The sequence below is a fragment of the Athene noctua genome, chromosome 18 (assembly GCF_965140245.1).
Source record: "Athene noctua chromosome 18, bAthNoc1.hap1.1, whole genome shotgun sequence".
NCBI classification, from domain to species: Eukaryota; Metazoa; Chordata; class Aves; order Strigiformes; family Strigidae; genus Athene; species Athene noctua.
In genome coordinates this window covers 12,073,185-12,217,363 of record NC_134054.1, presented here as the reverse complement: position 1 = coordinate 12,217,363, position 144,179 = coordinate 12,073,185, and the positions used below count along the sequence as shown (strand labels likewise).

Sequence of the window (144,179 nt, the reverse complement as noted above, 5' to 3'; positions counted from 1 at the left end):
CCCAACAGCAGCAAAATTTCACATAACCATCTACTCCAGTAGATTAGTAGCCTTTAGAAGAACAAGCCAAAGGACCTGTTTTCTTTAGCGAACATTTTAAAATCTCTAAGTCTCTTGGATTTTTTCAATCCCAGAATAACTTGTGAAGTACAGGGATGCTTTTCTTTTTTAATCTTGTCAACATTTCCAAGTACAGATTTGTTCTGGAGAAATCTGAGAGCCTGTCTTAGGTTCAGATAAGTGTAGGAGAGTTGGCATCTTTGTCCTGCTAAATTAATCCTCCAAACTCAACTCAACCACGGAGACCCCATAAATTTCATCAGGACTGATGAGAAACCTACGCCTTCATAGGAGGAGGCATTCTGACTCCGACCTCTCAACTTTGGGTCAGACGCAGCAGTGTTGTAACACAAGAATAGTCTTAAAATATTCCATCATTTAAGAATTGTGTCAGCTCTTTTCAAATAGGGGTAAATGTTGTAGGTTTTTTTTTCTGTGTTCCAAATAAATTTGACCAAAAGCTATGTTTTAGCAACAGCAGTGTAGCACTCATTGCAAGATGATTTCTGCTGGTAACGCTGACAAACTGTTCCTCATATAAAATCTGCTTCTGCGGGTTTGACTTTCAGTGGAAAGAAGTCACCAGACACCTACATTTATTAAGAAGTTCCTGAGTCTCATACTGTGGCTCTCTGCAGGCGTAAAGGTTGATCAATACTTTAGAAAACCAAAAGCCCATTTCAGCTTAGATAGAGTGTGTTTGGAATGGCGAGTTCCTGAGTTAATGTAGGGTGAGAGTGCAAGCTAGAAAGCTGCAAGTGAGATTCAGCTTGTTATTAGAGGGCTGAAAATATATGGAGGGAAAATCTATCATCTTCATTTTCCACATGATTTCAAAGAAAAAAGAAAACACTTTGAGTTAAAGCTCTGAAAAAAAGATCACCTCTAATTCCATAAGTTATGGAGCTATAAATCAGTCAAATAAAATAGAGCTGGCCACAAGGCAAATATATCTTCTAGCACCAATAACTATAGGAGAGATTCTCTTATTCAAGAGTTGTTCATAATTCACTATAATTGGTGGGAAAGTGAGGGCTGAGACAATTTAATTCATTCACAATTGGCAATGTTATTATTTCAGAACAAAAGTACTGAGTTATATGAAAACCATCTGGTGTCAACAGAAACCATCACTGTGGTCAAGCGACAGCTTGGTACAAGTGGATGTTGTTTTAAAAGTCCCAGGACTGAAAGGTTGGTTGGTTCCAGCCCAGGCACAAAAGCTTCACTTTAATAAGAATGGCATCACCCAAACGTGAAGAGTTCTGCTTTTCTGATACGAAGATGTCTTTACCCTTTTTTTTTTTTTTTTTTTTTTTAATGTTTTCACAGAGTTTTGAGAACTTGGCTGTTTGCAATTAGTGTCGTGTAGGTGATGGGGAGACTGGTAATCACAGGGCTGTGCAAAGGGACTCCTGAAGCTTCAGGAGAAAAAAAAAAAAAAAAAAAAATTCCTCCTGGCTTGAGTTGCTTTAGATGGACAATGACTATCAGAAAAGGATTTTCAGCAGGGCTGACAGGAGGGTGGCACCTTGTTAACCCCCATAAGCAAACCCCAGGGTCTGTGCAGCCTCAAGCATTCAGTGATCTCTGTAGATGAGATATTTCCTGGGAGAGGCTGCAACTCTGCTCAGGAGATCACCTTTTTTTTTAAAAAAACCCAAACATGTAGGCTCCTGGGCTTTTACGCTCACCTGAGTCTTCACAAAGGTTCCGATCAAACCTCTGCAAAATCAAACCTTTCCCTGAGCACCTACAGTGCCTTGGAGGGGAGGGGGGCTTCTGTTTAGTTTTTGACGCTTTAGTGTTCTAATCTCCAGCCAGAATAGGAACCAAAGTGGAAAAAAAAATTTAAAAATAAAATTTAAAAAAAAAAAAAAATCCTTGCACATCGGGTTTTGTGGCAGCAGCTGAAGGAGCTGCCTGCGGGAACCCGCTGCCTCAAGACCAAGTTCTGCAGACTCCGGCAGCTGGGGGAGCTGGGATGCCCTTGCAGAGAAGTGTGTGAACATGGGAGTGTTTGTGTGAACCCAGACCCTCCTCTGGAGCCTTTGGAGGCCTGTCTGTCAGCAACACCGACATCAAATGTATATCCCCACATCAAAGCTTGTCGAGGCTGCTGACTTCCTACTAAGGAAAACAAGGGAAAACAGATTTTAAGTGCGTGTTGTTTATTTAAACATGTTTTTAGTATTTAATTGATTTTTTTTTTTTTTTTTTTCTCTAGAAGCAAGCCTAAAGGGGATGGTTTGTTTTATCAGGAAATGAGAATAAATTTACAGGAGCAAGCTGGGGCGGTACAGGCAGGTCTTGTCTCAGTGCTGTTGCATTCTGGCTGGGGGGACCAAAGTGCCCTGGAGCAAGGTCTGAGACTGCTGGTGGAGCTGGGGCAAAGCTGCTGCTCTGAGGGAATGTTCTGCTCAACCATGCAGGGATGGAGAGACTTGTAAAGGGGCTATTGCTGCTAGAAACTGAGTATTTTTAGACAAAATGAAGTCTAAACCTCCCCAAATTGAAATGCCCAAAATCAACCCCCACATTTTTAAAATTGCAGCCTCTACACCTGCCTTTTCTGAGAAATTCGGGCAGAACTGTTTGGTCTGCGTTTTTGAAACTTAGTGAATGGCTCGCAGCCTACCTAGAGATCTCTGAGCCTTTAGGACTCATTTCTGATTCCTGTAGACATTAACAGTCATTAGTTCCAACATAATCAGCTTCAGTGACCCCCAAAATGTGGTGACCCTCTAGTTTATGAGCTGAAAACTGAAACGCGAGGACGTTAGGGCAATGCCAGCCCTTACTGAGTGTCAGGAGGAAACCCACGAACGCCAGCTGTACGCCACTTTTATTTTTGTTCAGGCTCAGGTGTGCAGCCTCTCCGTGTCTCTGTGGAGTCCTGCCCCATCGTTACTGATTGCTCCTAACGATAGCACACGCAGCTTGAAACTGCGAATCCTCCACCACTTGTCACTCCGCTGCTGACGGGAGTCACTCATGTGGCTGAATGCAAAGACTCAAATTAGCCATGGAAAGTGAAACAGCCTTTCCGAAGAATTAAGTCTGGTGTGAAGGAGTGAATCACAGCAGAGATAATATTCAGAGCAATTTTAGCTGAGAGAGCATGAATTACTGGCTGTGAGCGGAGCCTGAGAGTGTTTGCTGTACGTTGCAGGGATATGCAAGAAATATTTCCCTTGTGCACTTCAGATCTGTGCTTTGTGTTTGCTGAGTTATTTACACAGAGCAAAACGAGAGAAAAGGCAGCGGCCACCATTAGGGGCTGGATTGAAGCTGAACTTGCCTCAACTTGAGCTAGAAAGGAGGTGTGGTGGTGTCAGGAGTCCAAAACAGCATGCAGAACAGGGAAGCTTCGCTGTCTGCTCTAAAGGCTCCACTTCTCTAACGACACTTTCAAGGTCTTCATTCACACAGGGACAGTAGGCCTGGGGTGTCACAGTTCTCCTGAATTGCATACTTGTTTTTTTCTTTGAAGGACTTAGGAAAACGGCTCTTCAGTCACTAGATTCAATAAAGTTGCAGGGTTTTTTGGTGTGTGTGCATTTGTAAGTCCCTGACACTGGCATTGGTTAGGAGCATCAGCTGTTGCAATCAAATGGTGCATGAAATTCAAAAGATGACAACTCTGTCCCAGTTTATTTTTTTTTTTTCTCATGGACTACAATGATAAGGATCTTAGAAGAAGAGCCTGACTTCTTCCAGGTTTGAATAGAGGCTGTCCCGCTGTCCCAAAAGACTCAAGAGAAAGATGGAAAAAAAAAAAAAAAAAGAGAAAAAGTTAGAACAAGCTAGGGGATGAGAGAGTTAAGGAACCTGCAGCTTGAACTGCTCTCGAGGGAGACAGGAAAGCCGTAGAGATTTGGCACTAAGTGCAGATCCCAAAAATTAGATCATAGTACATAATTATCCTCTAAACTGGTCCCGGTGCCAAAATCTTAATATCTGGGATCATTATAATTTGAAGTAATGTAGGAAATCCAGAGTTCCTATCAATTGCATTCCCATGCCCAGTCGCTCCCTGTCATTGCCACAATAAAACGTACCTGGCATTGTGTACGGAATGAGTAACAATTCCTGTGCCGAAAGGGAAGAAGGAGAAACACCGAGAACTCTCTCAGCCTCTGAAATCAGAGGGAGCTGGCGGTGCTGGCAGGGGCTCAGCGCCGTGAGTCAGCTCTTTGGCGAGCAGTCGTCCTGCCGCCGCCGCCCCACGTCTTCCCGGAGCCACGCGGGGAGCTGCCTGCCTGCCCGGCAGACGCGGCTCAATGGCTCAAAAAATTGTCCCTGGGTTTTGTTCCAGCTACACTCGCTCGGGTTTAGTCGAAGCAAAATGCTCAGAAGAGACACGATGCCCGATCTGGTGGAAGGTCCCACGTGGGGGCTGCGAGATCAAGTCACGGTCTGACAACTGTCTCTGAAGATCTTGGACAAACTACCATTCTCAACTCTTATCTCAAAGTCTACAGAAATACCTAGTGCCTGCTCTTTTGGGGTGATGATTTCCATGGAGGGAGCTATACGAATGCAAACACAGAGGTTTGAGCCTGCACCATGGGCTAACTCTGGCTGTCCTTCCCGATGGGGTTGGTGGGAGGTGCTCAAGCAGTTCCAGGTTTTGCCACGACGAGTGTAAGATGTCTGTGCAGAGGTTTGTTTCTCACCCAGGTCCAGGCTTCTCCTGTTGCTCACCACAATACACAGAGCTAGCAAAGCTTTCCACCCCCAAAGTCTGGAGCTGCAACATCCCATTTTTTGCACAATAGGTTCGGATAAATGCAACACAAACCTTGTTCATTCAGTCCTGCTCTGGGTTTGACTCTTGGGCATTGCCAACACACGATCCTATCCCATCTCCCACACACCGTCCCACGGTGCTGGCCTACAGCAGTCCCCAGCTGGAGTCCTGCTCCTGTCCCCTCCCCTTCCCCAGGTTTGGTGCTCAAGCTCACCCGGTGGAATGCTGTTGGGATGGGATGTTTGCAGAAAAGACCAACGTGTGTCCAAATCTGCTAGAAATCTTCTAATCCTGGCTTGCAGGAGTGCACCCAGCTCCTCTAAAATCCCAGCCCTTCTGCAGGGCTGAACTAAAGGCAGAAAAAAAAGATCCATCGGACAAACTCCCTCAAACTCACAGGAATCCGACCAGCAGAGGGCATGAACAGTCACTACCATGCACTTCAATGCCCAAAGCCAAAAAAAGCTTTTTGGGGGCAAAAAAGTGTGTGCAGGGTGGGGTCCATCACCCCCATGGTGGCACGGGGAGCAAGCGCTGGCTCACTGAAGCATGAAGTGCCCCGGTTTCCTCCATGCACTCCCACAGCCTGGCATGTAACCACTACAAATACGCTGAACTCTGAAGCATGATAGCACAAAAACAAGTTTTATATGGCACCGGGCTGGAGATTAACAGTGTTCTGCCAGCAGAGAAGCTGATGTCGATGCAGCTACCTGAGAGTCCACCTGCTACCAGGGACCAGGGGCTCTGCGAAGGTCAAGCAACTAAAACCTCAGTTGCCTCTGGTAAGGGAAACGCAGCAGTGTGGTGGCAGCCGAGTGTTTAGTGATTAAGGGCAGGACATGCCTTGGGATTTAGGATTTCTTTTTTTTTTTCCACTTCCTGTTTATAGGTTGACTGTATTTCCCCAGTGTTTGAACTTCTTCGTCATGGCATTTCTCTGCTGCTCCCGACACTGAGTGAGAATTAACAAGCTTCCTCTGAGCAAATATCTTTATTTAAACAAGTTGCTGCCTTGCCCTGCAGCCAGAAACCTGCCAGTAAAGGCAGCAGGCAGGACATGGGCAAAGACCCTTCCCAGCAGCACCGCCGAAGGCCAGGGTGCTCTCCTGCTGCACCAGCACAAATCCCCCGTGCTGAACAAGTATTTGGAGGGTTGATATTTTTTCCACAAGTAAGCAAGAGGAGGCTGAGCATGATTGAGAATCTGGCTCCAGTTTCTGGTGCTGCACACTCGTCCTCAGACCTGCCGAATTTTTCCGAAAACCTGGCCTGCTCGCCGCCCCCCCAGCCCCCAAGCTGTTGTTGTGAGCAGCCGAGCGAGGAGGTGGCAGCTGTGTTTTTTGCTTTTCCTGCATTTAATTACACTGCAGCGAGCTCCAAACAAGACATTTTTCGATCAGACCTGAAATGTTTGTTCTGCTGGTCAAAAACTGAATCTGCTGCCTGTGGTATGCATGGCATCTCACATATTTCTTTTTCTACTCACTGTCAAGTGACTTGATATTCCGATACTGCCACAAAAGTGGGAAGTCAGATGTTTTGCAAGCTAATTAATCAATCGGTTTACTATATTAGCAACCTTAAAGGAATTCTGATGGAGACCCAGTGCTTAAATCTGCTGCGACATCTGCAGCCAATCATGCTTACATTACCCCATTAACAAATTACATATGTGCTAAGCAAGATATCCTGTGGTTCCAGGGTGCAGAGAGCTCCTCACAGTTTCTTGAAGTACCACAGTCACTTGTATAAGCAGAGCACCAAAGAGGAAGGACTTCTTCGGTGGAAAAAGTTTTAATCCGTGCTTGTTGCACTCGTCCCTTGGACTCAGAGCAGTTTGAAAAAAGGCCAGGATAGCTGAGGAGATTGGAGAGATTTAGCAGCGCTGTGATGGAATAATAAAAGGAGTTCGAATAGATATAGCCTTTATAAAAATCTTTTATTACAAGGGCTGGCAGGTTTGCACATCACTGACTGGAGGATTGGCTCGGGCGCTGTGCTGCTCCCTCCTGAAAGGTAAGAAATCTGCAGGTAGTTACAGCAGATTAGGGGGGTTTGGGAGCAAGGAGAGCCTTGCTTTGCCCCGCTCAGTGTGCTCGGAGCATCATCCCATCCCATCCAGTACCAGCCACCAGCAGCATTGCCAGGAGCTGTTTCCCCCGGGGAGAACTTTTGCTGAGCATGCACGGAAGAAGCCCTTTTTAGGGTGCTTTTTGGTTAAAGCCCAGTGCTGACACAGCACTTGGGGCCCTGGTGTCTGGGTGATCTCTAGCAGCCGTGCTGCTGGCGTTGCTTTAAAGCCACGCGGTGTTTGCAGAGAGTCCCGGGAGCGTGTCCCTGCAGCTCGCCGATGGCCCTTCCCGGTGTCACGGGGTGGGATGTGGCCCCGCTTGTGCAGCCAACAATATCCGACAGCTGTACAGAGCCTTGGAGCGGGGAGCTAACTTCATAGCCTGGGGTCTAAATGCTTTCCTCTCAGAATGCCTCCCTGCTATGTACCACACAAATGAACATGCACTTTATTTCCCTGCGTTCATTTCTAAGAACTGCTTCTGTTGAACGGGGTCCTGAGTGGTGCTTCAGCTTATTTTTTACTGAGTGGCTTCAAACCCCAGAGTGGCTCGAGCCTATTTTGTATTTGTCCTTCCTCGATACTTACACCACCATCAGGGCAGCAGACGCTTGGAAAACAACTTTAAAGACAGCTCCAGTGCCACGGAAGAGTTTGAAAGCTGCAGAGGACAGTCAGGATTCGCAGAACATCATGTACTGTTGTACCGGGCATGAGTCTCCTGCTTTTACCTTTTGCTAGGGTTCTTTTTCAAACCTATTGTTTCCGCCAATAAAAGTTGTTTATAACTTTTACTGCTGAATAGGAAAGCAAGTTGCCCGCATCGGTGGGAGATCAGCAGCTCGGGGCCAGCTTGTTCCCATTCGCCCTTTAGGTCGTGGCAGCGTTGGTGTCCTCCAGCCATGCCAGCAGTGGGGTGTCTGAGGAGAGGAGACACCTCTGCTGAGAACGGGGCTCCCGGCTCGTTTGGGGGTGAGCCGAAGCTGTGCTCCTCCTGAAGAAGTCATAGAGAGCCCTTTCAAATAAAAGAGTCTCTTCAAAGCAAGGGAAAATAAAATTAATCCAACTGTGAGTTGCTGGTCCCCCTCCTCCCCCAATTATTGCTGGCTGATGACCTCACAGCAGAGACACTGGCAAGTCTTATTTGTCATTATGTGGGACTTTATGTCAGCAGGGCCAGTAGCTTAATGAACCCTGCTTGTTAGCATAGGCTCCCCGTCGTCTCATTAGCATATTGCTTTCTATTGTGGCAGCTCAAGGCACTAATTGATCCAACAGCTCCATCCCATCGGTCTGTGTGTGTCTGGGGGCAGGGAGGGCTGGGTCTGGTTTGGGCACAGAGCAGTGAGGGACACCAGAGCCATGAGTGTGGATGGGGGGCGTTTGCCTCACTGCTACGGGCCGCGGATGGCTCTGCCCAGGAACGTACCAACACCTGGGCATGGGCCGCACTGAGATGATGGAGCGTTTTGGAGGTGAATGCACACAGGATTATCGGTCTCTCAGTCTCCTGTGCTGTTCACTCTAGTGAGCTCCACGTGCATCGTTTCGCATCCTTCAAACCCTTCTTGGCTCCATTGTCTGGGCTGCAGCTTCCAGACTGGGGCAGCTGGAGGGAGTCACACCAAAGAGCAATGTGCATCCCTGGCAGAAGAAAGAGTTAATCCAGTGCTGACATCCTCACTCCTGTAAAACATCTCTGTTTGCTGCGGGTAGTTAGTGAGCTTCCCTCAGTGACAGCAAAAGCAAATGAATGAATGGCTTTTTTATTTGCTGTATATGCCTGTGGGCTTGGTTAGATAAGCGTCTATGTTTTCAGTTATACTTCTCGTACATATGATAAAACTTTAAGCCAGGCTTGGTGGAACTGCTCCTTCCAGGACACGGGTGGTCTGAGGCTTGCTCTTTTATTAATCCACTAAAGTAAAACCATGTTATTTGGAGGGCTGTAAGGTCAGTGCCACAGTCCAAGATGCTGCTGGGCTGCTTCTGCTAGTGCCCCGCTGGCAGACTGGCCCCAGCCCTCGGTGAGATGTTTGCAGCTCGGAGTCCACCACGCATATTCTAATTCAGCACCCAAAAGGGCTTAATTCCCAGGCCATGAGGAGTCTCTAGGAGAAACAGAAACAAAGGCAAAGAAATGGAAAAAAAAAAAAATGAAAAGAAAGGGCACTAAACTGGAGCAAAGCTTGGCTTAGTTCCTTGATGATTCTGGGGAGCTTTGTGCAAGGAGTTCCTGCTAAGCACCAGCATGCACATACAAATCATGTACAAGTTCTTTTCTCTGCCGAAGGCGATGTGAAAAGCCTAATTTCTGACTCTGCCAAGGACAGGATGGGAATCCTCTTATGAGGATTAAACTTTCAGGAAAAAAAAAAAAAAAAAAGTTCTAAGAAAAGCTGTGCACTCCACTTGTAATGCAGGTAATTAGACCCAAAACATTGGGCAGTCAAGTCCACTGTCAGCACAAGAAGCATATAGAGGCAAATTTGATGTAATTTGGATTCGGTCTTTCATATGTAGCTCTGATTTAAGTTATATTTTCCTGACAGGATTACCAGTTTAGCCCTTTATTCTCCCACTGTACAATCTTTCCAAAACTGCTCAGCTTCTGATCTTGTGCATTAATTCTTTGGTCAGCACAGAACATGCTTTTGACTGGAGGCCAGTGACTTTCCCCCTTGACATGGAGGAAATTTGGACTTCAGTTCGATTACAGAATCCTTTTTTCATTTGTCTGCTTTATTGCGTTATGGAGACTTACTCCTCCTCTGGTGTCAGTTGGACAAATTCCAAGGGATACAGTTGGATTCCCCACTTCTTTGTTTCTCCTTCCAAGATGGAATGGACTTTTATGGAGCATAAAATCCAAACACAAGCTATCACTTGCATTTTCTACACAACTCTTCCTGTGCGTTGGTGCAAGTACTCTCTGCGGGGTTTGAAGCCTGTTGTACTATGTGTGGGATGGTAAAATGATGGTTAAAAGGAGGACTCGGGAGACGGACTGCTGTGAGGACGTGACACGCCTGCTCCAAATGCACTGAAAAAGCAAGGGACAAAGCAAAAGCATATCATAGTACTTGGTCCCCTGTCCCACCTCGGTCCATGAAGTGACACCAGCAGCGTATCTCTCAGGGTGACGGGTGTCCCTTCAGGGCACCCTGTGTGACAGTGACATCTCTCTGGGAGGAGGAGGAGGAGGAAGGTGTGCTGCCAGCATCCCCGGGTGCGGGGCAGCGTGTGGCTCCTGGAGGAGGACGGTGCCGCTGTGACAAACAACAGCTGCTCCGAGCGTAGCACTGTAGCCATCTCACGCAAACAGTATTCCGCCCCAATTTATGTTAACGAGTTTATCAGCAGCACTTCCACATCTCCTTCAGAGACAGGAGAAGCCATACCAGATGCAGCGGTGGGAAACAGGCAGGAGCTGCACCGTGGGCACACTCTGAGCGGTGTCTGCGTGCCAGAATCACCAGGAGGCAGAGGGGGTGTGCGCCCTTTGCAAACACAACTGGGTGCCGAGGGGACCCGCTCTCCTCTGCCTACCTCCGTCCTCTGCAGTCTGAGCTGAGAACCGGGCACTTGGGAGCAGAAACCAAATTTTTAGAAGAACTGGTCGTGTCTGGAAAATAAGCTGCTTTTTAAGGAATTGTGTCTGAGATGGGGCACTGCTGCCTTGCCAAGGGATGTGTTCTTAGTTCATAAATAACTCAAGGAGACTACACCTTATTATATACCTGGCTTGTTGATACGAAGCTTTTCAGGTGGTGAAGCCAGGGCTAGATACAAGCCAAGCAAAGTTGTATAACACACAGAGTAGCTTAAAGGTAAGAGGAAGTGCCAAGCAGAAGACTCACTTGAGAAAACCAAAGTCCATCAAGCACTTAATGGGCAAGTCGATGCAACACTGAAAGTCAAAGTTTGCTTGTAATCGCTCTGCCGTAATTCCCTGAACATCCGTCCCTTTCGCAGCGGCTGGCGTTGCACAAACACTGATCATTCACCAGGAAGAGCTGAGCAGTAGCTGAAGATACACAAATGATGACAGCAGATCCCCAAAATGCCTTTGATCCCCCGTCTGTTTAGCTTAGGGAGTTTATTTCTCAGCTCAGCGGTATTCAAGTGGCATCACTCACGCTGGTGGTTCGCAAAGTGGCTGCGGGCAAGCAGCCTGTCCCAAGGACGTTTGCAAAATAACAAGCAACTGCGCTGAAAACATTTCCTGCTTCAGCTCTTGTGCTCTCAAACCAGCAAAGTTACTGCCTGGGAGTGATCCGGGGGGAAACTACTAGCAAGTGCAAAATCAATGCAAATGTGCAGCTCTTCTAGACTTAATTGCAGGGGAGCATCTGTTTACATTTCAGCACCCAAAAGGCACCCTCATCCGTTGGGAAGTTTGCAGTCTGCGAAGACAGTATGTTGCTGAGTGAAGTTTTCAAAAGAATATGCCGCCGTTCACCAGTTTCACGCGGTTGCGTCTGTTCAGCCACTAGCCAGCACCACCCTGTTTAAAACCACAACTGCGGGTCTAAGTATCTCTAAGAGCCTTCATTGAACTCTCGATCGCGGCCTTTAAAGCAATCGTTTTGATTGCTCTCGGTTTAGCAGTTATGGCTAAGCGACACATTTTCAGCTTTGGAAAATGATAGGCCTAGCCCGGTCTCCCTGTGCAGAAGTCTCTCATGTACCTATATATACACACACGCATATTCACCCGCTTTCATGTGTTAAACGGTTTCTAAACTCCTGCCTGTCAAGAAGCTGGCTGATGTGTGAGCAGGATTCCTGTCTGATGGCTGCATGATGTGTGCCAACAGCTCCCTCTGGGTTTTTTGTTTAAGATTTACTTCAGTTGAAAAAAAATCAAGGAGCGTCTTTGTTCCCAGAAGTATTTTTGGCAACCAACTGTACGGAGCATGACCCATCCTCAGCTCGGTTGCACGGTCTCTAGACAGCAGCTCCTTGGGGCCAGGACAACCTGGGGTGATGAGACAAGCTCTGTAATGGAAACAATTGTGCCTCTGTGTCTGGGAAGTCAGAAAGTGTCATTCTGTGAAAGATAGAGTCTATTTTGGAAAGAGCGTCCCTCGCAGAGACGGGCTGTAGCTTTCCAGGGCACCATGGAGACATCCAGTTGCATAACCCTGTCAGTCACTGGGAGACGGTTGGCTGGAAAGCGCCGAAAATTCCCCCTTTCCTGCTAAACACAAAGCACCAATGACCTCAGTCCTTGGCTGACCCATCCACGTCCAACAGAAAACGTTAGAGGGGATAACATCTCAGGAAACCCTCCCGTAATTTATGAACTAACACAGCTAATTTTACAGCTACTAAAATATACCGAAGTTGAAAGCAATAGCTTTGCAAGTTGACTAACTGGTGAATGAGAGGCAAAAGCTGCGGATGCGTGGGTTTATACTGAGGCGGGCGGTAGGCAGAGGAGGAGCTGGAATCCCTGAGCCCAGGTTTGAAGGCAAAGGGGTTTATGCCGAATTTCACCAGCTGAGAGTCTGGTGGTGTGTTTTGCAGCCACCGGTGTGTTGATCTAACCAGATCTCAGATAAGAAGCAAGGCTGCTTTGTTTCTGTGTTCATTGAAACTGGAAAGAAAGAGCTGACCATTTTGGAAAAATTCTGTGGAACTTGGTAGAAATGGGGCTGAGCACAGCATGGAAATTTAATAGAGTCCTATGCAGAAATTACTGTAAATACTTGTAGAATTTAATAAGTGGTTTTATGCTTCCTGTTGGGTTATTTTTAACACTCTTGTAGAATTCCATAGTGGGATATGATTATGTATTAAATTTTAATGGTTGTTTAAAAAAAAAAAAAAAGCTGTTGAACACTATCATTTTCTATTAGGTTATGCAGGATGCCTCCATTAGGAGTGTTTTTCTGCTTCCAAACAAAGCCTGAACAGATTTAAAAACTGTACACGAGCAAAATAATCCCAGCTTGGGGAAGATATTAATGAAATCCAGGCTGAAAAAAATGTGCAGGAAGCTGCTGTAGTGCTTCTATTTCCAATTTCAGTTCACACAGGTGAATTCAAGAGCAAACCGAGGCTCACCACATCCTAACTGTATTTGAGGGCACTGTCAAAACCCGGAGCTTTGAGATTTTCCTTAAGGAAATCTTCTTGATTCATATCTTTTGTTGTCAAGGAAATGTTTTCCTACATTTCATACCTTTTCTAATCTAACCCCGTGTGGCACAGATCAAAAGCTTTCATGAAGTTCAGTGCATGGAGCTCATAAACTTGGTCCTGTATGAATTATCCTCTGGGAAAACATCTGAGTCTTCTGTGAAGACGACTCTTGACTTCTATCATTATGTGTGCTCAACTGATTGTATGATTAATCACTGTGATTTCTGTGGGACTAACATGGTCACGTCTCATTAGCTGGTTTTGGCCACCACACGTTTATCCGTGAGGCATCATCAGAACATGTTTGGTTTTTAAGAGCGTACAAAGTTTTCACAAATCGTGCCCAATTTTTACCAGAGTGCTTGGGAATGGTGGTTGAACTCAAGTCCCATTGGGCAAGGGGTGAATTGTTCTCTGCAAGCTCATAAGCTGAATGCGCCAAGATGAAGAAAGATTGAGGAGGATGTGGTCAGCTGCAAATATCATGTGAGTTGTTCCCAGTATTTGGTGTGGATAACTTTTTTTTTTTTTTTTTTTTTTGGGGGGCAGGATTTTGATAGGAGAAAATTTGCTAATGAAAGAGGAAAAATAAAGAGATGATCACCAGATGAGGGTGCCACCACACTGTCCTCCAGCTCCATCAGGAGCTGAGTGTCTCCCCCACGGGGGATTCTCTGGTTTTGGTAGCTGAGGTTCTGAGCTGGCTGCTCCCAGCCAAACTCCCCGGCTGTGCCCGGGTGCCGTGGCCGGGTTGGGGAGGTCACGGAGGGCTCGGCAGCAGGACAGTGGCTGCTGTCACACGTCCCCAAGGCTCTGTAGGCACCTCCACACTTCAGCGGGGAAGGGAAGGGTGTCATGTGGGTGATGGGCAATTGCAGGGCTCTGTGTCCAGGGTTTTGCAGGACATGACTTGTACACTGAGCTGCTCCAATGTCACGGGCCGCGCAGATGCCTGCAAGAAGCAGACATATTTTCTGCTGTGGATTCTGTCTCCATTTATTTCTCGTGTAGGCATTATTCATTCTGACTCCATTTACTTACCTAAATACATTGCGTGCTTACTAATACAGACAGCGTGTTCTCTTTTTCTTTTTTTTTTTTTTTTAAGCTTGAGAAAGAAAGTCTCATGAAATATGTTGCCAGTCTAAATTATTCCCATGACTTGCCTACATTTCAAATTAACTGGAGGAATATCAACAAACATAATGGCAATTCTTTTCCAATCCCATCTCCTTCAGTCAGTCTTTAACCCACTTATCAGACACTTGTTATTACAGAAATAATCAGGAGAAGAAAACACACCAGAGCTGAATCAACACTACGTAGTTCTTTTCTTTTTTTCTTTTTCTTTTTTTCTTTTTTTTTTCTTTTTTTTTTTGTACTCGTGTAACTCTCTTGGTTTCTGTTGGACATACACCAGCCTGAAATTGTAGAAACACAGCTGGCTAAATCCATCACGTCTTATTACAGGTTATCAATTCTCCCATGCAATAAACACATTTGACAATTAGCAGTGAATTGATGAGTGACTCAGATTGGTCTTTGCCATTTAGAGGAGACTATTTCTTCACTGGTTTGTGCCTAACAGAAGAGTTCACAATACAAGCTTGATTTGTAGAAAATGCAAAAAGCTGGTAAAGCCATTAGCATTTCTTATAACCAAAATGACAAATGGTCTTTACATTAATCTCAAATCACTTCTTTAAAGCAAGGATCGGGAAGGAATTTTCCTCGAAAGGATATTGCTGCCCAAATGGGGAGGTGCTTTCGCGGGGCTTTCTCACCTTCTGTGGGATCGATAGGCATATCAGACTGCGAGGCTTGCATTTCTGGGCTCGATAAAGCCATCAGTCTAAGTTTGATGAATTTTCTGCTTCCACCACAAAAAAATAAAATAAAAAAAAAAAAATACTGCAAACTCTGCATAGACAAAGGACCAAACCACACTGTGACTCACACCATACAGTAAACCTTTTTGGAGTAATATTGCAGTAATTCAGATTTAACTGGTTCAGTTCCATATCTTACTGCAATTAAAGCGTGATATTTGGCCAGCTGGCTTTTTTCAATTTCAGCTCTTTATTTGGGGGGGGGGGGGGGGGGGGGGGATACCTGTCTGCCGATACTAACCACCATATCAAAGCTCCACAAAAGGCTTAAAATAAGGCCTGAAAGAGATTTTGAGGACAAACCTGTTCCTTGCCTCTCCCCCAAGGTGAGACCTCGTCTCCCCACTCCCCAGGGACCAGCTTTCCCAGGGCACCTGTCAGGTACCAGCTCACTGCAGCGTTTCTCCCATTAGGCTTTGCAGAGAGATTCATCAGCTCTACTGTAAAATGGACATTCATCAGGAAAAACAGAAGCTACTTCGAGTGTTGTCTCAGAATACCAGCTGGCCAGCTTTGATCTCTTCGACGTGCAAATAAAAAGAGGCTGGTAAGAGAATGAAATCTCTTCCCTTTTCATTTGCTAAGTACATTAATGTATTCTTGATCCCCAAATGATTCTCGATTACTCCCTGTAATCACAGTATTCTAGTTTTTCTCTTTGTTTGTATGGGTTTTGCTGCTCTGGGGTTTTTTGTGGGTATTTTTTCTATTAATTCAAGCTAAATATTTTCCTACTGGCAAACTTGTCCTAACTTTGCTTTATAAGTGCATTTTTCCCTTCATTTTATTTCCTCCTGCCCCTAGCTGGTGCAGGGATTTGCTCTGGCAGTAGAAACGAAGGGTGCAGGTGATGCCGAGGAAGGTAAAGACCAAATGGAGAAACATTGGTCTAAGCCGCAGCATGAAAATACCCCCCAAACATCCATTAGTGAGCGAAAAGGTTTTGTTTGGCAAACCTCCCAGTCCAACTACCAGGTGGATTGGGGCTGGGGAGGGCGTTGGGATGGAGGGGTTTTTTGCCTTTACTGACTGGAAGAAGAGCAGCTTAGGCATTACGATGATTTGCTGATCACTATATAAATGAGGAAATATTTAAACGGAGTGAGGTGTCAGACTAGTAACGCTACACACCTCCTTGGTGGGCACCGGGGGTTGTGTCTCACTGTGAAGTAGGAGCTGGTGCGTTAGGATGTCGTTAGAGATAAGAAGTCGCTGCTTCTGCTAATCAATGCTATACGCGAAGCAACATGTTGATTCTCCTTGAGACTTCATGATGTGTTTCACACTCCAAGCATAAGATGCTCAGCCCAATGTTCCTGTGGTTAATGAGTTACTACTCGCTAGTAGCACGTGTGTAAGCATGGTTACTGCAAGGTAACTTTGCTCAGCACGCAGTGAGACAGGCTTAAAACAAGATGCCACAGATGTAGAAAACACACACACAAAAAAAAAAAAAAAAAAAAAAAGGCACATAGGGAGATTTCCTACAGCCCAGCTGATGCATGGTAACTTGTTAAATCTCAGTAACCTGAAATCTTTTCCTGGCAATTAAAATACAGCTCTCCCTGGACTGGCAGTGCTTGAGCAGAGTACAATGGCACCTCCTAACACTTCGTGACGTTTCGTAAAAAAATATGTCTGAATTATATCATACAGGAAGTACGTAGGATGTAACAAAGACTAGTGGGTGAAAAGCAGAGGTTCCCAAATCAATCTGTGTTGGGAAAATCATCTGCAGGTTCCAATAACTGTGTCAGCTGAATTGCTTGGGCTGCTTTCGTGTGCAGAATTGTGCAGGAAATCCCAACAAAGCAGAATTTCTCGTAAGACTTCTGGTGCATCAGCCTGTGGTCTGAGCCAGAAAGAAACCACAAAATACAATTGCTCTTCTTGCTGTGTGGCTACTACAAGTCCCAGGTGGAACCTGAAAATGAAGAGAGTGTGTGTGTGTGTGTGTGTGTGTGTGTGTGTGTGTGTGTGTGTGAAAACATTGCAGGACTTTCCAAAATCCTCCAAAATCCTCTCTTTGGATGTAGTTACAGAAACCAGCACATGATGAGGGTCAGAGGGTTGTTCTCTATATTATACATTGTTCTCTCATCAGCTTGGCTGGAATTGACCCAGTGACAACTTATTTAAGAATATTTTAAAACGTTTCTTATATGCCTCAGATTTAAGCACCCAATATCAGGTATCACTTCGGAACATTTTTAAGAAAAATTTAGAGCTTTTATATACTTTGCTGAACAATGGATCCATTTCTTGTTCTGAGATGGATATCTGGTGAACCAGAAATGTATAAACAGTGAGAAAAAATGGCTCTAAAAGGTCTTTAAAGCTAATTTATATCCAAGGCTTGGTTAAGGAGCTGGATTACCCTATTCTTACCTCTTAGAGGGCCATAATAAGGAAGATAGAAGACCAACAACGGTGATACAAGAGATATATGTAAGTCAAGCCTAAATGTTATTAGTGCCTTCTGAATGCTTGGTGGATATTCAGGGCTTGATCTCTGTTAGGGGGTTCTCTCAAAACCACACAGCCTTCCCCTCTTGGATGGTTTCTGTGCACATCCGAGGTCTTCCTCATCACCAAGGAGGGAAACCTCACCAACAGACCTCACGGGTTGTCTGTCCTAGGGAAAGCAGAACTGGCAGCAACAAAAACCTCAGTTCTCGTGCTCGTGTTGTTCCCTCAAGGTCGTGATGAAGCTGAGGGCAAGCAGAGAGCCCAGCAAGGTGTCCCAGTTCGGGTGCTGTGTACAGTCACCATGTCACCTTGCTGAACTTTGGTCAAGTCTTTGGTCAAGAAGCACAACACCCTGGAAATTAATTTGGCAAAAAAGTTAACATCACAGCAGAAGAGTCAATTTTCTTGAAAGGCTCATGAAGTGAGGGATATTATAATTTGCCCACTAGCACTTTAGCTGGCTGGGAATCCAGCTAGGAAATGTTCTTGGTAGAAATTGAACTTTTTTATTATTATTATTATTTCCTAAAATACTACTGAGATATAATTTTGTCAGATTTCCTCAGCAATGTTCATTAGCCTGTTCTCACTGGGTTATGAAAAAGAGAGATACTTTTTTTCTTTAGGGGTGAATTTCATCCCTTTTTCAAAGTTTATGAACTACCCACGTCCTTTTTTAAATCCTACCCTGTAGTTTAAAAAAAAAAAAAAAAAAAATAGTTTTCATCTTGCAGCAAAATTTCTTGGAGAGCAGAAGTAAAAATTCTGAAACACTGGAGGAAAAATTAACAAGAGAAAAAAAGCTTTTTATGGTTTTGGGGAAGATATTACTGGATGAAAAGTTGGAAAGTAGCACAAAAATTACATAGGGTTAAAAAAACTTCATTATGCCAAGGATCTTGTCTTGTTGTCTTCCTCTGTAAAATATCCAGAAAACTGCTGGCACTACATGAAACTAGCACCGAGTCTGAGGCTGAAAGCACTATGCTGAAGTTGAAGTCTTGTTAAATTAATTTTTTCCAGCGTTTGCGAGAGCTATTTCCCTTCCACCTGCTGACCAAACAGGATAGCAGTAAAATACTTCCTCTTAGTAACTCACAAATCTGTCGGAGGTGATGAGGCCCAATGGGAGTTTGATGATGTCTTAAAGAGCGATTTGCTTTTCTCTTGGCAAACGGCGCTTTCCAGGCTGGTAACACTAGTTGCATTTCGAGGCTATGGAAATGGGAACCAAGGAATGTCTGTTGATGGTTGTTTTGCTCTCAGATTTCCGTCAGGTATCTACAGCTCAATGTGGTTTGAGACGTACAAAAAAAAAGGGGGGGGGGGAAATTTCAGAAGCGTTTAGTGGTGTGCTACTTGTTAGAGGCTGAAAAATTGTTCGCTAGCAACATGGTCTCCCCTCTGCTGCATGAAACGAGGTCTTTGTTCAGAAGTTATTTTGGTGGGGGGGATTTTTCCATTTCAGGATATTGATAGACAAGGGGTCCACAGCCCTGGGGGCAGTCATCTCCCTACAGACGGGCCGACGCTGGCCTGTTGAAATGATGTGCCTGAAATGCTGGGCTTTCAGCCCCAAGCCCCAAATTAAGGTTGACATACAGGTGATTCCCACAGCCCTTCCCAAAGGGGGGGTGTATCAAATACAATTTGGTTATTGGTTCATCTTTATGCTGGCTGCGTCCTTTACGTTAGGCCTAATAATTGGCAAAACATGTGCCCCGACCTATTTCCAAAGGGCAAATCAAGGGGTTGGGTGGCCCAGCACAGCCCGATCAACGCTGTCCACGAGGAAGCTCTTTATCTACAGCGATTGCCATCGGAGAGCACTGCTCCTCCAGCTGACAGCCAGGAAGGCAGGAGGCTCTAGTAAATCTCAGTTGGACATTTTTCGGTTTTATTTCCCTGCCGTAGAGGCAAGACAACAACGGAAGATTAAAGTGAATTATTATATGCTATGGGTTTCGGAAACATCCTTCTCCTTCCTTCCTAGGTCAGGCACAGTCCTGCGGTTTGCAACTGGAGGCTCTGCTCCCATTTCCAGGCCGGTAGCTTTCCATTCACATCACGCCGAGCTGCTTCTCCAAATGTCTGACTAAACGTGTCTCCCAGTGTGTTTGTAAGGGGAAATGATTAACCCAAACCATCTATAGAAAGCAATACTTCCTATTTAAAGACACTCCTGACAAAGCTGAGTGGGAAAAATTGCTATGGTGGTTCCAAATAAAATATGCTGCTCTTTTTCCAAAAACTTTTTGTTTTTTTCCATGAAGGATAAAGAGTAGTTTCTGCAGGGGAATATCTGCCATCTTGCTGCAAATAATCGTTTTTCGACGTGAACATATCCATTGCTTCCCCACTTGAAATGAAATCCTATGCATCCAATGGTAATATTGATACTGATTTCTAAATAATCTTCAGTCAGAGTGCTAAACTAAAGCATGAGCTGAAGATCTTGTAAATTAAAGAAACGGGGTTTTTAGCTACACAACTATTAGCGTTTGGACTTGCATTTAACCGATGATCTAAAACCGAGGTGACACCCATGAACGGTCAGGCTCAAAACACTTTGGTTTTATTTTCTTTTGTTTCAGAAATGTATTCAGGATTGAGACAATTATTTAAAATGTCTTCCCAGCTCTCCACCCCTGCTGAAGATTTTAAACAAAGGTTAAAGAAGGAAAGAAATAGCATAAGCAAATTTCAAGGGACAAGATTAATTACTATGCATCTGTAGGTTGGTTTGTTTTTTTTTTTTTTCCCATTCTGCTAATAATCTACTCTGGAATATTTCTGTGTTGTTTTCACTGTGCTGAAATGTGCCAGCAGAGTCTCACTGAAGCTATCCGAAGACATCTGAGTAGTTCTTAACTCACCGCTGGCCTCGAGTTAGTGACTGTCTCAGAAGCCAAATGAAACCGGTCTTCTTCCAGCAGGGTCACATTTGTTAGCAAACTTTAAAAGTGAAATGCTGGTTTTTCTTTTCCTGAGTCATCAGTTTGCCCATGCCATAACACTTCCAGGAGCAGGGAGGTTTCTTCAGGCATCTGCCTGGGGGGATGTTCAGGGGAAGGGCTCAAAATTCATAGCAGGAGGTTTCAAAGTCAGTGCCCCACTTGAGGCGCTTATAAGTAAACATGACGTCTAGGATGAAGCCATTCCCATGTGTATGCGGAGCAATCTCTCCCTATAAACAAAAAGAAATGTTTTCAGTTTACATATTTTTGGTTTACATCGCATGGAAGGCTTATGCAAGTAACAGGGGAAAAGAGAAAAATTTAATGAATTCCTAACAGCCAAGCTAGGCACGGTATTGAGAGCTAAACCTGTCAGGCTCAGGACTGGGGAAGACGCTCGTTGGGAGAGCTGACACGTGAGACTGCGGAACTAGAAAGATTTATTGTATACCAAAATAATTCCTACGCTTGCTGAGCAAAGTTGCTGCCCCAGAGTAACTGCTCTCAAAAATATTTTCCATCATGAACTCCAAGTCCTTTTTCTTGCCCAGATTCCATCACAACAAACAGCCCAAGGATTTACATGACTCTCACTTACCTTGTGATGACTGCCTGATGTATAGGCTTTGTGAAGGCAGGAGTGGAGGAGTGCAGCCTCCCTTGGCAGTCACAGAAAAGGGAAACTGAGGCCCGGTCCATCCTCATCAGAGCAGAGATGGCCGGCTGCGGTCCTGGGAGACAGAGATTGCTTCAGCCCTTGGGCTGGTGAATCTGTTGTAAGAGTAGAGCAAGGATGTGTCCAGCCCAGGGCTAACAGTGACCAACTTCAGACTCACTAGAGTTTTTCAGACACAATAACGGGCATTTTCAGGAGCGTTACATCACTTCCTTGTAGTTGATACCAGAATTTTAAAAGAGCAGATTTTCAATAATGCTGGAGAGTTTGAAATTCTCATCCTATTTTCATGTGCAGGTGCCCAATGGGACAGAATGTCATCTTCAGAAAATACATTTATTTGCTGTCGTATGGTTCCTGATCTGCTGCTCAGCAGCTGGAACTGGCATACCCAAAGGTCATTACTACCTTGTGGATGTGGATACTCAAAAGTGAAATTCATTTTATGTGACTTCAGGGTGTCTAAAAGTTAGATGACTAATCCTGGGCTCATGTCCTGGCCTCCTTTTATATTCCCTGAAGATAAACAGACACCTTCAAAATTTCACTGTGGCCAACTGCAGGCACAGGTCTGAGGATGAGATGAACCTGCACCTTCCCATGGGCTATAAAGGAATCACAGAGAACGAGCCCAGACTGGTGTGTCAGCAGCCTAATTATGAGATTTCAATAATAAATCAGGACAATTATATTGTCATAGCAATAGAAATCCCAAAATAGGGTCTGTATCACTGCCCATCCGCATACCACCTCCTGCTGATAAAGATGGCATGGAAATGAGATGAGGGACAAACGACAGACAGCTCTGTGATGAACAGGGCTCAAAAAATTGCAAATGGAAAAAGAAAAGAGATTTGTGGCTGTATTAAAGACCAAAGGATAAATGAACCATGAGGATAACGAGAGTTGAAAATCCAGGCGGCTACAAAGTCGGTGTGTTCGGGAGGGAGCCTGTGTGGGGCACCAGGCCCAGGCAGGATCTGGCTGAAGGAGCAGGTGCAGAGGAAGATGTGGGGCAATCGGGGCGGTGGAGAAGAAACAAAAATAGCTTTGTTTAGGCTGTGAAAAGGAGGAAAAGGCTAGGAAAAGGTTTGCTTTCTACAAATAACCCAGGTAAGCCCCCAGGGAAGGGAGATAGTTATTTAACCTAAAGGACAATGTTGGCCCAGACTCAAACTGGTTGTGAGTAAACAGAGGGTGGAAACACGGAGCAGGTTTCTGAGCATCACAGGAAAGATGTTCTGAAACAACTTTCCAGTCGCAGCAGGAACCTGAGCACTTCTAAATCTGTCAGAGCAGGAAATTGACCTCGGTGCCAAGATATCTTCCAGATCTACATACACATTACTCATGCTTTATTTAATCTTTATTTCGCCAATGACAAATTTTTGCCCTGCCTTAGAAATTAGGGCTGGACAAAATCTTGAGAGGCTGTGTAGCTGATAGCTTGACTGAAGGCAGGTTCATTCATATTGATGGGAGTTGGGCTGGCATCAGCTGGCACATCCACAAGTGACATCCTACAGCTTTCTAGTCTTCTACTACGCTTAGTATTGCGATATTTTGTTAATGGGTTGGGTTTTTTTTTTTTAGTTATCTAGCTTTATCTCCCTCTTTGCAGTTTAAGTAAATCGTTAGGCTGATAATGACTAATGGACCACTGCAAGAATGCTGGGATATTTTGGCCTGAGAAAAAAATGCCATGAAATCTCCTTGGGAGGAACCTCAGTCAACAAAGGCTACAGAAACCGTACATTGGTTTGAATATGGCCGTTTAATAAACAGGGAAACTGAGGAAACGGGGTTCAATTTTCCTTTTCTCTAATTAGCCATTTTACGTGGCCATACACAGAGAAATTTGATAGTGATACAGGAGAAATCACCCCCATTACCACAACAACTTCGGTGCACACTTTCCAGCGTGAGGATAAGCCAGGGTGGTCTCTCATTTGGGGATTAGCCTCATGCAATCTTTTGGCTTGGCTCTGAACCTAGTTTTAAAAAAAAAAAAAAATAATACTTCTAGCCCAGTTTGCACAGAGTTGCGTTCTCAGTGTTACAGAGTTTTACCGAACTGCTCCGAACTGCTTTCTTTTTTCCTCTTTATGTCTGAGTTAAATTGTGCAAGACAGGCACTAGCTTTTTAAGTAGTTAATACATTAGTCTAAGAGTTTTCCTTGTTACGTAGAAGAGATTTCTACCTCTTGGCCCTAAAGCAAATAAGTGATTTTATAAAAACTAGTTCAATTTAAATAGGAATTCTTATCATGAAAGGCAAGGTAAATAATTTCATTTTTTCTCTCTCTCTGGTTCTAAAAACATCAGATTCACACTACCTTAAAATTCTAATTTAATCAGGCTACTATAATCTTGAGTCACTCACCACTGAAATGACCAAAGTACAGCAAAGCAAGAAAATAACTTTTTCACAGCTGAAAGTGAGTCAACTGTCCAACTCAGCCCTTCAAATCAAAAAAAGACAAGGCTTGCAGCATGCTGAGATGGGGAAGGCAGTATGGTTTTGTCAATAAAAGCAGGCTGGGATCCACGCTTACCTTGATGAAGAGTAATAACCCTTTGCTGCTAATGAGGAGGGTAAATGTAACCTCTGCCAAGTGCATCATCATTCCCTCGTGTATCATGTCTTGAACCTTCATATCCCAATCACACACCAGTGGGTGGTTATCAAGGGTTGATGAACAACCTTTCTTCTTTGGAAATTTTCTATTTAATAGAAGCTCCTGCTGTGTCTCAACAGTTGCACTAGGAGTACTGTCCATCTCCCACGTCCTAAAAAAAGCCATTTGTGAAAGCAGGCAAGCACAAGAGCTGAGTAAACTTGGACACAGCTCCCAGCCAAATTATGAGCGTGTTGCCAAACATGGAGAAAAGTGCATCTGATTCTTCTGTTAAGGCGTCCAAGGAGGGCCACAAAATTATAGTTCAAACTATAAACAGAATGAGTACATTTTGTTCATTTTCCTGTTCTCTTTATAATCGATGCAATATGAAGAGCTGCTATCAGTGGAGAGTTATACAATCAGATGGCAGCAATAAAAAGAACGTTAGCAAGTCTAGGATATCATAGGAGGTTAACTGGAGGAAGCAGTTATAAAACAAGATCGTTTATATCTATTTAGATGAGAACATCAGATTCGTGACAAAGTCATTTTGATGTCTGTCTGCCCACTTAATACTCAACTAATGGACATCTGCATCCTGATTTACAGTGGTTGCCTGGAGAAGGATCAGTACCAAGGATTATATCTGCACAGACGTGGCTCTTCGCACACCTTGAATAAGATGGGTGTTATATACAGTAACAACATATCCGTATATAGACAAGTCAACCTTATGTACACAATATATGCATATGCAGAATTTCCTAATTATTATCTGTTTCCTCATTCGGTTACACTCACGCAAGGTTTTAAGTTTTGTTATTGTCATTTTAGCACAAATTGGACCACAGGTTCACAGTCTTCCAAATCTATGGTGTGGAGAATACAATAAGTACGAGATGGGCGTCTCCACCAGCTGTCAGCAGGGAGCCTTTACTGTAGCATCTTTTGTTCTTTGGCATCTGAAAAGGTCCTGGTTCTCACATGGTCTTCAGGCTTGTTTTCTTCTCTTACAGCCATCTCGCCTCTGGTATCTGCAGAATGCGCTTGGAAAATCTAGGGACTATCGAAATGAGAGCCGTAAAGCTTTAAAAACAAACAGACATTTCACCTGTCTCTAATCAGCCCCATCTCATGCTTTGGCTTTGATTTCCCCAGTGCAGAAAAGAAATGTATAGGATTTTAATTTCCTTGGCTCCCAAGAGCAATATGAATGAGACTGCAGCATTGCATTCAGCTTGTGTTATTAATGGGCTCCATGCTTGCAAATGTCTCATTCAATATATTTGCTCAAAGTGCTTCCAAAAAGGGGGGGAAAAAAAAGAAGAAAGAAAACATCAGGTTTCTAGGTCTAATGTATGTGACCTGACAGCATGAATACATTAGATCTTCTACAGAAACGTACAATTCCAGCACTGTGCATTGGATCTCTACCCTTTTTATCTTCATCTGGACTCTAATCAACGTGCTAGCGTACTGCCTGGAAATAAGCCGTATTTTCCTGCCATTCTGGCTCATACTTTCTATCCATTTGAAAGGGTATGACGTGCCTTCTTATAAAGTCACTGTAAATTGGGAATGTTTCTCAGCTTTCTGTTCAAGCATCCTGAGCATCTTCCAATACAAGTGTTTTCTTTTTTTGCCGAGTTGCTTAGCCCGGCAATGCCAGAGCCAAGACTCCCCCAGATCCTCTGCAGGCACAAGGCAGCATGGCTCTGCTGATGACCATATGCTTATGTCTCGCTGCTGAGGATCTCATACATCATTTTCCAGTCATAAAGAAGGTACGGTCCAATAAGCCTAAGCTGAGATCTACAAGATTTCGGTTGTCTTCTAAAACTTCAAGCAGGTCATGGCATTTCCCCACTTCATGTCTGGTTTTCCCTTCCCATGCTCTGGCTTATCTGCAAGACTTTTAAGTTCTTTAAAGGAAGAGCTGTTTTATATTATGCATCTGGACAGCATCTAACACAAGAGGGCCCCAGTTTGATTAGGGTCTCTTGTGACTACTGTAATACAAATACCGCTAATAAAATGCATTTGAATTAGAAAAAGGCAGTGATGCTTCTTTTCCAGTTAGCTCTTACCTTGGGAAAGTCTGGGGGAGGTGGGATTGTCAACCAGAGACAAGGTGACCAGACTTGACCCATCCCAAGACAGACGAAGCTTTGAGCTGTCCTTGCAGTGCTCAGACCTGAGCTTAGCAAGAGCTGTGCTCGTCTGTGCAATGCCTCCCTGTGCCTGGAGTGCTTTGTGCATCCAAATGTGCCACATATTTGCCTTCCCAAAGCAGGTCCTGCTTCTGTTAACAGCAATTAATCACTTTATAGCCACTCTTTTATTATTATGAACACAGCAGATGTGTTTCCATTAATAGGTCCCTAAGTGAGCCTTATCCAGCACCACTGATACTTAATGAAGGAAATTATGTGGCCTAAATAGAGTTTTGATTTTCAGCATCCTCCCATTTCTATCTGCACTACCAAGTAAGCAAACAAAATGAAGTGGGAATCCTGTTACAGGCTCACTTACAGTTCATAGGATAAACTTGCTGCCAAATAATAAAATGTGTCCACTAGCTTAATGTGATTAGTAATAGCTAAAACTTGCATCGGTATTTTTACAAGGATCTAAAACAAAACATTAAAAACAAGCACATAGATGTCTTTATACTGTAGCGGTAATTCAAAGCTCTCTGCTTCCCCAATTAACCTCAATATCTGAGCAATAAGAGGGCAGGCAGCTGGGTCCCCAGGGACATGTCTGTCTCCAGAATATTGTTCAATCTCGGGGAATTTTTCAAGAGTGCTGGTTGCCATTAAAAAGTCATCACTTCCAACAGTGGCTAAGACCTAGCAAGTCTTTGGGTGCTTATAAAATAATGTCTAATTAATGACGGTAATCATTAGGGTTACCGAGCAGTGGTAGTGAAGTTTTTTGGCACGGTGGGTGCATCCCCATGAGCACCAGGGCCAGGCCCGATGGGGTGGGTGCTGGCACAGGGCACCGTGTCCCGCTTGGCCGGGATCCGCATCCCTCGTTGGACACTGGCTGCGTCCGGCTCTTTGCGGGCATCCCGGCTAAAGGTGGGCATCGCTGCGCAGGGACCTGTCCCTGAGGCTGCTCTCCACCTGCCTCCATCTCCCCAGGAACCATCAGCAATAAAATTGCTGCTCTGACACGGAGCCTCTGACTTTTCCCTGATAGCAGGGCAGCCACCGCGGGTCGTGGGCACAGGGCATGGCTGCTCTTCCACAGCACGGGAAGTTTTGTGAAGATGTTTTCCAAAGCATTTCCTCTGGAAGGTTGGACTCTGCAATCACTTCTGCTCCCCTAAATTTTTTCTAGAACCAGATCCCTTCTATCCAAATGGCTTCCTCACCCATTTTCTGCTCTGCATCGTCTGAAGCTTACCGAAATTTTGTGTTTAACTTATTTGGATCTTAAAAGTAGATCATCAAGAGGCGACATCTATTCCTTATTCCCAGCACAGTAAATAGGGGAGGCATTTCCTTGTATAATACAGACAGAAAAAATACTGTGCGTTTCAAATAAGTCCTCTGGGATTCATAAGGAACACCTCCACTGTATAAACGTATCATATAATTTTAAAATCCAGAAGGATCATCTCATAAATTCTATAGATCTGTCTTCCACTGGTCTGTGCAATAAAGGATATTAAAATATGTAGTGTCTGCAGTATGGAGCCACTGGAGAGGGAGTTCAGTCATTCAGGATGGAGTGTTTAGCCATTAGACAGTGACAAACTGGCCTCATTCCTACAGGCAAGGTGGGAGTGCAGTCAGGTTTGAAATCACAGGGTATTGTTCTAGAGACCACATTAACTCATGAGCATGTTTTTGGTCCCTGCATGAAATGCTTGAGATATGACAGAATGGAAAAATTATGAACTTTCTTTCTCACACACATCAAAACAGCTTTACCATTAAAAAAAAAAAAAATAGATAGATAGATAGATAGATAGATAGATAGATAGATAGATAACTCACAAATGACTGCTCTTAGCCATGTCTCTTTAAAACAAAACAAAACAAAGTGTTGCGGTTTTAATTAAAGCCTAATTAATTTGAATAAAGTGAGGAAATCACATCTGGGCCGTTGCTGCTATACAGCTTCTAACCACAGCATGCGTGAGGTTACGTCAAGGACTTGCTTGTCAACTTTGCTTTAACTCACATATGGGACCGGGAAGGAAAGAAAACCCAAGAGTTTTTACTTTCTGCAGTAAAAGCCAAACTAACATAAAATGAGATTAATGGCAACAGCAGTGACTGCTTTCATTTCCCAATGAACTTTCTCAATCGTACCAGTAATCAAGATCAGGTTGGTTTTCTTTTCTTTTTTTTTTTTTTCCTTTTTTTTTTTTTCAGAAAAAAACAACTTTTCATCAAAGAAGAGAAGAGATACTTAAAATACATAGACACATCTGTTCTCCCATATTAACAACATTACGTCGTTCTCCATGTGATGCATAATGAATCATCTCAGTGTGTTTTGCTTTATAGTTTTGTACAAATCCAATTCCTTATGACTATTACTGTAATAATAATATTTTCCAATTCAACAGTACTTTTCATTTTGAGTTTCTCAGTGCAAGAAACTGTAACAAGAAGTGAAGTGTGTTGAACCTATTGAAACAGCTAGAAAAAGGGAGGCACAGCTGTAATTACCAGAATTAGGAATTGTCTTATAATGGGGAGAAGACAATGGTGCTTTTTTTTTTTTTTTTTTTTATGTAGACCTATAATTTTCACTACATTTTGGTTAAACAAGCAAGTACTATCTTCATTTTTAATGCTTGGAAAAGCAAGGCTTATAGCACCTTATAAATGCCTTTTTTTTTTTTTTTTTTTTTTCCCTTCTTCAGAAGAATTAAATTCTATCCATTGTTCCCATCGAGCAGGTACGATTTCACATCCAAGCCGTCGCTGGCCCTGTACAAGGAGCACAAGGGCAGAGGTCCTGCAGCCCATCCATCTTTTGCAGAGATGGTGCTGAGGCTTTAACAGAGCAGAGAAATGAGCATCCAGCATCCTGAATTCTGGTCCCTGCTCTGCTGCTAACTGGGTGCCCTCAGGCAACACGTTTGCCTCTGTGGGCTTCACTCAGTCCAGCTATGGGTTTTACTGATGCTCCTCATCGACCAAAATAACATCCAGTTTTCCTTCCCCATGGCTACTTGGGAAAAGTAATCTGAGCTAACATTTTTCCAATTAATTAATTAAACTGCAGTAAACCCCAGTTCAAATGCTTTGGATTACTGGGGATTAATGCTCCTAAATAGGTACCAAAGCCATATCGACATGCTTCCAGTTGGTGGAAAAACCACAAAACCTAGACACCTACATCAGTTTTATAGGAATTATTAATCTGATTTGGCAGCAGTAATTAACAGTTCCTCGAAAGATATAGATCCTGATTCATTTGACCATGTGTCTTAAATGCTACATGAGGACAAAAGTCTTGTTTGTGTTTGCTACCAACATCCAACAGGGGCGAAGGAATGTAGGAATGTCTTCTGCAGCAGGGAATGATAATACAGTTCTTTATTTAAAAAAAAAAAAAAAAAAAAAAAAAAAGAGAGAGAGAAAAGAAAGAATCCTTGATTCAATTAAGTCTTAGTCATGTAAATAGTTGGGAGTTTCCAGAAATTAATGTCTTTATAGCAGGATGCCAATGTAGTGTATAATTAAAATGTAAAAAATGTAGGAGGGTCGCCAAGCCTTTGATTATAAACAAGATTTTCCTAACAGACCCATGACTTGGCATTTTGATACTGAAATTTATCAACAGGAAAAGGTGATGATTTCTTTTTTTGGACTGGAATGGAAAATAAGTCAGTTTGTAGAGAAATAAATCTTGTTGACAAACTTTATTTGCTCATTACAAAGGCTTTTAGTATTCGATCACACTTTACACAAGAAGGATTCTCTGGAAAGGATTTTTGTTTTGTTTGATTGGTTGCTTTTATATAATAACTTCTATTGTATAATACGAAAAGCAATGCGAAGCAATGAGCTTTTACATAACAACAATTTAATGACAATCATTTAATTCAGATTTACACTGCTGTACCAAAATGATAACAAGACTAAGCCTGACACTGGCAGCAAATATCAGTGTTGAGCACAGAGGAATCCCAAAATATCGTTGCACGCTTTCTCCAGTTTCTCAACCAGCGCTCCTAAGCAACTCCATTATCAAGCCCTACACAGCTTTGCAGGGCATTTTTTATTACAGAATATAGCATTCAGCAGCCCGTGATACAACAGTTCAGACTGTTGGCAGCAATGATCCAGTTTCCATTTCTTTGAGTGCAAGATTCAGGGTGTGGAAACTTTCTACTTCCTTGGAAACTCTTCTGAAAACGGGTTTTCACTCAATTCAGCCTCTAAGTGTTTAAGAGGTGACTGAAATTCTGAAAGTGGACTGACTGTTTTAGTGCCGTTGGCAACCTTGGGAAGTTTCTCACTATGTGAAGGAAAAGGGGGGGATAAAAGTGGGGGAGAAATCTGCATTATTAAAAATCTAGCTCAGGATTTTCGGTGCACACCTTCTCTCTCTCTCCCTCTACTCCTTTGAAAAGCAGGAGGTGAAAATAGCATGATACTTTTCACTTCAAAATATTATTCACCCTCTGCATCAAAATTTCTACCCATGTAGTTGTAGCTTCACTCTCTGCTATTGCTCAGCACTGCTGATTCAATGCAATTGGCTAAAGGCTTTATTTAACACAAAAAAAGAAAAAAAAAAGTATACTTCAGAAAATTCCCACCATCGTCCAAGTAGCAGGCAAGAATACATGTCATGACTACAAGGATATTCCAAAAGAAAGCAGCAATGGGACATGGTTAACTGACCTGAGAGAGAAAATCCCATAGGATGAGATTAATTTCACCCAAGTTTACTGATCTAAAGTTAGGCATCTATTTAAAGCCGATGGTCTGCAATTCCTCTCGAGTGACTGGTGGTGGGAGATGGCTGCTTGCAGAAGATGATTCACCCCATCCGGTGCTGGGTGGATGAATCACCCTCTGGATGCTTTTGCCATTCCCTGCTGACAATGGCAGAATGAAGATGATCTCGGGCCCTGTGCCACTCCGAAATGGCTGCTGCGGGGTGGGATGGGTGCTGCACACAGATTTCTCTCCCTTGATGAGGCCGTCGGTGGTCTCCAAGGCCTTGGAGATGCTTCTCTTCTGGCTGACGCTCCATCTGACACGGTGCAGTCAGGTCAAGAGCCAACATTTTGTTGCCTTAGGCATATACACATCAACAGCAGCCTACAAAAGGCTAAATAAATTAAAAAAAAAAAACAAACCAAAAGCAACCCAGTCGCTGCCCAGTGTTATTAATAGGTCGATATTAGCTGGAGAAGAAACAGATATTTCTGCAGCTGTTGGGTAGTGAGGGAATCCTCCAAAGCTGGACTAAGTGGAAAAATACATTACTTAAAAATCCATTGTATTATTGGTCCATCTACCAGATATTAGCACTTTAAGAGAAAGAAAGCAATAAAGCAACTCATAAATTCAAAGACAGAAATAAACCCAGCATTTCTCAGAGTTTATTCAGGAAAAAAAAAAAAAAAAATTCTGCCTTCTTCAGGTTGTATCTTGTCTCGCTGTGTCTGATTTTACAAGGGTGCCAGCTGGGGAGTCAACACCCCGAGGACGACTGAGACGCAGACAGGGCAGCATGGGAGTGTGAAGTGAGATGGTTCCTGCCCTCAGCTGTTTAAAAATCAGAACTGATAAAATTTGAGAATGAGCAAGGATCACCAACCATGGCTGAGCTGCATGGCAAGCCAGTGCATCAACAGAGAGCAAAAATTCCTTTTTCAGAGTCGTATAGTTGAGCCTGTGGCAAACAGGAGCCAGGACAGGGCAATCCCAGCTCAGACCTGTAATCTCAGGGGAAGTTCTCCTCGTCCCAACTTTCTTGTATGGCCTTTTAGTAAAAACAGGTATAAAACCAGGCTATATACAACCCATTTTTAAGATCACTTTCCCCAAAATGTATGACCCTTGATTTGTAAAGTGATTTGGAATGATTTTCTGTCATCTGTAAGCAAAATCTAGTAGCAAGAAGAACTTTTTTATTCACAGTAATCTCGCAGGTTTACTAATGCCTTAACACATATCTTAGATATTGGACTGTTGAAAGACTGCCACGTAGTAGAGAAAACTTGTGAAATCTGTGCCCAGACAGCTTTCTCTGTTGCTTTATTTACAACGGGCATAGCTGTCCGGAGAAGGTTTCTGTAGCCAGTGATTTGATATATTTTTGTGCAGTATTTAACAAGACAGCCCTAAGCTTTTATGAACTTTGTGGCTAGCTGAAATAGTCTGATTTGTGTCTCCGCTTAACTTTGGTCTCTTAATCTTGTCCTAATGTCACTTTTTTTTCTTTTATTTTTCTTTTTTTTTTTTTTTTTTTTCCACTCCACTTTTAGATCTTCGCATTCCTTACCTTTGGGCAACCTTCATTATACAAGGAAAAATTAGTACTGAACAAACTAACCTTGGGATGGTTGAAGAAATAACTCTTTTCCCAATGGAAATATCTGAAATTCCTCAGCAATACCATGAGAAACTAATCTTGAATTTCATCTGATTTTACAGGATGATTCATGGTTTCTGACTCAAGACAAGTAAACTTTTTGATTATAGTTTAGGTATCTCGTCTTTAATGAAGAGACGCTGTTTATTTTGTTATTTTCGCTCTAACTAAAGATCTTTTTTCTTTCCTAAGTTGCCAATATAGTATGAATATTAATAGCTGACATCTACTGTGGACAGAGTAACACGTGGAAACTTAACATTTCTCACCAACCAGCCAAAGGGAGACAAGGCAGGAAAGCTCTTGAGCTGTGCAGTGAGGGGATTCGGGGACAGCAAAGCATCGTCTCAGCTTGTGCTCCCCTGACCTCTGTTTCGAGTTGGCTGTGTCATTTTTTTGTTGTTGTTGTTGTTGTTGCTGTTTTAATGGAACTTTTTGGAACAGACTGTGCATTTCTCAGGGGAAGGCTAATGCACATGCCATAGCACAGCACTTTCAGTTGCCATGGAAGGAATGGGGCTGCTTTTATATCCTGGGTGAGGTCTTCTTGGTAGCCCCTGGGATTTATTCACCCCACTGGCAGGTCTGTATCGGGAGCTAATTGCTCCATAGTGTGACTACTCAGCCATTCCTCAGTCCCAGTGCTGTGTTTGCATTACTGTACCCAGATGTCCACCATCTGACAGATTTACAGGAGGTTGTGGTTTTTTTTTTCCTGTATGGTAATTATAGCAACCTCCTATATCACACTTCCCTTCAGGTGTGGGTGGGACTTCTGTCTTTTTGCCTGAACGTGACCCAACGATACAATCCCATAAGCCTCCGCAGTAATAAAAAGAATACGAAGTGAGCAGAGAGTAAATGCACAGCCCAGTCTTACATTTAGCCTGATTCATACTTGACTTACAGACTTTCAGTAGTGCCACTGACATCAGTGGATTTACCAGCTACGGGAAACAAGAGGGAACCAGCTGGTCCTTGCATGGTGACCCTGCAGCGGTGGGGACACGCGTTGTGAGCTGACGTCTGACCTTGGGCACGGACACCAAAGCAGCCTGGATGTTGTCTAGGCTGGTGCAGGAGCTGAGCTTTAAAGCAAATGCTGACTAGGAGTGAAGCTGTCAAGGATGCCTCTGCCTCACTTGCTGGGAGAGAACAAGAGTATTAAATTATGAATATTTTTATCATTAACTACAGTAAAACATCTACACTTGCTGTTGTCAGAATGTTGTAGCAGGAAGAAAGAATAATGAAATATTAATTCCTGAAGGCTAATTATTAGGAAGAATGCTAGAAAAGTCTGCAACTAAAAGTTCAAAGCATGCATGTACGTAGCTGTGACCAACCATCACCTGGCCCAGTCTTTCAGTCGGCCGGTTACACCATTTGGCATCGTACAGACATCCAAACAATACTTAAAATAATTACACAAACACACTAACCTGGCAATAGAGAACCTTTGTTAGCCTTTGTTAGGAGACAACTGAAATAATTTGATTTACAATTGATTACCAAAAAAATAAAAAAGCCTCTTGCCAGCTGTTCCTTTTAACTGAGCCAATTCAGCACACGATACAAAGCAGATTGGCCAGACTGACACGGCTGAATTTCTGATTTCTAGACATGTCCTCTTTTTGACATGTACAACTGAAAAGTAATTTAAGATGTTGTTTCTACAAGGTAAAGATGTTGCTGTAATTATCTACTGCCGTTGTTAACTTTTTTAACTTCCTGATTCACTGCCATGCCTTCTTCTGTAAGCAAGGTTCAAAGAAATTATGAGATCGCAAAACAGCATGTGCTGGGAAAATGGAAATTGCTTTTGCTGCTGGACCAGCACTGGTTTAGCCAGAGATCTGGGCTGTGCTGGCTGCGGCTCCTTTGTCCTGTAGGTTCAGGATCAGAAGGAGTTGGGAGTGGTGGGAAGAGGTAGCGGGAGGTACTCAAAACCGAGGCGGCTGCTTGCAGCCATTTACTCCTTCTTCTTCCCTGTTGCTATTTGCACCCTGGAGCTGCTGTGTAGTAGCAGCCTGGTTGGCAGAGTGGAACAAATCCTGGATGGACAGCATGGGCATCCCTGCTTGCTGGCAGCTTGGTCCTTGCAGGATGCTGAAGAGCACTGGGGTCCCTATCCCACCAGGTAGTTCTTAGCTGTGCTGGAAGGGACCAGATTTATTAACAAGGCCAAGTAGAGGGTTGACAGCTTCTCCACACACAGTGGTTCCTTCGAGCCTTTCTCCCTCGAGCAGGTGTCACTTCAGTGCAATGCCACTGTTTAACAGCCACGTACATTCCCTGGAAGAATTGTAGGGTTCAAGGGATACGTCCGGAGTTCCTTATATGAATATTGTCCGGTTTCATTCAGATCTATTATATGACAGTTACAGAGGCAAAGCTGAGAGCATCTATGGCCAATGATAACAAGGAGCGTGCTTCAAATTCCACCAAGGACAGAAAGACATGACCAAGGGCCAGAAAGTTTTTTAGGGTCAGCGAATAAATGTTTCATATCAGAATAAATAAACTGCTAGAGAAGGTGAGGGAAGGGACACCTGCAACTATAAGGCACAAGCTGGAACTTCATTAACACACACTCAGATCGCCATTCCTCACCTTGTTTCTGCCTTTTGGGGTGACATTGCAAAATACTGTCTCCAGCTCTGGTGGAAGGAAGAATATTGCTGATGAGCCCAGGGGAAAACCAGGACTGGTTTGGGTTTTTTTTTCTTTTTAGATAAACATACACTTGGAATCAACAGAATGAAATGTTTCCCGGGTGGCAGTATTATCATCCCTTACTACTGGTGATCGTAGCAAAACGACAGTGCCTGTGTCTCAGAAACTCTGTGATACAGAACCAAAACCTTATCCCTGACCCAAAGATGCCAAGATTCGGCAGACTCTTTCCCTGATGATTTCAAAAACACGTAGAGTAATAGTAATGGGGAATTATACTTATGTAAAGTGCAGTTATCCTGTGCTCCCATGGCTACAGCATGAAAGCTCATCGGGAACCAGCCTGCCCTGGCTGTTAGTTGAAGCACATGGACCCCGAGCTCTTTCTTATGACTCTGATTCCCCTTAAAGATGTGCCATATCATCTGTTCACACTCTCGGGTCACATGCAAGTATCAAATCAATTTAAGAAGGGATGTAATCCATCCGTATCAAACCTGGGTTCTGTGTCAGCAGTGGCAGCATCTGCAGTTAGAGAAGCTTAGCTTACATTTATTTTACATTGAGGAAATTCAAGACAGTAAAAGAACATATTTTGGCTAGCCTTAATCCTTAGCAACCTTCTAACGATTTAGACAGCTGCTCATTTCTGAAGGACAAACACATCCCAAAGAGTAAAGGTTAATATCTGTGAGAGAAACTTTCCTCCCTCCCCTTACTATATTTTCTTTGCCGGATTTTTTTTCCAGATGAAGGCTGTTTGCTTGTTTGTTTGTTTGTTAGTTATAAATTGTACCCAACAAAGAGGTTAAAAATGTTCTCTTTTTTCCTTTTAGGGGGAGGGGAACTAGCAAACTTAAACTGAGGAAATCCAGGCAGCCAGAGATGTCTGGACTATCCTAAAATATGTCGTCCTGATTTCTGCAAAAACAATAAATTTCACAAAGCTACATTCAGTTGACAGAACATATCCAAGGGATAGAAATTTCTTTATCTTGAGTTCAAGGATGCTTCAGCCAAAGGACTTGTTGCAGATTTATTCCAAATTCTGCATGAATATAATCTACTTCACCACATATTATCTTACAAAATAGCTGCTCAACGAAGGTGTTAGCAAGCAGCAGATTTCTGTTTCTATTCTTCGGCAGTGTGGCAAGGGCATTGCTCAACTCCCTTGGCAATGGAGGCACAACCATGGTCACTCACTGACTCCACTCTTTCCTCCCCTTCTACTTCTGCCCTCCAGGCTTCTTTCCCAACCACATGCCAGAGGTCTTGGTGAAAATCAAAAATGTCCGAATGTGTATAAATATTTTCTTATGTCAGTAGTATTAGAAACTTGAATAAGTTACACTTGGACATGCTGAACTGATCTTTTTTCTCAGTGTTACTCCAGTTAAACCACTGGATCGATTTGAGGGGTTTTCACTACCTAAATGGAGAGTGTGGTCTGGCCCTCCAGCTCTGAGCCACCACTGCTACTCAAATCCAAGAAGGAGGGGGATGAAATGCTAGCAGAGCCATCCCTCCTTTGGATTGTATGCTGTTGTTACCTCCCAGTTGGAAAATAGTGCTGTCTGCCTTGGCCTGGAGACATCAGCCTTTAGGAAATTTAAACAAGCAAAGAAGCGAAATTGAGAGGAGCCTGAAGACAATGAAATAATAAAGGAGACCTTGACAGAAAATATTGTAACCTGATCAAAAAGACAGCAAATTGATCTAAGAATCCTCTGATCAATGGAAATAAGAAAAAAAAAAAAAAAAAAGTGAGATAATAAAACATGTGGTGGAAGAGGGGATGGGTTACTTGATAGCTCATCTAGAGAAGATATTCTAGTATATCGTACTTCATTCTGGAAGCATCATGAGGGGAGACTGCTGCCAAAGGGAGAGGAGAAAAGCAAACAGAAAGAAGGATAGGGAACATGTCAGGCTTGATTGTGGAGAAAGGTCAGCAGAGGTACACGTCCTCCTGTTTGTGTAGCGACAACATTGAATGGAGCAAATTGCAGCTAGCTAAATAACTTTAAGAGAGTTACTCTGGAGACACGGGGGGATGCTGAGGCCACCAAGCAGCCTTATCCCAGTCAAAACCCTGTGCGAACGTGTAAGTGCTGTTGCAGAAGTGTGAGGCGAGGTGAAGGAGGTCTGGGTACAAAATGGGGTAAGCCAGCATCGTGCAGTGCTGTATTACCAACCAGTGTGTGTGAGGGCCCAGCAGGACTGTGAGGAGGAGGAATGTCCATTATTCAGGATGGGAAAGAGATGGAGGGCACCTCCCAGCATAGCCCTCACCCTGCCTGCACCGAGGCTGGGCGGCAGTGCGGCTCCGTGCCTGGCCTCGACCAGCCCCTCGCTGAGGCTGCTGGCGCCGCAGCTCGCCTCGGTGATGGATGGGCTGATGGGATCCCCATTCCCACACTTTCCAACATACATCTGCAAATCCTAAGAGGGACAAATGCAGACCAGCTGCCAATTGGCCTTACAGATCCGAGGGCTAACATCCAGTTGGCATCCAGCGGGTTATTCACACTGGAGCAGGAAGCAAACTTCTTGCTGCAATTACCCTCCGATTTCTACTGTTTACCCCAGGAATAAACTAATTGCTGCTGTAAAACACCCCTCCCACCAGGTCCAGGAGTAGAGTATGGAAGAAACTAATGTCAGCCAGTTGGTCAGTGGCCAAATGACTGGCCAGTGGCCAACTGGCATCCCATGTCTTATTTGTGATGAAGGAGGGCTCGAGTGCCTTGCTGTAGATAACCTGCCTGGCATTTTCTCCTGTTTACTGTGCAAATACACCAAATGTCACATGTTAAATCAGTGTGTGTTTCACTGGTGGCTTGGCAGAAGCATGGTAATGAGGACGGACCTTCATTCTCCCACTGGGTAAAGCCAAGCTATCGGAGAGTTAGGAGCAGGGTCTGAAAGGGAAGTGTGAGCAAGCTGGAGAAGGCCTAGATAATACCCATGGAGATCATCATACAGTGGGCATCTCCCAGTGATTCTGCCCTAAACACCACCAGTTTCTTTTCTTCTTCTTTTATATTTGCTTGCAAGAAACATGGCAGGGGATATTGTCCCACACCTGTATGTGTGTTGGCAGGCTGGAGGGTTCACCAGCCAAAGAAAAGATCAAAGTGCTGCCTTGCAGTTCTTGATCCCTGCCTTTGATTTGCTGCCACTGGTTATCTCAGGCTCTTATTCCCGTTGGGAGGGAGCAGGCTAGTTTGTAAGCAGAGCTGTAAGCATCATGCTGCATCCCTGCCAGCCTCGCAGCTCTCTAGCAGCTCTGCATCCCGTTCAGGAGCAGTCAGCCTGGATGGAGCCAGCCCACCTCTGCTTTCAGCTGTAACCCCGGAGAAGGATCTTACAGGGCTGTCTCTTAATTACAACACGCTCCATAATCACTCCTCTATTTCTGTCTTTCTAAATTCTGCTCGCAGTGGCAAAGCCAATTTTGGACACCGGGAGTAAATATCATTTGTTTTTGCCTTTGGTGTTGTTGTCCCAGTAAAGAGGGGTGACAAGAGTGAGTCACTATGGCATTTTCCAAAACATCCCAGGAAAAGTGTTTGTCTGAAAAAGCGAGAAACCTAAACCCAGGAGAGGAGACAGGATCCTTTAGAGCCTCTCAAATATTACAGGAATGGAATATTCCAGCACGAGTGGACAGCGATAAGCAATAAAAAGCAGCTAACTCCAGAGCTGTTTGAGTGCTCGACTTTTGCCTGGTAGATATTAGCAATTGTATCGGGTTGCACGTCTGACTTTTCCTCTTTTTCCATGAGGAATGACGCTTAGCTCAGCAGCTCGGGTCCCCTTGCTAACCCCCTGCTCCAGGCTGAGCTTTGCAGAGCTGTTGTCCTCCCTCTGTAACAGCCATCAGGGCTGCCCCACGGAGAAGCCCCTTGCACCCCTGGCCCCACTCCCTCCACATCAGCTTGTCCCCCGTGTCTGGGGAGAGCGAAGGACACGCGGAGATGTGTCTGTGGGCAGCAGCCTCCCTCCTTACGCAGGTGGGGAGGAGGCACCAGGGCTGCCCCGGGGCTCACGGGAGGGCTGGAGGTGACTCTCTGTAAAACAGAGTGTGAAAGTGTAAGGATTCACTGCTTTTGCATTTCTACAGAGCATTTCAGCCAGTTATGGTCAGTGTCTCATCACTGGGATCAGTGGTAAGGTGAGTAAATACCTGCCAAGATGCATTTGCTGGGCACGGAGAGGTGGAACAGGCCAGGCAGGAGGTGGGAGCAAAACCCACCGCTCCCAAACCCTCGTCCTGTGCTCCAGGGAACCTCAGTGCATCACGGACAGAGACACGGAAACCTCAAAAATGTGAAAAGATTATTAGGAAAAAAAAATAAATAATTAAACAATCCAAAATTACCCAACCTAACTAACCCTAAAAATGTGCCTGCCTCCTTCAAAATGCTGCCTTGTGTCACTTGTTCTTAAAGCTTGCAAGCACCTTAGCCTAATATTTTTTTCTTCCTCAAATGTATATGTTCCACTTAAAAGAAAAAGCCCCCACAATAGAACCTATGTACGTTGCTGCAAGACTGCAAAATTTAATAGCAAACAGATTACATACTTAGCAATAGACTAAGCACAATTAGGCCTCACATTCCTCTCACTCCTATAAATAACTCTCAGTTTCCTCTCCGTGTCTGCAAATTTCATTAGTATGATGGAAAGAAAAGAAAAATACACACACACACATACACACACACACAAAAGCCCCAAGCTCTCTTTTCTTGCAAAGTCCAGAGCCGATCTCTCAATCAAGGGCTTTGTTCAGCCTGGGGGAGGGAGCGGGGAGTTAAAATACCCACCCCCACCAACCCTTGGGCCATGTGTTCCTGGCCATGAAGGGAAAATTTTCTACAGATGGCTTAGGAATTCACCTGCAAGAAACAACAAAATACATATATATATATATATATTCCCCCCTCTTCGCTAGTCTGTGTGTGCAACCTGCAGCTGAGGCTGCGGGGAGCAGGGATGTGCACCAGCACCATCACCTCTGCTTGTCCCCGACACCAGCAGGAAGGGTGGATGTCATCCCCAGGTCAACCCTGTCCCTCAAACCGCAAGTGTTCTCTGCCTAGGCTTGAAAGTTCCCAACGCTTGGATTCAGCCTTGGATTTCTTTCTCTAGAAAAGAGGCAGCTCTTCAACTGTTGAGTGATTATTTGAGGCTCGGAGGTCTGTACAGTACTGTGCAGACCTGCAGCGTCTGCGTCTTGTCTTCCCTGAGTGGAGAGCCACCAAAGAGCCCAGGCACTGAGCTCCTGTAAATACAAGGTGCAATTGCACGGGCTGCAAGACCTAGTGCTGGCCTCTTCTATCCATGTGCTGTACTGAAGTGACCTCAGCTAGGAAAAATAATGTTTAAAAGGTTCTTATTAACTGCAAGGAGAAAGAAAAAAAAAAAAAAAAAAAGGAGGAAGAACAAAAAGATCAAGCTCAGACAGGAGTCTACAAAGCCTTGGAAACTTGATGTAGTCAGCACCATGAGTTAATAAACATTTGAGAAGTTTCCTTGGGTGTCGGTGCTGTTGTGCGGCACTGACTGGCTGCTTTGTCCAAGGTCATGTCAGAGATGTCAGAATAAGACGGCTGAGGTGCAAGGCAGCCTGGGCAAACGGCCGCCTGCCCCGTGGAAATGGTGGCAGTGGCATCCCGGTGAGAATGCGGGGAACTCGGGTTATATGTCCCCTTACAGGGAGCCTGAACCTCTGCCCCAGCGTAAATGTGAATCGTTAATAGCTCTTACAATGTTTGGCAGGAGAGAGATTTGGAGAGTTACGGCAGGAAAAAGCTCTTAAAGGACAGAACGGGTATTTGTGCTGTGCAGAAGCTCACACTGTGCAAGGCTGAGCTCTGTGTCTCCTCCTTGGAGCTGGGACCGTGTCTGCTACTGCTGCCCGTACCACATCACCTGTGCCTCCGTGGCATAAATAACAGCAGGAGACACAGCTAATGCTGCCATCCCCTCACCCCGTATTCTGCTAATTTGTCTCTGTTCTTTTGGGAATCCTCCTTCATAAACCACGTCAGAGGTAAGGGGAGAGAAATGAGGTGGTGAGTGTTTTTTCCCCTTGACAGCAGACATCTTTATTTTTCTTTCTGTATGTTCTCAGCTGACTCACATGTTAGTATCCCCAAGTATGTTGCATAAATAATAAAAACCATGCAGTTCAATGAATTATTTTCTCTTTTTTTTTTTTTTTTTTCCTAAGAAAAAGCAAGATTTCTTTCCCTTCCCTTCCCACACCCTTCTCTTTCATCTTTTGAAGAAAGACCCATATGAGAATTGATGGGCAGCCATCCAGGAATAATGAGACAAAGATGATAGTGTAAACCTCAGAAGAAGAAGAGTTGGCTATTGCAGGCAGGCTTTTTGCATTTTTAGTGCTGTACATGGCCAATAGAAAACAACACAGCCTGTCAAGCATGTAAAGCAATCCAAGATGCATTAAAGGAACATGCATCAGCCGAATATAAGGCACAGACATACACCTCAGTCTACGTCTAGGTCCTAAAACACAAGCACTGCAATTCTTAGAGGGGCTGAGCATCTACAGGTAGGTCCAAAGTTGATAGATACTCTTCAGTTTTTTAGTGTCTGTGTTTAGGGCTCCTCATAAAATCACTGCCAACCTCAAAAGGGTAGCACCTACCGTACTCTGCCATTTTGTTCTCTTTTTCTTACATCAGAATCTCAGCAACCCAATTTACTCCTTGCACCGTTATCTTCCTCGGAGTTTACAAATTCCATTAAATTTTTACCAAAGTGAAATAATTGCCTGGCTTTTTTTCTGCATTCGGTTCATTGTTGTCTTAGTCTCCAGTGGGTGGAGGATGCTGAGATTGAAAGATCCAGATGAATCTAAGCAGTTAAAGGCTGGAGGAGCCTATTGTTCTGCCTCCACATTTAATGAGTTTTTACCCAATCTATTACTTTGCCTCATCTCCCCATTCCTATCAGCAGACAAGTAGCACCGTGTGTCTGCAAGTAATCAGCTCCCGGTCCTAAAGCCCATAATGAGTTCATCCCAATGCAAAAGAAATGTTATCTCTAATGTGTTAAAAAGCCAAATTGCCGCCTACCTTTGAAGTTGTGCAAAGTCCCAATCAACAGTATTGAGGAAATGAATCACTTGCAAAGCCACACTTTGAATGCCACGTTGTTATTATTAGAATGGGGAAGCAGAGTTGAAGGTAAAGTTTGATTCAACACAATGGAAAAATACTGTACAGTGAGAGAGAGGCCTGCCTGCCAAAGAGATAATGCCAAGTTTGATGAGAAAATACTTTATATTTCCTCTCCCTTGAAATCTGAGTGTATATTTTCCAGGTCGACTGGAAAGAAACAGGTTATAAGCTGTCACTCAACACTTGAGGAGAGGAGAGGTCCCTTTTCCAGATGCAGTGGTACAGAGGCAACATGCAGTGCTCACCAATATTGGTTTACATAGTATGAAACATTTCCATCTCTAGACTACCTGCAAACTGAGGATAACCAGGCAGGCCGGCAGGGTTCTGACCCATGTTTTAATCACTTAGCTTTCAAGGATTTCTCCTTTCAAGGGGCCCTTTAGAAAAATTCACTTTAATTTCATTGCACACTTCCTTCTCTCAATAGGTGAAGAAAACAAAGTCGCCCTGACTTTGTCTGCCGTCCTCAAGAGCGAGGGAAGGCCTTAATTTTGGAGGGTCTATGAATTAATTTTAACCAGACATGGGTGAATGCTGTGGTTTGATGAGATGTGACTTCTGCAGAGCAAATTATCTTTGCTATTCAGAGCAAGGATATAGTGGGGAAAGCACAGTGTGAGCATGGGCCACAGGCAGGCAGGGGATACAGCTTCATAATGTCCCTTGTACACTCCTTTCCTTGCCCTGGAGATAACAGCTTCTCAAATGTGGGGGAAGAGGAAGAATGGTCTTTTTATTTTTTTAATACACAGGACTCAAACCGAACCTCATACAGGAGCTCTGACAGAGTAATTTTGCACTTGATGTCTACACTGTAAGATCCAAAATGATGCAGACAAATCCTTCCATTAAATAAATGACTTCTGAATAGGTTGTAAAACTCGGTTTCCTTCACTCTGGATTCCGTTAGCCTCAACGTCCTCAGCCGTCCGTGGCAGTGGCTGCTGAGGGAAGAGTGCTAAGCAGAGCTTTGCAAACTGATTTCCCATTTTCCAGTCTTCTAAATGCAAAGTTGACACCAAAGTTCATGGATACGCTGGCTGAGATCAAGGACACTCTCAGAAACCCTCCCCTAGAGCATGAATTTGCCACAAAGCCCAGGTTTTCGATCAAACTCCCGTGATCAAACGTAGGAAGTGAGAACTGACCAACGAGCAATGCAAATGTTCTCCTGGGCTGAGGCTCACCAGAAATAGAATAAGCTAGCTCAGGGTCTGCTCGCTATTTAAATCCTATTTTGTCACTGGTTTGTTAATCCCATTAATTTTAAATCCTGGTTGTTTTTTTTTTTGTCACTCCCGTATAGGAGTTTGCAAGTGCAACCCACTGCTCTGGAAAGCCCCGGGGAAGAGAGCAGTGATGGGATCTTCCCACACCGACACACCAGCTTGGATCATGTTGTTCCAGTTACAAACTTCACATCAAAAGCAACCCTGCTGATTTGAACAGCCAGCTCCTCGACAGATATAATGTCAGCTCCACTGCTTCTGACAGGTTGAACATCTGCTTTTGCTGATGTATGAGCAAGAAAACACTTGTTTCATAGATCTCAAAACACCATTGTCTGTTAGACAGGAAGGTCCCTCTGTGGTGCAGAACACATGTATATTCTCTCCCGTGGCTAAAATATAGTCTTATTTGTTCACCCAATTTCCACTTTGGCTGGATAAAACTCTTTTTTTTTTTTTTTTTTTTTAACGTTCCCCTTTCACTTGTGTGCTCAGTAACGTTCATGTCTTTCTCACCCAAGGATAATTGAATCTCTAAAGCACACCACCACTATCAACATTAAATCTTCCCTGACATATATACACTTTATTGAATTTTATTAAAACACATTGGTGTTCCACTGAAATCATGAAAAAAACATCTCCCTGGAAAACTAAATCTTTTCCAAGAAACCAGAAGTCTGTTTTGAAGAGCCCAGTGTAAATGATGGTAAAGTCTCATTTTAATGGATATAAGTAGGATATTTTCACTAAATCTGGGAAGATGGAAGAAAGGGAAATGCAGTTTTCCCCTTAGTGATTGTGGGCCCACATGGACAAATAGGAGGAAGAAGAAATATTAGGTCTTATGTAAAATAAGACCAGAAAGACATTTTAGGCCACCAAATCCATGTTGGTACTGCACTCCATAGCTCCAGGTGAACTTTCCCTGTGAAGGGATCTGGAGTTTCAGGGTGGTTTGGGTGGCACAACGACCCTCCCCAACCCTTTGGGCTCTGCCTCTCACACACACGTACAGCTTTGCCCTGGCTGACACCACACGTGTAGCAAGGTATGAATAGTGCAGAAGAGTGTTTTGGTTTTTTTCTGATCCCTGAAACATGTTGTCAGCGAGTTCAAGAGAAGAAAATGTTTTAGCCATGGCTGTCAACTCCTAATTAGAAGCAAGCAATCAATGAAGCAATGGAAGACTGGCATTTAAGTTACTCTGCAATAAATAAAGTTTTAAAGGCCTGATGGGTTTCTTTACTCATTCTTTATGCATGGCACTGGAAAGGAGCCATGGCAAGTGCCTATCGCATGTAAATTTAATCATCAGTGATGTCATGTGATTACACTCCTAGAGTGATGGATAGTATCTAGGGCAGAATATCTTCAGGAACAGCTGATCAAAACCACAGAAAAGAGCCTTGACAAAGCTTTTAAAATCTGGGTTTGGGATTCAGTTCTTATCCATTCCTGCACAGCACCTAATAGTGTGAAGCCATGTAAAAGCTCTTTTATAGAGGAAGAAAAAACATCCATTGTTGTTTGAGTTTGCCCTGGATAATCTCAATAAAACCTGCTCCTTCCGATATTACACAATGGAGCACATGCCAAAATTTGTATTTTTCCTTCTGTGAGGCAGTTTTAAAGACACAGGGAGTTCTGTGAAAACCAGATGACTTTTTTCCTTTAGAAAAACTGTAAATAGCAATGTGTAATAAAATGTACTAAGGAAAGTGCCCGTTTTACAGAAATGCAGAACCAAGGAGAAGAATAAAGTGATCTGCATTAATTACTGAGCTCTGGTGGCTGCAACAGCTTAAATGTGGGAAAAGGACTTGTCAAAGGTCCCCAACTCTTGCTGACCGTTGCTGGGAGAACTTTTCCCCTTTTTTGTTTTTGGGAAGGTCAAAGATAACGGGACGAGGGTCTGTCCACAGGCGATGGGGAGAGTTGAGAAATACAGGATTGTTTCTCTTAGAAGGTGGCAAATTGCTCTTTTAAAGGCTGAGATTCATGTCACCTGACCGTGGCTATCGTTATTGTCCCTGCCCTGGCGCATCCCAGGGGCAGTGGGTTGAGTGTGTGACGCGCAGTGTAGTCGTTGTCAACTCCGATGAGGATGCTGTGACACGTTTGAGCAGACAGATACTTTAGGAATGTAAAACGCTTACTGGTGAAGTATTAAAGCTGCCTTTGCCTCAAGCACTGCGATCAAAACAAAAGAAAATATTACTTTTGTTTTACTAATCTTCCGTAGACTTGGTAAAATATATAATACATTCCATTAAGCTCAAGTTAGTTAATTACTAGTTAGGAAATCCAATATATTCTCGAGGTTATTTTCCAGTTGTCATTTTGCAAGAGAATTTTGCTTTGACGTCACTGAGAGACAAAAAACACTCTGTGGACAAAAGAAACCACAAATAGAGGAAAATACATCAATATTGTTTTTCTTATAGCCTGCCACTCATTGGGTGGAATTTTTTTTTTTTTTTTTTTTTGCAATATTGTGAGCCTGCCTCTGGCAAAGCTCTGTTTTCAACCCTAATGTGTGCAATAATAGAAGACAGCTTATGGAGCCATTCCTGGAAAAGTTTGGCAGATCTTGCAAGTCCTTTAAGGGCTATCTTCAGGGAGGCGAAATGCTGACCTATGTCTTAAGGAAGAGTCCCCACTGGGAAAAAAAAATATAGATTCACATGTATGTTTTCATGTTGAAATTCAAGACCATTGTTTAATTATTTCTTTTCTTAAACTCTGTTGCGTTTCCACCCAGGTGTAAATCATGACCTTCATCAGTTAACAAGAAAATCAGCATTACCGAGACGCCACACTTGGAACAAAGAGATAATTATGCTCATTAATATTAATCTGATCATCCACTGAATCTATTGTCCTGCTTCATCAGTAGCCAAATTAAAATTTTTTTAAAGTTCATTATCAATTACGGACTGACTTCAGCAAGGTTTCTAATCTGATTAATTGCTATCGAGTTTATTTACATACAAAGACATAAAAGCATCTATCAAGTCAAAATACATGGTCATTTGTTCTGTACATGGTGCATGTTTGTGTCTAGAAGTGCTGACTGGAAAAGTTGCTGCAAAAAAACATATTCTGTTGGATTCTGCAGGGCTAAAGTGGAAGTTAAATAGAAATATTTAACAAAATGCTGGATTCTTTTTTCCTCTGGAATTTTGTTTTGGAAGAGAACCTGAGGGAAAAAATTCTCACAATGTCAAAATATTCTGTTTTGACTACTTCAGAACAAAATGTTTAGAGTTTCCTTTTCGAAATGGCTTTTGTTTTGAATTTTTTTGGTTTTGTTATATTTTCTCTAATATTTTTATATATTAAATATATTATATTATAGAAATAAAAGTTAGAAAGCTATAATGAAAATAATTGGGTTTATCTACAAAAAAAAAAAAAATTTCTGGATTCTTCCTGCGGAAAATTTGACTTTGGAGCTTTGTAGTCTCTAGTTTGTAACAAAGGACTAAACTCTACGTTGGCCTTGAAGGGTGCAGTAGAGATAAACCATCCACAATATCTTTCTTAATCCTGTAGGAGGACCCAGCAGACATACATTTTCTAGCCCACATCCAGATTGGGTCAAAACCACCAGGTGCTGTGTTTATGAAGGGTAAACTGAGGGAGACTGAGGCGTGAGAATCTCATCTGGACTGCCCTTTGCTTCCCTGTCATTTACCGTCAGATTCCTCCAGATTTATTGGCAGCAATGTCAAATGATGAAGGGATAAAGAAATAAAGAGAGTTTATGGACTGGTCTACATGCCATTAGGGATGTGATACTTCACCATACTGTTATTCTGACATTTGATACAGACCCAGGAGAAGGTGCTTCTCTCCAAAGGCTGCATCCATGCTGTGTGCATCCAACCGAAGAGGCCGTTACAATTAGAACAAATTTTCAAGGAGACTAAACTTAATCTCTTTACACTTGGCTTCTTGTGGCTCGTTATTTTAAGGGTTAAATGCCTATTTTGGACATCCTGATTGCAGAGGGGTTGCCTAGAGAGGCTGTAGGGTCTCCATCCTTGGAGATACTCAAAACTTGACTGGACACAGTCCTGAGCAACCAGTTCTGGGTGACCCTGCCTTGAGCCACGGGACTAGGCGATCCCTGGAGGCGTTAGCCAGACTCATCCCCCTGTGAGTCCACGGGACTGAGGCAGCAGAGAAAGAGAAAAAATTGATGGTGAGCCACGTGCTGTAAACACAAACAAGTTGCGCATTTCCTGTGCACAAAAAGGAGCACACACTTTTTTTATGCACCGACTGCAACAAAGGGTTGAAGAAAAAAGGTGCAATGACTTTTTTTTTTTTTTTTTTTTTTTACAAGTTCAAATGCAGACGTGTCTTCCAGGTAGCAAATCTGCAGAGTCAGTTAAACTCCTTCCTTGCATATAATGCAGGGCTGCCTGCTGCTCCCTCTGCTAGCTGACAAACAAAATGCCAGCACACTCTATGCTGAAAGAAGATGTGTTATATTAATATAATTGTTTTCCTTATGGAATTTAAGTGGGGAAAAAAAAGCAACAAGGTTTGTTCATGGTGGGGAAATTTTGTTCGCCGTAATCTGCTTCGCTTGCTTCACTCTGTGATGGCAACTCCTGGGAGGCATCTGGGGAGAAGCAAGGAGACTTCTCATCTGAAAAGTTGTAGTATAGAGGGATACTGAAAAAGATAGATTAATTTAATCCCTTGCTGGGTAATTAAATAAATAACACGTTGCGGCCTTGCTCCTGTTCCCATCTCACAGTCAGAGAGGTCTCAGGCTGGATCCCCCGCCTTGACTAGTGATGCCCCAGAGACCTGGAGCCTGGCTGAAGGTCCTGCCCAGGAGGACGTTGCAGATCCTGACCATGCGGCCCAAGGCTGGCATGGGGTAGCAGCCACACCGGGGAGCAGCACCCTTGGCTGCAATATGGAAATTTGGAAGCTTATTGCTATAATCTGTGGTTATGATTTCCAGTCCTGCCAGCAATGCCGGGAATCAAACCACAGTCTCCCGAGTGCAAAGAGCCTTTATTGTAATCCGATAAAACCTTAACAGCCAGTCGTCTTCTTTTTATGGTAAATTAAGGGCCTCATTTACTCTGCAGTGGCCTCCTTGCCCTTTTGTTTAAGTCTCAGTAAGAGCGAGGCAGGGAGCACAGGGAGGGAAAATGGATCCCAGATTCCCCCATTCAGCCTTGCGGCTTTGAAGAATACAAACAAAAATCCTGTTTTCTCGAGATATCTGATTTCTGACTGGCACTTTGACACCTCACTAGAGCACCTAGAAGCCGTAAACAAGGCCAGTGGTGAGGTTGCGTGGGATGAACTCGAGTGCACCTTCTCTGCGGAGTTGTCCAAGTTTCCCTGCTTTGTTTCTTGGAAATGCAATCAGCTCTGAATCTTAGATTTCTCCCATACTGGCAAAAGCAAGCTTTTGCCTCAAACATCTTGACTGGAAACCTTCCAGTGAAACTGTACTTTCAGCTGTCTTGGTTATTTCGATATTAAATGCTCCCACTTGCAAAGCACCGTCCTCTCAGATGGAGACGTATGTATGCTGCGCGCGGTTGTGATAACTCATGGCACTAATTACAGGTATCCGTTTCTTTATGGGATACAGATGGGCTACCCAGGGACACTGCTGCTCCCCGGGTCCCTCTGCAGAAAAGATCTGTTTCCATAACTCTGGGGTAATTTATGAACTTCCTTCATCTTTTTGGCAGACAGTCGTACTCGAACTGATCCACTGCAACCCACACTTAACAATGTAATGCACTCATCTCACTGCAGCGAGTGATGCAGATTCATCAATCAACCCGACATCCATTTAACGACTCAACCTGTTCAAAGCCATCTCCTGACCTCTGGGGAATCCCTTTTATTCTGAATTAGCCCGTAGTTTGGTTTTGCCTTTGCAGCACTCTCTGTGCTCTCCTATTAACTCCTCCAGTTCAGCCCTGCTGTAGCAGAGGTTTTGCTGTCAGTCACTGTGCTCCTGTGATGGGACTGAATACTGAGAGCGAAATGTTTGGGAATAGTTATTTTTGGCTAATTTATTCAGTTGTCACAGTCCATCATCTGAGTGGCGATGGACACATCAAGACCAAGTACTGCCCACTTGGCAACAGTTGCCAACTCTGAGGAGTTACATCAGGATTTGGGAGGGCTTGCCAGTCTCCACATCACTGAATGATTCTATGAATAGGTGTCCACTCCCTCATATGCTTTAATAATAAAGGAAAAACATGTTTCAACAACACTTTTTCTTCCTTCTCAATTATTTTTATATATTCTCCCTTAAAAAAAACAAAACAAAAAAAGAATAAAAAGAAAAAAGGAAGAAAAAATAAAATGGAAAAAGGGGGAAAAAAGGAAAAAAAAGAAAAAATAAAAAAGGGATAAAAGGGGGGAACAAATTTTTTAAAAAGGAAAACAAGAGAGCAGCAGTTAAAAATACTGTATGACACAAACATTAGATTACCAGTTGCTTTAGGGTGGTAAGAAAGAAAGAGGGAACTACAATTTGAATTTTGTGCCCAACAAGACACAATTCCAGTCTGGTTTTAGGAGTGCTGAGCACCTTCATTTCCCGAGTAACTCAAGTATTGTCCAGCATTTCTGAAGATCGAGCCTGAGAGAGATCAGCCTGTATTTCCAAAACTGGAGAGACTTAACTCAGAAACCACTTGGAGCTTAAATTGTTGGTCTTAAATGCCTCAGTCACCTTCCCTGCTTCTCATCTCATTACCCAGAGCACAAACTTGAGTGGAGCTCGTTATCTGCCGTAATAGTAGGGCTGTAGCAGAAAAGTCAATTAAATGCACAACATCCTTCAGGACCATCTGCCGCAGTCGGGATGAGCCATCTCCACGCTCTCAGGCAGGACATAGGTGTAGAAGAGCACAAACATCAGAGTCCAGAAATAAAATAATCTCCAGCAAAGAGAAGTATTGGTCTAAAGTTGAATTGCCTAACAAAGATCTCAGCAAAGCTTCTTTTTTTTTTTTTTTTTTGTCAGGTTTTTCACTGTAGCAAGTAGATCTCACTCATTTTGGGACTGGTTTTCAGTGCAGCTTCAAAAGGCAGAAACAGAAAAAAAAAAAAAAAAAAAAGACTTTGGAATGAAAATTTCAGGCATCATAAAATGTTGAAAGTACAAATGGTTTTCAGTAAAGACATCCTGATTTATGGTTTCTTTTTCAAAAACTGTGGATCTTGATTATTCCTGGACTGTATTTAAAAAAAGAACAAACAACCAACCTTGAAGGTATTTTTTTGTCAAATATTTTCATTCCTTTTCCAAAGGAAATAGTTGATTTTATAACTGCAGATGCCTCTTCATGAGCTGTTCAAGAAAAATCCCATGATTTTTCCATTCATTAGCCAATCCAGGCTCACTTTTGCATCCACAGTAAGGTGTTGCCATTATAAAACTGGGACACGGTGTTTACATTTTTACGATGTGCTCATAATTAGCAACTTTCCTCAATGTTCCTCCGGTTACTAATTAAAAAGCAGCTGATACTCGATGAAAACTTTAAGAACATTCTGTTTTGAGATTATTCTGCCAGTATGTCCCATATTTTTTGGTTTTTATTAAAACTAAGGGTAATTCTACAAAAATAAGTTCATTATCATTTAAGATGAAACCCGGTGCTTCCGCCTAGTCCCCAGCTGAGTTGTCATGTTGCTGCGTGGCATCATAACGTTACCTATAGCAACTAGTTCCGATGCCACAGTCGCAGAGATGTGATCTCAGGTGGGAAATGAACAGCTGGAGCAAATGAAATACGAAAATTCAGTGCAGCGCATGAACCCCTGAACACGCACACTAGGAGTAAAAGCAAATAAAAGCCGAGCGAAAATATTTTCTTCTAAAATGCCCCATGAGCAAGCGTTCGGAGGGCAGGCTTTTACTGGTCAGATTTACTGGTGGACTTTTATAGCTGCAAAAGCCTCTCTGTGTTCCTGCTGTGCCCTTGTTTCCATGCTGCTCCCACAGTGCATGCACAAGCAGCTCGGTACGTGGCTATTTCTGCACTCAGGACATCTTCATGCACAAGAAAGTTATCTGAGAGGAAAATATGTGAAATCTGAAAATACCATGCACCTGGCTATGCTTGCTAATATTACAGCAAGAAATAGGGGTGGGGTTTTTTTTGTATTCCCTCATACATGGAAATTCATCTGGGACAATGTGTTTCCACCACACAGGTGCCTCCATCCAGATCGAGCCTGTAGACTCCAGCAGAGGCTCCACCAGCTACTAAAAATCCCAGTATCTCACGGGTTCCATAGAGCTGACAGCCTGCTCCTCACTGAACGTCCATGGTCACCAGCAGCAGAAGACCCTCTTGGCTCACGAAGACCTTTGCAGGACTCCACTGGAACCAGTGGGAACTGGGCTTGGAGACCCTCCTCAGGTCTCTAGAGAAGCCTTTCTGATACCGCAAGTTGTTATTTATGCCTCTAACTCCAGGTCTGCTATGCAAATCTGATTAAAGTTGTTCACCCCCCAAATTTCATGTCCCTGGAGAGGATCTCTGTTTGGCTAGAAACAAGTGAAATTTGTCATAAAGTTGGATCCCCTCCATATAAACACTTACACGTGAGTAAGAGGAGGGCTGTTAAATCCATCTGTGTGTAGCATGGGGAATTTTTGCTTGATGCTCTGCCTATGTTCAGGCTTCATGGCTTCACTGCCTGCCAAAACAACAACAACAAAAAAATCAAACCAAACTACCCCCAAAGAAGTTGTGTGATCACTACAGAACCCTTGGACTGGAAGATAATTCTGAATTAAATGAAAAGAACTTGTATTTACCAAAGGCTGGCAGATACTGCATCAGAGCACATCGCCCTTTCTCTCCTGCTAGTAAGCTGATACCATTTCCAGGTTACACACGTGATACAAAATTGTTCCAATATAGTATTATTGTCACCTTTTAGCTTTGCAATTCTCCTGCAAATTACCTCTTTTAACTTGGTTTATCTGTTTGTCTGCCAGACATCAAAGAGTGAGAGAAAGCAAAACATAGGCAGAGAGTTTGTTTTTCTCACTGGTTGACAAATTTCAGGCTTAAAGAAGGGATCGCTGTGGGCACGGACTCAACTTTCTGTATGGTTCAGAGAGTAGAGTCTCCCTTCTTCTCAAGCTCAACAGATGGCTTTGGAGGTAGGAACATCTTCCAGGGGGCATCTCGGCTTGACAGAACAATTGTGAAGGAATTTCAAAAGACCTCACCACTTCTCTTTCTCTTTTGCTCTCTCCTACAGCTATTTTTAGATTCACCAGTGTTGCTCTTACTGATTCTGGCCAGTGCTCCTTTGCAAAAGACTGTTTCCCTGTGTATTTGCCGAGTGTAAACATAACCTTGCAAAAGAGCGTGTGTATGCTTCCAGAGGTCTGAGGAATAGCGGAGGAAAGGGGAGATGCTCAAAGCACATCTGATGAAAGATCTTGTATTAACAGCAAAGAGTTTCTCAAATACGAGACTTGGCTGCAAGATTTCAGTGTCCCGGGCTACTGGAGCAGTTAATGACCGAGGAAATAATAGATGGAAAGAATAAACCCTGCAAAGTAGATTGGTGTTTTACGAGAAACTTGACTATTGCATGTAGCGTCCTGGTATGACATTTCCTGTCTTACAGGTTAATGAAACTTTAGTATCCTCCTTGTATCAGCTCTTCAGGGGGCGCATATCCCAAATTCACACACCTGGGCTGCTGCTGAACAGGGACAAACCAGACAAACCTCAGAAGAAGATGCTCAGTACAGACTGGACAGAGTCCTGCCTCGTAGCCAGCCTGAATTTTCTGACTGATCCATCAAGAACGATACACTTTGCTCAGCGAGCATCTCCCTTTTCCCATCTGCAGGGGCAAAGTTTGGTTTGTGGTTTTTTGTGGGTTTTTTTTTGCCTTTGTAACCACTTTCAGAGGCTGCTTCAAATTTAAAACTAAAACACAGGTTCTGCAAAGAAAACAGGTGTCTGCTCGTTAATTCCTCATCACATGGGTTTTACAGCAAGTGAAGGGACAATGAACACATGGGAAAATATACGACTCTGATAGTGCATTGTTTCTTAAATTTTTATATCGATAAACACTGACTCACCTTCAAAAACATAATCCAAAGACAATAAACGGAAGTACATAGGGATCTCATGGTCTTTGCTGACTTTGCTTTGTTTATGACCCCAAAACACTGTAAAAGAAATATCCATAAGCTTGTCCTACGTCTGCAAAGTATGGATTGAAGTCCTGCGTAAGAGCTGAAAAATCATGTAGAGCTTTTGCTTCCTGACAGAGAGAGCTGCGAACGTTGTAGATTGAGAGGTAATCACTTGAAGTTTGCACATACAGTCGATTTTTTTTCTAGCTATTACTTCTTTCAGAGAATGAAAAAGTACCATATTTTTCTCATTTATCTTTTTCTTTCCCACCAAATGCTGCATTTCATAACATTTGAAATGTTGGTAAGATGGATTTCTGATTCTTAAAGGGGACCATGCATGAAATCAACTCCAAAAGGGGCCGGCAACGCTCGTAAGCAATAAACATCAAAGGGGAACGTTCTCCTTCTTGCACTGCTTGCCCTAAAAGCACCAAAATTCTCACTTTTCCCAGAGTGGATCTGCCGTGCTGCAGTGACGGGCATGAGGGACGTGTCCCGAACACGATGTACCAGTGTTTTGATGAAACGCAACAGAAGAGTTACCCTAAAAATACTGCTCAGCCACGTGTGCTAAGACAAAAGGTGATGAGATCTCAAGCTTCACACCCTGATCTCTTTTGCAGGGAATCAGGAAGGACGTCCAGACCTGCAAGACCAGGAGATGGTTTGAAGATCATCTCTACGAGGTGTAGACTATTGGCAGAAGGAAGGAGCCAGATGTCTGCGGGCAGCGATGCTCCGGGCCAGCGTGGCAAATCCTTCCTTGCAAAAAGTATTACTCGGTGTGAAAACTATTCTACGCCCCAAAAAGTCAGTGGGAATTTCTTGTTGTTCTCACTAACACCACGATATTAGCTTACACGTCCTTTTTACCAAAAATCATTAGAAGATTTCTCATTAAGAAGGAAACAATGCAAAAGGCAGAGCTTTTCCTATAGGCGCTATTGGCTGGTGATGTGTGAAACCCGCGCTGCCAGGATTTAAACTTCATCCTTTAATAGCCTTCGTTTGAGCTCACGTTCACATATTCCCACGAGGCTCAGGGTGATGAGATGTAAGTACCAACCAAGATTAATTGCACGGCTCTGAGGGGGGGTTTTGGGTGGCAACAAGTCCTGGACAAAAAGCAGATGAGGGTGAATAGTCAGAGCTGAGACTCTCGCAACATGTTTTACTGCAAAGCACAGCCCGAGCAGGGGCAGGGACTGGCTCTAGCAGATACCCACCAGCAAACCAGGCTGCATCCCTGCGACCATCTGCCTGCAGATGGAGGCAAAGTCCTCTGCTCCCCCCCCCAGACACATGCGCGTTGGTTCCCCATGTGCTAAATGGCGATTGTAGCTGCAGTCAGCTCTCCCACCAAGCCCCCAGGGCGATTCTCTTGGTCCTCCTCATCCCCACAACGCCTGCGCCTCTCCCCACACCTTGTCCAAGCAGATATAAGGGAGGTGGTATCTTGACTAGGCTGGGGGCAGAGGGTCTCCAGCTCTCTGCTCTCAAGAAATAACTTGGTGGCTAAGTCCTGTCTGCGATAGCTGTTCATCTGTTGTTACTTTTACCTGCTCTTCCAAGAAAAGTGACTACTTTCTTTTCCTTAATTTTCCTTTTATCATGCACAAACCTCCCACCCAAATTTATCTATGTGCTTTTTTTTTTTTTTTTTCTTAGTTACCACATAACAAAAATGTTTCTCTTATATTAATTTTGTTACTCAGGCAAAGTAAACCATCGCCCCTCAGTATGTCGTATAAAAGCCAGAAATGGAGTGACTCAGTCATGCAGGATTTTATTTAAACCATTTGTCCTGTGGTCAGAGTAGATTAAAGGCAGATCAGGTTGCCCTCAGAGCAATGCTGGGACAGTGAGAGTGAGAGATGTTGGCACTTGCTCCTCAAACCACATGCAGCTCGCGTGACTGCGGCTTCCTCCGGCCTCTCCTTGCCTTCTGCAAATGCATCTCTGTGCGGGAGCACCTGTGTGCACGTGCGCTGGGAGGGACCAGCATGTCCCCGGCCACCACATTTAGGGCACCACGGCCTGATGACTCCAGGGATGGCCAGTACGCACCAGGGACGGGCAGGTCAGGAGGAGGAGATGGTGGGAAAGCACACGTAGCTTCCTCATCCCTCGTCCATCCCCATCCTGAGCGGTACCTGCTCAGTTTTTTGCCCTGCCTCGTGCTGCTCATCTGCAGAAGGGTTAATGACCCTGGGAGCATGGGGCGGGTACATTGGGATGAAAATCCAAAGCCTCACAGAAGATCTGAAATAAAATACATGTGATAAACTGGCTGTTCTCTGCAGAGACGTCCCTGCTGGACCATAACAACTGCAAAAGGATCCAGGCGTGTTTTAATTGATCTTAATAGTTGCTGATACGGTGTCACCACCATGCATTTGGTGCAGACTTGGCGTGAGGTGAAAGATGGTGAAAACCAAACCCGTTGGAGGTGCCCCAGTGCATGGTTTCACACTATGAAGTGGTCAGGGGTGATACCCACGTCCTCTCCTCTCCCCGGCAGTGTCCACTCGCCCTCCTACTACCCCGAGCAAGGCTCCCGCCTGCGCCAGCACATCTGGCCATGTGATTGCACTGTGAACCAGACTGGGAATTGATCTGGCTTTAAGATAACCCAGCGGCAAAATAACATTTGGTTTAATTTTAAGGAGCATCATTTCCCTGATCTGGCTCTTGGCACGTGCCAGCACTAGCGGAGCAGGAGCCGCAGGACGGGGCGGGATTCAGCAAGGGAGACACCTTGAGCTGCTATGGCTGCAGGTAGCCACAGCCTTCCTTTGCTCCAGGAACATTAACCATTTATTTAGGGCTTTATTAGCTCTAAACAAAGCATTTACAAACCTGAGTCTTTGTTCTTCCTCAGTTACATGGCGACCGACAGCAGATGGCCAGGATCTCTTATGACTCGCTCACCAGAACGCAAAGCACAAAACCACAAAAGGGTTGTAAAAAGGGAGAATAAATGCAAACCTGCAGCGTGAACTGTTGCAGACTGTCCTTTTCAAGGCTACAAAGGACATTTCTAGGGGCTTAGATATACACACACGCTAAAAAAAGCTAGCTAAAATCCAGACAGTGCCCATGCCATGCACTATATAAATTTATGCAAAGCTTTTCTCCCAAATTTATCAATCCAGCAACTCGCATAAACAATAAATTCCCCCATATTAAAAAAAAAAAAAAACATGTTGAAGGCTTTGATTAACTGCCTCATCTTTCGGAATCCACCCTTTAGATCCAGGCAATGGGGTTGCAGTCTGGGGTGCTAATGTCGAAACAAACTCATTACACTGATCCTCTGAGAGACAAAGCCTGGCAGCCTTGTGTGGACTTTTATTACGGATTACAACTCTTGTGATCAGTTAATCCAAGAAATTACTCAATTCTTCCAGTTTACGAAGTCAAAATATGATTGCTCTTCAAAGAATGCAAACTCGTATGAATTAATCTCTTCATCTAGGGATATAATGGAGTTTTTTTACTAATTTTATACAAAAATATTGCCATGTGTGGGCTCCGTAAATCTGTCTCACCCTGTTACTAGTTACTTTCCCCAGATGCTTTGAACTTTTACAAAAAGTTGCTTAACCAAAAAAACACAGCTGCCACATGTTGTAATTTCCTCTTTGGGGGCATCTGTTACCGTCTTTACAAAAGTTTTGCCAACTTTTCTGATGATTTTTTTTCTCTATTTGTTGTATTTCTCATTATCTTTTTAATTTTATCCCAGAAAACAAAGCTGCTTGTTACTGTGTTTTCAGCACCTCCCCAATGCCGTGAAGGGTGCAGTTGCATAAACTCAGGTTGTATTCAACACTTAGTAAAGAAATGACATTTCCCAGCCCTTTGAACTCTATCAGACGAGTTTTCCAAAGCTTATTGTGTGCCTGACTTTAGTCTGACCAACATTGGTGTCGAATTCAGGGAAGGGGGGAAAGGAGGGAGGAAAAACTTCTGTAAGACAATAAATTTAAAAAAAAAAAAAAAAAAAAAAAGAATAAAAGGTCACGGTGTGAAATTTACCTTTATGTTCTACTGCCCAAATATTTCCCCTTGTGCTCATGAGTGCTTCTTCTGACTTCAAAGGCATTATTTTCGGAGAAGGTGAGTACGACTTGGCCCGTATTCGTGATGACAAACACCAACATTCCTTAGGTGACCTCTAAGCCCAACACATCAAAAGTTTTGCTTAAGTTACACTCACAAAATACGTCTGCAGAGGGACAAAGAGCTTCTCTATTGTAAGACAGGCAAGCACATGACAAAATATAAAAAACAACAAGCAGAACGCCACGAAGATCTCTGCTCTCTCAAGAACAGAGTCTTTGAGATGGAAATAAGTGAAATTTAGGCTGGGGAAATGTGCACGACAAAGCAATGTGTGAGAACTTTGCCCCCCCCCCCCCCCCCCCCCCCTTCGCAAAAAGCAGCCATCTGGAAAATGCCGGGGCTTGCCCCGCTGTGGCGGTGGTCTGACATTTGACACGGGGAATGGAGACGGCGGTAACGTGGTCCTGATGCTCTTGGGGTCTGTAACGCACGTCAGAGGTGCTGCAGGAATCGGGGTGGTGCACCGGAGGAACGCTGCCTCTGTGTGAAACCCTCACCGTGAAAAATTACCCAGAATCTTGTGTCGCAGAGCAAAATAATTTGTGTGTGCGTTCCCGGGGTACCGCTGTACCCCCTCCTCACCGACCTGATTCACGGTGGCGCGCGCAAACCGTTTCTCCTCTCCGCTATTCAGCAGTGCTGGGAGCTGAGTGATGCTCCGCGGATCACCACTCTGCTCTTTAGGGCCCAGAAACTTCCCAACTTCTGGGAAAACAAGACAAGGTTGGCAGGAAGGGCACTAGCTGTGTCTCCAGGAGCCACCACCTGCTCCTCGGGTTTACTTCTAGGTACCCTCCTGCTCGTCCTCAGCCACCACGCGCGGAGGTGAGTCACGGTGGGTTTGCAAACACTGCAACGGTACGGAGATACGACAAAAACAACTGCACACCCACGCAGCAAATTGACTCAATTACTCTGTCTCTTCTGCAGTTTGCATTAACGAAAGGGTCTAAATAACCGTATCTATTTCCAGATCCTGGGGACATAGAAACTGTTTTGCAACAACATGCTGTTTCCGAAGAAAATACAGAGTAGTTCGAGGAGCTCAAGCAGGGATCTTGACTCATTGTTTTCTAACTGTACTTGAGGATCTGTTTTACAGCGTGGCCTTCTAAAAGTTTATTTCTCTCCTGACTAATACGAGGAGCGAGTGAATGATTTTATTTGGCAGATATTGCTCATTTCTCCCATTGTTTTTTTGTGTTTTTTTTTTAACTGGCTTTTTTGGGGGTTGCTGTTTCTTTTTTAAACCACAGATAAAATTAGCTGAGTTTGAGTTTTGTTTTGCCTTCTGCAGCTTAATTTTAAGTGGAAACCTTGTCATCATTGCTCTCCCCTGAAGACAAGATGCTGAGAGAGGAGTGTGAGTAAGCCAGAGCTTATCATCTCCTTCCTGCAGAGGAGATGCATTGTCAGAGCAGTAGCAAATCTAAGATAAAACATCAGCCTGAAAGTAAATGTTTGACTCTTCCTCTTAGCTTACTCTTAAAAAAGTCAACTTTTTTCATCATGGCTAAAGCAAATTTGGTCCAAAAGCTGGCATGAGTCAACAGGAATTGCCTGTAACATGAATGTCAGAGGATGCAAGAGGAGCGACCCCAGCCACATGGTCCTTCCCATCTCCTCCTGCGCACACCCATGTGAGCCACCACTTGCCCCGTCTTACAACCGAGTTCCAAGCAGCTGCAGAAGTAACAGAGGGATGGACCTACATTTGGCAGAGTCTGAGTTGTCTTCCACCTTCCTTGTTTTTATTGCACTGACTAATATGTCTGGGGTTTTTCCTATCTCCCCCCATCAAGGCTTATGGCCATGATTTGTATTGTGTCTGACCTTGCTATTTAGGGCTTAGGCGGTAATTACCAATAAGCACAAAGGGAATTATTAGACATCTCCATATCCCACACAGCCGGCCATTCATTATAATCCTAGGCTTAGTACCCTTGGTAGCTCTGCTCTTGGAGTAAATGCAATATACTGTCAGAATCACAGCAGGACAGTTTTTCAAACACATCATTTTATGGAATGCCAGCATGAAATTTGAAAAGGAAATAGAGAAAGAAAGGCCAGCCTAAGCTCCAGGAGCTCAGCACCTCCAAGAGTTGGGCCCTTCGGAAGCAATACCCTAGTTATCCTTCTGTTTTAATGATCCATTCGACTACAATTTGCAGAAGCAGACCCGGTAATATAATTAATCTTTGACTATAGAGTAACTGCTGTGCTGCAGTGAGGTTGAGAAAAATATGCCTTCTGGAAAGCACTTTGTCTTATAATACGCTGCTCTCCCAATATGTATTCTAATAACAGTGTAAAGGGGAAAACCATTTGGAAGGGTATGTTATTTCTCGGTGCTTCGTGTTGGAATTCATGTCACTGTAGAAGTTATTATTGTAATAAAAAGTAAAAATGAGTTCTCAAAATACACTACGGCATATTATTCAGGACAGCCTGTAAGCAGAGCCTTAATGTTAAGCACATGCATAGATCACTCTGAAGTCAAACCAAAGACTTCTGCTGAGAATAGGGATGAATTTAAGTTAGCTGTTTTCCTGACTCAGGACTCCATGCCGACCCTCCAGATAATATAAAAAGACAGACACAAACTCATGGGGAAAAAAAATCCTAATCATATTAAATCAGTGGTAAATTCCCCTTTGCCATATTGCAGCCCAGACTTCATCACTAGTTTAGGACAGAGTAAATGACTGTATTTGTTTTTAGGAACATTTCTGCGCTCGCTGTGAAGCCAAGCATGCAAGGCATTGCCTCCGCATGCTCCTTGCCATTGCACAGGATCCATTTCAAACGGGATTAAACTCCATCCTTAACTTCTGGTTTATTTTCTTCTTCTACAGGTATGTGAAGGTGGCTCCGGTGCCTCTTGCTTTGATGGTTAGAAACCTTCCCCACTGCATCCACAGTCAGTTTTTCCTTCTCCCACAGCTGACAGCTTCTCTCACTACTTTTAAATTCATCCTGATGTTCTTCTACGTATTCTGAGCCTTCATTGTGCAGGGCTGAGCAAAACCAACCTCTCCTATTTTCCTGTTATAGGAGGAGTATAATGTTCCAGTCATCTAATAGACCTTCTCTGAATCTCATCTAGTTTAAATTAATTTTTCTTGAAGAGAGTCACCAGAACGGCACAGATTTTTAGAGATGCTTTTATCTAGACTTTGTGCCATGACAGGAATATTCCCTTATCTCTCTTGGAAATAACTGGGTGGACACATCAAGAACTGAGTTTGCTCTGTTCATCAGTGCTTCATCTTGAAGTGTTGGTATTATGCCAGAAAAATGTAAATATCCATCTCCTCCCCTCTGGTTTTCAGCTGATGAAATTGCTTCTCAACCTTAACCGTGTGTGATTTTTCACTGCTTGCACCTTATCATCCTGCTCCTGCACCTCACCAGTGTCCTGCTACTTTCACATTCATCTCAATCGATGACCAGATTTGCTGGAAAGCTCTGAATGCAGAAAGCTGCCTCAAACCCCTCGTTCGGCTTGCTGAGGAGGGCTCACGCTGCCGTTCCTCAAATATTCTTACCAAAGGGAAGGCGTAATCTGGAGCGACGCAGACGGCGCGTCTCGCGCTGCCTGCTGCTACCCTGACGGCAAAACACACACTTGCAGCTCATCAACAGAGAAATGTATTAAATGGGGCGGTGTTTTTAATAGTAGGGGAGGAACGTGTTGGGATGATGTTCATTTTATATGGTATTTCAGGTGTATAGGCATGAAATCGGGGTCTCTCAAGGTCTTTGTTTATCAGAACAGGAAAAAAGTTTGTTTGGGTGTTGTAACTCAGCTACCACCTCTGGAGTTAGACGTATTCCTGCAGTAGGTTTCCTGGAGATTTCTGTGTTTTGTTAAAGATTTATTGCGTTATTTTCACGCAGAGAAAAGAACAGGATGCCTTATACTCCAGAATTACTAATAAGACCATAATAGCTGCTCCACCAGGACAAATGAGCTTCAACACCAGCATCCTGCCCCTGCGAGGTGGATGCCATGGAGGGGGATGACATACAGCGACCCCAAAATGCTCTGCCAGACCCAATGACCCACAGCTTGGGCACGTCCTGAGTGAGAGCATCTGCCCCACGATTCCTCATACAGGTGCTGCTCCACAGCTCTGACATTCTCCGGTCCCACGGGGCTGTGTGTCCATCCGCACCTCTCCTCAGTTGTTCCTGATAAACAGGGTGAGACGGTGACCTCATTATGGCCACTAACACCACCACAGGTGACCTCAAAGGGAACATGAAAATCCCCGACAAATGTAGGAAAAGCAATAAAGCAGAATATGTGGCAAGTAGAGGGTGTCTGAAATGCCAGGAGATCGAAATTCTGCAACTCGGGATCAGGTTGTTCAGAAGATTTACAAAGTACAGTAGTAACTCATGCAAAACATTTTAACAAACCCTCTGTATGGCATTTCTCGTCCAAAAAAACCCCACATATTGGAGTCAGCACAATGTATTTGATCTTTCATCTGGTTCAACTTCCATCATCCTCAATTCAGGGGAAAAAAATGTAGTACTTTGGAAAGATTTCCCAGCGCTGACGTTTTGCGAGGAGCGTGCCCTGCTGTGCAGGGGACTCTGGCAGAGAGAGCTGGTGCCACCTAGGCCAGGAAACCTGCTTTGATAAACTTAGCAAGCAGCAGACAGATTTCTTTAATAAATAATGACAACAAAATAACGTCCGCAGATACACTCCAGCAAACTTATTTAAACTTTGACAGTATATGTGAATTAAAATATTTCATTACTAAAGTTCACTAACTGAGATCATTAAATAGGGATGCAAAGTAGACATGCACCAGATGTAGCTCTCCTGCTTTTTTGCTTTTTATTTTTAAACATAGGTGGTTTTTTAATACTTCCCCAAGAGGTGAAACAAGCCACTACTGAACCATACCTACACGTCTGGTGAAACCTGCCAAGACCACAGCTCTGCAAAATCCATAACCTGTCCCTGCGTTATCAGGAAATATAGTGTGAAAAAACCCACGCTATTGCCAGTTAACGTGATTCAAAGTTGTATTTCTCATCCTTTCCGTCTCTTCAAGATAGTTGTTCATTACAAGAACTTATTCGGGCAAAAGTCAAGAATGAAGCGGCCTTCCTTCCTATCATGCAACTTGTCGAGATACTTAAAGGAATTCTAGGAAAGCAAACCCGCACTGAGCATCAAACTGACAGAGGCAGAGAGCTGCCAAGTTATTATTACAGCATTTTTTTATTATTTAATAGGAAGCATCCGAGACATCTTAACAAATAAGAGTCCCTTGCGGCTATTTTGCACAGTAGTTCTTGGATCTTGTGACTCAGCACTTTATCGACACAGCAATGATATAAAAAAATAAAATCTCAAAGCGGCAACAAACAGCAGTTGCAGACCGGAAGTGCTGGGTGCACTTGTCAGGACACCGCCCTCGGTGGGTCCTGTGGGACCCACAGAAGCCCCCGGACCTCTGGGCTTGTCCCTTCCAACATGAAATTGTCCATCCTACTGCCCAGACAAAAGGGGCTGCACCACTGCTGGGTAAACAAGGTAATGGCTCTGTCTAAAGGAAGGCTCTGGTCGTGCTAGTGCGTTTCCCAACCTCCTCATGGTGGCCATATGAGGGATGAAAACTGGTTTCACACCAGCATTTGCTGACAGCAAAATATAATGAAAAACATTTATATGAAACAATGTAGACCGCATACTAATTGGCCTTTTATGTAACCACCCCGAAGATCATAAGATTTCAATTTAGCATAGCTAATCACAGCATCGATCGCGTTCCCCCGGAGCCACGCGTTACTCCGAGGGCGTACGGCTGCTCTGCTGTCCTGCAGCTCCAAACCACGGCCGTGGATGGATATTCTCCTCTTGTCAAACCCTTCAAAGCAAAACAAGCACTGAGCACAGGAAGCCCAATGGTGGTGGCTGTGAAACAGGTCTTCTGGCTGAGTCCCAAGATAAGGTAGAAGAAGGAATTCAAATTCAGTCCAGTGTGTTGAACTCGGCCACTAGTGGTGTGTCAGGAGCTGTCAGGAAGCCTGAAGGTCTCTTTGATCCTCTTCAAGGTACCTGGGCCCTTTGGACATCTTGAGTAAAGGTGGAGTCCCCATCCCTGGAGGTGTTCAAGAGTCAGGTCGATTTAGAGCTTAAGGATCTGCTGTAGGTGGGAACTGTGCTAGGCGAACAGTTGGACTAGATGACCTCCAGGGTCCTTTCCAACCTAGATCATTCTGTGAAAGTCTGTAAAGGAAAGGCAAATGCAGGGGGACAGGAGGACATGGCTGTGGAGGACAGGAGGACGCAGTCAGGTGGAGGCCCTGGCAGCCTCTGCTGTGACCAAGGACGCATCCGGGATGTCATCAGCCCAAGCTCATCCTGGATGTTTCTCCCACAGCAACGAGCAGATGCCCCAAATTGAGATCTGAGCTGATCCCATTCGAGCGTCATGTCCGTGTCTTCAAAAATACAGATGTTTTAAAACGTCCAACCCTTTCTCTTGGGGTTGGCAAGAAGGGCAAGCTCACAGCTCTGGGCCACATGCAGGGCCGTGGTAACCGAAGCAGCACACCCGGCATGAGAGACCCACTGAGCTGGTAGCTCAGCAGAAACCCTCGCTCAGTGGTTTGTACCACTCACTAACATCCAAGTTCTGGCATTTCCTCAAGACCTGGAAGTGGAAACGTTTGTATGCGCTGTGAGTTCTAAGAAAGCTTGCCAGGCTCAGCATCTTGCTTCAGACCTGGAGCTCATCCCAATTTTGTCCGCAAGGTTAGCAAAAACTCATGATGGACCTCTTCTAGGAGTCTCCTCTTTCTACCAAATATTTGCTGAGGAACCACACAGCAATGCTGGACTGAATGAAATGATTTCATATGCTGGTCATGACCTGCCACTGCTCTTGTGCATATATGTAAATAAAAGTAGTTGCATCACACTTTAGTTTTTAAACTTCTGAGTCATTTCTGTCTAAACATCATTTTTGGCATAACATCTCAGACATTTTCTACCTTTAAAGGTTGGGATTTTTCTTTGGAGGAACACCAGCTCCTGTAAAAACCTTACTTTTAATAAGAATCAGGGGTTGGAAAAAGCAGCAGAGATGCTTTTGCTGCCTTTTGCAGGCTGGGGAAGGCAACGCGGCAGTTCAGTCCCACCCGTGGTTTCCCCAAGTGTCAGTCTGTTCCCACTGTTACCCCCTCAGTTACCCCCCAGCCCTTTTTGCTCTGTGTCCTGAGAGCCAAAAGAAAGAAAGAAAAAAAAAAAAAGATAATGCAGAAAGTTTCAGTGGATTTGCCTTCTGTTGGCTTCGCAGAGCTCTGGCGTGGGGCTGCTCCACTCTCCTGCTCCCACCTGCTGCTGACCTCCAAGGGAGAAGCAGCATCTCAAAAGAGCCTGAAACCTCCAGAGTGGCATTTTGCTTCCCTCCTCTCCTCCCCCCTGCTCTAGTCCAGGGCACGAAAATACAACCAGTCACGCAACGTTAAAAAAAAAACCAAACAAAGAAACCCCACAACACAACAGGAGCCTGCCGCTGCAGCAGCAGGAGGAGAAGGTGCTGGAGCAGATCCTCAGCTGCTCTGCAGGGCGGGTATGCGGGCGGCCGCGAGCGCCAACGGGAAAGTAGGTCCAAGGTAATCAGAGTTAAAAACAAACCCACCATGTCCCGTACCCGTGGTTGTTGTTTTCTTGTGTGAGGTTACTCAGGAAGTTTGCAGCAGGATACACCGATGACCTCTGCTCGGGGGATCGTGTTAACACTTCGCTTACCTTTTCTCCCACAATAAACGGCATGTTTCCTCCCTGGGAATCTGGCTTCAGCTGCAGGTTTCCTGTGCTGGGGAGCAGCTTAACCCTTTGGGAGGTCCAATGTCCCAGCCCCCCAGGGCACCCCATGGGCTGGGGTACCTCCCGTGGGTAGGTGGGAAGGGAGTCCCTTTGCTTCCCAGCTGAGACACCAGAGCCAGAGCAAGGTGGGATGGGGTCTCCTTGGAGGTAGCAGAGCTTCCATGGCAAGGTTTGGGCAAAGGAAGGAAAGCAGAGGAAAAGGAAAAAAATAAAAATGGAAGAAACCAGCATTGGTTGATATTTCCAGACAGAAAGCAAGCAGAGATTCAGCTGGGGGATGGAGGGAGATGGACAAGTCCAAGCCTGTGGGGATGGGTTCTCATTAACCTTTTGTCTGAAGGCACTTGGAGGGAAGTGGCCCCGATGGGGATGCAGACAAGACAGGAGATGGGTTCGGCCCTTAGCAGGACCCCAGGGATGACGCACGGGGCTGCAGGGTGATGGGGAGAGGATTTCAGGCAGGGCCCTCGGCAAAAGCCAGAGCATTGGGTGGGCTGCGGGGTGGTGCTGGAGGGAGCTCGCAAGGCCTCTCATAACCTGGCAGAAAAAAACCTGCCAGTAACACTAAGATAACACCAACCGATAGCTACAGGGTGTGGGAGTGGAGGACGTTCACCTCCTCCGTGCGCCAGGACAGCCCAGTCGCTCGCGGGGCTGGTGGGAGCCTGCCCAGCCAAGTGCAACAGTCCCTGAGGTTAAGAGAACACTTTGTTCTCATCCAAACAAACCAGAAAATAAATCTGGGAACAAGTTGTATCGTGACAGTTGGACACTAATAATATCCTGGGGTGGCTGGGAGGTACCCCAAAGCCCGGAGGGGCTCAGGCTGTGGGAGATGTGGTGAGGGAATAGCCTGCACTGCTCGGCCTTCCCAGCCTGCCCAGTGAGATCCCTTTGGGATACCGCAGCAATCTGGACTCACTGGCTGCCAGAAATGCTGTGCTCAGTTATCCATGCTTTACAGGAGGAAAGGAAGGAATAAGTAATGAAAAAAACCAAATTAACAAGTTGTTTGTTTGTGGTTTTTAAATTAAGTTTGTTTTCAGTCAAAAAATAGCCAAAACTCAGGGGCTGTGTGGGATGCTCTGCTTAATGCCATGACCAGAATATAGGATGATCCACTCCAGAAACATGTGGGGGTTCTACCACGAGGACACAAAATAAAGATCCATTAGCCAGAAAAAACATCTTCATCGTAGAGGGGCCTCTCTGGAAGGAGGATGAGTGACTCCTTGGGAAAGCCTCTGCTTTGCCCCAAGAGGTGTCCTCTCCCATTTGCTCACTGGTACCTTGCAGCCCCTGATAAGCCTTGGACTAAATATTCAAGGCCTGGGGGGTGGAAATCACATCCTACCCATATACTCCAGCCCCAGACATACCCTGGAATGGAGGCAGGAAACATGCTTACCCTCCACCTCTGCAATACTCGCCCTTTCTGGGTCCATCCTGGGCTGCATCATCGCAAGAAGGAGCGAGGCAGCACCATCCCCGGGGCTCTGATAGCTCCTACTATCTCGGTTTAATTGCACTTTGTAGCTGGAGGGGGGCCATGGGGGCTGCAACAATGGCTCGAAAACAGGCTCTGGAAAGAGCGACTCACTTGCTGAGCCATTGAGGATGTTGTTTATATGTTAGATCCTGTTTTCTTCCTCCAGCAAAGTGCTTCTCCTCCCAGGTGCATCTCCCGCGGCTCCCCGCCATGTCGGGGCAAGAGGCGGCTTCCTGCCGGTGTGACCCCTCTGGGAGAGGCAGGACTCAGCCAGGGGTAACCCCCCCAGCACCACACCGGGCAATGCCGCCTTGGCTGGGGAAGGAGTGCCCCAGCCGAGGGCAGGGCGATAATTAAACTCCCCCTCATCTCAGGGGTGGAGAAAGCCAGACCTGGGTTGAGCACGACGCACGCTGTCGTCTCGCCTGAATTACTGGGGTCCGTGCGGGGCTCCCGGCATCCTTCAGCCTCATCGGGGCAGCAACGTGTGTCCAGGGAAGCTCGGGGTGGAAGGGGTCACCATCACCATGAGACCCTCCGTGGGTCACCGCTGCCTGGTCAGCCCATGGAAAGCCCTCAGGAGCAGCTTTAGGCTTGCACAGATTCTCCCAATGTCGTGGCGTGATTTTCCATAGCCATTATTCCTGATGATGCTTCAAAATGACAGAAAATGGGACACTGGTGCTGTTTCCAGCATGTACTTGCTGGATCTGCTCTGCAGGGGGACACTAACTTGGGGGGACCGGACAAAAACCCCCTGATATTTCTAATTTTACTCCAAGGGATAAGCTGTGAGCCTGGGGAGGCTGCGCAGGCGACGCAGTGGTGCCACACGTGAGGACGTGGTGGTGCCACCAGCCCAAGGGGCTCTTGATGCAGTTTGTGATGCCTAGGGGGTCTGTGGGGGTGTGACCCACCTCCCACCCTGCCTTCAGCATCTCCCACCTCGCCAGGGGCTGAGGACGCTGCCCGGGCTGACACGTCCCCTCATTAGGGGAGGGGAGACGGGAACCGGGACATGGGCCGGGAGCGCAGCAGCTGCCAACATGGGAATGTTTGAACAAGGAGCGAAACCTCATTTAAACAAATAAATAAACAAGCTGACATCCTCTGGGCCCAGGTTTATGATAATAAAAACAGAGCACACAGCTTGTGGGAGGAAAATACATCGTGTATTTTCACATCTCCCATTTCCTCCTAGACCGTCGCAAGAATTTCCTCCGAGCCCATCACTTCCTTCTGACATATTTGAGCTCAGAAATCCATATCTGAGCCCGGTGCCCTCTCCTTGACGAGTGACGCAGGAAGAAGCAGCTTTGAAGGATACCTCTCAGCCAGATTTTTGCCCCTGGTTGCTTTGAAGTGCTGAAGGCAGAGCAGAGACAAAGCAGAGCCAGGGATGGGAGCCGACCACGTCCCAGGCTGGTGTTTTCCCCTTTTTCCATCCTCATAAGACCCCAGAGAGCCTTGCAGAGCAGCGCTGCCCAGATCCACTTACCCCCATGAAGGTCTTCCCCAGCCAGGCTCTTCCTCTTGATTTCCAGGGGATTTTCAACCATACACCCAATTCTGAGAAAATAAGATGCAGCTGGGGCCTGCACTTGCACCTCTAGCTGAACCCATCACATATTTTTTTAATTAAAAGCCTCTCTTACAGTTTGCAGTTGAGGAGCAGATAGAAATATCTACACTGATGCTGCAGGGTATTCATTAAGTCGTTGCAAAGCCATAGTTGAGTGGGTAAACTGAGGCACCAAGCAGGCAACTTGCTTAATCACACACACACACACACCCCCCACACACACACAGCTCCATTAGTGAGTCCCAGATAGACTCCGGGAGCCTTTATTATTATTATTTTCACGTGAGAGTGTTTAAAACTGCCTGTGCTTTCAGAAAGTGGGGGTGAAGCGTTTTCCTGGTGTCTCAGAGCCTCTCGTGCTAGGGCAGTGTTTAGGTATTTGCACTCAGTTGTGAATGAGCTTGAAAAACTTGTGCTAAATCTAAGATTACAGTAAACAGGTTATGGAGATATGAGCTGGGATATCCTGGAAAGCCCCAGCTGCCCTGAAAAGAAAAAAAAAAAAAAAAAGTTACAACTGCATGCCAGAATCATCCTTTAAATCGAGGTGAAGTTGCCCTAACCCTGGCTCCAGACAAGGCGCTTTTTTTTTTTTTTTTTTTTTTTTTTTTTTTTTTTCCAGTCAGTGGATAATTCGGGCACCTTTGCCCTAAAGCAATGACCTCCAGCTTTCACCTCGGGGCCATGTCCCCAGGGCTGTGCCATTCATGCAGTGCTGGCCCCTGAGCCTGAGAGAGAGACCCGGCTGTAGTATCACAGGGGAAAAAAATAAAGTCACCTTGGGAAGAGAATGCTTCCCATTTTTTGGCTCTCAGAGGTGTCAAAGGAAGCAATCTGACGTCGAAGGGCCGGAAAAAAACAGCTTCTTGGCTGATGTTGCTCATGTACAGCGAGGTCACTTAGAAAGCTATCAGTGGCTTAAAAATAAATGCAGCATGGAGGCTGCCATTCAGCGATATCCTGTATCCGAAAGCTGCGAGGGGTGTAAGCAGGAAGAAACTGGAATGACCTTCCCTTCTCCCACCCCCATTCCCAATTTTTCTTTTTTTTTTTTTTTTTCTTTTTCACGCTCCTGGCAGTAAATCACTGAAATTTCTGCATTCAAGTGATTGTGCTTCATTAAAAATAGCCCAGGGAACGGCCTGCGGTGGGTGATGCCCGGCCGTGCTCCCGCTCAGCTCCACGGCCGGCCTGGCACGAGCGGGTGCGAGGTTGGACCCGTGACGATGAGCCGCGCTTGCAGGCAGCGTCGGGGGAATTGCTGCGTGCAGCTTGTGTGCTCCTGCCTGGACATCTGGGCTGGACGCGGGGCTGAGCATGCACACTGACCCTGGGCAGCATGGCAGCGCTAAGAGGAGGAGGAGGAGGAGGAGGAGGAGGAGGAGGTGGAGGACCAGCTCCAGGTAGTTTGTAGTCCACACCCCCATCCTGTCTGCAAAGCAGGTTCACAGACACTCACGTGGGAAAAAAAAAGAATATCCTCCATGTACTATATTTAGTTTTCCATTCTCCAGCAGATTAAAAAGGCAGCACAAATACATCAATATCTTCCTAATGTGACTTGTCCGGCCAAGAGTCACCGCAGGGATGTTGAGGACGAGCACATGGGAGGCAATGTTGCTGGCATGCTCGCTTGCTCGAACAACAGCTCAGTGCTGGGAAATGCTCCGACATTTGCAAATCTGGCCCTGCTCACTCCTGCAGTTTGGGCTTCACCTTTTTCTCGCCTTCCTGCCTCCCTCTGGGTTCTTCAGCCTCCAGCAGAGGTGTGAAGGAAGCTCTGAATGAGGCAGGGGCATGAGTGGACCCCCTAGGGAAAGAAGCCCCCAGCCCACGTAGAGGCTTAAGACTTCAAGCACTTTAAACTTGGAGTAAAACACTCCTTGGCCCAAGTGCCTCTCACCTAAGAAGAAAACAGGGCATCATTTCTGCCCCATCACCCAGTAGACTTTGGAAGAAGCATCATCACCAAACCAGGCAGCTGTAAGGCCCCTGTGGGAATGGGGTGCTCAGGCTCAGGACTTCCCTCCCTTGGAGTAACACTGAAGTATCACGTTTTTGGCCTGCGCTCCCAGCTACAGTGGGGCTGCCCCAGTTCAACCCAGGGATGTCCACGGAGGGGAGGATTTTGGGAGCCTGGTTCTGCTTCTCTCCCTGCCTGGCCATGCTGACGAGTTGGCACCACCGCTATCTGTTAGCAAACTGCCAGAGGCATCTCCCCACCACAGCAGCGCAGCTGTGGGTTCTCTAAACCGGGTCAGTTTGCCAGCAAGTTAAAGCCCCTGCTCTCCCTTCTGTGCCCTGCTCAAGTCCTTTCCAAAGGAGCTTTTATCCAACAAACAGTAACGATAGGAATCACCAAGGTAAAAATCTGTAGACAGATAATCAGCTTCTAAACCTGCTTGCATTTTCTCCTGAGAAACTTCAGAACACAGGAAAGAATCGACACCCAAACAGAGAATGAAAGAGGAAGAAGATTTATGTCTCCGATGCTTAAAGGATCAAAAACTGCCGTGATGTAAAATGTGATCGAGCCCACAATTCCCTTTTGATGTCTACAGGAAGGAAAGAAGATGCTGAGAACTTTCTCAGCTCTGTGGACGCCAGCCCTTATTTCCACGTCCAGGGTCAAGAGGTGGTGGAAAGAAAAATAAAGCCCAACTGGGAAATAAGGAGTTGAAAGAGCTCTTTCCTTCCCCAAGGCCACTGGGCAGGGGCAGGGCAGTGCCCAGGGGCAGTGGGACGGGCAGGCAGGTGCTCCCCAAGCCCAGGATGAACGTGAGGACGCCGGAGCCGCAGGCGCATCCCCGGGCCGTGATTGTGCAACACCCTCACAGCGGTGGTGCCTGCACGAGGCTGTGGAAGTTCACAAAGGAATTGAGAAAAGCAAATGGCATCGGTTGCTGCCACAGGTTGACCTGAGTGTCCCCACCATGTCCCCTTGAACAATAGTGCATGATCCCGCTCCACTGTCCACAGTGGATGAAACCCCTAAATTTAGATATACCAGCTGTGAGCGGTATGCAAGGTATTTAAGGGCCTATAATTTTAGACTAAGCATAATTGTGAGACATATTTAATCGCGTTATATCTGGGGCTGAGCAATGCCAAATATTTTCCATGGTTATTCATGCAGATCTTGACATGAATTAGCAATAGCCATGATCATCCCTCTCCAGAGTCCGTCGCGCAAGGGAAAGGAGGTGAAGCTGAATTTTTGGTTTTACACCAGTTGGTGTTTGTGAGAGAAGCACTCAGGCATCCACTGGAGCAAGGAAAAGAAAAATCCCCGGCTTGCCTGGGATCAGTCGCAGGCAGACAGCCTGCCTGCAACTGGAGCGGATTCTGTCCATCACCAAAGTAAACACAAATAAATCAATCAATAAAGGGGGTTTATCAAAGAAGCCAAAAAATGTAGGGAAATTTTTATCTGCTCACAGATTTTCCACAAACAAACAACAACAACAAAAAAAAAAAGGGGTTGCTGGGGCCAGGTCAGCGTCTGGGGTGAAGCAGCAGAGCTGCCTTGAAGTCAAAGTGCTAATGTGCAACAGCTGAGAAAATCTGGCTTTGAGGTCCTGGTGAGTGACGGCGTGAGCTCTGCCCATGGAACTGGCCACTGCCCTCCTCGTAGCCATGAGCCACCAGCACGTGCCTGTCTGACAGGGCAGATGGCCGTGCCTGGAGCCCGGGAGCATCCTGGAAAAATCCTCCAAAAACCACCTCTGCCCAGCAGCTGGGGAAACTAGTTTTGCTTTGAGCCAGGACAGTCATTTCTGCTTGAAACCCGCTGGCAGCCATGACCTTCCTTCCGTAGGGTTGGATAACACAGCTATTCATTTTAATGCCATTTTCTGGGGAGCTCCAAGATTTCATAGGAATGCTCCATTTGGGACAGATCTGCGTGGCAGGATCAGCCCCGGTGCAAAGTGGCAGCTCCAGAGAGTCCTGGAATTGCATCGGGGTGAGAAAAGCCGGACTCCTGGTCCCTCAGTGCAACAGGCTCAGGGATGTGGCAAATATTTTATTGCTCAGTTCATGCTTGGGGATTTTTTTTTAGACAGCTCTGCACGTTTTCCTAGACTGATTGAAGTGAGTGTCTCCTGCTGCAATCCCCCTTCTCCATGCTTCAGGTTTTCATCCCTCTGCCATGGATGCTACACTGCAAAACCCAGGGCACCTTTATTTTTATAGCCTGCTGTAGGATTATTCCCAGCCAAGCCGGTTGGTCTCAGTTACCGCCCTTGCCAGACAGTGTTTTAACATGTGTCATTTTTAATAAGTCACAGCCAAAATGCTGACTAGATCGGTTTTGTTTTGCTGGCTGGATCTCCATGCTGTCACCGCTATAAGCACTCGCGTGCCTGGTTAGAGCTGATTGCCTGTGTTGTCTTAAAGAATTCCTTCGTGCCAGTTTGAATTATTCTGGGCAATGGAAAACCCACTCGGCGTGCTCTGGGGTGCTCCTCCCGACAGTCCAGCACACGCCAGTGAGATGGAGAGCCTTTAAACTGCACCTAGAAGGTGTGCTCATAAACTCGCCAGCCTCCAACAAAGAATAATAAATAAATACAACCAAACAGCTTTAAAAGGAAAGATGTGGTGCTCCTGGAGTTCGGCACTGAAAAATGCAAAGGAGATAAATTTTTGCTGCAGAGAAGCAGCACTGCAAACGGGCATGGGGGAGCTCAGAAGAGCACGGACCCAGGTGGGGAGGGACCACAAACGAGGGATGGGGTGTCTGAAAGAGCATCTCCCAAACCCAGCGCAGATGCCCTAACTGCAAGATCTTGCTGCTCTTGGTGGTCTTTGGCGCTTTCTTCTTTTAAGAAAATAAATGGAAATCTGGGGAAACTAAATGCACAGGGTTTTGGTAGGAATGCCAACGGGCTGTTCTGATGCGGTAGAGTTACAGCAAATTAAAAGCCATGATTAGTTTTATTTGAATTGCTCTGGAATCTCCTGCAGTGCTGCAGAAAGGGGTTCTGGAAGGGTCTGTCTGTCCGTCATGCTCCGCAGCATCCTGGGAGCTCCCACAGGAGCATCCTCATACCCAGCCCGGGCCCTCTCCTGCCCCGTGCCGTCCGCAGCCGGACCCGTCGCGGCACCGGCCGATCCCAGCTGGCCCCGTTTTACAGCAGACACATCATCCGTCATGATGGCAACGAGTCCTTTCTTCCCCGTGGTGTTTCCAGAGTTTAATGCTGTAAAGGCCAGATGCGAAGTCTGCTGCAAGGTTTTAACTCCCAGAACTTCCCAAATAACCTCGCGCAGGATTAACGGGCATTAACAGACATTGCAGTCCTGGGGAGAGAGCAAGGTCAGCAGAGCTTCTCCGAGGAGAAACAACTGCACTTTGTAACCTGTCCCGATTTCTTCCTCTCGTCCCCCTCCCTTCTTCATTTTATCTTCTTGTATTTCAGAAGGGAGAGGAGAAGGAGGAAGGAAAAGGTAATTTTGACTGATGACGAGGAAACAATTTGGTGTAACTCTAGCCAGTTTTTTGTCAAACACTCAGCACCCAGCATCATTTTCCTCAGCTTGGGGAGGCTCGTCTTACATACTACCTGGAGGGTGTTTAATGGGCTGCATCCATCCCCCCAGCAGGTCGGAGTTTTCCACACTTTCATGGAAGGGGGGGAATCTGTGTTTTGTTTTTTTCATTTGTTTTTTTTTTTTTGTTTTTTTTTTTTCAAGCACAACTTGTCCCCGCTGCCTTGGGACAGGCTGGGGAGCAGCTCCCAAGCTGGCCCCACATTGCAGGAAGCAGCAGCACATCTTAGCAAGGAAAAAAGATCCCAAAACATGGAGACGCTTAAAAACTGCTATTTTGTGCTGAAATATCTTCAGTAGGTTTGCAATATTTATGCTGATAGAGACCAAAATGGAGATGGGAGAGGGCTGAAGAACTACAGTTGCATTGGAGGGACTTGGTGCAACAGGCTGAAGCTTTAAGAACGGATTTTAATAAAAGGCAGCACAAAAACATCAGCGACCAGGAGCTGGGCCAGCTCACATGGGCCACAGGGTCTGAAATTTCCCTCTAGGGTCTGAGAGGGGTTTAGTGTCCATCTTGACATTGCTCCCTCCCCTGGGGCCCCTCCAGCTCAGCTCATGGGGCTCCCTCTTAGCTCAGAGATGCCTTTCTGCACCAGCATCTTCTCGGCGATGATGACCATGGAAAGGGGAGATCACTCAGCCCTGCTCTAGCCATCCACAGCCCTCCCTTCACAGTCACGGTGTGGAATGTGAATAGTCTTGGCTGATAACATACTGTACAAGAAAGGACAGAGAAAAAGGTGAAGTAGCTCAGAGGAAGGACAGCTGGGAGAGAGGAGTCATTGTCAGAGCATGAACCACGGGTATAGGCAAAGAAGTTTGTCTGCGTTGTGAATAACACTCCTTCCTTAGCTGACTAAAAATGATTATTTTTCTAAAACCCAACTGCTTTGTATTACTGATGTTCTACCTGAGTGCCTCACACTTGTGAATGAAATAAATTTGGGTTGGTCTCAGACTTATCTTCAGGTGGTTTCACTTCAAGCATTTTAGAGATAGAAAGTGGTTTGTAAACAAAATAGAGATTTTTTTAAAAATATGCTTATAATCAAACGGTTTCATGGACATATTATTCTCAACTCACAGAAGCTTTTTCGTTTCAGTTGCTGGGTTTTCATATTTGGTGATTGCTTTGAACAAAACAGAGTTTGGAATTTTTTTGGTTTTTCTTCTGATTTGGGATGAATAGAAGGACACAGCATCTGGCAAAGTTGTGAGAGCATGTGGTTTAAACCTGCCTCGAAGCAGTTGCAAGTGTGTTATGCATATTTATCAGGGACAGAGGGATTATAACACAATTATTCACTATTAGTCAATAAAAAAGGAATTATCGTAACAGCTTCCATGTCACACATGGGATCACACTGCAGTTAGGAAGAGCCCACAGTTAATCACTCCAAATGCTGTATTTGTGTTTTACAAGGTCCTGGGGGGAGCGTTTCCAGGGGGAAGTTGCAACCTGAAGATGCTGTGGCTTAGCACCCACTGCCTCTGGGCAAAGGCGAAGGTGCCAGGACCAAAGCAGCGACACCTTCCCCCAGCAGGGACAGTGGCAGCTCCGCAGCGCTGGGCATGGGCACGATTCTGCAAAGCTCCCCAGCCAACATCTGCCACAGAAACCACTGGGAAGTGACACAACGAAGAGCATTTAAGACCTGAACGACTTCTGCAGGTCTGGGAAGATGTGGTCCTGTATCGCGGCCAACATACAAGAAAATTTAACCCAATTCCCTTGCATTAATCCCACTACGGAAAAAGAGTTTGTGCAGTGAAAGCAGAGAGGGGAAGGGCTGAGTGCTGTCCCTGGATCGTTTATCTGCATTAGAGGGGGAGGCAAGTGGCAAAGGGAAGCAGGGACGGTTGCCCCCCAACCATGGCAGGCTGCTGAATTGCGTGATGCCACAAAGCTGCCCCCTGTCACTGCAGAGTCTTTGCTTTCAGGGGATGACAACAGGGCCCATCAGAAACAGCAGCAATTTCTAAACCCTCCGTACTCTGACTCAGTACCATGAAATGGAAGAAGCTGTACATGCTACTGTCAACGTACAGAGGCAGCGAGGGATTTGCGACTCATTTTTCTCCGTTAGCTGCTCAAGTGGTTGTGAGAGAAGTCCCTCTGTCATCACCCAGGTTCATTTCCCTGGGATTCAAGGGAAACAGGCGCTCACTTTCCAAAGCCTGCACTATCGTGAAGTGCATCTAGCCACGGATGTGATAACTGTCGGAACTGCTGCTGGCGCTGGGTTAGTTTGCTGTTGCTGTAACAGATCAATCCTCTTCCAAGCACAATAAATGCTGCGACCACCAGCCCCAGTAGTCTCTCTTCTAATTAAGGGCTTTGGGTATGGATATTCCAAGAGCTGCTGAGATCCGATGGAAGCGGGACAATGTAAACACCTTGGAAAATGCCTCAGTTTCCAAATGAGTTCCCCACATAAAAAACTGTAGCAGATGATCTACCAGAGCAGACCAGCAGTGAAGCCAGTGCATTGGCCCTCGCTCGGCCATCAGGGAGATGGAAAAATACATCATAGTCCTTCATGCCTCATCATAACTGATCAGCAGTGGTGCAGAAACGTGGTAACTGAGAGATTATTTTTTTTTCCAGCTTTTGTATATGAATGTTTATTACTGGTTTTGATTCCTGTCCCACTGCACCCAATTTCATGCTCTAGGATGGGTTGTAGGACCTAAAAAGGAAAAGCTTTTCTTGGTCTGTGGGCAACAGGGACTGGAAACATTTGATCCACCTTTTCGATGTTCTCCATGAATTTTCCTCTCCCATGGAGGCTGTGACTTTGGGCATTGTCCATCAGCGGTAGTAAAGCCCATTTTGCATGCTTTGACATTATCTTCCATCAAAGAATCCCTGAGGCCTTTTTGCATGCATTAATTAAAACTCACAGGCTGCCTGGGAGGTAGATACAGGTTATCTACCTCAATTTACATTGGAAAAGGTTAATTGGCTCATTGGACCTCACAGAGCCAGGCTAGCAGGTGTCCTCCCACTCCTGCTGAACTCCCAAATAACCTGAGACAGAGTAACCTTGCACTGGTGCCCTCTTCTCTTGACTCCCATCACAGACCACACAGGGGAATCAAGTGAACAATACCAAAAAAACCCCTCCTGCCTATATCCATCGCCTGCTTCCCCTCTTGCTTTTCTTAGTATCCAGAAGACAGAAAAAAAAAAAAAAAAAAATTTAAAAGCAACATGAAACCACTCCACACTCCCAATGAGAAAATAAAAATGGATGTTGCAGGCTCATGTGTTCTATATGTTTCCAAATATTTCCATCTGCTCCTGAAATTTCCATTAGGAGTTGCCAAAAAGTCTTATAGAATTGTTAACACGATGGTAAATTTAGATTCTTTTTATGGAGAGACGTTTCCCCACCCTCTTAAAAGTCTGGTATCAATTTGTTCTGTCACTGATAAGCCAAAGGTATTGCTGAATTTGCCCTTTTGCCCTGCTCGTGGGCTTAGCACAGGCAGAGCCGCTCGCTGGGATGGGGACGAGCGCTGAGAGGCGGGGAGCGGGTCCAGCTTCACCCCTTGTGGGTTTGTCCCCCTTCATCCTCTCGGTATCAGCATGAACAACAGAAACAAGAAACCTAGCGACCATCTGTAGCTGCTTTCCCCAGCCATCACCCCATCGACCTATTCTTCAGTTCAGAAACTCCCAAATGAAGGTTGGAGACTGGTGGTGTGTCCTGCTCATGGGCCGCACAGGGCGCCAGCCCCTGATTAAAAACTCTGCGCTAATGAGCAGATTTCTGTGCTCAGAAGAGCTCAGGGCAGCTCTGCCTTTAGCTGGAGGAGGGACGGGGGTTAAGTTAAGCACACCCACAAACATGGGAGCTGGCTGGGTGGCTTCACAGCGGGGGGATGATGGAGGAGGGAGCCAAGCAGAGGTGGGGACCAGAGGGAGAGTATCGCTCAGGGGTGATGAAAGTCAAGGCAAAAGAGCAAGATGAGGTGGGGAAAGCAGGGAGAGGCTGTAGGATCTCCTTGGCCAGGCACCAGCTGCCGCAAGGATCCCGCTCGCCGCCGGCCACGTGCGGTGGATGCACTCGTGAGCGTTCATACGTGCAGCGATGCCCCACAGGCACAGCTCTGGTGTAGCAACTTGATTCGGATAAAGTTGTGTCATCGGGCTGTTTCATCAAGGATGGTTTGATCAAAATACCATTGCTTTTTTTTTTTTTTTTTTCAGTAAAACAGGGTATTCTTTCCTGTTGGAAAGTGCCTTTTTGGGTTGGCTCTTGTGTGTGCTCCATTCGGGTGAATTAACAGTGGCATCATTCAGGGCTGATCAACCTGTATTAAAGTAACTGAGCAAGAGCACAGTGAGTACTCTGCAATATTATTTTAAAGCAATTACTCTCTGTGACCATTTAATAACAGTCCTGTTCCCACAGCATAGCAAATAAGGGCCGTTTTCCAGAGGAGGCACTTAATAGAGATTAAAGATTCAAAGCCATTACAAAAAGGCAGAAAGCACCACTCGTTTCTCTGGCAGCAGGACCGATGCTGAAGAACCAGCAGAGCCCAAACCTCGCACAACCCGTTGTTCTGCATCTTGAGATAGACCTCATATGGCTTAGAGAAGCGAGCTCCCTGCTACGACCTGAGCTTCCGTGCAGTATTGGAGCCCTTCCTGGAGCTTTCCCGGCCCTCCTGGCAAAGCTCCTCCATTTTCAGAAGCATTTCTCCATATGGAGAGGGGTGATGTTTCTTCCCTCCCATGTTTCCAGACTGTTCTCCCAGGCTGCCTCCCCCAGTGACCCTCCATCTCCCAGGATCAAATACACTGCGCTAGGGCTGATTAGCAAAACCCCAGCACAAAAAATACAAGTAAAACCCTGCCGTAGCACCTAGAGAAGCGGGATTGCTAGATGAACACAGTAAGGGCACTTAGGGATGCTATAAATCGTAACAATTAATCTGAGTTTTACCCTGGTTAATCTTCCTTAAGGAAGGAGGGAGAGCTGCCACTCTGTGTTTTGCTCCTGGAAGAACAACGTGACAATGAGCCCAGGGAAGGAGAATTAAATACGTCTCGTTTCATCCTTTCTACTTCTAAAATATTCCTGGATGTACCCCGGAGCTTTGCCCATCTCAGGGGAGGCTGCTCCACTTCCAGCTGACTCCTCAGCCTGGCTCCAGTCACCCCCCCCCCCCCCAAAGGCCAGCGGCCAGGCACGGACTGAGAGGGTGAAGCAGAAAAACCACAGTGGCTGCCGTTCGAAATGAGCCGTTCCCACTGAAAGGAAACCTTGATCTCTCTCTAACCCATTCCCTGCAATTATGCTTATCATATTTCCCTCCTGATGTATTTCTTCTTCGAGAGCAACATCCTCCGCTCCGCTCCCAGCGCGGCGTTTCGGGGAGCGCTCTCGTGCTCTGAAACACGAACATAAATGTATTGCCACCTGCAGCCGGCTTGTAAAAGAGCCACGCTCGGGATCCAGCTGCTGAAACCAGACTCGCAGGCTGGTATTGAACCTGCTTGTATGCTTCCAAACCCCCAGGTCATTCAGGAACGACGGGCATCAGCCCTTGTCTCATCATTGTACAAGTTAATTAGTCCATTTTATTTCAAATTTTAGAGCTTGACCTTTGTCTAAAGATGGGAGGTTGGAGGAAACAGGGAAGTTTCCATCTGATGAACGGGTAATATGAATTATTCACTACCTGGGTTAGGGTTGTGCGAGCCTCAGTGTTAAATATGGTTAATATTTTCCCTGCTTTTAATGTTCTTGTCTGTTTTCAGAGCAAAACTTCCTTGCCTTCAGTGCTAGATACACGCAGGAGTGCTCAGCTCTGCGGAGACGGGCAGGGAGCACGTGTTTATGCTGCCATGCATTTTAAGTAGTTTTGTCTTAAACTGTTAATATTTCGTAACATTGCATTTTTTTAAGTATTAGTGACTGCGCTCTTAGCCAGATTTTTTTTTTTTTTTAAATATTTGTAGGGAAAAAAAAAAAATGTATTTGCCTGAAGAAAATGTCAAAATTTGAACAGATGGGAGTTTTTACCAAAAGAAGACTGTTTTGCTCAGAAATCGTTCCATTTCCAAAACCTCAAATAAAGTTTCATATCTTTCAGCAAATCTTGGACTGGGATTATAAATTCAAAATAAAAATACAGAAATTTCCTATGTTGAGCTTATAAATGCTGGTTTACGATATTTTCTGGTGTCTTAATGAGAGCCATGTGACCGAAGTTACATATTATAGGAAATAGCCAAAAGGCACATATTATTTTACAGGTATATTTTTAAATGTAGAGGATTGCTTTTTAAAATTTTTAACACAAGATGTTATTATCCTTTTTTAATTAAAAAATTACTGGTCTATTTTTTTCCATTGTTAATACGCTCTGCACTGCACAGGAGAACCAAGTCCTGTCTCCAGAGTCCCCAGTGCACTGCAGATGGTTGCACCAGGGATATTTATATTCCCCTTACAGCTCCCAAAAGCTCAAACTCACCCATTTTCCCCCCTGTAAGCCCTCCCAGCATTGCTTTGGAAAGGGTTGCCTGAGTACAGCACCGATGATGTTGTTGGATAGTAACAGCATCATTAAAACACATTTATTTTACTTAAACCAGCAAACTAAGACGGTGACCACAGTGATACTGGAGGGGGAAGACTCCGGGCTGTTGCTAAGCCTTACCAGTTATATATGATCAGTTTTAGCGTCGCAAGAGACCTGAGCTCTCTGGTCCTCACAACTTGGTCCTTGTAATTCCTCCCATCTCCGGCCCCATCGCCGTTTGTTTGTCCCTACTGACAGTGTTGCTATTGAACAGCCAGACACGGCCCTTAGATTCCACCAATCTTCCCTCTCAAGTTTTATCTCAGGGAAAACACAGCAGATGAGCCCGTACGCTAAAAGGATGGGAGGCCATGGACAGTGGTTCCCTCAAAAGTCATCACTGGAGGTCATTCGGGTGTTTGGGCACATGGAGCACACACCAGTGACGACCCAGTGGTGGTTTCTGTCTGTGTATATGGTGCTAAACACGGGCTCCAGATTGAGTTTGCAACTGAATCCATCAGCTCCCAGCACTGGGTGGGCAGCTTGAGGCTGACCTAGGGACAAAACGCAGTGGTTGAGGTTCAGGAGCAGTATGAAGATGTCCTTCACCCCGGGCTGGTTCATGGCAGGAAGGACCCACAGCTGAAATCTGGCACGTCAAATCTCCACGTGCTACCAAGAGATCAACACGCAACCCTCAGACAGTCCATAGAAGCCTTCAGTGGCACCAATTTCACTGTAAAATATTTGCATGTTTTCAATTATAATTTAGCCCAGGCAGGCCCATGAGACTTTGCAATACTGAGACTGTGTAATGGGCGCATTATATCCTTCTCTTAAGCACTGCCTGGTGGGCCAGAAAAACACTGGATTTACAAGAGTTAAGGACTGGGGGCTGGGAATTAATTGACATCTTCCATCTTCATATGATCTCAGGTGGATACTTTATTTTTTTGTCTGAGGAGGTTTATTTTCCTCCAGATTGATTGGATGAATTGTGTTCCCAGAGATCAGAGAGTTCAGATGGCAGAGGATCCTCTTACCAGAAGATGAAAGCCAATATAATCAACTGCACAACTTCAAAACATGCAGCTTGTTCTTGTTGGCTGCGTCTAAGTTTTCCCTGCAGAGAAGCTGTCGACAATGATTTGATATCAATCCAGTAACAATCCCTGGTTTCTAATAATAATTTGCACTTCAGTAGAAATGTTCATGTGAGGCTCTGAGAACATTTAACAGATGGTCATTAGCAAAGCTCCCCATCTCTCCTGCAAGGAAGAGATAACAATTATTAGCCTTGTTTTACAGATGGTGACACTGAGGTGAGGCACTGAAAGGTGAAATAACTCTCCTAATTTTCCATAATGAGCCAGTGGCAACAGATCTATGAATGAAACCCAGGCATCCTGCTGCGATTACTCCACAAGCCTTATATCGTTATCTCTTACAGGAAAACGTGGTCAAAGAGGTGAGCCTGGAAAGCAAAAAGCAAATGGCTCAAAGGCAGGATTCATGACACATTTCTGGAAATAAGGAATTAGGTCTGGGTCAATAAATAACTGGAAAACCAGGGGGACGCAATCTGAGAGGCATGTGAAATGAGGATGGATGGAAAAGAAGAAAGATAATGGAAGGGAGGGGAAGGAAAACAGAGTAGCTCTGACTTTTTATTTCCACTCTTGGTTTCAATCGTAAAATTAAAGGTTAGGGCTCTGACAGAAAGAAGAAAGCGAGCTCCGTCTGCTCCCACGGGGGTATGCCTAACGGGTGAGGCTTCAAACGAGAACTGCCGAGAGCAAAACCCTCCTCCTCGCGTGTCGGATGGTTCGTCACCCTCAGCAAACTGCCGGCCGGGGGGCTGCCAGGGGACACCGGCTGTGCTCTGGGTGCCACAGAGCCCTGCCTCTCCCTGGGCAGGGCAGGCAAAGAGGGCTGGAGCTCTTGGGGACACCAGCTCTGCCCAACAGCATCCGCACGCCACCAACCACTGCAAACCCCAGGTGCTGGCTGGGCTACAGAGCGCTCACCCCTGCTTTCCTCAGCCGGCGGCGCCCGGGCAGCAGGTCAGCGCCGAGCCTGAGGTGCATGGACGGGCGCTTCAGGGACTAATTTTAGCTTTCAGTTACACTCTTTTCCTTTCTCACCCAGAACGTCTGGACTACTAATACTGATGGACTGGCTGATACTACAAACCGCCCTGCAAACATCACACATACGCGATGAGGGGAACACAGCCCAACTAGCTGGCCCAGTGGTGGAGTTTATAAAACAGCCAAATGGAAGCCAAAAGACTTGAGTTTAATCTCTCCAGTTAAGTCATCTAGATTCCTTCTCGCCACCAGCCATCTGATCTCAATCAACAAATCTTGGCCTTCGTCTCCTAACCTAGCTGAGAGTTGCAATGCTGAAGCCTGAAGTAATCCGCATGCAAAATGCTTTAGTAATGATTCCTTCAAGAGGGATTTTTTTTATTCTTATTATTTCCCAAAAGCGCTCTGATGTGAAAGTAGTAGGCAAACGAGAAAGGTGTCTTAATAATGTTTGCCACTAAAAATTTGTTAACATGCTGTAATGTTCTCCCATCTATTTTCATTACCTATAGTTAATAGAAGCATATTGAAAGAGACCTATTAACATGAATATGTGAAAACCAATCATTGGGTATTAAAATGGGATGCTTTTTTAAGACTGAAAATATTTCCAATTTGGCCATTCTTCTCATAACTTCAGTTGGATTTGACAAACGAATGAAACAGAATTAACCATCTGTATCTTTAACATCGGTAAACTACATCACCTCTAGATGCAGGGTGTTGTTAAGAAACTTTGCAGTACGTTTCTTCCCACGTCATCCCATGCACTTGCAGCAGTGGAGAGCCAGAAAGACAGGACTGTAACCTAAAGTGTGTTGGAGTGGTAATACATGGCTTCGTAGCAGGAAACATCAGGGTAATTGGAGAGAGCAGAAATGATGTCTGTGTTGGCAAGATCAAAGATAAGGGTTTGACAAAACACGACCATGAACATGTACCTGGCTGCTGCTATGGCAGGTGCTCCTGAGGGGCACAGAGAGTTTGCTGGGAGGAGCAGGCGCTCACCAGCAGCTGACTGGAATGAAAACCAGGATGGGGATTTTGGAGTGCTTCATTTGGCATATTTGCGTTTTGGAAGTAAATATCACTGCATGCCCAGAAGGCAACTCAAATGAGAGGAGAAAAAAGAAGACTGAGGAGGGGAGCACTGTGCTGCTGTGCTGGGGCTAACTATGATCACATCTGCCAAGATACGGAGAAGGTGGAAGAGCAAGTCACAACAAGGAAGAGTGTGTGTCAACTCAAATACTCTTATTTCCATTCCCCATTTTGTAAAACCTAATTGCTAAATTTCACGTGCCTTGTCACAGCCACAAGGAAATCGGCTGACAGTGGAGCCAACCTGCAGGACAAGAACTGTGTTTGAACATGTACAGTGACCTGGAAAAAAAAATCCCTGCAGTTTCTTCAAATTCTTGGCCCATAGCTGTGGACTGTCACCATGGAGAAATATTAGGAAAAAGCCATTTGTCAGGCCAAAGTGTGTCCCAGTAAAAGTCACAAATCAAAGTTGGATTCTAGATACTCAAGGCTATCTTTAGCAAGAAGAGCTGAGAAACACATCTCTCTTCAATTTTATAGTCTCTAATGACTGCAAATTGTTTATGCCTCAGCATTTGATTTCTCCTCATCTCTTTCCCATTTCAGCAAACACCACATATATAGAAAACAAGGACACGTTTAGTGGGCAAGGTTGTTTCCACAAGGGCAGGGATCTCTCTCTCTGAGTGGTACTTGCTATGCCAAAGGAGGGGTCTTGTGCTGTGTGGAGAGAAAATAATTCACAAAATCGGTGCGTTCGCAAGTGCACAACCACCAGGCAAAGGCATTTCAGCAGCCGCCGCTGTCTCGTCTTGAGGATTTCAGAAAGCCTCCAGTAGCAAATTTACCACCACTATTAGTACAGAAAACCCAAGGCCAAATCATCTTGCTTGGGTGCAAGACCAAAAGGCAGGAGTCCCTGCCTCACAAATGCTTCTGTTTTCACAAAATCATAGATTCACAAAATGGTTTGGGGTGGAAGGGACCTTAAAGATCAATTAGTCCCAACCCCCTGCCCCGTGCAGGGCCACCTTCCACCAGCCCAGGTTGCCCAAAGCCCCGTCCAACCTGGCCTTGAAACCTGCCAGGGAGGGGGCAGCCACAGCTGCTCTGGGCAGCCTGTGCCAGGGCCTCACCCCCCTCACAGGGAGGAATTTCTGCCTTAGGTCTGATCTAAATCTCCCCTCTGTCAGTTTAAAACCGTTACCCCTTGTCCCATCCCCACACCCCCTGATCCAGAGTCCCTCCCCCCTTTCCCGCAGCCCCTTCCAGCCCTGGGGGGCTGCTCTAAGGTCTCCCCGGAGCCTTCTCTCCTCCAGCTGAACCCCCCAACTCTCTCAGCCCGTCCTCACAGGGGGGTGCTCCAGCCCCCCGAGCATCTTTGTGGCCTCCTCTGGCCCCACCCCAACAGGTTCATGTTCTTCTTATGCTGGGGGCCCCAAAGCTGGACCCAGCACTGCAGGGGAGGGTAAAATGTTTAATTTTTTTAACTCAATGACATAAGACTGCTGCCATTAAACGGTATTCAGGACTTCATTCCAGCTTAATCTGCGTTTCTCTCAAAGGAAGTTTTACCTTTGGTGGTCAGAGGAGATGAAGATGCTCCCCAAGCGTCCTACAAGTCACGTCCAGCATGCAAGACTCCATTTTGGAAAAGTGGCCCAAAGAAGAACCACCTAAAATCTAGGCTTTAGGCTGGACACATTTAAATATTGTCTTGTACAGGGCTGGAGTTCCTGTTGGGCTGTGAGGACCTCAACTTTCACTCTTCTTTTCCTCATTTCAGTGTGACGTTAGTTGTGATAATGCAGGACATTATTTCACAATTTCATTTTCGGCACATATATGAAATACTATATAGTAGGCAAGGGAGACAGAGGGAACAAGATCTGCCATTTCGCCAACTAAAATAATAGTATTACAAAGCTCAGCATGGTTTACATTACTGTGCCGTGTTCAATCAAACTCCATCCCAAAGGTGCATACGTATCTCCAGACTATTTTAGGGGTTGGCAGCTGCTTCAGCACACTTACTCCTTTTTTTTTTTTTTTTTTTTGTCATCTTGGGGCTTTTAAAATTGATGGGAGGCTGAAGGCAAGAACTGATGCATTGTAGATGACAACAAAAGAGGCTCCATAAAATTGCTTTTGGCATCTCGTGTGCGTTCTGTCTACATCTTATAAATTACTGCTGCATTTCAGCGATAAAAATAGTTTTGTATTTGGAATTGATTACAGTGAGATAAAGCTCTAATAAAAAAAAAAAAAGTACTGATGCATAAATATTCTGAACATACAAGGGTAATTTGATTTGATAAAATAAAAGTATGGCTCTTAATTTCTTCCCTTAAACAGAACACACATACACACACACATACCACAGTGCAGATAAAACTTCGGCAGCTGTTTTGCTTAGGATTCCCAGAAATGGTTATGTGCCTCTTGCAACTCTTCTCTTCAGACGTTTTTATGGCAATCTCCGTATCACCGGCATTCCCATCACCGACGCCGGGTAACATTCCCTGTGCAATCTGAAAGTGTTCAGCCCGGGCTGCTGCGCTTTCTTCTATGCGATAAACATCGATTCCTTTCCTGTGCCCTTAAAGGTTATTATATTAACTGGGCTATTTTTGTTGAGTTTGTTCCTTAGCGCATCAGCTCTGCAACTAGAGCTTTCGCCTTAACTGGGACTGCAGGATCAGCAGAGGGAGCTGATATATTGTTTTCAGCAATTCCAATATAAATGGAAGCCTAATTTTATGTACATGAGAAAGAGGGAAATAGCGATTCATGTTTCAGTATGACCCGGAGCAGCACGCTTTACTCAAGCAAAATGCTATTTGACTTAGCCTAATAAATTAAGGGTGAAAACCGGCTTTGCATCATGACAAATGCACAGCCTGATAGTTAACCTTTAAAGAAATGCAGGGCTTAATTGCAGATAGTAATGATGGGGCCGGCAGTGGAACCCAGCACCACGTCTGTTTTCCAGCCCGCGAGCGCAGGGGCCGAGAGCTGCTCAAACCCCAGTCTGCAAGGTGCTTCCCACCCCAACAGCACATCCCGGTGTCAGCCTGGCCCCACGCGGAGCCTGCGTCCACTTGCAGCCCCTTGAACCCCCCCCATCCACGCTGGAAAGTTGCTTTTTTTGGGGGGGAGGGCAGGAAGCTGGCCCCTCTCGTCACACCAGTGCCCTGCCAGAGCCACAGTGGGAGCCGGGGCTCGCGCCTTTGATGTGGGCTGGACGGGATGTGGATGTGTCTGCGCTCGCCAGCCACGCTAGCCTAAGCACAGAAAGAAAAACCAACGGCAGAAGGACTGGCAATTATTTCTGTAGAGCAGCTTGAGCATTCCTGAGCGTTCCGTAATGTACGATAAGCTGTTACGGTAAAACGAGCCTTAAAAACCTTCCATATGAACAGCAAAAGCAGTACGAAGCGTGACCCCAACAACTGGTAGTACTTCCACTGGGTAAATACAGGTAGACTGACAGCACGTTACTTTTAAATCTCATTTATTTATTTTTGTGTACATTTTCCTTAATTTGACTGACATACCATTGCTATAAAGATGCCCTGCTCTTCGAATATTTAATCCAAGACCACTAGTTCAAGTGTGGTTATGAAAAGTCACGGCAAACATATGACTGGAAAGAGGTGGTTGGTTTTGACTTCCAGGCAGTTGTTTGAAGCATTTCATAGATGCACACAATATTCAGCAGAACACACGCACACACAGTGCTGAGTTTAACACACACACACACACACACACACGCACACATCTGGAAAACGGTTACAGTGGTTGAAGTTTCAAAAAGGTGTACTGTCCCCTTCTCTCAGCAGCAGTGAAAAACCTTTGGATATCCTGAGAAATAAAATTGAAGCGTAATAAAAGAAGATTAACTTATTCCATCAGCAAGGTTTGGGTTTTGGTTTTTTTTTCAAGTTAAATATTTTCTCCCAATCTGATTTTTTTTTTTTTTTTTTTTTTTTTTAATGAAGAGGGTGGAGGGAAAGGCTCTGGGGCAGTCGGGGTTAAAGAATACCAGTTCAATTGTTCCACCAATATCCTTAATCCAGTACAACACGGATCCTAAAAGCATCTCATTAAAACAACAACAACAACATTAAATAAAAGCCAATCTAATGTTACACACATGGTCCTACTGTCAGTCTCCTACTACTTATCATCTTTATAGTATGAGGAGCGGCCTTGAGATGAATGAAGACAACACAGGTTAAGAGAAGCGTTTCAGAGGGAGCGGACACGAAGCCGTACAGGTGGGCAGCCAGGCAACCACACAAGTACTCTGGAGCGCAGGGAGGACCCTGTGAACTTCCCGCTACCTGGCTGATGAAATCTCACCTGGCTGCAGACAGGAATAGGAGCTCGGAGCGACGGTTCATCATGGCACGGGGCGGCACTGCCTCCTGACCACCGGCTACAAACCCCGGGCAGAGCCCGACAGGACCTTAAACTGCACTGGCAAGAATCTGGGTGTCATCTCACAAGGATGACAGCACCTCATTTCTTTTAAATATACCACTAGTACACGCTCACAAGAACTGGCCAAGGCAGGGAGAGTCTTTCTCTGGTTCAACCCACCCGCCCCCAAAGCTAGGATTTGGGGTCTTGCGTTAGGATGTGGGCAGCTTTGATTCTCACGAGGACAGAGTTTCCTCAACAAAGCTCAAAGTCGAAAATTTCATTTGTCCTGCCTTTCTGGTTCCTCCCAACGGTGTGAACACCAGTGCTTTTGCTGACGAGGCGCAGAGCCTGTGCTCCTGCTCACTGCCCTGTGCCACGCGCTCCCTCGCTGCGAGAGGGGTTGTGTGAGGTGACGGGCTGCTAAGTAGCAACGAGCACTGCAGAGGAAACGGGCCAGCAAAGACTTAGACAACAAAAACAAACATGAAGCAATTAAAAGAAGGATGGGAGATGTGGTCTGGTGTACTTTTGCCAAGAAATAAATATTTTACATTGCCTTTTTTAAAAACACTCGCATTGTGTTTTTTGAATCTCCAAAATGGTAGACTTACTCACTCCGCCCACCCAAGCACAACATGTGCGTGCACACACACACACACACTCATACACACGCTCTAATGCACATGGCGTTTCCAGCTTCGTAGAGCTACTGGATTTACTTTGAGACAAGTTTCTTGTGCATTTTGACAATTTACTTTGAGACGAGTTATTTGCAAGAAGGCAAAGTTCATGCATGGCTTTGACAGCTCCACTTTCTCATAAATGGTTTTTGAAAAGCAGAAAGCAAATGAGGGCCAAAGCTCCATTTAAAGTTCACCTCAGATGCCTGAAAAGCATTTATACCCACATCCTTCTGAGGTCCCTGCTTTATGAACTTCTAATGAATTCCACATTCTGCTACCCAACATTTCTTATACATAGGGGGAAGAAAAAACAAACCAGAAAACCAATGCAAGCTGTTTGAAAACAGATGCACCACAGCATTCTTTATCAGGAAGGCTGGGGAGACTTCTGACGCAGTAGAGCAGCAAGGCACCTTTGCAAAGAGGAGAAAGGTTGTAAAAAGAACAAAAAGCTGATGTTTTTGAGCCCCCGGTCCTGCTTGTCTCACACAGGTCATCATCTCTCATCACCTCAACATCTCTTAAGAGCAAGAAGCAGCCGTTCATTAGTTGCTGCATCATTTCTGTAGGACTCGTGTCCCCCATACCCGGAGCAGACATTTGGCCAGAAGGTGCCTGGGTGGCCCTCAGCACCGCTTCGAAACAAACCTGCCAACCCTGAGACTCACCGGCTCGAGGGCTAAAGGAAAACTCAATGAAAATGATACAGAAAAGCCTGGCTTGAGACCTGGACAAACCCAGTTCATCCGAAACCAGATTTTATTTTTCAGGTGGAAAAATCATTGTTTTCTCAGAATTCCAGTGCACTTTCGGTTCATGATGTTGTGACACAGAGAATTTCTCCCAGTTAAACTGAACCCTGATGCTAGTCAAACCCCTCTCGAAGGAACAATTACAACCCAACTGGTGCATTTTTTTTCCCTATTAAAAACATGAGTGAGTAGGTTTATTCAGAAGCCTCCAAGATGTTGGAAGAAAAATTGAAAAATGCAGGTTTTTTAAAAAAAGATTCCTTATCCCCATCCCTAATTTTAGAGCAAACCAGGTCACTAAAAGAAAATCTAACTTGCTATAAATATAATTTAAAATAATAACTAATCATCTACTGCCATTCGCCGTCCCAGCTGTTAGGAGATACTACAGTGATTCCATATGGCTGGAGGGCAGACTGGGAGATAACTTCAGCACATCTTGGATTGTACCAGAAATGGATAAATAATAAATAATAAGAACATGAGAAGGAATAATCAGCCTTCCACGTGTAATGAGAAGCAGAGACTTTCCCAGTTATAAAACGATGTTACTGTAAAAAAAAAAAAAATCCTAAAAGTAAAGTAAAATAAGGACTTGCATTACAGCAGGTTAGAAAGCCTTCTCTTTTCTAACACAGTCCAAACACAGATACTTTGCCTGTGCCCTCTTCAATACCAGCAGACCACTGGGAAGTGGTTGCTTTTCCATTGTGCTCATATCTTGTTTTTTTTCTAACTGAAAGTATGTAGAAATATCCTTGTTACAAATTTACCACCATCTCAAGAAAAAGCAGATTTCACACCTTAAGACAGAAGAAATTTCATGGATTTTGATGCTAAACATGGACTTTTGCCAATAAAACTGTAATTCCTTAAATTGAAGATTTTGGACATTTTTAGACGGTTGGTTGTTTGGGTTTTTTTGTTCTATGAGAAATGACAAGTTTTACTCCAACACATTTCCAGTTTGCAATGAACTACAGTCAGCAGCTTCACCCCCATGTATTGCTGTTAAAAAATAAATGCAAAATTCCAACTACTTTGTATGTTGTGACTATTTCCAGCAGCCCCACTGGCACGGTGACAGCTGTCACCAAGCACAAGCCGCTCGATTCACAATTACGGAGGAAACAAAACAGTGGCAGAGCTCTGGAAATCCACTTCATACCTAGATTACATAGGAAATGTTTGGAGCCAAATCCTGGTTTTAGTGATACCATATTTTGAACCAGGCTTTTTTTTTTTTTTTTTTTTTTTGTCTGTAGAGCCCCAATCTGCCAGAAGCCCACCAAATGGCATGGTCCGTGCTGTGAGAGATTTCTGCAAGACTCATTGACTAAACCCGGGTTGAATGTGGATGGAGAGCTCTGCAGCTGCACCTGTACATGTGAACATTTAATCCTGACTTAACAGCTACGATAGAGACTGTAATTTATCTTTAAACACACCTTTTTGGCCCTTATGAGGCACTTAATCTACATCTCTTCACTCTGGCTGCATAAATCAAGGACACCTGGCCCTTGCTGACTTTTCACAGTATCTGTCCTCAAAATCAACACATAGTTGAGCTGAGAAATACCGAAGGTGTTCAGATATTGTTCCTGGATGCCCTGAGATGGCTGGATGTTCTTTACTAGAGGGAAAAACCCAAGACGTGGCAGGTCCTGATACTTCCATCACACAACCCCTGGGGAAACTGTATCTACCGATGTTTTTGGAGGCCATGGGCATGCTTGCTGCCAGACTGCTCCTTCCAGTCATCAGACACTGGCCACCTTTAGTGCAGCACTTACTCCATCCACCTTCTGGCACAGTTTGGTGCGTGCCCCTGCGTGACAGGTCATGGTGTTTTGGAAAGACCATGGTCTGATCTCTTATTTTATCAGAAAGAATACTTATCTGGGGCAAAACCAGGATGAATTAGGATAAAAGAATAATTATCTGGGGCAAAACCAGGCTGAATCAGGATAAAAGAATAATTAGCTGGGGCAAAACCAGGCTGAATCAGGATAAAAGAATAACTATCTGGGGCAAAACCAGGCTGAATTAGGATAAAACCTGAGCTGGCCCGAATTATTCCTGTAAGAGAAACCAAAGAGAAACTCTCCTGATCAGTTTAGTAATACTTGGGGTGTGTCTACTCTTTATTTAAAAATTACACTGTTCTGAGGTTTCTGGATTTAGCTAGGCCCAAAAGCAAAAGTAACATCAAAATACCCTGAAATAAACTTCTAGGAAGGGTTTTCAGGTCTGGCTAAAACCACATAGCTTTGGAAATTGCCAAAAGATGTCTGATCTTTGCAGATTTCTCTCTCTATTTCCAGAGCATTTAAGATGCTTCCAAGCTTTTCCCAGCCTATCCTCGTGGCACCTCGCAGGCGCTGGACTTTTGCCCCATCATTTAGAGACAATCAAGAGCCTTTCGAGGAAGGAAACGCCAGCCCGTCCTGCAGCCTGGCTGCCGGCAAGGGTGAGTCGCCTTGGAGCAAGGCTGATGCAACTCCAGAGCAATCCAGAAAGGGATTTTTAATACAACGGCAGCGAAGTAGGAAAGGAGAAGCTCTCGCTTTGGCTGGATACCTGCAGGATAACAAGCCTCTGCCTGCAGTTTCCCACCAGACAGGCAGCTCCGTCCTCTCCCAAAGCGCTCTGTGCAGAGCTGCCTGGAGGCCCCTTTCCCTTGCCTTCGCCCTGACCAACCGCCTAGAAAAAAGGCTGCTAGTAAAATCCCAGACAGTAAAATACAAAACGTAAAGGTGACTGAGACATAAGGTGTCGATGGAGGCGAAGAGCTTTCTAGGCACTCAGGAGTGCACTAAAGCAGGCCGTGTAATAAACGTCATGCAGCCAAAATTGTTCCCAGTGGAACGGCACTACCGGCTGCACAGGCCCCCGAAGAATTCATTTATCCCCGTGGCCTGTAAATTAGATACTTCCACCATTAGGCTAGTTAGAGACCACCTTAAAATGTTTACCTTCCTTTTTCTCAGCTACAGAGGCCTCTCCCATGCTCTCCCCATGGTTTAAGTCTGAATCTCACTGATGAGCTCGGCCCGGGAAGCAGCAACGCACGAGGCCACGCAGCAGGCAACAAGCATCAGCTCGCTTGCAGTTTTTCCCTGTGGGTGTCTTTGGGGTTTTAGATTTTGTTTCTCTTGCTGGAAGCGGGGATGCAGTGGCAATGTGGAACTGGTCAGCAAACCTGTGACCTACAAATCTGGGCCTGAAGGAGAACATGGCAAGAGAAAGGGGAGACGGGCTGCTCAAGCCAGGCTATGTATCCCTGTCTTGCTGCTCCAGCCTTCCCCATCAACTCCAGACCTTCCCTGGCAGAGTGGACTGATAACAGCTGCCTGTCAGAGGACTCATTTTGTCCCTGTGCCATTAAAACCACCCTTACAGTTTACTACACTCTCTTTAAAGTCCATTTATACAGCCCGTGACCCTTTGCATCCAGACCACTGGCACCACCACCTCCTACCTGTGTATATACCCAGCTGCAAACACATACAAGCTGAGGTTCAACTGAGCTTTTTCTGAGCCTCTTTATTAACAAAATCAACGGCTTTTATGGTGTGGGGTTACGTGAAGGAGCAGGATCCTTTCAGCCTGCAGCACAGCTGCCTACTGCACAGAAAGCATCTCCTCCAGCCACGTCCAGGAGAGTGAATCTTGCTGCAGTGCAGAGCTCTGGTCTGCCAGAGCGCACGTCAAATTTCATATTATCCATCTGCTCCAGTAAAGGCTGAGCTGAAATATTAATTAGGAGATCTGATCCCTTCTCACCAGAAACAATCTGGATTTTATAGCTCAGCCAGAGGCCAGCAAAGCAGACAAAGCTCTGTGATACATCCTTTGCTGCTGGTTAACGGCTTTCAAGGAAACAACCAACTTGGGGGGAGGACACAGACTGTAAAACATGTGGACATCTGGTCTGTTTTGTCCATCCTTCATCTCCCCCACGCTCAACCCCCACCTCCGAAGTGCATGTTCAGAACAGAGAGAGAGACGACTCCTCTAACATAAACAGCTATAATATGGCAATAAAGATTAATGGGTAAAACTTGCCATTTTATGTATAATCCGTGGGGATTTACAATCATTAATCTTTATTAGTGTGTAATAACTGTTTAGACATTAAGGACAGATTCTCAGCTGGACAAAACTGGCCTTCTTCCAGCCAAGCCAATGGAGCGATGCCAGTTTACACCCTGCATGACCCTAGCTCTAAATGAGACCCATCCCCATCTGTAGGAATCGTATCACTAGCAGTATTTCCCCAACAGCAGGGGCAGACCAGTGAAGGCAACTATTTGTCTTTTTCTGTATCTGAAAAAGAGAGCTGCATGTGTCCAGGAAGCTCAACAATAGACATGTCAATAAACATGAGGAAATTCAATGAAAAAGCAACAGCAACAAAAGGAACCCCAAGGAGCAGGGAAGTGGATGATTTTTGAGGCAAGACTATAAGATCTGGTTTGGCAGGAGCGTAACTAAGAGGGATGTAGCAATCTTTGGCATGTGGAAGAGTGAAAGCACCAAGACGGGCTCCCAGAGTTCCTCTAAGAGGAACAAGATGGAAGAGAGAAAAAAAAAAAAAAAAGAGCATCTTGGCTGTTTTTTCCGAGAGAGGAGTTTGGGTTTTGTTTTTAATAAAAAAGAGGGCTATTAAACAAGGGAGCTGGTGGGAACCTTGTCTGAACTACATCGGACCAGCCACTAAAGCAATGCTGTGTTGACTGAGCAGGATTTCCCCTTCCAAAATGTCTAGGAAAGAAGGGAAGTGTTCGGGTTCTCTGCCCTCAGCACCGGGCACCGCTCCGCTGCACGGGAAAAGGCCTGGCAGCCCCTTCCCACCAAGACAAGGTGCAGGTAGCCCTGGCCCCCCAGGCACAGGGTCACAGTCCTCCACACCCGCTGAAGAACGGGGAGCTCAGCTGCCTATCGTTTCTCAGAGCTTTTTCTGAGCAGTGACCCACCAGCTGCCTCCTCCATCACACAGGGGAGGGCAGCTGCCTCCAGAAATGGTGTTCCCACCTCTTTAACGAGGTAGAAATGCCTCCTCCCTCACCAGTAAACCCAACAAAAGTCAGGAAAAATGCAGAAATACAGTACATAGATACCTGTGTGAAGTTTTGTACGCCTGGAAAAACTCTAGAAAAGATGGGCATTTCACCCACTGCAGCAGCACGAACCTGACATTCAAAAACAGGGACCAGCAACTGCCCTCCAACTCCTCTTTCAGGTTTAAGGGACCAGGGGGCTCTTGGGGACCCAGAAAAGAGCTTTCCTGTCAGTGACACTTCTCAAGAGCTCTAGCGATGGCAAGGCCTCAAGTGTCCAGGAGGTTGCAGGAACAACAAGAGCTGTATGGTGGAGGAAAAAAAGAGAATGAACATCATGCCCCGGTGGTCCCCCGCTGCCTGCCACAGGACTGGGCTGTGCATCTTTCATGCAGCCCGATAGCCACTGCCTGTGGCAGAGTGGAGGGGCCCTCCCTGCCTTGCAAATGGTTAATTGTGCTGGAATTAATTCACACAGCTGGTCCAGGTCACAGTTCAGTGCTGAGCTCTGAGCAGTTTTTCTCTCCTCTCTGCTCCCTGGTGTGGTTTTGGTTTGTTTCAGGTTTATGGCATAAGACCTGCTTCTTCTGCAGTTTAAAAATCCCAGTTCAGGACAATCTTAACACGTTGCGCACAGTCCCGTGCTGTCCGAAAACAAAAAGCTTTCTGAAGAAGCTTTAAGCCTCAACACACTGGCCGTTCAGGGGGCATGGTTGTTGGGAAAGGCTTAATGCCCCCGAAACCATGCCTGTCCTAGGGAACCCTGGGTTCATGTTAGAGCCAAGTAAAGTTCTAAGAACTGACCAAAGGCTTTTTCATCTTCACAGAGATTACAATCAAATGAAATAGAAAAGAATCTGATTTTCATCTTGTAGCCCAGCATGTTTTCAGAGCTTTTAAGCACACAGGAGTCCCTGGCCCTCCTCCCTGCACTGAGGCCACCAGCTCAAGCTTCTCTCTAAGAAAATCCTGGGTCAAGCCAAGCTTTGTGTCCACACGTGCCACAAGGGGTGTAGAGACAGACAGACAGCTTCTGCACTTCTCTCCTGCCATAAGTACCTTCCTCAGTGGTGATCACTCGGATCACTCTTTTCATTCACACTGGTCATACGGCTTCACACTTACTCTGGGCTGACGCAAATGACTTTTAAAGGGACAAAGTCATGGAGAATCAGGAGGGAAGTGAAGTGATTTCTTGCGTGTCCTATTGTAATGTCATTAAAACAAAGGGATCAGACGGCCCAAGCACTGCAAGAGCAAAAAGCATAAAAGAAAGCACTCAGCATGTAGTGTCGAGGCATGCAGGAATCATTTTAGAGGGTTACTAGCTGCAGACAACACTGACATTAATTTTCTATTGGAAAACGCTGGTGACATTAATATCTGCTATTAATACTGAACTTTGACAGTATCTCATAAATTCAACCTGTCAATTACAATGGCACTGAAATAAAGGTGCTCTGAGGTCAAGGAGATGCGGTGTCCAAATGAGACTTATATTCCAGGAGAAAAGTGGCAAAAACAGTCTTTAACAAAAGCATCAGATCCATATGTAGGAAAACCAAGTGGTTTTAAATGTCATGTTTTTCAAAGCGAGAATTGATGCTGGAACCAACTCTATAAACTGGCTGGCTGGACTTTTAGCTGCAGCTGAGGACAATCAATCAAAACAGCTCTGCGACTCTGAGAAAGTGAGAGAGAGAAAACACACACGCACACACACACACACACGCCGTGGAATATGAGAGGGCAGATTATGAGCCATGCGAGGCCTCTTAAAATTACACTGCGAAGTAAAACATCCTTGTGTTTCACCCGCAACAAAACGTAACCTGAAAGGTTCCCCTCAATACAAAGCGGAATATGGAGCTTATCGTCACCGAGGGCCAGGCAGGCTCACGAAACACGGCTGAGGAAGGGGAACCTCTGCCCCAAAGTCTGCACGACCCGTGAGCCCTTTGCAGCAAGGAAACCCCTGCACCCCGATTCCTGTGAGCCCTCCTCAAGCCACCCTGCTCTGCAGCTGAGGGGCACGAGGATCGATAAATCCCCATGAGCAATGCTCCTCTACCTCCTTCAGTGCTGGCCCCAGGGCAGAGCTGCACTATTTTAGGGTTCGCAGCCACCTCTGCGGGCACTGCCAGTGGCAGCCCAGGCACTGGTGGTGTCTACGGGCACCTCTTCAAAGTGGTCGGCGTGTGGCTAGCAGGAGAGGTCCCACCATTTGGGAACGCCTGCTCTCAGTACCGCCCTCCCCACCAGCCCTTCCGAGGGATCGTGTCCCCACCAGCTGCTCACGCTAAGCCAGAAGCACAGCCTGCACCAACAGAGACGAGCCACTCAACTGGGAGAGAAAGGGTTGGATCCCAGGCTGAACCACATCCCGCACAGCTTCACTATGGCACAGCAAGGCACGCCGCCAGTCGGGATTGGACTCGGAGAGTCTGCGCCGAAGCGATGGACGGGGAAGGGGAGCGTGTGGAGGAGCCGCTCGCAGAGTCACTGCCCTTCGCAGGGCCGGGGGAAGGAGCCACGGGCAAAGGACCTCACAGCTGGGCGAGGCAGCTATGCGGGTCTGGCTCAGTCAAACCAGCATCAATCTGGAGCCAGTGGCCTTGCTCCAGACTCAGCAACACCTTGCAGTGCACGGTCCCCCCCTTTCTCTAGACAGCAGCCGTGTTACCTAAATGCAGCGCGATCTGTCGTCTTCCCCTCCCAGCCCGGCACTCCCCGTGCTCCTGCCCTTAGCTAGCAGCTTTTCTCTGAGGACCTGGCCAACAGCAACGAGCTCCTGGTAGGGGTGGGCTGTGGTTTCCCTGCGTGGTTTCCCAGGCTGCAGCTCTCGCGGGGGGACACCTGCAGCCCATGCCGGAGCCCAGCGCTCCTGGCTGCCTTCAGCATCCCGACCAGAGCTGGACACGGCCCAAACCGCAGGCCGGCACGGGCTCCAGGGCAGCTCGCTAGCACTCCCGAAGTCTGTGGGCAAGCACAGATGGATCGCTGCCGATGCAGTGCCGACAGCCCTGGAAACTCGCGCTGAGATAGCCCGTTCTTCACAGATGTCGTGCTATGCATACTGTCACCCTTGCTTATCTGGAGAAGGAGAGAGGAACTCCTCTTTAGGCCCAAAGCAGCTCATCCCCAGCCCAAGGCAGCCCCAGGCACTGCAACGCTGCTGGGCTCCCCGGCACTGCACCCTCCTCCTGATCTTTGTGCAACTTATCCCACAATCTACTTCCCTCTGGGGCTTTCGTCCCAGGCACTTATCCCAGCAATATTTTCCCACTCCAGACCCATCTGACAGAGCAGAGTAAACTGGTGGGACGCGGGGCAGGGGTGGCAGTGCAGCGCAGGTGGCAGCTGGTCGGGATGCACAGCGTGGTGTCCAGAGAAGAGGCGACCTCGTGGGATGCTGGGGCCTCCCTCCCTTACAGTGATGCTGCCTCGCATGCTGCAAAAGCAGCTCGAGTAGCTGAGCTGAGATCTTGGTTTATAAATTCTTTTTAACGATGCACATTAAATATTTTCCACAACACAGACACTTCTTCTCTTCCTTCTCTTTACCTTTGACACCTTTACCCCAGCAAAGCCCTACAACTATTGCTTGCTGTGGCTTCATTTAGCATCATCATCATCATCACCACGCACTCATCCTCATATAAAACAGAAATCTATTCCATCAAGCACTTAACATAAATATTAAAATAATGGAAGGGACAAAATATAAATCTACATACAACTTCATGACTACCATTAGCACCTATTACCATGACAAAGCAAATTCTGGTTCAGGGGGAAGGGAAGGGGGATAAGGAGAAAGTTAGGAAGGGGGACTTTGACTGTCATTAAATATGTAAATCACTCTTTTAAATTTTTTTTTTTTTGTTTTGCTTCTGTTTTAAGGTTACCAACCTTATTAAAATTCATTTCACTAACCAGCTCGTTCTATGTCACTATGGATACCAAAAAACCCTTTTAAAAACTTCGGCGAGGCGGGGGTTTCCCAGAATAAAAACAAAACAAAACAAAACACGGCGACTTTCTGTTGGTGCTTTCATGACAAGTCCTGCCACGCGCCCCTCCCCTGCACCCACCAGTCCACAGAAGGGCAATTCATTTACAAGTCCAGTTCTCAGTCTCCCAGGATGAGTTTGACAAAAGAGGCGACGTCTGTCTCTTTGGATTCGTGCAGGGTGAAGAAAGGATGTTGCTGGGAAAGAAAAGGGAAAAAAAAATAGAAAAGCTTATTATTCATGACGCTGAGGACCAAACTTACAATCTTTTCAGACAGTCTTCAAGACAGTGAAAAAGATTTTGTCACTAGCATCATAATATTGGGCCATCCATGTTTTGCAGCTGAGGCAAGTCAGTGAGCCCAAGGGGCCACTTCATGAAGGCTACAGATCTGTGCTGCCCCCTTGGATTCCCTCTAAACCCTGCCCTGGCTGGGATGGCTGAGCTGGGCTGCTCTCAAACCAAGGGAAAATTTAAAAAACACCACCTCCATCTCCAGCATGTCATGCCCTCCAGCCCGGGCTGGCTCGCAGCTCTGCGGTGCCCCGGGAGGAGACGTGCTCCTCCTGAGATTCTGGTTACCCACCCCACCGCGCACCACCTCCAAGGGGAGCAAGGAAAACCTTGCAGGAAGGCTGACTGCAGCGGGTTTTCCCTCAGCTTCCTGCTCTATCTGTGTATTTACCCTCTGGTGACTTTTGAGTCTCATTTCTTCCCTGCAATTGCTCATACTCGCAGCAGGAGATGGCTACTTTACCCCTAACCACTGCAAAGAGGAAAGCCATCCCGGCTGGAAAGCCATCCGCAGCTGTATGTTTAACTACTTAATCGTGACCAACATGGGAAGACATCCTGCCAGAAAATCTTGCCTACATTTCAGCACAAACGGAAAAATATGTGTAAGGAGAAAAAAAACACAACTAAATGCCCCCCCACCCCCGATAGCAACAGCAAAGCCCCTCTCCACTAGCACCAGTGATTCAATTTGCTACTGGGGGCTTCAACACATCAGCTGAGATCAGCCAACTTCCAACTGAAATCACCAAAACACTGTTTGACACCCACTGTCTCGGCAAATAATTGTATTTATTTGTATGGAGGGTATCCGTGAGAACCAGAAGGCAGCCAGGGCCCTGCGGGGCTCACAGGTGACCTCCGCTCTGTGGAAAATGCTGTGGTGCTTCCCATACGCAGGATGGGGGAGCTCGGTTTGATTCCTGACCCTCTTCGCAAGACAGATTTTTGAAAACAATTTGGGGTTTCCAGGGTTTCTCAAGGCTGGCCCTCACCTCAGTCCCTGAGCGTTGGCTATTTCAATGATCATTTATGACAGTGGCCAAGTGGAGGGAGAAGAAGAGCAAAGAAAAGAGACTTTCCAAGGTGGGTTTGAGCAGCAAGTTACCCAGTGAATAAAAAGAGGCAGCTCTGAGCAGCAGGGAAGCGACCCAAAGACGCACCAGTAAGGAAAAGGAAGCACAATTATGTGGGAAACAGAGCAGAAATGGGTTGAGGCAAGGATCCAGACATAATTTAAGGTCTCCCTGGGTCAGACAGTCACGGGAATCGAAGTGTCCTGAATGACTCTTGCAGAGAAGGCCCAAACGGCCTGCTGTGTTATTATCCCAGCATGATGCCACTCCTTTCACATCCCAGCTAAGTCGCACCCAAAGCAGAGCTACCGCAGCCTGGAAGCACCCACAAGCGTGACATGGGTGGCAGCGGTGACCTCCAGCCTCATCTTGCAGTGAACCCAACCCCTTTGCAACGTCTGAGTCTGGTTATAGCAAAAAACACCCCGTGCCAGGTGGGATGTGCTCCATGCAATGTGCAGACCACCGGTCCTGCAGTAGTTTCATGCTCCACTTCACCTGGGGAAGAGGGTTTTAAAATGAAATTAAGCATCAGTATCAGTTTTCCTGATGCTCAAGATAGCAGAGAGTCATATTTTCCATGAGAAACCTCAATTCCACAGGAAAGCAAGGGAGCAGTCTTGGTCTAAATGACAAGTCCAATCCAGTACCGCAACTTAATGCCATAAGAGAGAGAGGAGGGAGAAAAAAACCCCAACAAAACAGCAACCCTCAACCACAGGACCTCACAACATTCATGTCAGCCATAAAATACCACAGCATTGAGATACTCTGGAGAGGTGATCCAAGAACCTAATTCAATAGAAATGCACTCGCTTGCCAATGGGTATTAATGCTGCAACAGACGGAGCTGCTCCGGTGAACCTTTTTGATAAAAGGCCATTTGGCAAACTTCAGAAATTCGCTTAAAATATATATGTGTTTATTCAATAATAATAATAAAAAAAAGTAAAAAAAAAAAAAAAAAGCCATAAACCTCAGGCCTCCCTTTGTTTGAAACCAGTATTTGGGCAAACTGTGTGTAAATCAGATCTATATATAGTCTAATTCCATTACAGGGCCCAGCAAGAAATGCCACAGGAATTATTCACTGCTTACAATTCACGTTCAAAAGGTACATGGATTTCCAGCATGTCCAGCAGCTAGAGAGCACCCTAAACCCCGGCACCTTCACACCCCAGAGGTCCCAACACCTCCGAGCAGACAGCGTGAGGTAGCAGTGAGGCTGACCCCTTGCAATGGCTTAACACGTGTTCCTACAAGTTGTGGGCCGGGAGACACCAACGCCTGAGGAAATTCTGTAGCTGTTCCCACCCTTAACCCAGAAAATCTTGTCAGTGACACCGGACAGGGGTGAGCGTGTAGGGATAGGCAAGCGTTTGGGTCAGGATCTTCAGAAATAACAAAGTTAGGCACCTTTAGCAAAATCAGGTGAGAGTAAAGAAGGGACTGGATGCCTTATGGGTGCTTATGCTGTTAGGAGCAGCAGGATCAATACCAGAAAGTCAGGAGAGACAGAGGCCGTGAAGCTGTGGAACCCTAGCAGAAAAATCTCACCACAGACCCTGCTCTTGCCAGCTCCAGCCCAGAGCTCTGGCTGAGTACACACCAGTGTCTGCACCGCGGGGAGTTCATCAGCAGTTAAGTGCCTCTGACCTCAAAGCCCTGCACTGCCTTGCATTTCCCCTGTCGTAAGCCTTTATCAGCATTTTCTTCCTTAGTTACTCCTCTGTTCTAGACATGCTCACAGCAAACAGTCTCTAAGCAGCAGATGAAATTCAATAACCGGAATTATTAGTCACAGACTCATCTCTGTCCCTAACATCCAGGAACTACTCTGCCCAAAAGCCTCCTCTCCAAGGCACCGTGACAGTAAAGTCTAGCAGGCCACTCAGCTCCTGCAGCCCACACGGAGCATCTGTGGCGCATCCATTGCACTTAGGTGTCTGAAGGCATCACACCAACCCAAGAAGAGGATTTTATCCTTGCTGATTCTTTGCAGCCTCATTCTTGTCCCTTAGCAAATTTGTTAACTGCTTTTACATATTTTTCTCCCTTGATCTGACTGGAATAGCGCCTGAATGACATTTCAAAGAGCGTCTCTGATTTGTGGTCACCCTCCCAAGACCCTGAAGTGCCACGATTCTCACATCTGTAACGAAAATAGAGATGCTAAGTATCCCAAATCACCAGTCACAATGGGAAACCCTGTCCTCAGCATCTCATTGTAATCCATCTCAGCTCTGAACCAATACACTGCTCGATGCAGGCACACTCACCATAAGCTCTGGGTATGTTGGCCGTTCTTTGGAATTCTTCTTCAAGCTTTAACGAAAAAAAAAAAGAGGGAAAAAAATTTAAAGTTACGCTCTGTACGCAAGGCCATAAAATTATACCACGACAAAAGCAAAGTTTCAAGTCCTGGTGGAGTAAGTTTAACTACTCATCCGTACATTGAGCAAACAGCTTAGGCCTTGAGGACACCTACAGCCAACACAGCCTGCACACAGTTCCCCGCAGGGTGCACAGTGCTGGGTACACACCAGTGCAGTGAGCTCAAGCTCAAACAAGAGATCCGGAGACACCGTATCTACCAGTCAAGACACTGCCTGTTCCTGGGGGCCAGGTACATTTGGGTTTTTGTGTACAATCCAGTAGGCCAGCAACAAAGAGAATGGATACAGCCTCCAACCTCTGATTGGGAGCGGTGACCGAGTGGCTCCAAAGCACGTGTACAACTATTTGTTTACCACCATGCTGTTATCAGCAGGGACGGTTACATGGGACATCCTTTTTTTTCTCCTCTCCTACAACAGATGGCTCTGGGGGGTTGTAGCTGGAAGTTATTTTGGTTTCCCTCCAGCAGAAAATAGCTTTTAAAAGACAGGACGTAATCTCTACTCACTTCCTGACAGTGCATTTAGGGGAAAGACACTTGGAGCAACTTGAAAAGATCTTCACACACGTACACGTCGGTGGCGGGGAAAAGGTGTCACACTGAGCAAAACAAAAGTGAGAACCTCGGCAATGATAAGTCGCTCCTCTGCTGGGATTTGCCGGAGCCCAGAGGAAGCAGAAGACACACACTGAATAGATATTTCCTGCTTGCTGTGTGTAGCAGGCTCATGTTTAGTGTCATGTTGTGAATGAACAGAGGAACCTAGTAACGATACGTGCCAATATTGCCGAACTGAAGGTATGGGATGTGTCACATCCTCTGGGCTCAAAAGCAGCCCAAGCCGAGATGCTAAGGTGAATTTGAAGATTAGGTGTGTCCAGAAGCAGAATTTGGCTATAATCCTCTTAATTTAGACCCTCTACAAACAACCACCTTGTTCTCAGGTTACTAAATACCAGGAAATCTGGTGACAAGTTACAAATCAATGTAAATCTTCAGGAATGAAGAGCCATATTTGGATCTGATCCTGACTCAGACATCCCAGGAACTTTTCCGCAGTGACCACAGGTAGTCAGACTACTGCTAGCCCAGGCAGATGGTGTGATTCTCTCTGCAACCTCTTGAGTTTGCGATAGGCCTAAGACAGGCCAATCTCAATACACCGAGCTGATGCGACCCGGTTCGGTGGCAGAAGAAATTCTCAGACTCCAGCAAGACAAAATTAGTGCAATCTGGAGCCAAAGCACACTTTTCCAAGTCCATGCCACTCTGCTGGCGTTGAGGGATCTGCAGTGATCCTGGAGGATAGGACTTGCAAAGGGAAAACCACTATGTGCTCCCCAAAGCATGAGCTTTCAAGGCACGAGTGCTGCTCTCGGGGTCATTCTTCTCACTGCAACCATCACGAACAGCCGTGGGTATCTTACTTCTACATCAGCCCACAGCTAGAGCTGCAAGACACCATGCTTGCAAAAGCAAAATATTCCGTGGGGAACAACAGCCTGCCTGGCACAAACAGACAACTTTGCAATAACAAGTAGCGAGCCAGCAGCACGGGAGAAAGGCAGCTGGTCCAAAATCTCAGCGTGGGCCTTGCAAAAACAGCGGGCATTTTGTGAGAGGGTTTTTTTCAAGCCAGCTCCCACCTCTGACAGACACAGAGCAGTGTGGGCACGGGCAGGTATTCCCCAACGCAGGTTGGCAGAGAGGCATGCAGCTGAATCACAGGGACCTCAAAAAACATCCTTGAACAAGACTCTGAAGAATCTGAGTGTCGGTACTTAAAGTCCCTGGGCAGAAGTGGTTGATAATCCCCTTCCTGGGTCACAGCAGAGCCGGCCGGGCTCCAGGCCCTGACGCTGGCAGCTCGGGAACAGTCTCACATTTCTGTATTTGTCGATCTGCCGTCCTTTCTTGGCTACCACGCAAACCCACCATCCACCTGCCAACTTGGCAAGCCGCGGATGGCACTGCAGCGCCTGGAAAATAAAAACGCCTCCCAGGCGGTTTCCAGGGAAGCTGGAGGGAGAAGCAGTCAGGAGCCGCAGGGCCGCCGCCAGCTCTCTTTGAACCGTACGATGAGGGCAGCTGTGAGTCTCCTCGGGTGCTGGGAGAGCCTGTGCTTTTATGCAGCTCTCGCAACCTCCAGACAGCGCGCATCTGCTCCAACCCTTTTCCTACGCCGCAGCCAAACTCTCCCGCTGCTTCCAGTGCCGAGTCCCACGGAAAGCAGCACAGCAGCCGGAGGGCCCCAGGAGCGGGACGGCCGCTGACAGGGGCCACCACGGGGCAAACTCTGCACCTCCCCTGCCCTCAGAGCTGTGTCCTCCCAGGAGCGGGAGGCAGGAGGACGCAGCCATCCTGCACCCTGCTCCCCGTCCCTGCCCCACGCCAGACCCACACCTGCCCGTGCTGCTGGCCCGGCCACAGACACCCCGTGCTGTTGATGTGGGGGCAATCGGATTAAGAAAGTCTAAATCCCTTCCTCCTGCGTGTCCCCTCAAAGCAACCAAGCCCATTCCTCGCTTCCTCAAGGCGGGGAGAACCCCCACAACCTCTGGCAAAGGGTGCGTGTTGCCTGCACAGCACCAGGCCCCAGCCCAGCCCTCACAGATCAGTGAAGCCATGATGGCCCACTCCTTTACCCACGGGGATGTTTTGTTCAAAAATCTGCATTCTACCCCAGAGAGACGCCTGTGGGGACAGGGACGCAAGAGGCCCCTGGCATTTGCCCTCAGCCTCCCCACAGCATGGCGGAGGCAAGCACGGCTGGGATGAGCACGACCAGTGCGAGCAGGGCCGAGGGGGTATTTTACCATTGCGAGGTAAAATCAACGAACTCTGCCGAGAACTTCTCTGCTGGGAGCTGCGGCGACGGCTCCTCCACCACCTGCTTGAGCTGCTGGAAGGGCGTCCCCCAGGAGTCGTAGGGAAAGCGCAGGATGGCCAGCTCGATCTGGGGAGACAGAGCCCACGCCTCAGGCATCAGGGGCAGACACCCCACAGCTGCCCTCCAGCCCCACAGATTTCGGATCAGGGGCAGACACCCCACAGCTGCCCTCCAGCCCCACAGATTTCGGATCAGGGGCAGACACCCCACAGCTCGCCCTCCAGCCCCACAGATTTCGCATTCCTGTGTGCCCACCCAGGGGGGTGGGGTTTTTTTTAGGCCCCACACAATTACGTGGCATTTCATTTCCTCACGCCACCTGGTCACAACATTTTGCTTAACCTCCCCCAGCAAAAGGGAAAGGCCTGAGGAGATCCAGAAGTCTCCATATTCAGTCCTCCGTTACCCTCGTGTTCGATGTCGCTTGGGAAATGTCAGAAGTTAAAAAAACAACCCCACGTTGCAAAGGGGAACTGTGCTATAAAATGACTCCACAAGCAGATGGATTCCCCCTAAACGCTGCGTGGGAGATGCCATCCATCCCTCCTCTTCTGAGGGGGACTTTGCTAATTGCCAAGTGCTGAGAGTATTTTTCTGTGCTGGAAATCCAACCTGCTCCAAGGCGACAGACGAGCGGTGCCGGACACCCTCGCCTTAGCCCATGCTGCCATCTCCCGGCAACCCACGGCCACGGCAGCGGGGACGTCCCCAGCGGGGTGGCACCCCACCAACACGTGCAAAGACAGCGAGATGTTGACAAAGCAGCTCCATCCTCCTTCCCCGCAACCCTGCGCCATGCTCCCTGGTACCCCCGGAGCTGTATTCCCATTCCCACCCCACCACCTTTCCAGGGAACTGGTGCCAGCACTGTCAGGGGGGCTACGGGGAGAAAAATGAATCCACGAGCAACATGCAATCCTCCTGGAATCGCTGCCAGCCCCCAGGTCACCGTACCATTGTGATCCCCAGGCTCCAGATATCAGATTTGACGCTGTACCCCTTCTGGTTTAGCTCCGGGTTAATTCTTTCAGGCTGTGAACAGAGATAAAGATGACTGAGGAAGAGGGACGGCCCCAGTGCAATGCCCACACCCAGAGCTCACCAACCTCAGGTTGGTCTTTCACAGTGGCAGGCCAGGACCATTTAGCCCATGGCACCAGTTTGGTTGTCACAGGCCAGATCTGGTCCCACACCCTGGCCAGTAAGGGCAGGCAATGAAATGGGTCACCAGGAGCTGATGGTACCTGTGCCAGGGGCTGGGGCAGTGGAGCTGACCCAGAACATCTGGCACGTGGGATGTGACAAGTCTCAATTCTCCAGGACCATTTTCACCCTGTGCAAGTGCTCCACAGGCAGCAAATCCTGAACAGCAGCTCCGAGGAGTGTGACGGACCCAATCCCTGGGGACTGTTTTTCCTCCCAGACAGAAAGTACTATTCTCCCCATAGGGCAAAACAAAAAAAATGCAACATGGAGTAATTAGAGATCCTTCCCCAAGGTCACAGGGGGATAAGGCAGCAGGAAGCTGTGCCCATGAGATCTGATCTGACCTGTGAGATCCATCTCCCGTCTCTGCCCCTTTACAAGTAACCTCAGGGATACGCCTTCCAAAACGAGTCCCCAGCACACATGCCAGAGGCTGATCCTTCCCCCTTTAGGATGACCCGATGCCCAGGCTCATGTTCCTCTGGCCGTCCCGCAGCAGCTTTCACACGCAGTTTCTCCGCGGCTCAACTTACAGCCATGTAGGGTTTGCATCCTGCATCCATGGTTTTAGCAACCGAGTCAACGAGGTAACCGCTAATTCCAAAATCGCACATTTTCACCTGCCCCTGCGTATTGATCAACACGTTAGAGGGCTTTACATCTGCAAGAAGGGAACACATAGCACAGTCACTGTCACGCGTGGGTGGCGGTGCCAAGCCAAAAAAAAAGGCAAAGAGCTTCCTATCAGCAGAGGGCACCAAAGGTGCCTGTGCAAACCCCTGCGCTTCGTGCACGCCAGAAAACCCGGCTGGCTGCGGCTATTGCAAGCTCGGGTGACTGCCTCAGGGGCCTGTCATATGTCCTGCAAGTGTCCCTCCACTTGCAGACTCCTCTCTCTGATTTGGGGGAGTGGGAGGTAACCCTGCACGTAACCGTCGTATCCCACTGCGCTGGGGATGGCCACGGACGTCAGAGCGCTCTCAGGGGAACAGCTCAGCAGGGCTGGGGGCATCTCCAGAGGATGTTTGCAAATGGCTGGAGCTCTGGCAAGTCCTCAGCTGCATCTGGTCTCATGCCAGCAAAAGGAAAAAAAACCCCTGGGGAAAGGATGAGGGGTGGGCAGGAAAGGGTGAAGAGGAGCGGGGGCTGCAGGGGAAGGAGGGAGCAGTAAACTGAGACAAGGATCAAGATTTCAGAAACGGCCTCTAATTTTAAGGATACCAAGCTTGAAGGCAATGTGAACAGCAGCAGGCGTGTGGGTGCTCCACACCTTATGGAAATGAGGCCAGTGTCTCATCTATTTATTACTGCCAGATTTATCTGCTTCCCATCAACGGCCTTATAATCCTTAGTGCATTCACACTTGCATCATGCTCATGAAGGCAGTTATAATCACCATCAGAAAGGGAAATTAAGGCACAGAAAGATGCTAGTATGTGATATCCACGAGAGCAGGGAGGTGCTTTCCTGCACAGCAGGCAATCACTCCATGTGAGGCTAATCTCAGATGAAATCTCAACACCGCGCTCTCAGCCCAGGCCACCCTGTTTTCTCTTGTCCCAGCACTGATCCTCAAAAGGGAGCAATCCTGTCCCTGTTGCCACCCAGATATAAGAGGTCTCTTCTGTCAGAAGTTCCTCTGTCTACATGTGATAAACTATTAAATAGAAGACCTGAAACACCATCCGAAGGAGGCCAGAAGCTGCTTTCGAGTCCTGCTTATTAGAATTGGGTGGTTTAGAGTTCGTTAACATCTGCTCTCTAATCAGCATTTTTCAATCAAAAGCTTCATGTATCTGAGATCCTCACCCATCTGTAACTAGGCTGAAATAAGACAATTTTCAGTGGCAATCAAACAAGTAAACAGAAATCCAGAAGCCAAGCAGCATTTTCCACCTACTGTAAATGATACAGAAGGCAGAAACTCAACCCCCAGCCACAGGCAGAATGTACAAAATGTGACTGCCTGCTCGAGCTGAACTCTGTTTGCTTCAGATGCTCCTTTCCCTGGCACTCACACACTCCAGAGAGGGCTTTTTCCTCCTCACAACAAATTGAAAATGACCCTTTAAAAATAAAGGCGTCACGCAGCAACACTGCAAATTTGTTTCTTTCTCAGTGTGTTCATGGCATCTTTGAGATGCTCTAGAGGGGAAAAACGTCCGAAGAGTTTAAGGAGGGTATTTATGACTTCCCTTGAGGCTACCGTACCTATTAAACTATTCTGCCCCACCAGTGCTCACGCAAGCCCACAGAAGGGGATGAGGATGGTTAGATCCCTGCAGGAGGCATCACGCTGGCATGGAGATGCCTCTCACTGCACATCAGCGTGGAGCCATCGAGCTCGGGGCGAAGCCTTTGCAAAGCCTGATCTAAAGCCCACCAAGGTCAGACAGAAAAGTCTGGTTTAATTTTGCAGAGGTGTTGAAGCAGACAATGGATTCAGTCTGTGCACGAAGGGAAATGCAACCCAGGAGGAAATAGCCCTTTTTTCCTGCCAGCACAACCAGGCTGGAGCTCACTACTCCTCCGGCTTGGGGAAACGCTGGGACCAACGTGCAGCTTTTAAAAGGCAAACCAGCAGACATCTCCTCTGACTAGGTTTTGCTAGTCACGAGATGCTGGGGAATATTTTTGCTGTCAAAAGTCCATTTTATCTGGGAGATTTTGGGAGCCCTGTGCCCAGCCACAAGGCCAGCCCTTGCGAGGCTGAGAGCGTGCGGGGCAGACACCAGCATGGTCACGGCTGCGTGCCTGGCACTTACCTCTGTGGATCACGGAGAGCTTACTGTGTAGATGTTCTAGTGCTTTTACGATCTGAAACAACAAATCTAGAGTGAATCACAGCTGGCAGCACCATGCTGAGGAGGAAATGTTATCTGGCTTCACCCACCCCATCCTCACCAGACCTGCTTAGAGGGAAGAAACTACATCTCCCACAAGTCCTGCACCCTCACAGCAGCCCAAGGTGACCCCCCAGGGATCTCCCAGGGGCTCTGAGACCCTCATGAGAAGGCAAAGGAGCTGCAGGACCCTCCCCACATCTAACACTCTGCCATGTCTAAATTTTATGTATATTTTGGGTTATTCATGGCTTATAAGTAACATCGCCTCAGACCAGATACTGGAAGCCTGCTAGCAATGTCCACAGGGGCTGGCCCATGGACCATGCTCTTCCTGGTGCAAATACAGCAGGGAGCTGGCTTAGAAGACTTGGTTTAGAAGAGAAACACCCTTTCCCTTCCCTCCTCACCCTGCTAATACTCACAGAGACAGCTATTTTCCCTAAGATGTCCTCAGGAATCGTCAGGCCTTTGTCAATGACGTGTTTGTAGAATTTGTCCAGTGAGGTATCCATCAGCTCCATGCAAATCCATACATCTCCCTGGAGGGTAAAGAAAGCAAATATCTGCCTACTGGAATGAAACATCTTTTCCTTTCACAAAGGTCTTTGGCACTTGCCCTTTGCTGGCCTGTTTGCCTCTTCCTTGTCTTCTAAAACACAGTCAGAAAAACTGAACTGGGCTTTCTTTTTCCCTCCTCTCCAGCTGGAATTAAGTGCTGTCCACCTTCACCACCATTCAGGGTGTATCTTCTGCTGTCTTTTCCCAAAGCAGAGTCATGGTGATTTAGAAGCCCAGAAAGTTATTGGGACTGAGGCTCCTACATGTTCAGGTCACTGCAAACACTCAGCCAGGAAAAGTTCAGCTCTGCAAAGCTATGCTTAAAACTCTTCAATAAATCTTGCTTTTCAGAGCTTTCCACATTTTTCCTCCATGTGGCTTTCTCATTGCAAGTCAGGACAATATTAACACTAGCAGAGCAGGCTGTGAGGTGGTGTCCTCGGTGCCCGGCCGTCCCCATCACTCAAACTCCCTACCAAGCCCCAGCATTTCGGCACAGAGGCCTCGCACATTCCTGGCACTGGGGCTCGGCTGCCCTTGGCTCCCCCTCATGTGGGACTGTGTCTCTCCTCACTCGCCAAGAAGTAACTGCGTGTAACAGATCCTTAGGCCAGGATTAAGCAAATCCATACTGTACCAAGTCTCCATGTCTACATGGGAGATTAAACCCCTGGCACTTGGAGGGAGCCTAGGCATGGGAATTCAGAGCCTGGGAAAGGATCCAGTCTCCCAGGGGCAGCACGGCTGATCTCCAGGATGCCATACCTCTCGGAAAAGTGCCCCGTAAAAGGTGACAGTGAAGGGGCAATCTACCGTCCTCATGGAGATATCCAGATCCATCAATAACCTCTTCTGCTCCTGGCTGTTCACTGTGGCTCGGATCCGCTGGAACACAAAGCATTTTAGCGTTGGCTGACAGCACCTCCATCCCACAGCCTACCTGTGCTGGCCACAGTGCCCTGACATCACACCTTTACCCTTTTATCTCACCTTTTTGTGTCACCCTTTTACTACACCTCTTTGTGACAGGCACATCCCATGCACAGCGCCCGTGGTAGGAGCATCCCAGTGCAACAGAGGTGGCTGAAGGGGATTGATCTCACCTCAGCCCAAACTGCAGGGGATTGAGCTCTGAGCTCTTCCCTGCTAACGCCACTGGTTTTGCAACAGCCAAAGCTCACTGAGGGTTGGGAGAGGAGAAAGGAGCAGGAAATCAAATTCTAGGCTGGTGGAAACCTGTGACTTTTGGAGCTGCGGTGGACATCAATTTACATTAGCAGACTTTGGTCACAAGAGAGGGCCCCAGCCCTGCGGCCAGAGCCCGTGCACTCCCCGTGGCTTTGGAAAAAGGACATTTCCCAGCGTCCCAGGGAAGAGATGTCAGTTATGTAAAATACCTGAAGACCCTCAGCTGGGAAGCACCACAAAGGGACATGACACAGTCTAACACAGGTCACACATATTCCAGGCTCCTTGGCCAGAGCCACTCGAGGTCAGGAATGTGACAGAATTAAACTGTTCGGCACCGTAGATCCAAGTGATGGCCTGAATGTTCCCACCGTGGTCTTCTGCAGTTTGGTGAGCACCCAAGAAAACAAAACAACCAAACGCAGAGCACAGAGGCCCTGAGACACATCCCAGCATCCACAGCAAAGTCTATCCACAACTGAGGAGCTAAGAATTTTCCTTCAGTTTGCTCATAGCTTCCAGCTCTACATCTTTTTTTTTTTTTTTTTTTCTTATTCTGAGAGGAAACGAGCTAAAATTCAGCCAAGCAAAATTTGGTCCTTCCCTAAATACAAATTTTCCCATGACTACTTCCCTAAGCTGCAAGCTTATAAATCTAAACTGTTGTTATGAAAACTTTTCATAATGGTATCTACAAGCCTGTCATGAATCAAGATCCCACTGTAGCAGACAAAATGTGAAAATCCCAACAAAAATTTCCTGTTCCAAAGAGACTAAAAAAGTCCCAGCTGAAGAAAGTTATCTTATGCAACTAAATTTACAGTATGCTCTTCTTTACAATTAAAAATAGTGTGCAGAGCCCTGAATAGCTATGTTAGAAAAAACACACATATTTTAAAAAATTATGGCAAATAGCTTATAAATCCTAGCAAAACCAGGTATATTGTAGACAAAGGTGAACAATATGTTTGTATGCACTACAATTCTGGAAGCAGGTTGAACATCATGCTTTTAAAACACAGCCCTTTTCTTAGTTAAATGGCCCAAATCTACCTCAGCACTCTTTGTCCCTGGGTAAAAAAAAAAAAAAGGATTTCATAAGGGAAGAAGGAAATTTCATGCGTCGGAAGAAGCGAGGTTAGAAACGTGCATGGAGGAGAGCGCAGAGGGTGTCCACACACAACGACACAGACCGAAAGCACCTCGGGAGGCTCACTCTACCTTCACTGCCATGATCTGCCCGCTAGGCATGTGCCGCATCTTCTCCACCACCCCGTACGCACCTCGTCCCAGCTCGGAGATGGGCTCCAGGTCATCAGCTTTCACCTCAAAGTTCTGCAGGGGGGAAAAAAAAACAAAACAAAACATCAGCGTGCAGGTGGCTGCTGTGCGTATGTGTGATGCAAGGAGCGAAACGCCCCTAAAATCTAAAATCATCTAGCCCTGCTTGGCACGTGAATTCACTCCTGTGCATCCCTCTCCCGATCTGTGTTCACGAGGCCTGGAACAGGATGATGGTCCTCTGAGGGCTGGGATGGAAAACCCCACAGCAGCTTCTCCCCTCAGAATCACCTTCAGTTTTTTCGTTGGGGTTTTTTGTTTGGTTTGGTTTTTTTTCCCTTCCATCCTCCTCCTCCCACAAACAATCATGGAAATATCTCCAGGTTTTTTTACAGCCTGTAAACGCTGATTTCTCCAGACCTGTAGATGGGCCAAATAGCAGCCGAGTGTGCCCCATTTTTAAACCACGGAGGATTTATTTTGTCTAGCTTTCAAGATCTCTTTCTCCCGGCCTTACACAAAGGATGACTTTGTTTGGAGCCCTGCATTCTAACCTGCCCTTCTCCCTTCTGCTGCAATATTGTGCAGCAGCTCTATTTTTTGCTTATTATTATTTTTGGATATTTAAAATACGCCTTTGCTACTAAAACCAGCCATTCTGTTTGCTGAACGCACAACCACATCAGTCAATCATCCTACAGAAAGAAGCGGGTTATAATGAACTGATTCACGGTGCATAATCCCACACTGCTTTTTGCCGGCACAGCAGAAAAAAAAAAAAAAAAAAAAAAAAAAAACCTGCAGCCTGAAATGTGCTGGCTGGGGATGGCACAGAGTGCAGGGCCCATACACTGCGTTACTGTGAGCTCGGGCTCCCGGGCAGTCACTCGCAGCTACGTTGCCTGCAAAAGGAGCCCTGACTAACATTTTTGTGTAACAGCAGAGATTTAAGCATCTCTGACTGCCTGACACTGCTCCTACTGTTCCACAGGACCCTCTCCAAAAAAGCACTTTTGACTCTCTCAAGGCCACTCTTAAATTTAGCAGAAACGTTGAAAGGGAGAGGGGGAGAAGTGGCTTTCCCTTGGGATCAGGGAAAGAAGCAGCACATCCCAAAGGTACTTGGCTGGACAAAGAGGTGACAGATCTATGGGAAACACAAGCCATGGCATGTCAGTCCCTCCGAGATAGCCCCATATCTGTGTCTGTAAAAAAGCCTGAGTTTTGTAAGCGCGTTTCTCTTTTGAACTCTCCAACACGGGCTCTCTGCCTCCGTGCATGGAGCCTTTTTGGAGCACTTGTGCTTTTCCTCATCCCGGGGACTGCAGGGGAGAAATGATTTTCTTGGAGCGGGCGCTCGCTCTAGCAGCAGGCATTTTCTCTGCCTCAGTGCTGCACCATTTTGCTCCAGAGGCATCTCACACTCTTTCCACCTTCCAGCCCCTGCTCCATGCCAGGGAAAATACAAAATCCAAAATGAAAAAAAAATTAAAAAAGCATTCAAAGATAGACATTATAAAACACTATTGGATGAGTGTTTCACTTCACAAATTAACTCGCTGACACTGAGGCCTCTCTTTTGCATCTAATAAATTTATTGCTCAGCTTCAAAGTGCTTTTATGAATGCTGCTGTGCCATTTTCTCCTATCAAAATAGCTGTCCTCAGTTTTGGTTTTTCCCCACTATTTTTTTAGAACATCAGGTGGATTGGTTTCCATGCTCTCAGAAGGATTTGCTTCCAGGACAGGCAGATCTACCCTGAGTTAGGCTCCAGATGAGATGGCCTTCAATATTAGCAAAGGGAAATACTTTGGATGAAGGCTTTAAATCAGCAAGGGAACCGCAAATGAGAGTAAAATCTGCTGTCAGCAATCCCCTTGTTTTATAATCATTATTTCCAGGGGATTAGCTGCACTTTATTGAGGCAAGACAAGAATTTCCAAGGTGGAAAACATGAAGGGGACCCAGGTGTCATGGGATGCAGAGGGTGAGCATGTGGGGGCATGTTCATAAAGCGGTGACAGCCAGGTCACGCTGCAGGCGGCCACGGGGCCATGGGCCCCACGCAGGCAGCCCCTGGAGTTGGAGAAGCACAAACACCAGACGGTGGTCGGCTCTCTAAGGCTGACGGTGACCGTCAGGGCTCACACCAGCCACCAGGCTGGCTCTTCCCAGCTTTTACTCATGCAGCGACCGCCCCGCGTTTCACACAAAATGGGTCGTTGTTTTTAAATAGCTAATATTTCTTAATATGACCCTTTCTTTTGGCTGAAATTAAGCGATCTCACGAGCAGCCTGCCTGGACAAGCAGCCAGCTCAGGATGGCCACCTGTCCCCAGAGGTCTCCTCACATTAACTCCTAGTCTTACCTCCTCGCCAATAGAGATGCAGGCTTTGGAGTCTAGATCTCTGGGTGGCCTGCGGGAGAGAAAAGGGAAACAATGTGAAATGTTCCTTATGAAGATCAATTTTTCCCTCAATGAGTAAATACAACACCCCTTGTCCCCCAGGCCGTCCCCTCACACCTTCAGGGCAGCAGCCCTCGCAGCCCTGAGCAGCCTAACCTGTCTCCTAGCTTTGCAGGAGCAACAGATACAGCCAAGATCCATAAAGTCACCCCAAAAAGGGGTCAGGAAGGAACCTACTGGAGTTGGCATTTCTCACATCCAACTTCCCCATGCAGGAACCCGGAGAGATTCACTGCAAAAGGCAAGCCAGGTGGCAAGCGCCAAACCTCCGCCAGCCTGTATGAAAAATGGATTAAACAGGCGTAAAGGTCTAAAACCACTGTAAATGATTACCCAAGTCACACAGCACGGGTTGACAGGCTAATAAAAGTCAATCCTCAAGGAAGCAAAGAAAACCAAGCAGGCTGGAGTTGCACAAATTGCCTTAAAAGCACAAGGTTTTCTTTTGCGAGGCTGAGTATGGAGGGAAGGGGATGCATTTTTATGCCTTGACCAAATGCATGTTACTCAAACTGGGTGGCAGAAGTGCCACATCGGTTAAAATTGGGTGCCCATCCTGCTTTTTTACTTTTCCTGGGCACATCATGAAGCAGCACAAGACACACACGGGCAGTGATGGGTAGAGGGTGATGGGCTGAGACCCCCCTGCTTGTACCTGAGGCTGCAAGAGGAATACAAGGGCTGTTATTATCCCTGATGGTGCCAAAATTAATGTAGGTGTTTTGCCCCTGTTCCTCAGGAAGGCTCCCCCTTATCCCAGAGCTGGAAGCACAAGCCCCGGGTGCTGGCTGTGACCGGCCGCTGGCCCCTGGCCGTGGCAGCGCAGGCGCTAGCAGAGGCTGGAAGGCAGCTGGGGTTCGTGGTTTTCTTTTTATTCTGCCTTAGTGTTTGCAGACTTACGTGGAGCTTGTCTGTGGTTGCTCAAATGCTTCTTTAGGAATTTTCAGCCCAGGGTTTCTCTTCTTGCCTGTGAAACGAGAAAGAGGCAGAATTAAAGAAAGGCGCTTTTTTTGTTGTTGGTTTGGTTTGGTTTAATTTGCAAAACACAGCTTGTCTATATTTGTTGACCTTATTTAACATAAATGCCCGGCCAGGCTGGTGGTGTAGACTCGGGGCACAGAGTTCAAAACATAAAGTGTCTTTGTTCAGTAACGCTTCACTTAGACCTGCAAGGTCTGGCTGCCAACTTGGTACAGAAAACAGGCAAGAGCTCTGGCAAAGGCAGGCCATGTGAAAATGCAAAGTGAAAGGTATTTCTCCTTCGTCAGCCCTACCCACGTAAGATCCCTTAAAATGTTTCTCAGATTTTAAACCATTCCAGAGACATAACTGTGAACCCTGGCAGGATTAAAAATCTTTTAAAAATTGAATCTGAAAGTCCAGAACCAGATTCTGATTCTGTTTAAATGGATGTTTCACTTCTTGGTCATTAAAGTTGTGCAAACCCAGCAAAAATAAAGCAGAATTAAGTTTACAGGCTTCAAAGCCATTTGTTTCTGTTCACACTGACCAGCCAAGCTTTTCTGAGCTGGATGAAGCTCAAGCTCTGAAGTAGTTCAACTGCAGGCTCTCCTGTAAAGGGGGTCCAAGCCGGCAGACACAAGAGCCAGGCAGACTAGAGAAATACAAGAACCTTTTTATGACTAAACATATACAGCCACATTTCAGCATGGGGTTTTGAATTCATGGATAAAATAACCTGAAAACATAAGTCATGTCACCAAAACCCCAAGGTAAACATCTGGCTATTTGGCTGTGTAATAAAATCCCCGGTCCCCCCAAAACAGCACAAGCATCTAATTTAGGCGTTAAACATTTTTAACCTAACAATTTGCATCAATTACTGTCTTTCTTTTAAGCATGAGTTTTACTCTCTAGACCCAACACTCTCTTTCAAACTTTCCCTATACATGACTGAGTTTGTTTTCCGTCTTGACACAAACTCGTGTCAATAAATGTCTGTGCATCCTTGTGCTGGGGGGGTGCTAGATCAAAGTGCAGGCACCCAGAACTGAAAATGACCTTTTCGAAGCAATTAGTCAATTCAGATTGCCGGTCTTTTTTCTTTTTTTTTTTTAATCTTTCTTTGTTTTCCTTTGTCTGCTCCAAAAGACAGGATCGCACTCGCTCCTTTTGGCAAAGAGTCATTCCAGGATGGGATAAGCTTCAACAACCCAACTGACACCTCGTGGGAAAAGCATTTACTGGAAACCACTGTGCACACTCACTATTGTCATTAGAAATCTACAGAGCTGCAAATTTACAAAAGGAGGAGGAAAAAAAAAAAAAAAAGCCAATTCTCTGCTCCAAGGAGCTTCCAGTCTAGCACAGAAAAGGCAAAATAAAAGAAGCAAGGTCACTCAGAAGCATGAAGAACTCTCAGTTTTCCCAAGAGGTAAAAGCTGGCCTACAAGGAAACAAAAATCATCGTATAAACAAGTGGAGGAATTTCTACAGTTAGCAGAGCTGTTCTTTGACCCTCTTCTTTCTAGTTTTCTTAGTTGTACTATCAAGGTCTCTTGAAGGCACAACCGAGAAGCAAGCCCTGCTGTGTGAGATGCTCTAGATACCATTTCTTGCCCGTGCTGCGCCAAGTGCACATCAGATCCAACAGGATGCTAAATGGGCAACCGTGTTCTTGATGTTGTCATGTTTTAGCTAAAAAAGGAATCTCAAAAATACAGGTCTTGCAGCACAAGCAAACAAAAACCCCTCTTTCTCTGGCAGCTGCTAAGTCTGCCATACCAGTGATCTCTCTGGCTCCAAAAACCTGCCTGCATGCTCTCGCAGTTCAAGCAAACAAGACAACCACAGGCACAAGAAAAGCAGTATCTTCAGCCTTAGTTTGCACGTGGGAATTAAGACAGGGAAATTCACCGACTTGCCCATGGAGTCAGGAACTGCCTCTTCAGCTCTAGAGCTGAACTCTTCCTATTAACACTCACCAGCCGTCTCCTGGCATCCTTCTACACGTCAACCATTCATCCACATCGCTGCAACGACATTCACGCAACCACCAAAATCAAAAGAGAAACAAGCACAGATTTGCTCTGTTCTTCCCATTTTATGTTTGTTTTCTTTTTTTCTTCGTGGATTTACTTGCACAGTCCCACGTGCTGTACCTGAACCTCAGGAACCTGCTCTCAGGCAGCTCTGGGAGGGTGAAAATGAACCTGCTGGAAATTAACCTAATTTGAACGTGAACCAGAACAGGTTGCACAGCATTTAGTCTTATCATGGTTCACAAGTGGTGTCAGCAGAAGAACTAGATAGCAAAATGCCAAACCCAAATAAATATTAAAAGCCTTCCGCCTTCTGGTGAAATAAAATCTGCACTTTGGGGAGTTTATTTTCCTTGTCTCTTCTTCACAGAATACAATATTTTGAAACTTTGCCATTTTTTTGAAGCACAATCTGTTCGCGTATTCAAGTTGCCAAGACACAGACACAGTTTAACATTCTTTGGGGTTTTCTTTTCAAGAAAAAAAAGAAAGCAACAACAGTAGCAAGAATAAAACACAGATTTCAGATGGCACTAGGAGAAGGGATTGCAAACGGGAATTGCCACAGCCGGGACTTGCACCTGCAGCACCCACTGTTCCTGCGGGATGAGCTCAGGGTGCGGAGGGGAAAGCGGTTCCCTCGGCACCACAGCTCACAGCACGGGCGTTTAATGAAAGTCTCGGGCTGCGATCAGGCAATTTCATGCCTCTCAACTGGATCAGGCAAACTTTCTGAGCTCCTTTTGTTACAACATGCAAAAGGCTTGTCTCTCCAAGCCTTCTGGGGCCAGTGTCTGCAAGTGTCTCGCAGGATGCATTTGCAATCTTGAACATGATACCGCCTTAAAACCAGAAGCATGGAGAAGCAGCCAGCACCGCTCTGCAGAGCCGTGGCTGCCACCCCAGGGACCCCTGGAACCCGGGTCCCCCCCTTGCCCCATGCCCCAGCTCCCCAGCTCCCAGCTGCATGTGGGGGAGAGCTCAGCTGAGGCTCTTCCGCTGCTCTAAAAACAAAGGGTTCAGGTCACACATGCTTGAAGGAGTTTCTCCCCAAAAGCAAACACTGATGCTTAGAGAGCTTTTTTTTAAAAAAAAAAAAAAAAATTGGAAGTCCCAAGATCAGTTCTCTTCAATAATAACTGCCAAGCAAGTATCTTGCTGTCAAAATAAAATCCCCCAGTTTACCATAGCAGGCACCGGCTTTGAAAGACAACGCTGTAATAAATTGCATTTTGCAGAGAAAGTAATCTGTACAGGAGCTCAAAATGTGGAGGCAGCTTAATAACATACCAAATTGAACGTTACCTGTTCCATCCACCAGAAAAAACAGTATTTTCCATAGTGTTTTTATGATTCATTATTATTTTTAGCTTTGCTTCCTGAAGAAAATCACATGTGTGTATTTGACAGCCTGTGACCCTTGTGGCAAGTGTAAATCCACTGGCCAATTTCAGCCCTATCTGACAGAGAAATTGAGCTTTTGGAGATTGCAAATCTGACAAGAGGAGGTGACAAAACAAAGTCCCCAACTCAAGAGGCAGGCTGAAGCACAAAAACAACCCACGGCAGGCACCAGGCATCCATGTTCAAGCCGCGCAGAAGCCCTGGGTGTCTCAGACATCAAAATAACAGCACGAGGCTCAATCCTGAGGCACAAACCAGCTGGGGCCTGAGCATCGGTGCAACTCCCCGGGATCTGCAATAAGGAAAGCCCCAGAGAGAGGCATCATACACAGGGTGAAGTCTAAACATGCCTCCTGCAGAAAGTTCACAGGCCTGGTTGATCAACGGATGGGATCGTACATCTACTGCCCGGCATCCAAAAAGTCAGGAGTTTTCCACGTAAACAACCACTGGTGGCTTTCTCGTCTCTGATCCTTCAAGCTAAAACTCATCTGACAGCTCTCCCGGCAATTTTCCGCACAGAGCCTTCCACAAGCGCTTGACTCAAAAGCCACGTTTGAAGAATAATTGAGGGGGAAAAAACAGATTGGTTTGGAGCGATGCTGAGAGACATCTCCAGGCCCGAGTTTTGATTCAGCAAAACATCCGGGGTGTCTGTAACATTAAGCACAAGCTTAAACCCGTTTTCTTTTAGCAAAGCAATTACCCACGGTAAATATTGAACTGGCTGATGCTAGAGAAGGTGCCACCTTTAAAACAACCTCAGTGCTCTCCTGGCAAGTGCACCCATCAGGACAGCAGTAAGGAAAGCATCAGCTGCAACATCTCCACAACCTCCCGTGCCCAGCTCCCCCCCCCCCCCGCAGGCTTTCTGCACAGCATTGGCTAGACCAGCCCAAGAAAAGTCAATGCTGAGAATGAAATGAGGTCTGAAAGCGAAATTGTAATAGGAAAAAGAAAACCTGACTTAATGAAAACACATTAAATACTTCCCTGTGAAGGTCTTAAACCCAGTTCCCGAGGGAGGGGAGAAAAATACAACTTCCAATGGGCTTGTTAACCTCTTCCCACCAGCACTGACAGAGCGTACAGAGAGATTAATGTTGCTAGCCCCTTTCAATTAGGGCAGCGCTAAATATCAATATTGAAAAAGGAAACTTCAAAGCTCCACAGCAAAAGGGTCGGAAGCATAACAGAGAATGAGAAAGAAAGGGAAGACAGAGGAATTCACTACCCACATACGCGGTAACAGAAAATAAACTTTTACTTCTGAAGGAAAATCCCATTCCCCAGTCTCCAGATTTTTCACTGCAGTCAAAAACTTTTTATGATATAATCCAAAGTAAATGGTTCCTTGCCACAAAAAGCTCCTATTTCCTTCAAAGGATATTAACCAGTTCTGTCTTCACCACAATTTATTATTAAAGCTGTGTTCAATAACCATGTAGCAACACTTTCTTTCAAATAACACTCTTTAGCATATAATTTGCTGATAAAATTTCACAGGCGGGAAATGCCTCTTTCTCCCACTTTTTGAAGAGATAAAAGAGGCTCATTTACTATTCCAGTCTTCCCTAAGGATTTTTTTGTCTGATTTCTTGAAAGGTTTTGAAAGCCAAATGATCTGCTTTTCCCCTATCAGCTGTACTCAATCGTGTAAGCAAAACCCCCACACCTAACAGGAGGGAAAAATGGAAATGTTCAGTGTGTTTACGTAGAAGAAGAGTGAATCAGCATCTCATGGGCTCTGCAAGACTGAGCCCTGTACCACACAGCTGCACAACCAGTGTTTCCCTGACACTATGCCCACTTTTCAGTGGAAAAGAACCTGTGGCCACAGCTTAGGTGCAAATCCACAAACTGAGACAGCTCTTGCAAAACCAAGAAATTAACTTTATTTTGGTCCCAGAATCCCTGGAAATGCCCAGCAGGAGACAGCTCTTCATGCAAAGACTTAGTCTTCAACTGCAAAGGGCATCTCTTACCCATAGCCCAGCTCCAGCCCCTATTTCAGCAAGCAATGGTAGATTTGATGCTGTCAAAGAGAAGTTCAAGCCTTGCAGGCCAGGTGGAAATACCCAAACCTCTGAGAACTTCACCCATTAACATGCCTGAACCCAGGCACATAAACACTGAGGTGTCTTAAAGCTGCTTACGGCACCCAGGGCAGGGTCACCTGGAGCAACTGCTGCTGTAGAAGATACAGTAACTTCATATTTAAAATCAGTTTCACACAGGATGACCAAAGAGGGAGGGGAAAATGGTTTTTCAACAAGTGTTAAAGAGCATCTCACAGGTTTATTATTTATGCCTGCAAATTATTACAGATTAAGGCACATGCAACGGTGAGAGCTGAAGCAAAACCATCTTGGCACACGACAGCTCAAGGGCTGGGGATGGACTTACCTGTCTCCTTTGTCCCTCAGTCATCTGCCCCAGCAACAGCTCGTCACTGCTCATGAGTTCACAAGGTGAAGAGCCTTTAATTCCGCCCAGGTCTCTTCACCAAGGAATCCCACAGGAGGGGACGCCCCAGCCAAGTGTAAGAGGAGTGGGAAGGCCGGGTGCATTCCTGGCATCCCTGCAGTCAAACACTCACCACCTCTAGACTAAACAAGAGTCACCAAGCAAAGACGCCTGAGATTCCCTGCCAAATCGTTGAGCTTAAAAATTAAAATACACATAGATAACAAAATATATTTTAAATGAGTGTTTCTGAGGGAGAAGCTATGCTGCCAGGGCTTTACCTGGACTCATTTTTACAAGCTGGCTGTGTTCCAGATGAAACAGAAATCAAGTCATCAGTCAAAAAGAACAAACACAATGGGTGTAAATTCATGAATTAGCCACTTCTGGTGGGTTTAGTAGTACAAATGTATCTTCCCAGGCAGTCTCTGTTCCCAGAGGCAGCAGCACTTGCCTTCCCATGGGTTGTTGTGGCATCTCCCGTACAGGACCACAGCGCCTCCTGCATCACCACTGCCTTTCTCCGTGGGCTTTGGCTGCATGAAAGCCTTTGAGTTTTGTCACACAGACAGCCAAAGTACAGGCTCAGATGATGCCTTTTTGATTTATATCTCTTTGGGACAGATCTGCAGGTGATAGCAAGGCTGGAGGTGGTGGCAGTGATTTGGTTCGGGGTATGTGAGGGAAGTTCTCCCACCACCTCTGCCTCCGTGGTTGGTTGCGTGTCTTGGTAACCCTTTGGTAAAGCTGCACTGTGCAATGCTCAAAGCAGGGTGCCAGGGACAGGGCAGGAGAGTGCCTGAGCTGTGCCCACCACCCAGTTTGTAAATGCAGAGCTTTAGCCAAGGCCTAGTTTCTGAAGAAAACCAAAAGCTAGATGTAAGCACCAATGATGTGGAAGTGGGCCTGAAAAATCTGTCTTCCAACCCCTCATCAAGCCACAGAAAAAGAATTTAATATTCAAGAGATTCTTAAAACCTGTTGAAGTTTCAACTGAAGGCCAAAAGAAGAGATGAAGAGGATATTGTGCTTTATTTGCCTTTTTGAAATATAATTCAGCTGCTCTCTCCTTAGCCCTGTCAATAAGTAAGAGTGGCCAAGCGCCACTGGCTGCTCTTCCATCACTGCCATGAGCGACGGGATGGGTTGGAGGCAAACGGAGATGCCCCAACAAGAAACACGGCACGTCCTCTGCGCAGGACAGGGATGTTTCCTGCACGTCCTTTATCTGTGTCTTCCCTCGCAGTTGTTTGCAATAACTCCTTGGAAACAGCAAACTTGAAATCTGTTTCCTTAACAACTCCTTTCAGGGCTGCTCAGGAGAAGGGAGCTGAGCCTGCCACGGTCGGGGGGCCGAGATGTCTCCCAGCTCTGGGCTTTCTTCCTTTCAATTTTGGTGCCGTGGAGCTGCCGGCCCATTTGGTGGCCATTGGCACATCCAGGTCTGAGCACACCATCACCACTGCCAGCCCCATCCCTGCGCCCCATGTCCGCGCTGCAACTCACACCTTTACATCTCAAGAATCGAAGCTTTTTGGTTTTGCTTTTTTTTTTTTTCCCCCCTCTCCAGGAACCACATTTCGGGACAGGAAGCGGGAAAGGCAAAAAACACTTTTATGACTGTGATGAATTTTGCCAACACATACCGGAATCAGGATATGCCTGAAACACTGCGCCAGGCACCGAGATACCACGGGACAGCCCTAATTGCCTCTGAACTCCACTCCTCCTCTCGGTGCTTTTCTCCAAAAATAAATAAATCTCATTTTATACCAAACCTGGAAATGTCAGCAGGCTAAATGGAGTGCTTGAGTCACTTGCTCTTCCCCTCCGCGTCTCCTTTCTGGCTCTGACTGATGGCTGCGACACACTTGGGGGGAACCTGCTCCTAAAGACACCTCCCAGAGATTTAACCAGCCAACGCGTCGCCCCAAGTGCACCCAAATTTGCTTTGGCAAAGCGTAGGTGACCTCAGAGCCACAGCCCTGAGGCAGATACTTTCTTTTCTCAAAGTCAGTCTAAGCAATGAAAATAGAGAGACTGAAAAACGCTGAATCTCCATCTGGAAAACCAACATCTGGGCGTTTGTACAGTAGGAAACCCTGAAACACTGGCACAACACAGGAGCAGATGATGCTGCATTCATCTTCCATTTTCATTCCTAAGGCTCCTGAAGATAAGAAGAGCATGGCATGGCATGGCCTGGGCACACTTCACCATGATTCAGCTGACCCCGAACTACCTGCCGATACCGTTAGCACCCACATTGTAATGTTGGAATTACAATTTGCTGTCCTGCCCCGACAGCAGCCGGGCCCCAGCACCCCGCCGGGCCGGCGGCTGCCCCGGGGTTTCTTTGTGGCAGGGCTCAGCTCACTCCTCTGACTCAATCCTGCAACCTGTAATAAACCCAGCGCAGGAGAGGCCCCAAACCAAAATAGCAGGGCTTTTGCAAGGAGCGACGGAGGCGCACCGAATGAACCCCGTGGCAAAGGTTGTGCAACGTCTGCTCGGATCACGCCAAGGTTATTTGCGTCTCGGGGCCTGTCTCCACCGACAGAGCGAGCTGCGTTTTCAACTCACGGCGGCTGACGTAGGTCAGCTCTGCCGAGGCACAAACACAACGGAGACAAAGATCTCCAGCTTTACTGCAAGGTAAAAAATCCCAAGGTCAGTCCGTCATGCCTGCCTCAAGATTGGCCTCCAGCTGGAGACAGTCTGGTGGCGAAGCTCTGAGCAGCACACGAACAAAACGCTGCAAGAAGACGAAGCACAAACCTTTCAGTAAGGACTCCAGCAGACTAATCTCTGGATCCTGCAGCGCAGAAACATACAGAAATGTCACCAAACTGTGCAAATATCAGAACCTATTTGCCTGCCTTTCAATAAGCTCTGTATTTCAGTAATTCAATTTTGAAGGTAATTTCCTGATTCAGGCTAATCTCTCTTACTCTGCCCATTTTCCTCTTAACACATCCTGCAAAAGGGCTGCAGGCTGCTGTGTTTATTCATGTCAATACAGAAACCAGAGGGATGCGATTTCTTCTTATCTATCTGCAGATTTTGGTTATGAGAGTCTGTTTGTCACTCTGATAAGAGCGCATGTCAAAATTTTAGAAGAGTTAAGACCTTCTGGGCGCGAAACGGAAGAGACACTTTGATAGAGATTAGACATGAGATCCTGTGCTAACACACGCACCGAACGCAGCGCTGCAGGGACTCTGGGAAGGGGGCAGGGAGCTGACCCAGCTTTTGGGCAATTCCTTACCCTCCTGTAATCCACCACCAAACAGAGCTGAGCCCCCCCTGCAGCTCTAGTCCGTAGGAGCTTGCAGGGAGCACTGGGGTAACCATGTGCTGGAGCAACCTTTCAGCGGGTTTTGTGGGACACCAACACCCAACCCCAATTTGGAGGCGAGCGCTGGCTGTCTGATGGAGGGGGTGATAAAGCACAGCTGCACGGGGAGGTATGAGGGTTTGAGATGATCTTTTGTGTCCTCTGGAAGTTGCTGCCACCTCGCTGAGCTGTTCCATGGGCTCCCACACTGGCTTGGACCTTCCGTTGCCAGGACCTTGGACTTCACCTCCCAGCTGGGCTCTGCCCCGTTGTGTTCCTTGCACCCAGCTCCAGTGTTTGCTTGCAGGAACACCAACATGAGAGAGGAAATGGGGCCTTCAGAGCCCGTTTTCACACTCACAGACCAACAAAAAGCAGCCACATGCTCCCTTCTGATGCTAACAGGGAGATGACAACAAACAGCTTTCCCAGACAACGTCCCTTCCCAGCCCAGACACAGCATCCCTCCCAATCTCAGCGAGGGAACTGCAGGCACAACGTGGGGCCACCCATCATGCTCCTGTTGAGCTGGTGCCAGGACCACGCTGGCATCTGCAGACATGACAAGGCAAGGCAGAGTCCTCCCCTGACATCCTGCACTGCCAAAGCAGCCTTTAGATTAGCCAGTTTTTCTTTAGAAAACAGGTGCAATGCAAAACAGCCCTAAATCCATCATGCTTTAGGTGCTAATATAAGTGGGAGATGGTAGAGACGAGAGTTTTGCCTGCCTACGGCTTTCAGCACAGGGCTAAAGAGACTTTAATATTAAAAACCCTGTTACAACACTTTGGCTGAACTCATCTGGCGTGTGCATCCAGCTGCTCGAACTTCGATGGCCTGGGGGAAAGGGCACGGCTCCTCCCAAACTGCAGCACCTCTGTGCAAACAGTGGCAACACCACCCAGCAGGAACGGCGCGGCGTTGGTTTCTATATTGACGTGAATAAACACACCACAGCTGGGAGCATCTGCTGTCAGACAATTCCACCTGGGCTGGGGCTTGGCTGCCCTGAGCTGACCCCCCAGCATCAGCCCTGCCCCTGCACAGCTCTCCAGGGACCAGCGCCTTCCTCTTCGGTGCTGGGATCGCCCAGGTGGGTGCAAAGTGGAACAGTGTAGTTCTCTGCTGATTCAGCCCAGCTGCAAGGTGCTGCCTCGTGATCCATCGGATAAAGAGGGGAGGAGGTGGTGGGCGCAAGGGTGTTCATGCTCCGGTTTCAGCTCTAACGACCCCATCCATGGCCACAGGCAAGTTAATCACAGAATCACAGAATATCTCAAGTTGGAAGGGACCCGTAAGGATCTCATCCACAACCAAGCTGTGGGAGAGCCTTGATGCTCCAGACATGCCGGATCCTCCAAAGACCACCGTGGAGGCACATGCATAAAACCACAAAATGCTAAATTCAACCATTTGCCTATGCACACATCCATCTCCAATCATCCGACTGAAATCCTATAGGGGCCAAAGCCTCTTCCTTCTTCTCACCTTGCTTTGCCTCACTATTTTTCCACTCATCAGCTTATCATGGGTGTGCTCAAGACCTTCTCATCACGCACAGAGAAAAACCACTTCCACTCCCCTCCTCCCATCACACCATCTCAAACACCCTGAAATCCTGCAAGGGCTCACGGCTGCCCAGTGGGAGGCTGTGCGAGCCAAAGGCAACTAATGGCCCAGGGAAATCTTACTGGGGTCCAAGTGATGCCAAAAGGACTTTGTTTTCTGCTCCTCATGGTTGCTGGAGAAGGTTACATTCCTTGTGAGGCTCCTGCACCTCCAGCACTTGGGCAGCTGCATCCTCCTGGTGCTCTGGGAAAGATGCGACGCTGGCAGGGATCCCACGGAGCAGCAGAGGCCATCGTGGGAGCCTTGTGGCCTCTTCCCTCACCCCTATTATCACGAGAAGTCACAGCAACAGAGCTCCAAGGGAGGTGAGTGGCAGGGACAGTCACCCCCTCCAGTCACCAGTACACCATAAATCAAGCCCGTATTTTCCCTCTGCCAAGGTCCGCTGGCTTCACTGCCTCCCCATCCCAGAGCCTGTTTTTTCTGCTGCTTATCTCAAATTAGGAAATCCACAGGAATTGCAGGCCGGGGAAGCTGTTTGTCAAGAGCCTCTGGCCCTCGTGGGGATTTTTTATGAGGGACTTTGGTTTACTTGCTGCTTTGTTTTCAAGCCCTCGGCTGTCTGCTTGCAGTGGGAGTTTGCTGGAATCAAAACTGGAGAAAAGCTCTTGGAATTCACCCGGGGAACAAAAGGCCTTTTGTGCAGGAGGATTTGGGAGACGCGGCTGCTTTTATTGCCACTACCTTCATTTCTACTTTCTCCCTGCTAAAGAGCACCTGCCAGCGGTGCCGGAGGAGGTGGGCTGCTGCCCGTGCACGGGGGGGATGTGTGGGCAGGAGGACGGATGCCTCCCGCGCCCGCAGGCAGCGGGAGCAGAGCACTGCAGGCAGGAGGGTGAAGCACTTTCCAAATGTTCAGGCATCGCGGCGTGCAAGACTTACTCACCCGAGCCTTTCGGCCAAGCTCCGTGCTCCCTGCCCTGGCTCTTTTCCTCGCACGGAATGTGGGGTGGGCTCCGCTCCTCAGTGCGGCAGCAGCACCCTGAAAAGTCTCCCAAGGGATGGGCAGGCTCTGCCGTGCCGGTGGGTGCTCCCGTGCCATGCAGCCCTGTGGAGGGGGGGCTGAAGCTCCCACGGCCAACGTGTGAGCGGGGATGCTGTGGGTTCACCTGCGAGCTGGGCATCGCTCCCTGTACTCCATTTGCCTTTTTTTTTTTTCTTTTAACTTCCTCTTATCCACTAAGATTTCACCTCAAAACACCACAGTGAGTGACCCCATAATGCTACGGGGTTCTGACCAACTTCCCATATAAATATCTAGCAGGGCAGCAGCAAGTCTCCTCCACTCAGCATAAAAGCAGGTGCCCTGTCTGCCTCAGACACGGTGGGAGCAGGATTTGCCTTAAATCCACCAGCCCCAGCCCAGCTACAAACACTTCTACACTTCCCAAACCCGCCACTCCCTGGAAAACTTGACACAGTAAAGGAGCATCCACCTCCTTTCCCACTGCTCTGCAGAGCCTCAAAAATTGACTTTCTTAGGTCTGGCTGCTGGGAGGCGAGAGGGATGCCCTCCCCACCAGACAGACCTTTTGCTCTACCTCCAGTTTCAGTTTTGTTTTTTAGGTTCTTTTAATACGCTTGGTACAGGTGGGATTTTCTCCCAGCGGGTCCCACAGAGTGATTTTAAAGAAGCATCACGGCTGGAGGACCCCACAGCAAAGCTTCATTTCGCCTGAAAAAACAAATCAGCTCCTACATCTGCCCCGACTGCCTGGACACTGAGGGGTGACGAGCCCCTGCACCCAGCAGAGCGGGCGAGGGGCAGCCGCCCCGGCAGCACTGGCACCGCGCTTCCCGAGCCAGGGCCTCTTGGAGCTGTCAGATGTGCTGCCAGCCCGGGGAAATGCAAATTGCTTTGGAAAACGAAGGTGACATTTCCACCCGCTTGCTGATTTGTGCTGTGCTGCAGACTCAAAAGCCCAATTCAGGCCTGTGGCTCCAGCTATGAAGGTTCTTATGTCTTGATGGTGCTTACATTTAAGCACGTGCTTACCCAGAGCACATGTTCCCATTAAGGCTGTATTAAGTCCAAGGCTGAGCAGGAACATGCACCGAAAGGCTCTGCCAGACCAGTGTCTCAGCCTTTGCAATAGCCACAGCAAGCACCAGTCCCCTGGGCACCTGGCTGCTGGCTTGAGCCCATTTCTCAGCCACAGCCACCCAAGTCCCTCTGCGAGCAGTGGTGCCAGGCAGGTCGCAGGTTCCTCGGCATTGCTTCCCCGTAGCACCCGCTGGCCAAGCTACACAGGCAAGCACTGTTCAGCCAAAAATGAGTCAGGAAGCTTAAAGAAGGAAAAAAAAAAAAAGGTCTTTGCTAAATCGGGAGGGTGAGATGGGCCAGGAAGGACTCCCCGGGGGAAGCTCAGCAAACTGGCGCTTTGGGGTGTCACTGTCCCCAGGAAATCAAGCACCGTTATTTGCTCTTCAGCTCTGAACCGCTGCTCCCCACGTGTTAATGCAGCCCCATTTCTCTGCAGAGACGCTTTTGCTCGCTGATCAGGATTGCACCTTGTCTGCGGGATACCTGTCTTGGTGTCGTCACCCTCGCAGCAGGACAGAATAAAATCTAATCGATACCAGAGGGCAATCTGAGGTATGGTTTTATTTTTGTTACCGAGCGCTCCAGGCAGCCACAGGAGTCTCATTTTACCAAGCACAGATTTAATTTGTTCAGCATATTGTAAACGTTGGACATTTAAACTACACCACTATCAGCCATCTTCTACTGCTGATGCACAGCATATAAAACTCGGGTTTATAATTTTCTGCTCATAAGCAAAGCCACCTTAGGATAAAATGGGCAATTCATGTTCCATAGAGAGAAAACTGCCTATTGATTTGGTCATTCTGCAAGTTACAGAGTATCAATAATTTTTACAGCCAAACAGGAATATCCACAGAAATAGAGGAATGTGCCACAAGCCATTTCTTTAACGAGTATCCGCACCCTCTGCAGAAGGTCTGATGAACAGAGGTCCCTGATGAACAGGAGGGCTACATTAATCCCCGTGGTCAAGCATCCACTGTGCTCCTCAGGGAGAAAAACAGCACCTCCAGGTTGAAAAGATTTAATAAATAGTGCCAAAAGTTGGACAAGACACCTCTAGACTGAATTACTTCTCTTCAGCCCCCAAGTTGTGCTGTTCTGTTTGGCAGCTGGCAACTGTTTGTTTCAACTAAAACTGTTGAACTGAAGATAATTTTAGGCCCGCTTTCCTCTTCTCTGGTGCAAATAACACTCAGAAGATTTCAAATCAACGCCTAATTTTCTTTCCAGTGTTATGCCGCTCACCCTCCATCCTTCACTCGCGGCTCAGGCCAAACAGACACATTGAGTAGAAATCTGGTGGCAATCTCGCCCGGAGGTTTTCCTGCATTAGAAGAACGCCGTGGCACCCGCAGCACTGGCATGGAAGGAGACAATCTGCTTCCTTCCTTAACATTTTGTCATGGGGAATTTTTGTAAAGGTTCAGCCAAATATTGCGATTAAGTTTTCAACGCGGTCACGACTTTGACCGATCTGCCTTTGTGCCACCCCGTTAGACAGCTCTCTTTTGCTATTATTTTTTTTTTTTTTAAGAGCTTATTTGCTTATTTTTGTCCCTAAATTATTAAAGATGGCATTTGACAGTTCTGGACCGCGTAGATGGGAGGAACTAACTCATGCTCCCTCTGCTGGCAATGCCTCCCAGCAAACATGTAGGTCCTACTTTAAAAACACACAGGAACCCTATTCATAGGGAGAAGCCAAGGGCAACCGCAGGAAAGCCAAACCCATGTGCCCTCAGAGCCCCGGCACCCACCCAGGTCTCCAGCACTGCAACTCTGGGCACTACCCCAACACCGGAGCAGGACAGGAGGCACTGGGAGAATAACTGCACCCGGTTTGCGCTGCCAGCACCGACAGCAGCCGCTCCATAAAACCACCAGCTGCAGAGACGGGCGAGAAGCGGAGCTGCTCCACCACCGCCACGGCAGCGGTGAGTCCGTCCGACCACGAACATAACGTGTCAGTCCTGCAACCACTTCAGCAGTGTATCCCTGCACATACAAGGCTGCTCAGGAAGCACAAAGCCATGAACATGAAGGTCTGCAGGATGCGGCGCAGCTCTAGGGGCTTCCAGGGAAGCTCTTTCAAGTTCAAACAGATTTTAGCCAGAGGTCAGAGAGCGTGAACTTCCAGCTCTCCTTCCAGACCCCTGCTAAGAGCACACACTTGCTTCTATGACATATAATAAAGTAAAGCAAGCAGTACGTAAAGAACAAAAAGCCTTTCCCCAGCTTTTATTGTGCAATTTTATTTCAATTTGGAAAACATGTACTGTGGCAGAAGACAGCAAGTCTTCTCCTTTTTTTCCCAACAAAGTGTCCCTGACACAACCGGGCAGATTTTTTTTCTATCCACATATGCCCACATGGATCAAACACCGTCAGGTTACATGTCTCCACCCAGCCTTCTAAATCAGGAGCTGCAAACACAAAACTCCCTTTATAAGCCTTTCTATCAAAGCCTCTATAGAACTCCCTGTGCGAGGACGGGAGTTTCAGTTGTTACGTACACGCTCACTAATATGATACTGCTTTCTAAGTTGCAAGAAGAGATAAGCAGAAATGGAAAAAAATAAACCATGAAATAGCAGGGCAGTATAAATCATCTACGCAGATCCGTAACGTCCATCCCACTTAGCAACCAGGACAAAATACATCCCCAACCTTGTAAATTCTTACGTGTGCTCTCAACCCCAAGCACATTCAGTCCCCCTGACTCCTGCAAAAGGATTCACACGCTCCAAGTTTTCTCATGTGCACAAGCAGCTTCAAGATCAGAGCATGAAAAAAAAAATCCTATTTAGCTTCTCTTTTAAGGGGAAAGAAAAAAAAATCTCTTCAGACCCCACTCGTCCAAATGAGGGCCCTGCTTGGCTACAGCTGCTCTGAATCGGCTCTGATTCAATCTCCCAGATTGCTCCTTGCGTCTCAGCTGCGGCAATGCCTTTTTAAAGCTAGCTCCTGGAAAAAGATGCCCCCCCGCCTTTGCAGGAGGTGCTGGCTGGGGAGATGCTTGCACAGGATGGGCCCTAAATGAGCGTGCTACAAGGTGAAGTAAATGCTTGTTGATGCTGGAAGCGCTGGCATTGTTCTGAGGTCTGCGCAGGAAGAGCGAGAGGAGGAATGCTCTCCTATTGCAGGAAGCTGTTCCAGCCTCTTATCAGACATAAAGCTTCTGATTTCTTGCGGGGGAAGTACCAAATGTTTTTGAGAGGAAGAAAAAAGGAAAAAAAAAAAATAATCACATGCTTAGCCATAAAGGAAGCTGCCTAATGACATGAATGAAACTGAAGTCATGCTATGAGGAAGCTTGCTGTGCTGCCCAGCTCAGGTGGCTACAAGTGAGGGCACGTTCCCATCCTGTCACCCCACAAAGACCTGGAGAGGTGCAAGCCCAGAAGTCCTCCTTCCTGCCAGAAAGGTGCCTGCTGCAAATTCAGTCTTTCTCATCTCCAGAAACCCACTTACTACTAATGATCTTTGAATGCAGCGTCTGTGTCACCCTCCCCAGCTGCCAGGGACTATTTTGGGCTCTCCCTCCAGTTCAGATGCTGCTCTGTTGGGGGGCTGGTTTGCGATGTCCTTTCATGCAGTGCACCACATCGATCGTGTCTTTTAGTTAATTTGTAAAACGGATTCCTTGGCAGGAATTCAAGTTCTCTGTTGAGATGTTCCAAGTTTTATTAGCAATGAGCAAATTACTGGTGTCCTTGGGAAAGGTAAGGAAGTCAGAGTCTATGTTAATTGCCTTTTTTTCTAGAGGGTATCTCCCAAAGGGGACAACTCTATGCCACACAGAGTGGCTCTCTGGTTACATAAGTGCCTGTATCTATAATGGCTGTCATGGCTTATCGCAGAGATATAGGAGTAAACTGCAGTTTTAGGTATGTTCGCTATTTTATCAGACTTTGTGCTTTATTTGAGCAAAGTGCTCCTTGTCTCCAGCCTGGTTTCTCCCAGCAGGTTGTCAGGGGATTACGGTTTCCATCACTTATAGTTAAAAAGCGGAAAACACTTCAGAACAGGTTGAAAAACAACAGTATCTAGAGCATTGCCTTTCTTCACCTTTAATAGGCTACTCTGTCACCCTTCTGCTTGTTAAATGAGAGAAAAATCTGTGGGCATGCAGCGAAGGTCAATCTTGTGGTTTTTGAAAGCGTTTAATTAGTACGGTTAAGTACCGAGGTCTGCTTGGGAGCGAGCTTCTGCATTAACCATCAGCATCTTTCTACTTGGAGGATCAAACCTGCAAGAGGGGACTGCAGGTTAAGTCTACATCTCTGTGTCCAAAACTTCAGTGGTGTTCAAGTTTAGGATGAAAACCGTTGCAGTTTCCCTGTGCTGTTGCTAGTTCCAAAACCTGTGTGGCAGCTGGAAATCAGATCTTTGTCTGCATCACCTTAACAGCACAGAGTCCCAGCTGGCCAGATCCTGGCTGCCTTGTGCAGGGGCTGGGGTGACCCACTGCACCTTCAGGGACGCATCAGGGCTGCCAAAAGCCCTGTGCTGTGGCTTGTACTTCTGCTGAGACGTATTTGCTAAGTGCTGAGGCTCAGTGCTTAAATCTACTTAAGATGTAGCTTTGCCCAAAGGGGTTTTGGCATTTTGACAACAGCATGTAAAGTCCCTGTCTTTTCCTTCATCTAACTGGGAGAAGGGAGACAGCTGTTCTCAGCTCCTACAGGTGTTTCACTCCTTGAAACTACAATAAATGTCACATATCTGTGCTTTAATCCCTGGGCAGTAGCATGCATAAATGCTACCATCACAGGCTGACACTTCCTTTTTAAAAGACCAACAGCCTCAGCAGTTTGAAAAAAGAAATCAGTTCCAGTCCTTAAAAAGCCAGACTTGGTTTTATTTCTTCATACTTTCGCAGCATTGGAGACCCTAATTGTAGGCAATTAAAGCAGCCCTAGGAAAAAAGAGCTGTGTTGAAATCAAAGCTGGAAAGTGTGCCTCTAAATGGGTGCCTGTTGCCAGCGCTGGAGAAGTGCCCCAGAACAAGGAGCCGGTGCCCAGGGCAGTGCTTGGCGCTGCACAAACCCTCCATGCAGAGCTGGTGCCAAAAGGACCTTCTCATCTTGTGTGCCCTGGTTTTTAAGTGAATGTTTCACCTCCTACGTGCAGGTACTTGCGTGAGCATGCAGGTCCAGCGGGCTCGTACTGGGGCTCCTGCATATGAGAGACGGGAGATGCTGCGAGTTGACGGGAGCAGATATAATGGAGTAAGTTCAGGGAAAGGGAGTCAGTCATGAATGCTGAATTTGCCTTTAAAATGTTCTCCCTTCCTTCCTTTTTGATGCTGGTACTCTGGGAAGGTTTGTCTTCGCCAGATGGGGACTTCATTACTTTAGAGTTGTTAGAACAAAAGACCTTTTTGAGTCATTTTCTATATCTGACCTTGAACTACAGCAGGAGCAATAAACATTCCGAAGAGGAATGATAACACGGCGCAAAGCTGTAATTTGCACAATCTAACTTGTTGCTTGAGTGTCAAGCCCTGCTGAAAACACACCACTGGAGAACGTCAGGATCAGACCCCGCTGCGGGATGAAAATAAGCACAAACGCATCTTGCCTGGGACTTCCACGGAAGAACTGCCAGATGATGCTCTGAGGCCATTTGGCGCTGATAAGCATTGCTTCGCTGAGTGCAATTACATATTTTTGTTTAGAAGATTCTCCTCCAAAAGCAGCTACCAAGTCTGTGCTGATTCAGCTTTTATTAGAGGCCTCTTACTGCAGACACAACGAAGTGTGGACTCCTGTACTTATTTTCTGTTGCTGCCTTATCTTTGGCATCTCATCTGCAACTACACCTGTTTGGGTTTTTTCCACTGCTTTCATCCGAGTGCAGTAAAAGTGGATGCTGCTTGGGCTTCAGTTCTTCTAATGATTTTTCATCTGCTTGGGTGCAGGCTAGGAAAATCTAGCCTCGATTATAAAATTGCAAGCTAAGTAGGCTAACAAAACAGCAGCAGCAAGAAACTGGATCAGCTTTGCTCAGTGAAGTTTTCCGGCTCAAGCAGGGGGGGGAAAAAAAAAAAAATTGCTTTCTCTTTCTGCAATCTTTCTTACAAATATGAAACCCTGTCTCGGCTGCAGAGGCCGTTCCCTCTGGCTGTTTGCACAATGCTCCTTGGGCTTCACTGCACTCAGCTTTTTGCAGCAGCCTAACAAGCCGTGGACATTGCTCCTACAGCAACTGCAGGGCGGGGGGAAAGCAGCCTGAGTAGCTCTGCCCCAAAGCGCTCTCCTGACGCGGTCGGGCGCTGCTCCTACCATGCCCGTACGAATTCAGGCCCCTGCTTGACTATGGGATGCAAACCCAGAGGGATGTTCAGCTGCAGCTTTGTTAGCATCAGCAGACCAAGATGCACAAGTGGCTTCTTGGAGCTTCCATAAAGGATGTTCAACATCTGTTTGTAACATCTCCAAAGTAAAGATGACTCAGAAGTGCTTTAGCACCCCAGAGACTTTCATGGTGGGATGAACCCTCTGAAACATCAACTGGGTGTTTGGAATTTCAAACTTAAAAGGAAGGATAGCTTTAATTTTGGCTTTGAGGCAAAAGCAAGCCCTACAAACAAGAGTCTCGGGCTTCCCCCTATCCAAATTGCTTTTTAGTGAGCCAGGATTACTGAGCAGAAGTCACTTTTCCATTCACACTTGTCAACACGCAGAATATTGTGGATTTGGAAGACAAAAGCAAAAAAAACCCCAACTTTCTGCACAACGAGCAGATATGGAAATTGCACTGAATGGCCTTCACCACTTGACCACCACAGATGATAACATCTAACATGGCACAGCTCCAGGGTCCCAGATCTGCCTCCTTGCTAACACTGCTCTAGCTGATAATGCTAATCTCTCAAACTGCTCAGACAGGCCCCAAGGAAGGGAGCTAAGTAACTCTACAGGTAATGAAACTTTTTTTTTTTTTAATTATAGCTCTGTCCATGTCTAAAATTAAAAGAACAGTCCTGCAATTTATCCAGCCACCGGAGACTGACTCAACACTTTATATAATGATGCTGCTGGTAGCCACACTGCCAACTAGTACAATGCACCGATTGTTCCCCAAAATGTGAGTGGCCACAGTAAGGGACACCTGTGTGCTCTGATTGTCACCTCTTTGCCTTACCCAGAATTTCTTGTGCCACCCGCTGCCATCGGGAAGCCGTGACCTGCCCAGCGAGTGCTGCTGCGGGTGCTTTAGCTCCTGGGGAAGTGCAGAGCTTCACCTTCAGGGCTTGGGCGGGAGGAGACCTGGGGGCAGGCTGAGCATTAGAAATGCGAGTTCATGAGGTGAAGGTAGGGAACCCCTGGGAAAGGATTGGGAATCATGACCATGGCCAACGATCGGGGGCAGAGACACTGCGGTCCTCGGAGTGCACTGGCAGAGGAGGGCTGCAAGTGTGTTCCTGCTCCTGTGCTAGCAAAGCTCCCCATGCTATTTTTTTTTTTTTTCTTTTTCCAACTTAAAAAAGGGATTGGAGCTTGTTTCAGATGTGTTGTTTTCAAATCATTTTCTGAGAGGCATCTCCAGGTGTTGCGATGGCTCTTTTCAGCAGGAGAAAACAGACAAGTGACATCAAATGGATGTATTGTTGGGGGGGGGGGAAGAAGTAACTCTTCAGTCATCTTGTGTATTTGCAACCAGAGTACACGGAATTTGCAAATCTGCCATGTGACTTTGAAGGTAATTGTGTTCCATTAATGTCAATACTCTTGGAGGACTGAAGTGTCTCACGTCTCTAAATTACTCCTGTGGTTTTAATTGAGTATCATTTGCTTCACCTTAGCAGCCTGTGTATGTGTCATGGGAGGGAATTCACCCCAGCGGAAGCTCCATTTTTTTTTTTTTTTTTTTTTAGTGACTAAAGTAACAAATGAGCAGCACTTACTGTGGCAGTGAGAAGCCTAAACTTTTTTTCAGCTGGGAGGAGAAGACAGCTCTTTGCTTCTTTTTCCCCTGCAACTTACCGCTTTTATTGCTATAATTAAATCTGTAGTTGGAGCTTTTAAATGCTCGTGTCTACCTCGCCCTGTCGAGCAGCCCGCTGAGCACCGGGGAGCTGCTGCCCTGGCCAGCACCCTGCCATGTCGGGACACGGGGACAGGGCACCCTGCAAACACCCTCTGGTTTTTGCTGCCCTGGTGTTGTTCCCTAGGCGGGAAGGGGCGAGAGGTCCTGCCCTGCACGGCCCAGCAGCACCGCAAGCAAACACATCCAGAAGGAGCAGGGCACAAAACGCACCAACTGGGCAGTCCTGACTGGGTATACTGGTTCCCTCTTGCTCAGCTGTGTAGATCAACGATTCAGCTTATGCCAGACATCATTTCTAGCCTAACAGTTTCTACCCCAACTAGTTGGGGTTTCTTTTATCCCATGCTGGTTAATTCCTCCAGCGTGGCACTGCATGAAACTTTTAAACCTCTTTATAAACATTTGCTCCCCTCTTAACCCGAAGCAAGTACACAGGCGCCTCCATCACAAAAGTGGCATAGCAGAGCAGGCAGCGCATGCGATGGGGTGAAAGAGTAATTCGACATGGTATTCTTAAGAAAAAAGAAAAAAAAACAAAAAAACAAATTCAAACTAAAATTGGCTGTGCTAGCTGCTAGACTAGGCTTTGCTAGGCTTGCACCTCAGTGACCGTGCCACAGCTTTGCTCACCATGCTCTTGCAAAGCCTGCCCTTGCCAAGTGCCTATGTCATGGGTGCATGTTAATGGCAAGAAGCTGAGGTGGTGCTGACGAGGCAAACTGCACATTGCACAACCAACGGGAGCCTCACGCTGCTTATGAGTTAATTTTATACTAGCAAAAACCTGCCACCTACCTAGGATTTCTTTTTTTTTTAAAAAATAATAATAATAATCTACCATTTAGGCTTTACATCTGTTCCACTGAGACTTCTAGCTGGAAAAAAAAAAAGCATTTTGCATAAAATGCAGTATTTTGAATAGGTGCAGGGCCTTTGGTCAAAGTCCATAGGGTACATATTCAGCCAGCATCACGTGGGACATGGTTCTCATAATCTCAGTATCCCTTTTCAGCTAGGAGCACAAAAAAAAAAAGTGTATTTGAAACAACAAAGCCTAACAATTAGGAATGAGATCAATGGACAGCAATATTTAGTTAAATGCAGCTCATTTCAGCATACTATTTATGAATTAGTGCTCTAATGGGAGCTGCTCCCCCTTCCCTTTCCTTATTTCAATGGAGAAATTTGCATATTTGCAGGTTGCTTCTCTGATGTGGGCTTTGTGAGTGAATAATTCTCCCATTACAATGAATTTGGAAGACTCTTGAATATATCTGCTGTCACGAGAGTTCAGATTTATAGCCTCAAACTGTGTTTAGCTTGTAATTAATATGGACTTCCGCGTTGTTTTTTTTTTTTTTTCTCTTCCAGAATAATATCCTATTAGTCATGACAGCCAAATGTGCCGTATTTGGGCAACGATTCAACAACTCCTGAGATACCATCAACACCAAACCCCACTTGTCCAGCGCGGGCTCCTCTCTGAAGGCGAGAAATGGACTGCGGGGACCTGCTGCGCTTGGGGAAATCTTGCTGTGGCTCGCTCCATCCACCTAAAAATACCATTTTGCAACTTAAAAGAGGGAATGAAGGTAGAAACGAGCAGGAGTCTGCACCTGGTAGCATCGTTCCGACTCAATCTGTATTTTGTTGACTGTAAAGGCTTAGGGAGTCCATCAGGGCACAGGTAACGCGGCCGCCAGCGCGGTGCTGGAGGCATCTGTGGGTGTCTGCGATGGAAAGGGCCAGAAAGAAGCTGTTGCTTCCAAACTCTGAGGAGAGTTTTATCTTCTACAGCCCACGCTATGGTTCCGCAGAAAGCAGATCACCTCCGCTTCTTCGCGTGGCACAGGCAGGGTCCGAGGAGCGGTTCTGCCCGCTGAACTAGGGGAGATTCCGTGCAGTGAGTAAGTCTTATCGGAGAATAACCCTCCTGATTACACGGTCCCCTGACAAGCAGCATTAAAAAAATTAATCTCTGGCAAATTCCAACTTTGGAAATGATTCAAAGTAGGGAGAGGGCTCGGCGGCTCAGCAGCTGGCTGGAGCTCTGTGCAGTATTTTAGAAAGCTGACGAGGAACCTCCTGTGCAACACATGAAAGCTGATCCTGAAATGCAGATTATGCCTCCCTTAATTCATCCTGAAGAGCGATACCTCTGGTGCAAACCCCAGAGCTGAAACCCCTTCCTGAGCAAAACCTCAGCCTGAACAGCTGAACTTGGAAAAGTTATCCGTGTAAGGAATTCCAACTTAGACACCCCTATTGCAGAGGGCGAGATGGACGGAAAACGGATTCAAGAATGATGCCATTCATTGAGATCATGTTTTGTGGGTTGGCTACTTGTATTTTCCCGTTTTCCTGGTACCGAGGAGGACAGAGAAGGCCAGTTCTGGCGAGCGCAGGGGCTCGGTGGCACCGCGGGAGGGTGGGCTGCAGGGCCACCAGCCTGGGTCCCGGCCTGTCACCAGCTCTACGCAGCCAGGCTCTTGCACCCCAAGGCTTTCCACGGACCCCCGGGAAGTGGCTGCTCCCCCACCCAGCCCCTGCCCCTCCTTGGGTCTCGCAGGGACCCTCCTGCGAACGGCGGCGTGCTGTGGGTATCATTCGGTTCAATTCTGCATTATCAAACTTCCTTGGCTCTTTCTATTGGAAAGTTTTACAATTCTCTGCTTGGCTGGAAAAGATGACTGCAGCAAACCCAAATTAGGAATAAATTATACAACAACTTTACATTTTTCTTACAAAGGAAAACTGTGTGGTAAGAGCTGTGAAAGCACCTCCTTCCTCTGTCCTCCCAGCAAGGCTTGTAGTGGAAGGCCACTGACTTCACAGATGTCTTTTAAAAAAAAAAAAACAACCAAACAAACACAACAACAACAACAACAAGCCCCAGTCCCAGTTTGCAAACTGCTCTAGAACTGGGCCATGCACTGTCTCTCACCTCCCTGCTCCCCAATATGTGCGAGGGCTGCAAAACGCAAGGAGAGGCAAGCTGCACTATCAAATCCAAACATTTCAAAGAAGCTCCAAAAGCTGCATCTGTGTGGCCAGTCGCTGACATATCTGCATCTATTTTCACAATGAATGGCCGGAGCAACTCCTTAAAACATCTCAGCCTGGTCTTGCAAAGACTATTGCATTCCCACAGCATTTTTGCAATTATTAAATTCTCCACCTCCTTCCACCACCACCCCCTCACAAACACACATACACACACCCCCTTCCCCTTGCAGGACACAAGGCAAAGCCGCTCGGGAATAATCATCAAGTTAAAAAGCAAAGATCAAGCCTTCCCTACCACGCTGGATAAAAGAAAAAAAAAAATATTTAAAAAAAAAATAAATAAATCAGTGTTGTCCCCTACCCCAACACACCCCTCCCGCTCCATCCGAAGAACCGAGCAACTAAATGCTAAATAAAGCAGCTCTTCTGCGATCTGGTGTTACAAACCACAACTGCTGCCTCTGACCAAAAGTTACCAAATATTAAAGGGGAAGGTTGGGGGGGGGGGGGTAGAGAAATCGGTGGAAAATGATCTCAGTCCTGGCACAAGAACAATACTTTCCCATGGAAACATAGGTATATATTTAATTCCTGGTAACTCCACTCAAGCTTCACCTTTCATCTCCTCCACGGACTTCTTTCAAAGTTTCATTTCATTTTTGCGCTTGAAAACGAGCCGCGGTTGGCACGCACCGTGCCCATTTTGCATGCACAGAATGCATCAGCTCCTCAAACACCCTTTATCTGGCCTGACTGTGCAAAAGGCAAGAAAAAAAAAAAAAAAAAAAAAAAAAAAAAAAGCAGCTCGGTAATCCCCGCAGAAGAATTCGAATAACGTCAATGCACAGCTGAACGGCGAGCCCTGCCTCACAGGAACTGTGTGTGTGAGTGTGTGTGTGCGCCCGCAAAAAGGCTCACGCTAAACAGGAAATGCAACTGAAGAGCCATTTGAAAGCCTCAAACTTCAAAATGCAACTGCATCCCGAAAAATGCATGCAATGCACTTGAACATGCATGCGCGGCTTTCTGCACGTTTGCGACGAGAACAGAAGCAGGAGCCTTACCTCGCGACTGAGACATTTTTCCCCTTTGCTTTGGCGGGGGAGGGGAGCACAAAAGACTTTGCCTTGCCTCTCTCTTCTGGAGCTTTAGTTTTGCAACAGAGATGCAGAACTGCAAGCGCCCCAAATCTTCGCGCAAACGGGAGTTTTCCTGACTCGCTGCAGCCGCTGCTCCGTGCAGCGGGAGGAGAAGGGGAGGAGGTGGGGGGGGGGGGGGGGGGGCGTGGGGGGTAGGGGGGGGTGGCCGTGCAATTGCACCGGGTGCAGGGCAGCTTGCAGGGCGGGGGGTTCCTCCCCCCCTGCTTGCAATGGCAGGGCAGGCTCCGCTGCACCTACATGATGGGCCAGGGCTGGCAGCGAAAACCTCCAAACTTGGAGCGGGGGGGGGCGGCGGCAGGGCGCAGGCGCGGGGGCCGGGGCGGCCGCAAGGGCTCCTGGGAGCTGTAGTCCCGCCGCTGCCGGCAGGGGGCGGCGCGCCCGCGGAGGCTGCGCGCGCGCGAGAGAGAGAGAGAGAGGCGGGAGGGGCGGGGCCGAGCGGCCGCGCAAAAAGCGCGCAAACGGCGCGGGGGGCGGCGGGGCTGCACCGGCGGGGGCTTCGCGGAAACAGCGCGGCGGATCGCCTTTTATTTATTTATTTATTTATTTTATTATTTATTTTATTATTTTTCTCCCTAAACGGCTGCAAAAGGTGTCCCCACCCGCGCCCCTGCCCGGTGGCTGCTCCGTGGCCTCCTGTTACCGGCTGCGGCGTCATGAGGTTGGAACAGACCTTAAAGCCCATCCAGTCCCGACCCCCTGCCCCGGGCAGCGCCACCTTCCACCAGCCCGGGTTGTTGGCTGTGCCAAAGGAGGGGTCTTGTGCTGTGTGGAGAGAAAATAATTCACAAAATCGGTGCGTTCGCAAGTGCACAACCACCAGGCAAAGGCATTTCAGCAGCCGCCGCTGTCTCGTCTTGAGGATTTCAGAAAGCCTCCAGTAGCAAATTTACCACCACTATTAGTACAGAAAACCCAAGGCCAAGTCATCTTGCTTGGGTGCAAGACCGAAAGGCAGGAGTCCCTGCCTCACAAATGCTTCTGTTTTCACAAAATCATAGATTCACAAAATGGTTTGGGGTGGAAGGGACCTTAAAGATCAGTTAGTCCCAACCCCCTGCCCCGTGCAGGGCCACCTTCCACCAGCCCAGGTTGCCCAAAGCCCCGTCCAACCTGGCCTTGAACCCTGCCAGGGAGGGGGCAGCCGCAGCTGCTCTGGGCAGCCTGTGCCAGGGCCTCCCCCCCCTCACAGGGAGGAATTTCTGCCTTAGATCTGATCTAAATCTCCCCTCTGTCAGTTTAAAACCGTTACCCCCTTGTCCCATCCCCACACCCCCTGATCCAGAGTCCCTCCCCCCTTTCCCGCAGCCCCTTCCAGCCCTGGGGGGCCGCTCTAAGGTCTCCCCGGAGCCTTCTCTCCTCCAGCTGTACCCCCCAACTCTCTCAGCCCGTCCTCACAGGGGGTGCTCCAGCCCCCCGAGCACCCTCGTGGCACCCACCCAACGCAGCCGCTTCCCCGGCAGGATCCTGCAGCCCCCTGGGCACCGGGGAAAGGCCCCGGGTCTCGGGGCGTCGCTGGGTGTGAAGGCGGTGGGATGGCGGCTTGCGGGGTCAGCCCCGTCGCTCCCTCAGGCAGAGCCTCAACTGCCAGGCACGGGGAAGCCCATCGGGGCGTGCTGGGGCACCACAGTGAAAGCGACAGCGAGCGAGGTGGAAGAATACAATGGGAAGAGGGAAAAAGCACGGTCTGTTTTGTCTCTGTTGGTTGTAGATTTTAAGGATCTGGTGGAGAGCAACCTCTCGCCTTTGTGCTCATACGATGCCAGGGGCATTACACATTCTGCGTAGCTCGGTGGTGTCCTGGTTTAACCATGGCTCTTAGTCACCTTATATAACATTAGCAGTTCCTTAATCTTTTTTTTTTTTTTTTTTTTTTCACCCTCTCAGGCAGATCAGATGAAGCGAGTTTATCCCAAGTCTGACACGGAGTGTTTTCCGAGGTGGTCAGCTGGGTCCCTGCGGGCTCACGGAGGTTTCCCATGGGAAGAGCCGATGGCAGTGACGTCCCAGTGAGATGGGGACGCTGTCCAGATCAGAAACCCACTGGTAGACTTGGGGGTGGTAGGTGGGTACCCCCTTCTGTACGTAGGAACCCCGCCTTGGGAAAAGCCCCTCAGGAAAAAAAAAAAAAAAAAGGCCTTCCTAAAGCAGTGCTTTACATTAAATATATGGTTCATTATAGGAACACTGGAAGAATTAAGAAAAAAAAAAACCAAAACTGAGCACTAAGCAATGTGCCCTTTAAAAACATTTGCAGCTAAATTAGTGCCAAGGATGTCAAAGGTATAAAATCCAGTGGAAATGCTGCATGGAGAGCACATCCAGATCGTAAGCAGCGCTGCTGCTTCTACAGTCCCTTATCCTTGGGCTGGAAAATGTGTCTTGTAGCTGATTTTGATCCCGCGCCCTCGCGCCGTGTCCCGGCCAGCCCCGTGCAGCCGAGCTCGCACTAGGCTGGTGTTGCTCAGGATTTTGCCATTTTTAGCTGCCAGGGCCAAAGTCTGAAGGAGGCTGTAACCCTCAATTAGGGATCTGTTTGTGTAGCTTTCTAATGTTCGCAGTGATTGTTTGGGGTGAGGGAAATATGCTGCTGTACGTGGTCCTTCCTGCCAAACTTGCAGCTAGAACAAATCCTTATAACCAAGCAATAAATCCCCAAAATGAAAGGTTTGCAATGGAAATGCTGAGCAACCTTTAACTAACACATTGCAAATGGCAACGTTAAAATTCAGTAGCTATAAGCTAAATTAGCAGCGGCGCAGGCAGCCTTCAAGGTTTGCTATAACGAGCCAGCCACGGCCCAGAGGCCTTGTCTGGATGAAGATGTGCAGCGGGGCTATGGCTTTTACTTTGCTTTGAATGTTTCTAACAAACTTTTGTTGATCTAACTTGTGTGCAGGTGCAAAACGAGGGTTTGGTTTTTCGGGAAATTTTTGGATGACCGCTGGAATACTCTCCATCAGGTGAGAACAAGAGCCTGGTTGGTTTAAGGTTTGTTTTTTTTTTTTTTTCTGATAGAGGATGGAGTCCTTGTTCTGGGCAGTTTCCTGGAGCAGTGGCCATGTCCCTTGCTGTGTCCCAA

At 46.5% G+C, this 144,179-nt stretch overlaps 1 protein-coding gene across 2 annotated transcripts; it reads right to left on the bottom strand.

The window, feature by feature from the left end:
* Positions 1-98,208: 98,208 nt before the first annotated feature.
* MAP2K6 (mitogen-activated protein kinase kinase 6) lies at positions 98,209-141,116 on the bottom strand. Of its 2 annotated transcripts, none has more exons than XM_074921944.1 (12): positions 141,005-141,116; positions 115,892-115,958; positions 114,893-114,941; positions 112,463-112,576; positions 110,819-110,938; positions 109,918-110,034; positions 109,415-109,466; positions 107,183-107,310; positions 106,398-106,475; positions 105,370-105,509; positions 102,435-102,480; positions 98,209-98,981 (listed from the first exon to the last, which is right to left on the bottom strand). In XM_074921944.1, exons 1-12 carry the CDS (start codon positions 141,018-141,020, stop codon positions 98,904-98,906), a joined length of 1,005 nt encoding a protein of 334 aa, XP_074778045.1. In that variant the 5' UTR covers positions 141,021-141,116; the 3' UTR covers positions 98,209-98,903. The 2 variants fall into 2 exon arrangements, with proteins under 2 accessions (XP_074778045.1, XP_074778046.1); XM_074921945.1 differs by lacking the exon at positions 141,005-141,116 and adding an exon at positions 140,556-140,665.
* Between the last annotated feature and the right edge of the window lie 3,063 nt (positions 141,117-144,179).

Bases quoted from the DNA above. Each gene is read 5' to 3' on its own strand.
- MAP2K6 (XM_074921944.1), bottom strand. The intron at 112,577-114,892 runs GTAAGACTAGGA...TCCCCCCTGCAG, and splicing joins GCATCTCTATTGGCGAGGAG to AACTTTGAGGTGAAAGCTGA. The intron at 102,481-105,369 runs GTAAAATACCCC...TTTTCGTTAAAG, and splicing joins GTTGATTTTACCTCGCAATG to CTTGAAGAAGAATTCCAAAG.